The sequence below is a fragment of the Vombatus ursinus genome, unplaced genomic scaffold (genome assembly GCF_900497805.2).
Source record: "Vombatus ursinus unplaced genomic scaffold, bare-nosed wombat genome assembly UNPS02014832.1, whole genome shotgun sequence".
Classification (NCBI taxonomy): domain Eukaryota; kingdom Metazoa; phylum Chordata; class Mammalia; order Diprotodontia; family Vombatidae; genus Vombatus; species Vombatus ursinus.
This window is the reverse complement of record NW_020954610.1, coordinates 36,465,428-36,609,606: the sequence shown is the minus strand read 5'-3', so window position 1 is coordinate 36,609,606 and position 144,179 is coordinate 36,465,428. Positions and strand designations below refer to the sequence as shown.

The following is a 144,179-nucleotide window of genomic DNA, read 5'->3' as shown; positions in this document are numbered from 1 at the left end:
CCCAATAAGGTCAAATGGGACCATGTGTTCTCTACATCTTTCAGTCGGTCATGTGATGGTAAAGATAGATAAGTCTATTGATACTAGGGAAATGGAATTGAGAGAAGAATTCTATTTTTCCTGGTATTTTAGTTACTTGTATACTCATCATTCCCCCATTAGATTACAATATCCCACGTGTTGTAACTGTTGTGTTAGTAGTGCAAGTCAGAGGGCCTTAAGACATAGTAGGCATTTAACTCATTTTTACTGAAATGAAATGCAGTGAATCTTTGTAGCTTGGGAGAACCTGCTTTGCTACAATAGTGTCAAGAGCCCACAGTGAAGCATCAGAGGAGGGCTGTAGTTAATGGGAATTAATCTCATAAATCTAGATGTCCATAAACCTAAGTGAGGTTTTCTTGGTACTGTATGTTATTTTTAGTTTACCTATTCCAAGAAATTTTACATGCACTGTTACCTTCTGTCTGTCTGTTTGAAACAGTGCAAAATCCTAGTGCAACCAGCTTTCTTATTTTGGAGACACCCAGTGCCCCACATATTTAATATGTCATAGGTTGTTTTATGTTTTTTGTTTTTGTTTGGTTAACTGTGCTGCTTTATTACAAGGATAGGGCTTTCTAGCAAATGACAACAATGTAAAAAAAGAGTCTCAATAAAAAATTTATGTGTGTGAATGTACACACATCTACATATATAGAAGAGCAGGTAACAAAGTGGCCTAGTACAATAACAGCAGTTTTGGTGTGCTAAAGCACAGAATAAGATGAGGCTGGTGAGGAAACATAAGGACAACAAAAAGTTTGTTTTAAAAGATCTCTTGGGGAAAACAGGAGCCTCAAAGAAGGGCTAGCAAAGCTGACTGAGGTGGAAAGTGGAGGGATAAAACAAGATCTTCCTCTTAGTTTCCCTTGGTTTCACATAACTAGTAAGTGTCTGAGGTCAGATTTGAACTCAGGTCTTACTGATTTCACGCCAAGTGCTCTATCCACCGCTCCACCTAGCTGCCCAATGGTAGTATACAAAAACATATACTTCTCATTCTGTTAGCCATGATCCCTTTGTCATGGCTATCATATTTCACCATTGGTACTCTAGAACATAAATGGTCATTGTGCTTACAGCTTTCAAAGGTCATTTGTTTTTAAAGTGTTGTTTTTATTCCATAAATTGTTTTCTTGGTTCTGCTCATTTCATTCTTCACTGGTTTATTAATGTACTCAAAGTTGTTCATTTTTATAATACTGATTTTCTAGTGAAATTGTTCCTCTGGTTCTGCTTATTTCACTTTGCACCAGTTCATAGAAGTCTTTCCATGTCTTTTTGAAATATTTCCCCTCATTTCTTTTATCACATTCATACTCCATCACATTCATACATACAACATATTTCTCCATGCTCAGAACCCACTCCCTCCCCATCTGTGCTTCCTAACTTCCCTGAAATCTCAGCTAAAATTCTACCATCTGTAAGAAGCTTTTCCCATTCCACCGTAATGCTAGTGCCTTCCTGCTGTGATTATCTGCACTTTTTCTGTATGAAGATTTTTTGTATGTAGTTGTTTCTATGTTGTTATGTTACTCAGCCCCTTGTAGAGCCCGGAAGCTGACTTTCATCAGTGTGTGTAGTCTGCCTTTGGTCCCAGTGCACATACTGCTACTGATCTTTCCTTTGCAAGGGATAGGATACTGATGAAAAGTTCATATCCTTTGAAGCCTTCCAAGGTTACAAAGGCCAAGCGGATTGGTAGAGGATCCTGATGCCAAGGCCAAAGCCAATAGTGTTCTTCTCTTTCCCTCCAGGGATTCCTTCTCAGGGGTTAGCACTTTCCTCTCTCTACTTCCAGATGCTTTCAATCCTTGGACTCCAGACTGGTTTGCTCTTTTATGCAAAATCCACAAGGAGCGACCAGATCTCCCCAACCAATCCCAACATACTTCCTATGCATGATGTCACCCAAGCTTACCCAGAGGCTTTTAAGGATGTTTACATCACTAAGTTGGAATGCCTTTAGTTGGGCTCAATAAACACAGGTTCTCACCTAGTTATGGTATAGGGCACTTCAGTCTAGGTGAGAGGTGGGTTGAAGTCATTAATGGACTCAATAGGCCTTCAGCCTCCCACAAGTTCTTAGCCTGATGTCTCTCCCATTAGTAGAGGAAGCATGACACACTGTAGGCTCTTGATCAGTGCTAGTGGATTGAATGACTGACTGCTGCTCGCTGTGGCTCCCCTCCCTGGGCAGGTTTCCTTAGGGATGAGAAGACAGGACCTGAGTGGGGAGGGCTTACTCCTCCTCACAGCTTCCTAGAGGCCCTGGCCAGCCTGACCCCAAACTCTACCTAGGAGACATTGTGGGAAGGCTAGGCCTTACTGTCCCATCATCTCCACCCACCCACCTAACCTGGGCCCTGGCCTCAGGACAGTGGGATTGGAGGGTCCTGCAGCTTCCTTCAGCCTCAGCCATCATGGTTTTTTAGGACCAATTTTTGTCCTTTGAGTACATGATATCAAAGTCAAGGATTTGGGAAATGAAGCCTACTTTATATACAATTTGTTAAATCAGGAGGGAAAAAACCTACCCTGTGTTTTAGCTACTTCTAACTTATTGCTTTGTTTTAGAAAATAAATCCATTATCTTTGAAAGAAAGGCCTAACTAGGGGTCAGGGTGCCTGGTCAAAACCTGTGCCAGCTTTTGTGCTTTAATCAAAGATAAGAAGAAAAATCGAAGGGCAGCTAGGTGGCACAGTGGATAGAGCACCAGGCCTGGAGTCAGGAAGACTTGAGTTCAAATCCAACCTCAAACACTTACTAGCTGTGAGACCATGGGCAAGTCACTTAACCCGATTTGCCTCAGTTTCCTGATCTGTAAAAATGAGCTGAAGAAGGAAATGGCAAACACTCTAATATCTTTGCCGAGAAAACCCCAAAAGGGGTCACAAAGAGCTGGGCACAACTGAAATGACTAAACAACAAAGAAGAAAAGTGCTAAGGGGCAGTGTGGTATCACAGAAGAGGCTGGGTTTGGAGTCAGGAAGTCCTAGGTTTAAGTCCAGCATGGCACGCACATACTTAGCTTTTCAACCTGGGACAAATCCCTTAAGCTGTTGCCAATTATATATGAATTGCTCATCTTTATCAGTCAGCATATAGGCAATTCCCGTATAAGCACGCTCCAGCTAGATGAAATCACAAATCCGAAGAGAAAAAAAAAAGTTATGCAGTAGTGTGCCATATCAATGTAGTCAAAGGTGTCTGAGTGACTATATAACCTTACTTCCTAACACAAATATCTTTGTCAAGTGACAGCATGAGTTATAAATCCCTTCTTCTCTTCCCCTGTGATCCACAAATACTTTTTCTTTGAAATGACCCATAAATGAATCTATGCACATGATCTAGAATTCCTATAGGCTCTTTAATAAAAATTCAAAAATTTTTATTTTTGATAATATTGATAAAGATCGATAAAATCTTTTGTTTTTATATCACCTGCATTTCACATTGTTTCCAGGCTCCCTACCCACCAAAAAAACATAAAAAGGGGGAGAGTTCTGCAGAATTAACCAACATATCAAAAAAATTCCCAAAAAATTCTAAAATGCAATATTCCATATAGGGGTGGAGGGGGAACCTGCAACCTCAAGGCCACATGTGACCCTCTAGTTCCTTGAGTGTGGCCCTTTAACTGAATCCAAACTTCACAGAGCAAAACCTCTTAATAATAAGATTAGGATTAATGAAAGGATTTGCTCTATGAAGTTTGGATTCGGTCAAAGTGCCATACTCGAGGACCTAGAAGGCCACATGTGGTCTCACGGTCATAGGTTCTCCACACCTATTTCATACCAATCCCCCTTAATTTCTGCAAAAAAGCAAGGGGAAAAGTCTTCTCTGATAGCTTCTTTGGGACCAAGCTTGATCATTATAATTTTGCAACATTTTCTGTTGTTTTGTTGCTCTTTGCATTTATGCTGTTATAGTCATATATGTTATTTTACTGATTCTACTTTTTCCACTTTTCATCAGTTCATATAAAACTTTTCATGCTTTTCTGTATTTATCATATCCTTCATTTCTTAGGGCACAGTAATTCCTACAGGATCTTAATCCTGAATGAATTGAACCTTTGTATAACCTACCAGTCCTCTGTGCCTGTTGGTTCACCTAGAAGTCAGCCCATTTGTAGAGTGGACGGGGCAGAGAGAAGAGCAGCCAAAAAGAAATCTGGTGGTGATTGTAGATCTTAAGAAAACACAGTTTAGAGCTGAGACATTGGAGTTTGTCTAGTCCAATCCCCTCATTCAAAATTCAGAAAAGTTAAGTGACTTACCCAGGGTCACACAGTTGTGTCAGAGTCAGGAATTTAGTCTAGGTGGTCCTGATTCCAAGTCCAGCGCTTTGCTTTGCTGCCTCACAGTAGACAGGAAAGTAGGGAAATATGAGAGCTACAAAACGTTCTACCTATCACTGTGACTCCCTTAACAGGAAGAAAGCTTCTGTATAGTTGGAGTTGGAGGTGATGAAAGAAATGATATAAAACTGGACCTTGAACTCAAAGTTGGCATTTAGTTGCCCTATATAATGAGGACATATAACCAGCCATCTGTGGTATGGAGAAACGTAGAAGAAGCTTGTAGTGGAGCTATGCATCCTTGTTGCATGTAATGACAACAGCGGATAGAACACTCAGCCTGGAGTCAGGAAGTTCTGAATTCAAATCTAGCCTCAGACATTTACTAGCTGTATGACCTTGGGCATGTCACTTATAACCTGTTTGCCTCAGGTTCCTCTTCTGTAAAATAGTGATGGTAATAGCACCCACCTTTCAGGGTCGTTCTGAGGATCAAATGAGATAATAATTGTTAGTAGGTAGCACAATTTGTGCCTGGTTACATAGTAAGCTCTATGTAAATGTTATCTATGATTATTATGATTATAATAGTAATTACAATGATAAAGGCAGTGAGCCTTGGGCAGGTCTATACCAATTTCTACTCATAGTGTAGCCACTGGTCTCTTTCTCTTGAGTAGCTGTATCAGGTAACCATAGTGATCCCAGGAGCTGACAATTACAATGGTAGCTCTTGAATCTCTGGCATTGCTGGCAAAGTCATATTACCTTGTTAACCTTAATGAGAAGAGCACTAGAGGCCCATTATATTCACTGCTCTTTTAGATGAACATGCTCTGTGCCACAAAACATGCTGAAAATTATTGTGCTACAGCTATTAAAGCACATTCATGGGTTTCTTATTTTGTTAAAAAGTCCCTCATGTCTCCAAAAAAAAATGTGTGTTCTGAGTATGTGTAAATAGTAACTCTTTGCTACATAGTATCTATGTGTATCTTAGCCTCAATTTCCTCTTCTGTAAAATCGTAGGGTGGGAGGGGGTAGACTAGATGATCTTCAAAATTCCTTCTCTAAATCAAAGGGACTTGTGAGTGTCCAGGTCATTTTGTTGAAATTTGAGTCTCAGTTCTTAGAACCATCAGGAATTTTAAGTATTTAATGCTCAAACTCCTGATTTAACAACAGTTTGGTTCCGTTTAAAGTTTCTGAGCTAGAATAAAGCAGTACGAATGATCATGGATATCATTATTGTAGAATGATTCTTTGGCAATGGGAACATGGCCTAGTACCAGGATAGAGAACTGACCTTGAAGTGAAGAAGACCTGCATTCAAGTCCCATCTCTGACGTATAATGGTTGAATCATCTTGGGCAAATCATTTCAAGTCAAGTAAACATGCATTTATTAAGTGCCTGTTGTGTGGTAGACACCATGCTAAGTGATGCAGAAAAAGGCAAATACAGTTGCTACTGTGGAGGAGCTCACAGTCTAATGGGAAAGACAAATTGTACGAATAAGATATATACAGGATTAATTGAAGATAGTTTCAGAGGGAAGGCACTGGCATTAAAGGGGATCAGGAAAGCCTTTTGCAAAATAGGGGAGTATGGCTGAGGCCAGAAGAAAGACAGGGAGGAACTCTAATTCTGTAAGATTATAACTGTCCTGAGGGCACACATAATATCCTTGATATATGTTACTTTCAACTCATATGATGATGATAAAATAATACCAGTCTAATTTCTAGATGGCCTACCAAAAGGGAAATAGTTTGGCATACAGGCAGAGGAAGGAATCATATGGTTTTGATGACTACTACTGAAATGGAGGTTGAACATCGGCATTCTGTAATCATAGAGTCCTTCCCTGTAACAAAGAATAAAAAAGGATGAAAGGAGTTCTGAAACCTAACCACACAATAAATAAATCTCGCACATCCGAAGTTCTCCATTCATGATCCCCCCTTTACAAAGGAGAAAAGATGGTACATTTTCTCATCTCATTTTTGGATGGGCCACTTATGTTGATGGAGCACCTGCTGAGAAAATATGTAAAGTCCCATTGCTGAAAGTTAATAGTAATGAAAAAGTAAAAAATTTGTATCTCTTGATATTAAACATTTTTTAAAAAATCCTCCTACTGATATGGTTGTCCTTTTTAAGAGGACTTTGCTATATAGTTAACATGGTCCTCTCCTAGGGGACAATCTAGTTGCCCTGATTGCTGAAGAACAAATTTACTAATCCAGTGTTCACCAGTAGCAGGGCAGCTAGGTGGGTTAATGGATAGAATGCTAACTCTGGAATCAGGAAGACCTGAGTTCAAATCCACCCTTAGACACTCACTAGCTGTGTGACCATGGGCTAGTCACTTAACCATTGTCTGTCTCAGTTCTCTCCACTATAAAATGGTGAAAACAATACCTTACTCCCAGGGTAGGTCAAATGAGACAAGATTTGTTAAGTGCTTAGCATAGTACCTGGCACACAGTAAATACTTAGTAAATGCTTGTTTCCTTCTTTCCTGTGATGATGGCTTACATAGGCCTGTTCCTAATAAATACACAGGAAATCGATTTGGAAATGATCATCTCTGATGGCTGACTGGCCACTGTGATAGCTGGGCCCTGCTGTCTGTCCTTCAGTGTGTCTCTTTATATAGGAGTCTTATCAATTGATTTGCTGTACTGCTCCTCATCAGAGAGCCCTTGCCCTTCTGATGTTCTTTTACCATCCATGCACAAATGGCTCCTCAATTTCATTCTTTCATTACAGCAAAGGTTCACGCTCCTTTATCTTTTGCTTTTCCTCAGGGGCTGCCTTCCGCTCTGTCGTGCTTGCTTCCCCACTCTGACTCCCCTTCTTATGCTGCAGTTTTAATAAGTCCTCCCCCTCATCACCGTGTTACTCATTTAGGAACCCTTACATTCTTGCCTTCTGCTGCCAACTCTTTTCAGCTGCTTCTGGTGAATCCTTTTCATATGCTTTATATTCCACCCAAATTGGACTAATCACTTTTCCCAAAATTCATTCCATCTTTTTCTACCTCACAAAATTCCAAAACCTAGAGTGAACTTCTTCCAGATCCCAGATCTGCCTCTTGAAATCTTCCCCACTTTGAATACACATGTCAAGGGTCATGTCCTCTATGAAGACTTCCCCGATTCTACCCCCCAACCCCCAACCCCAGCTCCAGCCCAGATTAAATTTTTCTCCCACATTAAATTTTTCATAGCACTTTGAATGTCTCATATACTTACCATCCACCACATCGGATTACAGTTATTTCTGTGCATCTTATCTTCGCTACCGCATAGTAGGTCTCAAGAGAGCACAGGAACTATGTCTCATTCATCTTCATCTTAATACAGCATCTTGTAGGTAGCAGGTATTTAGTAAAGTGAATAGGTAGCCATAAATAAAATCCCAAGTTTCTGCAAAACTCCCAAACCTATTTTTTAATTTAAAAATTTTAATCCATTGTTATGTATCCTTTAAAGACAAGACACTTCCTAGTAAGCCACCAAACAGTCTTCTGTCCATTACAGAATACCTTCCCTGTGGACAGTTGAGTAAAACCACTTAAGGGTGTGATTGTAACAAAGCCCATGCCACTTTCCATTTTTGTATTTTATGTATTGTAATAGAAGAAGGTCATGTGTTTTAGCTTTTATAGCTTGGTACCAAGAGTGTTCATTATAATTTGGCCTGAGTTTTGTTGCCTCTTAAATGTTGTCTTTATTTACATTATTGTAGCCATTGTGTGTATTGTCAATATATCCAGGTGCAGAGAATAGCATTGGGCCTGTAGTCAGGAAGATCCGAATTCAAATCCAGCCTCAGACACTTACTAGCTATATGACACTGAGCACATTTAACCCCTGTTTGCCTTAGTTTCCTCATTTGCAAAATGGGGGTGACAACAGCACCTACCTCACATTGTAAGGATCAAATTAGATAATATTTGTAAAGTATTTAGCACATGGCAGGCACTGTGCTAATTATGAATGCAAATAAAAATACAAAGCCTTTAAATTTTAATTTAAGTTTAATTAATTAGTTGGTAATTTATTTACTATAAACTTAACTTATACTAAAATATTAAGCATCTATAATTATATAGAGGCTTATTCCCTTCCTTTGCCTCTCTTTTTATCTCTGTTCACTCTACATCACGACATATGTCTCCCCATGTTTCCCTGAACTTTTTAGATTAATCACTCCTTACAAAGTAGTAGTATTCCATCAGATTCATACATTATACCCATTCCATAGTTGTTGGGCACATGTATTACTTCTAGTTTTTATGGTTACAAATGATACTGATATGAATATTTTTGTTCATATTAGACTTTTCTTGATGTCAGTAAACTTAATGGTAGATCTTTGAGTCTAAGGGTATAAACATATTAGTAAGATTTCTTGAATCATTCAAAATTGTTTTCCAGAATGTTAAACTGAATCCCAAGGTCAACTCACAGTGAATTAGTGTGCCTTTTTTTTTTTTAACCCACAATTCCTCCAACAATGAGTTTTCCAACTTTTATCATTGTAGTCAATTTGAAAATTGTGAAGAGATACCTCAGGGTTGATCTAATGTGCATTTCTTTGATTATTAGTGATTTTGAACAGTTTTCAGATATTTTTGGATGATTTGTATTTGTTCTTTTGAAAATTGTTTATGTCCTTTAGCCATTTCTCCATTGGAGAATTATTATTAATATTTCAATTTTAAATTTTAGATGTTAGGCTTTTGTAAGTTATTTAATGCAAAGTTTTTTCTACATCTTTTCTTCTGATTCTAGTTGCATTGTTTATTTGTAGAAAACATTTTTAATTTCATGTAATCAAGATTGCCTACTATACCATTTACAATATCTCCCTCACACACACAAAATGGTTAGAGATTCTTATTTAGCTCATTTATCCTATTTAAATTTATTGTCGTATCTAGTAGGGTAAGATGTTGCATTAAACCTTTTTTTCTACCATACTGCTTTCCAGTTTTCTCAGTTGTTACCGTTGAATAAAGAGATCCCTATTCTCTAGTTTTTGTTCTTGGGTATATCAAACAGTAAATTTCTGTGCTCATTTATTTCTAGATCTTCCTTATCTCAACAGATTAATGACCACCTTTTCCACTTCTTTAATCCAATACTACATAGTTTTGATAATTACTGATTTATATTTTATTTTGAGATTCCATACTGTCAAGTCCTACTTCTTCCTACTTTTTCATTATCTCCCTGGATATATTTGACCTTTTATTTCTTTAAGTGAATTTTGTTTTTATTTTATTTAATAATCTCTTTATTAATTTGTTTCATATAATACTAAATATGAATAGTTAATTGGTTGGTATCATCATCTTTATTATATTGGTGTGACCAAGCTATGGGTAGTGAATGTCTCATAAAATTTTTAGTTCTTCCTCTATTTCTATAAAAATTAATTTGTAGTTTTATTTATATAGGTCCTGTGTGTATATTGGTAGATTAATAGTCAAATACTTGATGAATTTTGTTGCTATATTTCTCTTCCTCTTATTCCTTCCTGGATTTTGTTGCTGACATTCTCATGGTTTTTGTAGATTTATTTTTGTATCTTCCTTGTTTACTAAAAATATTGTCTCACTTTGGGGGTGTTGATTCTTTAGGAATCTCTAAAGGAGCCATGATATAGTCTTCAAATAGAGTTAACTTTGCCCATAATTTGTACTCTTAATATCTTTCTCTTATCTTATTGTTATAAGTAGCATTTCTTATGTTATTTTAAATAATATTGATGACAGTAGGCATCTTAGCATCATCATTGATCCTAATGGAAAAGCTTCTTATGTTTCTCCATTACAAATAATTCTTGGTTTTACATGGTTATTTTAAGCAAATATATTTTTTCTTTTTATGATGCTTTAAGTGCTATATTTTTTTCAAAGGCTTCTTTGGAGTCTATTCCTATAATTATATTACTCATATAATTAATATGATTGATTATGCTTATAGTTTTCCTAATATTGAAATGTTCATATAGAATTCTTGGTAAATATAGGAATCAGGTAATAGAGAATAATTTTAAAAAATATTTTTGCATAATTTCAGGTATTTTATTTAATACTAATATGCAATATTTATTCGTGATATTTGTCAACAGTTTTCTTTCCCCCTGGTTTGAGTACCAAGACTAATTTTTTGTCTTATATTATGTGTTATGTTGGGTAAGGTACTTGTGTCACTATTTTTGCAAATAGTTGAAATAGTATAGGATTATTTGTTTTTAAGATATTTGATAGAGTTCATTTGTAAATCCATCTGAATCAATATTAATTTTTTGTGAGACCTTATAGCTTGCTCAGTTCTCTTTCTGAGATTAAATTACTTAGATTATCTATTTCTTGTTTTGTTAATATACATACTTCCATTTCACTGAAGTTTTAAGTTTGTTGGCAAGTAATTGGGTATAGTAGTTTTAATAATTTTCATTTTTCTTTTTGAATTCCTCATTTTCATTTATGATCATGGTAATTAATGCCTCTTAAAATATCAAATTAACTAATGGTTTGCCAATTTTATTGGTTATAAAAACACAACCCTTTTTTTTCTTTACCAACTCAGTTGGCTTTTTATCTTTTATTTTGTATATCTCTTCTTTGATTTTCAACATTTCTGCTTTTGTTCTTATTTTGACATTACAGACAATTCTTGCTTTGTGTAAATTCACATTATGCAAATTGGACTCCCCAGCCCCAACTGGGCTTCTGGTGGCTCCTCAGGGTAGCAGTAGCAGTGCTGTTGCAACTCCATGGCAAGGGGCCCTCTACTCTAGGCATTGAAGCCATTCTGGTTACAGGGGCCCCAAGCACTAAAGCCACTACAGCTCAAGGGCCACAGAGCCATGGAGGGACCAGGGCCATTGGGAGCCCAGTGAGGAAAAAGGGAGGTCTGTGAATGGTCCGTTTTTATTAAGTGAGAACTTCCTGTATTGATTTGTTAACTGTCTTGTTTTAAATTGTATGTAAATTGTATATATTGAATTCACTCTTTTTTTTTTTCTTCCTTGCTTTTGGTAAAGTAAACATTCAGCGGTTTAATGTAGGTTTGAACTTTTTTTCCCTAAGGACTACTTTAGTTGAGTGCCTTAAATTTTGAGATTGTTGTTACGTTGTTAGAATAATTTTTAAAATGTATTTTTCATTGTTTCTGTGATGTGTCCTTTGATCACTTATTATTTGGTATCCATTTAAGTCTATTTTCTTTGTCGATAGTTGCCTTATTGATGACACTTTTATTATGTTGTATTCTATAAAGGATCCATTTACTATTTCTGCCTCCTTGAATTTATTTCTGAGTTCTTTTTGCCTTGTTATGTGACCAGTCTTTATAAAGATGCTGTATGATCCTGAAAACTAAATATGTTTTTATGCATTCACATTCGGTAGTTATGAAAGGTTTATTATATTTTTTCCAACATTTTGTTCAGATCTATAACATCTTTTTAAATTTGTATTTCTGTTTGACTTGTCTAAGTCTCAGAGAGGCTTGTTGAAGTACTCTAAAATATCATACTATCCAAGTCCTTTTGCAGTTCAATTAATTTTTCTTCCAAGTTTCCAGATATCTTATGTTGTATATTGATACTATTTTAGTATCTGTGGTACTTTTAAATATAATGCTATTTTACTGCTTGTCTTTCTTGAAACTGTGATGTCACTTCTTACTGCCACCTTACCAAAATCGTTTGTTAATCTTACTGGATTTTGTTTTTATTTTGTACTTAGTTAATATATAATAAATTCTACTCCAACCCTTCATTTCAACTTTGTATGAATCTTTGTGCTTTAAATATAATTATACTTGTTGTTGTTGTTTTAATGTAGCAAATTGCTGTTTTACTTTCTTATACGTTCCGCAAGCCTCTTCCATTTTGTAGGAAAAAAAATCAACCAATTCAAGGTTCAAATTCAAGGTTGATAATTGTTAAGTTAGTTCATAGTTAATATACATGTTTCCTGTAGCCCTTCCAGCATTGTCATTTTCTTTTTTTGTCAGTTTTGCCAATCTGATGGTTGTGAGATATCACCCCAGAGTTATTTCAATTTGCATTTATTTAATTGTTAGTGATTTAGAACATTTTTTCATATGGCTATTGATAACTTGGACTTCTTCCTCTGAAAATATCTAATTCATATCCTTTGACCATTCATTAATCAGGAAATGACTCTTATAAATTTTAATCAGTTCTTTATATATCTTGGAAATGGGATGTTTATTGGACAAACTTATTGCTAAGATTTTTTTCCTCCAATTTCCCGCTTCTATTCCAAATTTAGCTGAATTAGTTTTGCTTATGCATAAACTTTTTAACTTGATAAAATCAAAAAGCATTACATTCTGATCCTGTAAGAAATTAAGTAGTAAAAAAAGTCATGAAGAGAAATATCATAAAGGTACTTTTAAAAAAAAGACACAGGTAACCCCCAACATAGAACAGGTTATATTCTAAAAGTTGTTTATTAGTTGATTGTTTGGAACTCAGAATGAACTTACAAAAAACAATGTTATATGAAGTGATTAAGCTCCCAGGTCAGCCCACATGTACTTTGAACCTATGCACCTTATATAAAACTTTAAAATCTTATTGAAATTTATGTTTAAAATACCCTGGCACAATTTTGGCAGTAGGAATTATATCTCCTTGCCTTTTCCTTCCCCCATCTGTTGAGACCTTGGACTGAGAATTTTCTTAGTTCTAAGACACAAGAGGGCATTCCCAAGACTTGGAATGTGTATAATTTTAGCAAGTTACTTAATCTCTATAGGGTTATCCATGTGAACTAATTCGAGTCACCTAATTTTTCTTGGGCCTCAGTTTTCTCATCTGTAAAATGAAATATTGACTAAATTGTAGCTCTGGCTTAGATTTATAGTAACTACAAAATCCTTAAGGTCTCTTTTGGCTCTAAAATTCTAATTTTAGGGTGGAGCTAGAAAGGTTGTATCTCTGTGTGTGAGGATAAGGAGGAAGATATTCCAAGGAGCTGGGGTGGGGGCTCTAGGGTGAGGAAAGTTTCAGGGACTAGGGAAGGATGAAGAACTACATGATGAGGAATAAGGGTGAACATTGGGAGTAATGAGGGGAAGAAGGTTTAGATGCAAAAGGGTTATGAGAGCTGAGATTCAGTGAGGGATATAAAGGGGCTTTTCTTTTCCTTTTCCTTTTCTTTTTCCTTTCTAATCAGTGGCTACCCAGAACTGAGAGGAAAGACTTAGAGGAATTATTGACACTTCTGCTGACAAATGGGTTGGGGAAGGAAAGGAGGTGAGTGGCTTATATATGTATCGAGAGATTTTATAAGAGGCTTACACTTGTCAGTGACTACTTGTAATTATTTTGGTAGGATTGGGATGTATAGTGTAGAGGAATGAACCTCAAGCTGGCTAGAGAGATTGTATCACTTGGAAAACAAGAATCATTTAGCTCACAATAATCCTTGACCAGCCATTGACTTGTTTGTCATGAATGCCATTACACTGCAGTTATTATTAGCAATCATTATTTTCATCATATTTTGGAAAGGATTCAAGTGGTTCTTAGCAATTTTTCATTTTATTTTTCTTTTCTCAAAAAAAAGGAGAAGCTAACCCATGAATTTATTTCCAGGCAGAATGGGAAATTCTATAATTCTGGAAAACCAGATTTTTTTTTCTCCTAGAGACAATGTCCTGTGAAAGAACCAGGGCCAGCCATAGACAAAATTGTGAAATAGACCATTTTCACTTATGCCCCCCACTTCCTTTTCCCCTCCCCCAACCCACCTCTGTGTCCTCTGTACCTAGGAGCCCAATGGTTTTGGTCAGTTGGAATCCTTTCTGTAACAGGGGATTCTGTCTAACTAATAAATATATTTAACTAATTTATACCACTGGTGTTATTGGCTCAGTGAGCTATCCTTCTTTGGAGTGTTAACTGATAAAAGAATCACAGGGAGATTGTAGTGCCATTAGGCAGTCAATAAATAATTTTTGACTGGTTAGTTGATTGATGCAATTGAACAAATCTCTCATAGTGGCATTTTAGGCACTATTGTGCTTGGATGGAGATTTTTGAAGGGGAAAGCTAGGGACAGTTTTGTAGTGACCCTCAAATTGTATGCCTTTGTGTAAAGAAGTCCTGTTTCAACAATCAGTCAGCAAACATTTATTAAGCGTCTACAGTGTGCCATGCTAGGGGATAAGTTACCATGATAAAAAATAAAATAGTCCCAATCCATAAGGAACTTAGAATTTTAGAAAAGTAGAAAGTATATCAAGAAATTTGTATTCTATTTCTTGCATCCAAGAGTGATTTCCTTTTTTCTCCTAAGTGAAGGGCCTATAATGTTAACATCTGTAGAGTCCTCCCCTAACATCCTCTTCTAGTTCCTCATTATGGTGAGGAAGCAATCCTGTATTCTCAGAGCCTATGCCAGCAGAACATAAGCTCTAGCAGGTCTCACAAAATTGGCAAAGACTATGTATGTCTGTTGAGTGAGAACCAGCTTAGCTAAGTTCAGAGAAACTTCACTATAAGATTGGTCATCTTGTGATTAATTTTATTTGACTTTAAAGCCCAGCCAGGTATAGAAGAGTTAATAACTTCATAAGTAGAGGCAATGACAATTACATCATTGATCCCTAAAGGACTGAAGTTCACCTTCAGAGTGATGCTTTGAGGCTTAGGGCCTACCATTATAAAAGTCTGAAGTAGACAAAGTTAGGTTTTTTAGTGCTTAAAGCTGTGCCTTCTTCAAGTATTTTTTCTCTTTGGTCACATCCTCTTCCCACCATTTCCCCAACCAGGCACAAACCCAGTGAACTCATTTTCTTTCCATCTTACTCATCTCCCTCTATATCCAATTAAAACCTGCTCTGGGAGGGTGGTCCAGTGGAATGAGGGCTGGAAAGAAGACCTGGGTTTTAGCCTCAGCCCTGCTGTTTCTTACCTTTGTGATCATGGCTAAAGCCATTTAACCTCTCCAGACTTCTCCAGTTTCTCATCTATAAAATGAAGGAATTGGACTAGATGGCCTCCAAGATCTTTTCCAGTGCTAAAGTTTAGCCTTTGATTTGTTTGTCCAAAGAATGAAGTAACCATGTAAAAATCCGGGTACCAGCAAGATAGGAAGACAGGAGGCTTCTAGGTAGTTGTGAAATTATACCACGCGTGTAATTGCTGGCTCTGTCTAATTGAGCTCTCTCCATATGGCTGACCCAGGATAAGTCTTAATGACTGGTCTGTAGCAGTCCTTTGAGTTTTTTGAATAGAAGATGCTATTTATAAAATATTATCATTCTATCCAGTTGTCCTTCACTTTGGCCATAATGAAGCTTCTGGGCACACATTTGGCATGTTTTTAAAATCCTTTTATTGTGTTCTTTGTTTTTAGATCACCTATATTTTCCAGCATACTGCTCCCACTTCCCATCCTCAGCCATCCCTTAAAATAAAGAATAAAAAAGATGAAAAAAAAAAGAGTTCGGCAAAACTAATAATGGGAAAAGACCAACATTATATGCAATGTTCCACACTCCTGGTCCCCTACCTCTGAAAAGAAGCATAGGAGGTGCCTTCCACATCTCTTTTTTGGAGACAAGGTTGGTGTTTAAATTTTATAGCATTGTGTTTCAATTTTGTGTTATACATTGTTGTAGTCTTGTGCATATTGTTTTTTGGGTTCTGTTTCATTTTGCATCAGTTCATTTGACTCTTCACATGCATCTCTCTAGTTATCATATTCATTGTTTTTCATAGCACAGCAATATTCCATTATATTCATGTACTGCAACTTGCTTGATCAATCAATGGATACCTGTGGGCATACATACCACTAATACCACTTTCTTCTCTTTTTTTATAATTTATTTTTTAAAAAGAAAAGTGATCCTTACCCAAGCTTTATGCATTTGAAAAAGACATTTTATCACTTTCCTGTTCAATTTGACAGGGATGATTGTTGCCAAATTCCAGCACAGATCTGAGCTTTTAGATTTCATTCATTCATCAAATATTGATTTAGCTCCTATTGTATACAGAGCACTGGCAATGGATGAAATCTAAAGTTTAGTTAAGACATTGTCCCTGCTCTCCTATAATACCATCTAACACAGAGATAATACACGAACATAGATACACATTATTGTATAATAAGAGTATTACAAAGGCGCAACAAGTGGATGTCAGTTTGAGAGATGTTCAGTTCAGATAAGGGAATGAAGGAAGGCTTCATGGAGGAGGTAGCATCCCTGCTTCTCTCCTTTATTAATGTCAGTCTTTTCCACATTGTAGGGAAGGGATAGGGATTGAATCTTTGATTTCTTTGGTATAGGGAACTCTCAGGTGAGAAAACTCCCTCTGTCAATGCAGGTTGGTATTTTCTATGCAGTTTACAATCTAGGGCATTGAGAGATTAAGTGAATTGTCCAAGGTCACAGCCAATTTGAAGCAAGACTTGAACCCAGTTCTTCTTTGAGAATAGCTCTTCATCCACCATGACACAATGCCTCATGACAGTAACAATAAATAAAAAGCTGACATTTATGTAGTACTTTAAATTTTGTAATGTACAACTCTTAGAAAGAGGAGAAAAAAGGCAATTCTAGAATTATCTACCCATGAAAAAAGTTCAGTTGTAGAAATTATATCGAGTGCTGGACCAGGAGCTAAGAGGCTTAGTTCTGGTTCTGCCACTAACTAGCTGTACGATCTCAGTTGAATCACTTCCTTTCTCTGGGACTCAGTTTCCTCATCTGTAAAAAGGAGATAGTTGGAGGAGATGTCTAAGGTCCCCCCCAGCACGGATAGGCCAATGTCCATTACCTACATCTATCTATCCCAGCAATTGGGACACAGATTTGGAAATAGATAAGGTATAAATCCCTGCCCCGTATTTAGATAAGTTGTGTTGGTAAGTCAAAGCTACATTAAAAAAGAAAATTACAGAATTTGTTCAAACTTTTACATTTCAATTTTTTTTTAAAAAAGGAAAGAGCAAAAGTAACTTAAAAACTAAAATAGGGCTCTCTTCATGGTTTCATTTTTCTTGATTAAGTTGCTATTCTCAAATTGAGCCTCTGCTTTTTGTCCTCCTCCCTGATTGCATCTGCTCATGTTAAAGCATGGAAATAAACACACGTATCCTTGATTCTTTGTGAGACTGTGCTACAGATGAATACTAATACATGTAGAGATTGTTTTATGGTAGTCACAAGAGGATTTTTTTTTTAGTGCCAAAACTTTTGTCGTCTTGTGTTCTCCCTATTCTTAATATTAAAATTTCAAAGATTATAAAGCAATTCACTCTGTTAAGGATCCACGAAGCTATTTTAAACCATTTTCTACCCAGGTTCAAATCCCATCTCTGATGCTGCCTGTCTAACCTTGACCAAATTACTTAATTAATATCCCTCAATGGCAACTTCCTCATCCGTAAAATGAGGGACTTGAAGTAGATGAGCTCTGAAGTTCGTTCCAATTCTACAGCTGTGAACTCTGAACTCTCTCTTTCTCCATATCCAGTGTTGAGGTTATTGCTGGGTAGGGAAGAGGATTGGTGAGACCAGAGGCCACTGGGCCCCTAATTCCCAAACTGCTTTGCTGCTCTTGTTCTTCCCAGGCTACATTTTGTTTTTAGCCCTTTTGTATTATGGCTTCATTCCAAGCTAGGATATGAGTTGGAGCCAGCTCTGTCAGGGGAAGAGGGATAAGGGTAAGTAGGGCAGGCTGGGCAGGACAAATCAAAGCTTTCTCAGTGGACTGCAATGCCCATAGGGCCTATATTTTCTGTTTCCTAACTCCTTTCCTTCTGGAAATATTTCTACCAGAAAAAGAAATAAATAAACAAAAATTGGGGACAGACTCTGCTTCTGTAGGAACCAGGTGATCATAAAAAACACATGATAAAAGAAAGGAATAAGCAGAGACAGTTGTTTTAAGTTTTTGAAAAGACTAGAAATGTTGTAGAGAAACTAGTGAATAATCACCTTTAAGGGAGGAGATCTTGGACAATGTCTTGTTTTGTTTGTTTTTAAAGTCATAAACTCTGGCATAGAGAAAATTATGCAGATAACTAAATATAGGTCACTTTTATTATTGTTAAATGTCAAGGGTGTATTTCAAAGAGTACATTCAGAGGGATAATGATCCAAGGGAGATCTATTATATAGCCAGAGATAAATAATACATTGGATTTCTATGGAACTTGTTTCCTACCTCTGTGGGGCCCAGAAAAATAGGGCAGTGTTCAAATTGTGAATCATTCAGATATGCATCCGGTATATATAGAAATAAATAGCTAGCAGCAACAAGATAGGCTCTATATGGGGACACTAGAGATGTGACACATCTTTCTAATTGCCAGATGGGTATCTCCTGTTCCACTCAGTTTTTGTTTTATTTTTTTTTCAACTCTTAATTGTTATGTCCCTCATAATTGTGTATTATGTTGCCAGCTCTATCAAGGCTCAATTATATGAACAAGCAAAAGGAAGGATTTGTGTAAGCCAAGTAGCATATACCCAGGGACTTTCCTACCAGATTCCAAAGACATGTGTAGGGCAAAAAAAAAAAGGCTAGAAAGAGTCTATAGAGAATGTCCCAGTATGGAAGGGCTGAATTTCTTCTCCTTCCTTTAATGCTTTCCTTCTCATTTTCCACCAGAGGGCAATATTCAATCATCAGAGAAGAAAAATGACTCAAACACAGCGGTGGAGCCTGCCAACAGCATCTGCAAGGAGGAAACATCCCTGACAAAGGGGAATCAAGTAAAAAAAATGAAAAATTTCTCCTCAGCCAAGGTGGGTAGGGCAGACAGCTTGAAGACACACTGAGTCACCGCAGGCGCTGCTGCCTCTGGAGTAGAACCCATCCACAGATAATTGAGAGTTGACGGTACAAAGAAAACATCTTGTTTTTCAAAACTCAACTTCCCCAAACCAATTATTCTTTCAAAGCTATTTGCACATGTGCTCAAGCCTAATAATTATTTTTCTATCACCTCTAATAAACTTTGTCCCTGGAATCAATTAATCAATCAATCAACAAGAATTTATAATGTGCCTTCTGTGTGCTTGGTGCTAGGGAGACAAATACAAAAAGGAAGGAAGAAAAAGGAAGGAAGGAAGGAAGAAAGGAAGGAAAATAGGAAGAAAGGAAAGAAAGAAAAAGAAAGGGAAGAATAGCATTCATTTTCTTAAAGATCTTATTGAGGAAACAGTATGCACACATACATGCACAAACACATATGCATATAGATGAAGAATAAATATAAAATAGATATGAAGTAATTAAATACAAAGTAATGAGAGAGTTAGGAGGTAAGTAGGTGGCACAGTAGATAGAGTCCTGAGGCTAGAGTCAGGAAGACCTCAGTTGAAATCTGGCCTCAGACACTAGCTGTGTGACCCTGGTCAAGTCATGTAACCTCTGTTTGCCTCCATTTCTTCATCTATAAAATGGAGATAATAATAACAACTACCTCTCAAGGTTGTTGTGAGGATCAGATGAGATAATAACACAATGCCTGACACGTAGTAAGCGTTATAGGAATATTAGTTATTATTGATAATTAGAGAGGAAGGGGATATGTTAGGCAGTTGAAAGGATATGTTAAATTTAATGGAAGCCCTCTGCTCTCTTCCAAAAAAGAGTTATTTCTGATTTAGCTAGTCTCATCTTTGGGGAATCATAGGATCATAGAATTAGGAGTGGAAGGGACCTTAGAGATCATTGAGTCCACACACCCTCAATTTTACAGATGAGGAAACTGAAACCTAGAGAGGTTAAATGACTTGTCTCGGGTCACACAGATGGTAAGTGTCTGAGAGGGGATTTGAACTCAGTTCTTCCTGATTCCAATTCCATTGCTACACCATACTCTCTTGGGGTAACAGTATGTCATCACTGAGCCACAAGAGTTGAAGAAATGCAGAAAAAGAGACTGTTTCATAGTCTGAGTAGTTAGTCCAAAGTTCAGGTAGGCAAGTGAGACAGTGTAAAATCTGTGAGAAATTGTTGGTTTTTTTTTTTTTTAATGTGTGTGAGCTATTAACACAATGTAGGGCAACTAGATGGTTTAGTGGATAGTGGTGACCCTGGAGTCAGGAAGATTCATGTACCTGAGTTCAAATCTGGTCTGAGATACTTACTAGCTATGTGATTCTGGGCAAGTCACTTAACCCTGTTTGCTTCAGTTTCCTCACCTGTAAAATGAGCTCGAGAAAGAAATAGCAAAACACTCCAGTATCTTTGCCAAGAAAACCCCAGATGGGGTCATGAAGAGTCGGACATGATTAATTGACCAAAAAAAAAATTGACACAATGAAATCCTTGCCTGGAGAAGTTAACTTTGACCATAGGTGAAAAGGCTATGGTGGCTAAGGAACATGAATGTATTTCAAAGGGAATTGGAATAGAGGTCTCTGCTAAGTACTCATTATGTACTCTCATTTGAGGGACAGGGAGCAGGAATACAACTGGTTACTGTGATTAAACTAGGATGCTTGAATAACAGTAGAAAGAATACTCGATGTGGAGTCAGAGGACCTGGGATGGAATCCCAGCTCTTCTGCTTAGCAACTGTGGTCACATTCTCTCTGAGCTCTAGTTAACTCATCTTTTTCAAAAAAGCTTGAAAAGCTTTGAAAAAGCTACAAGTAATAAAGAACCATTGTAGTTTACTGAGCAGGGGATGAGATGGTCAGATCTGTGTTTAAGGAAAAATCAGTTTGACAACTGTATGGAGAATGGAGAGGAGTAGAAAGAGGCTTGAGGCAGGAAGACCACTTAGGAGTCTATTGTGATAGTCTAGGCAAGAGGTGATGAGAGCCTGAACCAAGGTGGTAGCAGAGAAAAGATTTTGGATGAGAGAAGCTGTGGAGGTAGGAACAGCAAGATTTGGCAAGCAGTTAAATATGCGGGGTAAGGGAAAATGAGGAGCCAAGAATAATGCTGATATTAAGAACTTGGGAAACTGCTAGAATGGTGGTATCTTTCACAGAAATATGTAAGTCTGGAGGAGGGCTTGAGGGGGAAAGATAATGCATTCTGTTTTGAACTCATTTGGTTTGATGTCTTTGGGACATCCAGTTTGAAATGTTCAGTAGGCATATGGTGATCCAAGTTTGAAGTTTAGAGGAGGTTAGATATATAGACATGAGAATAATTTATATAGAAATGATCATTAAACTCATGACAATTGATGGAGGAGGCAAAGAAAGAGAAAAGAAGGAGGGGAAAGAGAGAGACACACACACAGAGAGAGGGATGGCGGGAGGGAGAGACAGACAGAGACAGAGAGAGAGGATAAGGGTTGAAGAGAAAAGGGTCCAGGACTCAAAAACAGTCAAGGGCCAGAAATGGAGACTGAGAAGAAATAGTCATACATCCAGGCTGAAGCAGAACCAGGAGAGAGTAGTGTTACAAAAATCTAGAAAGCAGGGAATATCTGGGAGAGGCATGGTCAGAGCTGTCACATTCGGCAGATAGATTCAGCAGGATGAGGACTAAGAAACGACTATCAGATTTGGCGATTTAGAGATCATTTAAGTCTTTGGAGAAAGCAGTTTCAATTGAGTGATGAGGTCAGAAGTCAGACTGCAAAGCACTGAGGAGGGAGAGGAGTGAAGATAGTGACTATAGACAGCTTTTTCAAAGTTTGCCTCAGAAAAGGAATAGAAATAAAGGATAAAAAGCTTAAAAGAATAGTGTGGACTAGTGAATTTTTTTAAAGATAGAGGAGATTTGGACATGTTTCTTTTCTTAATAGAGAGACAGAAAGGGACAGAGACACAGAGACAAAGACAGAGGCAGAGAGAGAGATACAGAGTAGAATGAGAAAAACTTTTTTTTTTCCAAAACAGTCCCCAGAGTCTCTTCTGGAAATAAATTCTTCACTTCCTTGACTCTGGCTAAATTTTTATTTTAATGTTTCTTTATATTCCTGATGTACCTTAAATATTAAGAGCAAGGCTGTTTCCTACAGTGATATGCTTCAGAATATATTATTAAACCTAATGATTCTAAGCTGAAGGGAGAATGTGAAATGACTAATTCATGGCCATGTTAGGGTTTTCACTGCACCATGTGCTAACCAGAAGCATCAGTCTTAGGTTAAAATGAAATCTTAGATTAAATAGTAATATAATTCATACTTCGATCAGTGGGCCATAATAGACGTATTAGAATATTTCTTAAATTCGTATATTTTAAAAATCCTGCTAAAAACACATTTAAGGATTTCTCATGCCAATTTTTGCAGGACTTTGTGGCCCTCACTGATCTTACTAAAACACAATTCTGACCATGTAACACATACACCCACCCCCACCCTCACTTCCACCCAATAAAATCCAGTAGTTCCTTATCAACTCTAGGACCAAATATAAAATTCTTTGTTTGACTTTCGAAGCTCTTCATAACCTGGCCCCTACCTGTCTTTCTAGTCTTTTTACACCTTAAGTACACTCTCCACCCTCACCCCGCTCCTTCTCCATTCCATACTCTGCAGTCTGAGGACACTGGCTTTCTTGTTTCTAGAACAAGACATTGCATCTCCCAACTCCCAACAGCATTTTCACTGGCTGTACCCCTTACCTGAAATACTGTCCCTCATCATTTCTACCTCCTGGCCTCTTTAGCTTCCTTCAAACCCCACCTTCTATAAGAAGCCTTTCCCAATCCTTCTTCATTCTACTGCCTCCCCTCAGAGATTTTTCTCCAATTTATCCCATCTGTGTCATTTGTACATAGTTGTTTGCATATTGTTTCCCGTTTAATATTGTGAATTCTTTGAGAGTAAAAACTGGCTTTTACCCTACTGTGTATCCCTAGCTCTTAGCACAGTGCCTGGCACCCAGTAGGCATTTATGAATATTTCTTGACATCCCTCAGAAAATAGTTTGTTAAAAGGTAGTTTCTGAAAAGGCTCATTGCAGTAATTCTTTGTAGTCACCAGGTGATGCTATGATGAGTAATTCTGACTTTTGGTTTATGGGTGCTATCTGTGAGCTTACAATAAAATGGATGGTTTTTTTTTCTTTTTGAAAAAACAGTAATACTAAATATTAGCAATTTACTTTAAAATTAGTCTCCAAGGGGCTTAAAGTACTCGGAAGTTTGTAAATCTATAAATCATTAATCTAATGAATATGATGTTAAGGGTTACATTAACTAACAGTTACATTGCCTTTTTCCAGAAGAGAAAAATGAAATTTGGATTAAAGTAATTTTCTCAGAAGCATAGTCCAAAAGATTTGGAATGAAACACATAACCTTTTTTTGCTCTGTTTTTCAGTGGGTTGTGGACAGTTTGCTGCATTGGAAAGCTCACTGGACATAGAATCAGGAAAAACTCGAGTGTGCAGTATGATGCCAGGCAAATCATTTTACCTCTCTCAGGCTCAGTTTTCTCATCTGCAAAATGGGGATAATAATTCCTGGAGTACCTATTGCATAGGCTTGTTATGTAAAGCAAACCTTAGAGCACTGTGTAAATGGCAGAGATTATTATCATTATTAGTAATGTTCCTGGAGCAACATCTGTTACGAATAAGGGAGTTTCCAGTATGGAGTAAGTGACAAGAGAAAAGAAAGGGGTGGGCATGGTACTGAGAGTCACAGAAGGTTGTGTGTTCTGATGGAAAGGTCAGTGGTTTTGTAATCTGAGGACCTAGGTTCACATCTCAGCTCTGTATACATTACCTTTGTGACCTTGGGCAAATTGCTTAACCTCTCATATAAATATAAGGCAATTTGACTAGGTGATCTCTGAGGTCACTTATGGGTCAAAATCTATCGCCTTGTGATTTCTGCCAACTCACATGCAGGAAGGGCTCACATCAGGGTGTAACTGTATCATGATACCTTGATATAATACAGGTTGTCATTACTTCCTGCTTATCTAATAGGATGATGCTGGATTTCAGAAAGTTCCACCTAGCTCCACCTGAACTTCTCACCCCATCTCTGCACCCTCCCCATTCATTTTGCATCCAGATTAATACCCATCCATCTCCTTCTTCCTTCCCTACCCATCCAGTCTTTCCTTTCCACTAGGTACAAGATGATCTGCCTTCTCTGTGAATATGTACTTTCCATGCAGCCTGAAGCATCCACATAGATAGATAAAAACAAAACAAAAAAACAAAACAAAAAAACTCACTTGATTTACTACTTATGATAGCAAAATAAAAATGGATTGCATCAAATAACTTCTTAACTACAGCTGTGTTCTAGAGAATGTTGTGTATGCAAATGTGAGTCATACATTTAAAGGGCTCAGAAAGCTCTTATTCAGCCTCCTCCTCCCATCATCAAACCAGGCAAGCTTATACCATCCCAGGCATAAAAATCTATTTTGTTTGAAAAATGTTTTCAGAAGAATCAGTGACCCCTTTTAGTATTCTATTCCAGTGTTTAACTAGACTTTACTGGCAGGAAATTTGTCATCATCCCCACTTGTTCTGGCCTCAGTAGAAATAAAGAACATCACCACCATCTTCTGTAGAAGCATTTTAAATATGCAACAAAATGGTTTGAATGACCTCTCAGATTCTCTTCCCTGAAAAAAGATCTCAGTTATTTCTACATTTTCTTAGGTTGGATCATGCTTTTAGAGCATTGTACACATTTCTGAAACCCTTTCCAAGTTAGCAAAAATCCCTCTTTAGTCATGGTTGCCCGAACCATACAGAATATTTTGCTAAAAATTTGTCAAGCCTTGTTGCTAATGGATCAGTCACTTAATGATTGTCAGGTTACTAATGATTACTTATGATACTCTGGTATCATAACTCCCTTTCAAACTATACTGCTTGTAATTACTCCTGTTGGGGTTATAATTCATTTAGAAAATGATCAGAAGTCATCTCCTGTGATTTCTGTTTATCCATAGTCACTCCTTTCTCCTCTTGCAATAGTAGAGTTTATTCCTCTCCCCAAGTAATTATTCTGAGCTTTTTTGGAATTAACTCATTTGAAGAGGTTGATCAGTCAGAGAAATGTCATAGACATAATATGAATGAATGAGTATATAGTGTGTTCACACTGAATCTCTTTCCCAGAGTCACGCCTACTCTGTTGCTCTCTGGGTTTCCAAGGGACACCCTGAAGGATTGGGTTGTTTCTTCTCTAATGCCATAGGCTTGAACCCCCACCCGTCATCTTACAGCCTTTATTGAGGGCCTGTGACTAGCACCCCAGTTCCATTTATCCACTTAACATTGATTAGCTTTTACAAAGATATATTTACTTCTATAGTAAGAACAAAGTACATACATTTTCCCTAATAATCTCTGGTGGGAAATGTTCCCTATGCCATCTCTGGGGAAAGTAGGTATAAAACTTAGTTCTGTTTCAACATAACAATGAGCAAGGGTCATCAAATACAGGCCAGGAGTACCGAGGCAAAGAGGAGGTGGCTGAACTTGGTAACCATAAAAGTGGAGAGATGTTGTGAAACATGCAGGAGATTTTGTGGGAGTAGAAATGGTAACTGGTTGGATATGGTAACTGGGGTTTTTTTAATGACTCTACAACCAATCTGAGAGTTTCCTCTTCAACACGTGGTTAGACAACTAGAACTAGTTACAGAATTTCCACCCAGGCTCCATTGTCTCTCCAAAGCACTTCCGTTTCATATGATCATGACTCTAGAAACAAGCTTCCCATTCTCCTCAAATGCAAAGATGCCCCCTGAGGCTGTCTGCATATGTGTCAAAGTGCGCGCGCGTGCACACACACACACACACACACACACACACGTGTGTGTGTATGTGTACGTGTGTGTGTACGTGTGTGTGTGTGTGTGTGTGTGTGTGTGTGTATATGAAAGGTCCCATGACCATTAGGGTACAGTAGCAAAGCAGATGATAATGCATTATCTTTCATGCCATTTCCACTGATAAAAATCATATCTATTGCTGATGTTGAAACATTTCATAGTGCCATGGACTTTGGTAGCAAGATCTTTACAATAGGTTGGAGTTTAAAATGGAATAATTACTCATGGATCATAAAATTCAACTAAAAACCACTTTACTAATTAAAGAGGAAAAGAACACAATTTCAGAATTTGAAGGCTGTAAAATACTAACCTCTTTCCCCAGTCACCATAGCAAACAATCATTTGGAAAGGTATTCCCAGGAAGGGAACGAGAGCTTAGGTAAAACTTCTTCTTCTTCTTCTTTTTTTTTTTTTTTTTGGTTAGGCAATTGGGTTAAGTGACTTGCCCAGGGTCACACAGCTAGTAAGTGTCAACTGTTTGATCTGAGGCAGATCTGAACTCAGGTCCTCCTGACTTCAGAGCCAGTGCTCTATCCACTGCGTCACCTAGCTGCCCCCTGGGTAAAACTTCTAAGACAATCTTCTTTCTCTACCACCCTCTAAATTCAAAGGGCCAAATATTAAAGGGCCAGTCTAATTCATGCCCCACTATAACAGGGGTTCTTAATCTCTGTGTCATGTACCCCTCTGGCAGTCTCATGAAGCCTATGGGCCCCTTCTCAGAATAATGCTTTAAAATGCTTACATAGAATTACAAAAGAAACCAACTATACTAAAATGCAGTTATCAAAATATTAAAAATAAAAAAAAAACAAATTTGCCACGTTTTACAGACTCTCTGAAATCTATTCATGAATCTCAGGTTAAGAATCCCTTGTCACAGAGCAACCAGTTAGTATATAGAATGCTAGAATGGGCTAGCTATATAAAAAGGAGAAACAAAGGGTTGGGGAGCAAAAGGGAAATCGGGAAATCTTTGACCTTGGCCACCTGGTGCAGCTTTTACATATGAGGGAGACTGGCATTTTGAAGGCAGCAAGGAAAGAGCCTATAGATCATGAGAGATTGAAGGTAAGGGAGAGGGGATGATTGTTGGGGCAATTTGCTGGAGAAGATGTGAAGGAATCGAATTGATTTATGTAGACAGATTGGCGTTGGTGAGAAGAGCCACGTCTTCACCAATCACTCAGCCAGTGAGCATTTAGTAAGCGCTACCAGGTTGTGTGAAAAACAGAAGGAATACAAAGAACGGCCAAAAAAACCCAACTTTTGTGCTCAATAAGTATAGGTAAATGTATTGAGTAAAGATACTACAGCACATGAGAAGCAGCTTTATATAACAAGATAGCGTTTGTTTTCATGAGAGTGCAGCAGCTGTTGCAGGGTCTACCTCGAGAAGCCTGGCCTCCTACAGGACCTCTGGTCCAGTGGTGAACGCATGAGGTGTTTCTTCCCTAACAAAGTCACCTATCCTGAAGAACCCCAAAGTTGACCAGAATTCGGTTAGAGCAGCACGGGTGCTGGAACGGGATAGCTCGGGCCTCCAGCCAGTCCTATATTGCTCCCCTAAATGAAGCCTAGTGACAGTTAAAACTATAACAGCCGTGATAAAGGGGTAGGAGATGGGAGGACAGCATATATCAGGGGACCGTTCTACTGCTCTGGCTGTGGCTCGCTGGTGGTCGGAGCTGTCAGTAGCCATGGCTAGCCAATGGCTTCATGTGATTTTAGTGATTCCAAGCTCAATATTGGGGCAGCTAGATAGTGCAGTAGGGTGCCAGGCTATGATCAGAAAGACTCATCTTCCTCAGTTCAAATCTGACTTTAGACACTAGCTGTGTGACCCTAGACAAGACACTTAACCCTGTTTGCCTTAGTATCCTCATCTATAAAATGAGCTTGAGAAACAAATGGCAAACCACTCCAATATCTGTCAAGAAAACCCCAAAATGGGTCATAAAGAGTTAGATACAACTGAAACAATTGAACAAAAAAAACAAAGGTAATGAGTCACCTCTGTGAGATGGCTTAATCTTTGATGTAAGGCGGTAATAGCAAACTCAAATTGAAACAGATCCCTGCCTATTGCATATTGACTTAGAAAACCACAAATTAATGTTATTTTTCTTGTATTGTGTTTTCGTCTGTTTTGTTAAACATTTCCTCACTCAGGAGTTTTTCTGCAGCTTGTGGCCAACCCCTCAGCAGGAAACTTGATCTGCAGCTGCTCTGTACCTTACTGTCTAACAGAGTTGACTGGGGCAATGAAAGGTTAGGTGACTTGCCTAGGACATCAGCCTGTTTGTGCAGGAGATGAGAGTTCAAGCCAAGTCTTCCTGACCATGGGATCAGCTCTCTATCTACTATGCCAGCTGTCTCCAAAGAGGAGACAGGTGCTCCCTGGGGGCTCTGGCACAATTTTTTTTTAAATTTTTTATTAATTTATTTTGATTTATCAACAATCACTTCCATATGCTTTTGAGTTTAAAATTTTTTACCCCCTTCCTCCCCACCACCCTCCCCAAGACGGCACACAATCTGATGTAGGCTGTACCTATACATTCCTATTAAACATGTTTTCACATTAGTGGTGTAGTAAGTAAAAATTAGAACCAATAGGAGGAACCACCAGAAAGAGGAAACAAAACTCGACAGAAGAGAAAAAAAAATAACAATTCAAATTCCATAGTTCTTTCTTTGGGTGTGGATAGCATTTTCCATCATGAGGCCTTTGGAGATGTCTTAGATCCTTGTATTGCTGCGAAGGGTTAAATTTATCAATATTAGTCATCACACAACGTGGCTGTTACTGTGTACAACGTTCTCTTGGTTCTGCACACTTCACTCAGCATCAGACCATACAAGTCTTTCCAGGTTTTTCTGAAGTCAGCCTGTTCATCATTTCTTATGGTGCAGTAATATTCCATCATATTCATATACCACAACTTGCTCAGCATTCCCCAATTGATGGGCATCCTCTCAATTTCCAATTCTTGGCCACCACAAAAAGAGCTGCTATGAACATTTTTGTACATGTGAGTTCTTTTCCCATTTGTATGATCTCTTTGGGATATAGCCCTAGAAGTGCTATTGCTGGGTCAAAGGGTGTGCACATTTTTATAGCCCTTTGGGCATAGTTTCAAATTGCTCTCCAAAATGGTTGGATCATTTCACAACTCCACCAACAATGCCTTAGTGTTCCAATTTTCCCACATCTTCTCCAGCATATATCATTTTCCTGTTTTGTCATCTTGGCCAACCTGATAGGTGTGATGTGGTACCTCAGAGTTGTTTTGATTTGCATCTCTCTAATCAGTAGTGATTTAGAGCATTTTTTCGTATGACTGTAGATGGCTTTAATTTCTTCATCTGAGAACTGCCTGCTCATATCCTTTGACCATTTATTAATTGGGGAATGACTTGTATTCTTATAAATTTGACTTAATTCTCTATATATTTTAGAAATGTGACCTTTATCAGAGAGACTGGTTGTAAAAATTCTTTCCCAATTTTCTACCTTCCTTCTAATCCTGGTTGCATTGGCTTTGTGCAAAAACTTTTCAATTTAATGTAATCAAAGTTATCCATTTTGCTTTTTGTAATGTTCTCTCTCCTGTTTAGTCATGAATTCGTCTGTATTCCATAAATCTGATAGGTAAATTATTCCTTGCTCTCCCAGTTTGCTTATACTATCAGCCTTTATATCTAAATCATGAACCCATTTTGATAAGGTGTGAGATTTTGGTCTCTGCCTAGTTTCTGCCATACATCTTTTCCAGTTCCGTACTGCTCCCCTTCCCCCAGGTAAGAGGGGCCTTTCCCGTTAATCCCTCAAGCTACCTTGGCTACTGCACTGCTGCTCCCTGTCTTTCTTCTGGTTCAGCTGTTCCAGGGTTTTTCCTGGGGTCATATTTTCTGGGCTTTCAGAGATTACTCTGCCATCTTGGCTCCCGGAAGTGGAAATCTCTCTGGCACAATTTTAAGGGTTGTTTAACCAATCAGATGGTGAGGAGATAGGTAGGATCCAAGCTTCCTCCAGGTAGCCAGTCACAAGGCCTGTCTCCAACATAATCATGCTCACTTTATCCCTCCACAAGCCTCACTTTGTTTCTGCTACTTACCTCCCCCTTTCTGAACCTACTGTGTTGGCCCAGTTATAGCCTAACTGCTACTTGCATATGGACAGCAGCAGCTTTCAAGGTGCCATTAGTAAACTTTCATGCATCTCTCCTTCTGTGCACCCAACCCAGGGATGCCAGATCACTTTTTGGCTATAGCAGATCCTCTCAAATCCTATGGCTGGTGAGTAAGAGCCCTGCTTTCTCCTTTTCCTTTTGGGTAGGACAGAGGGAGTTGCACAAAGAAAGGCATGGATGAACTGTGACAGATTATAGATTCCATTACTTTAATCTAAAAACCACCCCTCTTCCAAACTTTTCTATTACCTACCGTTGAGGGTTAGCACCATCTTTCTTGTCACTCAGATTCACAACCCCAGATGTAATGTTTGACTTCTCACTTTCCCTCACCCCAGTCAGTTGCCAAATCTTATCATTTTCACCTCTGCATCTCACCTGTCTAGCCCTTCTCTGTACTCACACAACTACCACAATTGCAATAACCTCATAATTACTTTCACTGCCACAAGTCCCTCCTATTGCTGTACCATTCTCTGTACTATTACCAAAATGATTTCCCTAAAGTGCAGGTCTGACCATGTCGCTCCTCTACTCAGTAAACTCCAGTGGCTCCCTGTTGCATCAAGGATCCAATATTATTTCATCTGTATCTTTAGAAAATTTTTATTTTCTGTGAAACTTTTTTTAATCTTTTTTATTTAATTAATTAATTTTAAATTTTCAACATTTGCTTTGTAAGACTTTTAAGTTTTAAATTTTCTCTGCCTCCCTCCCCTCCCTCCTTCCCAAGACAGCATGCAATTTGATATAGGCTCTACATATACATTCATATTAAACATATTTTCATATTAGTCATTGTAAAGAAGAATTAGAACCAATGGGAAGAACCATGAGAAAGAAAAAACAAAATAAAACAAACAAACAAAAAAGAGAGAACAAATAGTATGCTATAATCTGCATTCAGACTCCATAGTTCTTTCTCTGGATGTGGACAGCATCTTCTATTATGAATCTTTTGGAGTTGTCTTACATCCTTGTATTGCTGAGAAGAGCTAAATCTGTCAAAGTTAGTCATCCTACAATGTGGCTGTTACTGTGTACAATGTTCTCCTGGTTCTGCTCACTTCACTCAGCATCAGTTCATATAAGTCTTTCCAGATCTTTCTGAAGTTTACCTGCTCATCATTTCTTATAGCAAAATAGTATTCTATTACATTCATATACCACAACTTGTTCAGCCATTCCCCAGTTGATGGGCATCCCCTCAATTTCCAATTATTTGCCATCACAAAAAGAACTGCTGTAAACATTTTTGTACATGTGGATCCTTTTCCCATTTTTATACTCTCTTTGGGGTACAGACCTAGAAGTGCTATTACTGGGTCAAATTAGTTCCATTGTTCCATAGTTCCAAATTACTCTCCAGAATGGCTGAATCATTTCACAACTCCACCAACAATGCATTAGTGTTCCAATTTTCCCACATCTTCTCCAGCATTTATTATTTTCCTGTTTTGTCATGTTAACCAATCTGATAGGTATGATGTGGTACCTAAGAGTTGTTTTAATTTGCGGTTCTCTAATCAATAGTGATTTAGAGCAATTTTTTCATATGACTATAAATAGCTTTAATTGCTTCATCAAAAAACTGCCTGCTCATATCCTTTGATCATTTATCAATTAGGGAATGACTTGTATTCTTATAAATTTGACTCAGTAGGAAAAAAAATTTAAAAAAATATAGACTATTTGGGAAAATAGATAAAGAAGGAATCCTACCAAATTCTTTTTATGATACAAGTATGGTACTGATACTAAACTGGGAAGAATCAAAACAGAGAAAGAAAATTATAGACCAATTTCCCTAATGAACATAGATGCAAAAATTTTAAATAAAATATTATCAAAAAGATTATAGCAACTTATCATTAGAATAATACACTATGACCAGGTAGGATTTATACCAGGAATTCAGGGCTGGTTCAATATTAGGAAAACTATCAGCATAATTGATCATAACAACAAAACTGACAGAAACCATATGACTATCTCAATAGATGCAGAAAAGGCTTTTAACAAAATACAACACCCATTCCTATTAAAAACACTAGAGAGAATAGGAATAAATGGTGTCTTCCTTAAAATGATAAATAACATCTACCTAAAACCATCAGCAAGCATTATATGTAATGGGGATAAGCTAGAAGCATTTCCACTAGGATCAGGGGTAAAACAAGGATACCTATTATCACCACTGTTGTTCAATATCGTACTGGAAACGTTAGCTTTAGCAATAAGAGAAGAAAAAGAAATTGAAGGAATTAGAATAGGCAAAGAAGAAACAAAGCTATAACAAACACTCTTTGCAGATGATGTGATGATATCCTCCCAGTTTGCTTTGAAAAAAACTGCTGGGAAAACTGGAAAATAGTATGCAGAAACTGAGCATAGACCAGCATCTTACACCACATACAAAAATAAAGTCAAAATGGGTACACGATTTAGATATGATAGTATAAGCAAACTGGGAGATCAAGGTATAGTTTACCTGTAAGATTAATGGAGAATGGAAGAATTTAGGACTAAACAAGAGATAGAGAACATTATGAAATGCAAAATGGATAATTTTGGTTACATTAAATTGAAAAGTTTTTTCAGAAGCAAAGCCAATGCAATCAAGATTAGGAGGGAAGCAGAAAACTAGGAAAGAATTTTTACAACCAGTGTCTCTGATAAAGGTCTCATTTCTGTGAAACTTTTATAATATATATAACTATTAATATACAAAAGTATTTATAACTTATAAATAAGTAAGCAAATATAAATTGTATGCTAAAATTATTTATTTTATTTTTAATTTGTAGAATAAAATAAACATTTCCATAACAGAGTACAATGAAAAAGGTGATTGCATATAAAACTGTAAATCTGCTATGTACAGTTTGCTATACCTTTCAAATGTACAACAAAATTATCATGTAAATTTCTTTTATTTTTTTCTTCTCTTCTCGGCTACCATTAGACACAAATGGGTATACACACATACACACATATGTAAAATTATTCTATATTTATCAGTTCTTTCTCTGGATGCAGATTGCTTCTTTCTTCATATGTCCTTTATAGTTAATTTGGGTATTTATAATAGTCAAAATTGCTCAAAGTCATTCTTAAAACAGTATTGCTGTTATTGTAGACAGTGTTCTCTTGGTTCTGCTCATTTTGCTCTTCATTATTTTGTTCAAGTGTTTCCATGTTTTTCTAAAGTCATTGAGCTTATTATTTCTTATAGCATAGTAGTATTCCATCACAATCATATACCACAACTTGTTCAAAGGATTGTGTAATCACAAAGTTTGGAGCTGATTTCACTGTACCACATTTCTGTCTCCTATTATAGACTTCATTAATTACAGTATCATTAATCTATTTACCTATTAGTGTATTAATCCATTCTTTCTTAGGAAGAATATAGATTAGATTGGCATCCTTTTCTATTTGTAAAGTGATATTGCTTATTATCCCATTCTGTTTAAGTTGTTTCCAAAAACTTATCTTGTGTTTTTGTCTAAAATTTTCTATAAAATTTCTATAATTTCTATTTCTATAAAATTGTCTATAATTTCCAAGGGGAAAGAAGTAAGCAGAAATAAGATCTTTCACATCCAAGCCATCTTGTTACTGTGTGTAATGGAAAGGACACTGGATGTGGAGTCTTTGTTTCTAATCCCAGCTTTGCTACAGCATGTGTGACATTGGTCAAACCACTCAAACTGCCTGGGACTCAGTTTTCTCATCTGTAATATGAGGGGTTTGGACTAAATCCCTCCCAACCTTAAATTCTATCAAAGTCAGCAGTCTAGGATTAGTACAGCAGACAGCTTCCCAGTACAGATGTCCTGACACTTAAGTGTATACACACCAGGGTGTAAACAGGCCTTTCTTTACATGCTCAGCTGGAGCCAGACCTGCAAATCAACAGTTATCAATGGAACCTAGACATCACAGCTGAGAGGGAACTGGGGCATTGATGCATAGCAAACCTCTCTCCAGCATACAGTGTTGGAGTCACTTCCCCATCTGCGTGTTCTCTCCATTCCTCTTCACTTATCTATGTCCCATTTTTCCTTTAAGGTTAAAACCAAGTACTGCTTTCTCTGTAAAGTTCTTTCTCAACCATGTCATTCCACAGAGTTCACTCTCTTCTATGAACTCCCATAGGATCTGTTCTTTTTCCAACTCACTGATTTGGTGCCATGGCACAGTGGATAAAGTGTGAGGCCTGGAGTCAGGAAGACTCATCTTCCTGAGTTCAAATCCCACCTCACTTACTAGCTGTTGGACCCTGGATGAGTCACTTAACCCTATTTGCCTCAGTTTCCTCATCTGTAAAATGAGCTGGAGAAGGAAATTCCAGACCACTCCAGTATCTTTGCCAAGAAAACCCCAAATGGAGTCACAAAGAATCAGACGTGATTGAAATGACTGAACTGAATGGTATTATTTATCTTTTTGTACTTGGACATATAGAGTTGGAAAGCTCATTCAATTCCTTTAGCAGAGGAGAAAATTAGGGCCTAGAGAGATGAAGTGAATTGATCAGGATTTTACAATTAGTTGCAAAGCTGACACTAGGAATTGAGTCTCTTGTGTGTATTCTGTCTCTTCACTAAGATCACATGTTCCTTGAGGGCAAGGCCTTAGGCTATATACTTCTATATCAATAGCTTTTCTCTATCAGTAAATGTGTACCCCAGTCTGTTCTGTGAGACTAGTATATTTCTTTGCATTCTCTTGCCTCAGTTTCCTCATTTATAAAATGAGCTGGAGAAGGAAATGGCAAACCACTCCAGTATCATTGCCAAGAAAACCCCAGATGGGGTCACAAAGAGTCAGAAACAACTGAATTCCACCTGGGCTTACTGTTAGCACCACAGGGGAAAAAATGCAGACTATATGTAAAAAACAATAAAAAACAGATTAAGTTTTCCCCAGGCAGCAATCAGCCTGTTGCAAGGAGTCATCCACAGTGGTGATGTTGATCCTTTGATTTTGAGATTAGCACCCTCACTTCTGCCGTGATTGCAGAGTAAATACTTATTTGAGACATGGACCTGGGTAAGACTCCAGTTCAACAGTATCACATAGCCACAACAGTCTGGGAAATCCTCAGGTGCATTTTTTTCCCTGTTTGTTTTGTGCCCAGTTAAGATGCCTTTCCTCTGGGGAAAGGCCCCAGTTGCCTGTGTACATCAACTTATAATTGTACCAAGTCATCAAGGGGCATGGTGGACCTGGCCTATGACCATTACATAATGTGAGAATGGGGAACACAGGTGATTGCCACAAAAGGATAAAGATGTTCAGAGGCTGGTTAAGCCACATCACCAGAACTTGTTGTATCTTGCTTCCTTATCTAGTACTAACCTCTCTTTCATGATTCCTGATGCCTACTGTGTTTGGCTTCTTATTCATCCAAAAGTCCCTTGGATCTTGGTTCTTCAGAGAAATGCAGCCCAGCCAGGCCTCTGGTTTGCACCCACTTGGATCCTGATTCTGATGTCTCCTATTTCCTTAAGACCAGGGTTCTTATCCTGAGGGTCATGAACTTAAAAAAAAAATTTTTTTAGATAACTGTATTTCAATATAATTCCTTTCCTTTGTAATCTGATGTATTTTCATTTATGAGTTGAAAAACATTTTGAGAAGGGGTCCAAAAGGCTTCACCAGACTGCCTAACAAGTCCATGACACGCAAAAAACCCTGCTTAAAGAAGTGATCCAGGGCAGCGAGGTGACATAGTGGATAGAGCACCAGCCCTGAAGGACCTGGGTTCAAATCTGGCCTCAGACCAAACACTTGACACTTACTGGTTGTGTGACCCTGGGCAAGTCACTTAACCCCAATTGCCTAAAAATTAAAAATAAAAAAACAAAGTGATCCTGTCCACTTCCCTAACCCTTAGTGATTGTCTTTAATCTTATACTAGCGTGTGTAAGTTGCCTAGGAAGTGTATTGCGTAACCCACTTAAGTTTTATGCATCTGCTCCCCATCAGTCAAGTAGGCTAGAATGTTGAAAACAGGAATACTTAAGGGGCACTGGCCATGATGACTGCATGACCTAAATTCAGCAAAAACTTAATCCCTGATAGTATACTCAAAGCCACTTTCTCCCTTTTTATTTGGGTTAGTAGGGTCTGGTAATATGACACATCCTTCATCAGATATAGTGTGGAATACTGTTGGGAAGAGAGAATAGATGTAATTTGACTTGGTCACAAAGGACAGTACTTCAAGCGCGGCTCAACCCAGGACTTCCAGACTACTTCTCTGCTTGCTTACCTCCACTGCTCCTCAGATTCGTGAGTTCTCCCCTGGAGAAGTTGTAAGCCAGTAGTCATCATTTCCTCACTTCTTTCCTGGCTCCACCCCGATTCTCAAAATTTCCCTTCCTGTTCCCTCCCTTCCATAAGGTCACTTTCTCAGAATGTGTTGTCATCCTCTATAAGAACGTAAACTCCTTGAGAATAGGAACTGTCTTTCTACTTTTTTTATTTGTAGTGACTAAAACAGTGTCCGCCACATAATAAGCATTTAATAAATGCTTTACATATCTATCTAATACTGGAACCAATGGATATAAATTATAGGAAGATCACAAAGACCCTCCTAATAAAGCAGAGCTGTCTGAAAATAGAATGGGCTGTTTTATAACCTCAAGTACTCAGTCAGAGGCTGGGTCACCTTGTGATAGAAGAGATTCATGTATTGGATTGAAATAGACTAGATGAACTATGGGTAGCTAGTGGTGCACTGGATAGAGTGCTAGGCCTAGAAGCAGGAAGACTCATCTTCCCGAGTTCAAATCTGGCCTCAGACATTTACTGGGCAAGTCACGTAACTGTTTGCCTCGTTTCCTCATCTGTAAAATGAGCTGGAGAAGGAAATGGCAAACCACTCCATCATCTTTGCCAAGAAAACCCCAAATGGGGTCATGAAGAGTTGGACATGACTGAAATGACCGATCAACAAAGATGAACTCCAGGGTCCCTTTAAATTCCAGGATTTGAGTCCACTCGGTATCATGGAAGACTATTGGACACTGAGTCAGAATACCAGGATTCGTGTCCTTGCCACTCACTATTTATGACTTAGGCTACACGTCTCAGACTTTCATACTCAGGGTAAATAAACTTGTACTACCTACCTTCATAGATTATAAGGATCGAGTGAGGTAATCAAAACATTTGATAAACCTTGAAGTGCTATGTAAATGTCAGCTGTTATGATCGTACAGAATATTAAATGACATCTTTTTTTAGTTAGATGTGAAGATAAGAGACTCACAAATGTAATCTGGGCAGGTATGGAAGAGGGAACCAACTACTTTTCTTCCATATTCCCCCCCCCCCTCTTTTAAATGACCATAGACCCAGACCTTGAAATGATCTCAGAGGCCCTCTCTAACGCTTTCATCTTACAGCTGAGGAAAGTGAAGACCAAGGAGGTCAAATGATTTGCCATAGGTCACTCAGTAGAAAAGGATAGAGGTGAGATTTGAACCCTAGTCTGCTGAACATAGATTGAAGATTCTTTCCATTATATCTCACTCCTAGGCCTTCTTTACTGTAAGAAGAAATGTCCTCTAATAAGCAAGGCCAGCATGATTCAGGGGACGTAGGAAACAACTGTACTTAGTTCAGGTTTGATGTTGGGACAAAAATTGGCACTTGAGTGTCATTGAACAGTTAACCAAAGGAGGTTCACTTTGCCCAAACATGATGAGGATATGCAGCAAGGATACAATGCTATTTAACTTCTCTGATATGGTCCTCTTCATCTCCCTATAGAAATATTCCTTATGGGTGCAGCTAGATGATGCAGTGGATAGAGCACCGGCCCTGAATTCAGGAAGACCTGAGTTCAAATCTGACCTTAGACACTTGACACTTACTAGCTGTGTGAACCTGGGCAAATCACTTCACTCCATTGCCTTGCCAAAAAAAAAAAAGATATGCCTCATATCAGGGCAGTATATAGAGAAAAACATGATTATTGTGGTCTTCAGTAATGTCCCAAGCTAGAGGGACTCTGGCAGCACGTAAGTGGGACTTATGCCCTTAGGTGACCAGGAAGCTATATCAGTTCCTGAGACAACTTTGTCTCCTTTTAGAGAAAACTAGTGCCTGTGGCAGGAGGTACGGAGGAGAGGTGGGCCTAACTCAATTTGTTAAGACCATTGATAAAAAATATCCTTTCACAGGGGGCCAAGATGTTTGCCCATCTCTGCACCTAAAGGGTATGAAAATGGATTGCTGTACAGGGGCCTAGAAAGCACTGTGATTGAGCCAGTGGGAGATGCTAGTTACTCTTTTAGGATATATTTTCTTCTTTTGCTAACAGTCAACTAGGATATCCTAATCTGCATAAATAAATAAAATGAACAAACATTTCACCCTGAGGCAACTAATTTCAGATGCTGGAGGGATAGAATCAAGAAACATTCACATTACAAAAGAAAAAGCAGGCTCCAAAGAAGATATGAGAATGTACCTCTCTCCCCACTCCTTTGCAGAGATCAAGAACATTTCATATATGCACATATTGTCAAGACTTTTTTCTTTGTATTGGTTTTTGCTGATTTTTGTGTTCCTCTTTTTCTTTAAAAAAAAATCTTTGTTATAAAGAGGAAAGTTAGATGACTTCTGAGATCACTTCAAGATCTAGATCTATGGTCCTTAAAAAAGGGGGGGGATGGGGGAGATAGAAGGTGATGTAAAAACAAAAGATATGAGTAAATTTTTTTTTTAAATTTCCCTTGTGGTTAGGCTTAACTGCCCAGCAGAAAGTCTTAACTTGCAGATAATGGTCTGATATGGAATGATGAACAAGAACAACATATATGACCTAAACAATTTCATGGTCTACTTGACTAGGAGGGAGGCTGCACTCGAATCAACACAAAACTACCTTATCTTTGTGCCCAAAAGTGATTAAAGATATCATAAAGTGTAAGCAGAGTAATCTTGAATGAGTAGATGCCTAACTGGGAGGTGTAAACTGAAATGAAATTATATCATTACTAAGGCCATCTGTGCATTCTAATTGAAGGGGGGGCGGGGGGAAGCTGATGGAGTAAAGAGTAAAGGAGAAAATCCACAGAGCATATTCTCTTGAAATGATATTCTGAGTAAGCCAGACCGTGGATATACACCAATTTTTGGAGAGTGGGAAGGGTGACAAAATGGCATTTTTCCTATCTAAATGTGAGTAGGCCAAGTTTGCTCGCACTGAGCCTTCCGAGTCCAGCTGCTGGATCAGGTGACTGGTTCAGAAACAAATCAATGCTCCCAACATATGCATTTCTCCTTTTCTTCTTCCTCTCCATGCATGCAGGGAGCTGTGTGGGCAGCACTCATGCTTTCATCGTGTGGTGTACCTTTGCACACAATACAGGCTTTATTCAACATAAGCCTTTTCTCTGTTAGGAAGAGAAAGGCCACAGTGAGAAGTCAGATGAACAGCAAGAGGCACATGAAAATACAAGTACAGAGTCTGAGTTACTGGAAAGGACCTGAATTATATGACATCACCCTTCCATTTCACATATGGGGAAGCCAAGACCAGAGTAAGGATTTGACCTACCAGACTTACACACGTAGCTAGTTGAAGGGCTTGAACTTGACTCTTCTTGCTATCTTCCTTTAAAACTCCCATACCATTTTTTGTATGATTGGGAGTCAATAGGATCATAGATCTGCAGCTATCAGGGACCTTTGAAAGCTGTCTAATCCAGACCCCTCAAGAAATTGAAGCCCAGCCAGGTTAAAATTACTCGTTTTAGGTTGTTGTTTTTCAGTTGTGTCTGACTCATGACCCCGTTTCTGGTTTTCATGGCAAAGATACCAGAGAGTTTTGCCATTTCTTTCTCCAGCTCATTTTACAGATGAGAAACAGAGGCAAACAAGGTTAAGTGACTTGCCCAGGGTCACACAGTTAGTAAGTGTCAAGTGTTTGGTCTGAGGCCAGATTTGAACTCAGATTCTCCTGACTTCAAGGCCAGTGCTCTATCCACTGTGCCACCTAGCTGCCCCAACCCAAGTCTTTTGACTCCAAAGCTACACCATAGTTTTGAGTTCCTTTGGATTCATCCACTAATTTATTTTGGGATCTTATTCAAATCTCATTTTCCCTCTGCCTCAATTGCTTCACTTCTAAAAGAGGTAGGCACTTGGTCTAACTTATTAAAATATCATCATGAAAAATGTGGCCAACCTAGCCCAGTAATTGGAGGGAAAGCATTTTGCAGGCAATAGGGTAGAAGGAGATAGTTGAATAGATAAGGAACATTTGATCTCTTATATTTCTTCTAAGTGTAGGAAGATTGTCTTGGGCAAGCAGCTGATAGGGATCAGGGAGGAAGAAAGGAGTCTGAAAGCTGAAAGAGAAGTAAAAGTTGAGATTTTTTTAATTGATTTTTTTATTTTTAACAAAAATTTCTCAAATACCTGTAGAATCTACATCAGAAGAAAACAATGTGAAACTAAATACTAAAATATACTATCGCCCCCACCCCACAGCATTATTCATAAAACACTAAACAAAAGCAGTGCTCTGACCTGTATTATCAAAAAACTGTGAAATTCTCAGGCCCGATCCTCATCTGCTTCTTCTAGGTAGGGGTTTCATTTGAATGGCCTAACTAGCCTACCTTTATGTAAATGCTGTGTGTTTAGGACTCCCACTGTAGAAGTAAAGGCAAATCTTGCCTTTGTTTTGTCATTGGGAGAAGCCATGTTTGCAAGTGACAATTCTCTATCCTAAAGTTTTGTCTCCTAGTGTCCATAAGTTTGGCTTTTCTTATACTTGTTTTATTCTTTTGGGGAATATTCAAGACGTCAAGACTCCTTCAGTGTACAAACTATTCAGGAGAAATAAATAGGTCACTTTGGAAACCAATTTAACACTTTCAGGATACTAATATGCATGCAGTATGCCACTATTAGAACTGTCTTGAATGTGAAAGAAGAAACCAGGGGAATATGACGTTGGATTTTGGATAATATGTGGTAGGATACCAATCTGTACCAATGCTAGTCATTTAGATGGGAGTCTCCCACCTTTTTAGGGATGGAGTTGGGTTATATAGGAGCTATTGTTTTGTTTTTTTTTTTCTTTCACTAAAGCCTTAGAATCACTTGGGGAAGTAATAAGGATGCCAATGGGTGTCTTTAAGTGGAGTGAGGAGAGTGGCTGAAGAAAGCTTTGGGAGTAAGAATGTGTTGCCAGCCTCTGGCCACATTCCTTTCCTGCCCCCCTCCCCAAGCCCACTATTCCATAGGATGAGAAGAGGGAAATATGGTGACATCAGGTGCTCTACAATTTACCAGGTCCTGTAATCAACCACTCGATTGTCTTCGATTCATCCCAGGGAAAATATATATACATTGCTCTCCTAATGCTAGGCTGCTTGTAAATTGGCATCATATCCCTTCTATGACCCAAATCATCTAGTTGGGGATTCTGGTTCAGAGGTTGCACATGTCTTGGTAGCAGCATTGGGTGAGATGAACGGTATTGCTGATTATTCTCTTTGAATGGCATATCTCTTTGGCAGTAGTACAGCCTTTGACTGAGAACCACTCCACACCACCTGCAGAAATCAGAAGGGGGGGGAATGTGTGTTTGGGGAGGAAAATGTTCCATTAGAGATTAGAGACATTACATACACAAGTGCTTCAGAATCCTGCTGCAAGTGAAAGCCCATTACATTACTTCAACCAGATCTCCATCTAGAGTTTGTAAAATGAGGATGTATTTGTTTTTTTTGTTTTTTTTTTTGATGAGGCAATCGAGGTTAAGTGACTTGCCCAGAGTCACACAGCTAGTAAGTGTCAAGTGTCTGAGTTCAGATTTGAACTCACGTCCTCCTGACTCCAAGGCTAGAACTCTATCCACTATGCCACCTAGCTGTCCCAGATATATTCATTTTTCCCCTTTAAAGCCTCTCAGTGATGATGATGATGATGTTGACTACCATGATGCCTGTTGTTGTTATTATTATTAAGTGCTTATTATGTGTTAGGTACTGTGCTGAGTGCTAGGGATACTACAAAAGTATATTCGGCATATTCCAATATAATGGAATTGAGTTTTTTTTTCTCCACAAAAGAACCCAAAACACCACTTTGTTTGGTGTTGTTTCAATTGTGCCAACTCTCCGTGACCCCATTGGGGATTTTCTTGGCAAAGATATTGGAGTGGTTTCAGACTGCACACATTCCATTGTCTCAATAATAGGTTTACAAAGCACTTTCTTCATAACAACCTTGTAATATAGGTAGTACATGATTATCCTTGCTCAACAGTTAAGGATACTGAGGCTCAGAGGAAGTAAGTACCTTGAACAAAGTCACAAATGTAGTTGATGTCAGACTCAGGACCATGTCTTCTTACTCTGAGTTCAGTGCTCTTGCCACTGTACCCTGCTTTCTCTCATGTATGTATCAGGGTCTCTTTCTAGGCTTCTTCCTAATCATGTCCTGCTACAGGGTACATCATAGTGCGATGGAAAAAGCTCCACACTTCACTTTAAATCTTAGCTCACTTACTGCCTGTGTAACTTTGGGCAGAAAATTTGAGTTTTCGAAGCTTTCGTTCCCTCATCTGTAAAATGAAGGTGCTCCCTCACATACATATATATGATTTTTTTTTCACAGATACATGGTTATACCCCTAATGTACACACATGCATCTCTATACATTTATCTCTAACACATCCAAATAGACATCCCAGCATACATCTGGTCTACATTTCTAGAATATACTTACTAGAGAAGCAGTTTGAAAAAAAAATCTTCAAGGCAGTACTAGAATATTGAAAAGGCAAATGGAGAGAAATGCACGATTTTATCAACAGACTCAGAAAGACTCTGTGGGAGGTGTTTACTGTGTGTAGGCAGGGAGGCACACTGTGAAGATAGAACAAATTTACTTGCCCTAACTCAACTGGGAGTAAGAGTTGTAAGAAGGGGGGAAAAAAGTTCATGACTTTCTGAACTGTACTTTTGACCAGTAGAAAGACAATGCTGAATGTGTGTTAATTGGCCCTGAGACATGTGGCCTAGGTCTTGTCTACCTGATAGGAACAACTTTTCTTCAAAGCAACAGCATTGGTTGCTGGAGGTTGAGGGGGGAAAGGAAAGAGAGAGAGAAAAAGAAGGAGGAGGAGGAAGGAGGAGAAAGGAGAAAAGGGAAAGGAGGGAGAGACTTGGGGAGAGGATATTTTTGATAAAAAATTTTTAATTTATTTTAAATAAAGCAAATAACCTATAGCCACGTGAAAAAGTACTCTGTTGATTGGAGAAATGAAAATTAAAATAATTCTGAGGTACTACTTTATACCTATTAGATTGGCTAACAGTACAGAGAGGGTAAATGACCAAAGTTGGAAGGGATGTAGGAAAAATTCACTGTTGGTGGAGTTGTGAACTGATTCAACCATTCTGTAGAGCAATTTGGAACTATGCCCAAAGTACTATAAAACCACGCATACCCTTTAACCTAGCAACACCACTACTAGGTCTATATCCCAAAAGAGATAAAAAACAAAAAGGAAAGGGACTTATATGTACAAAAATATTTATAGCAGCTCTTTTCTAGGGGCAAAGAATTAGAAATTGAGAGGATACCCATCGATTGGGAAATGGCTGAACAAGTTGTGGTATGTGATTGTGATGGAATACTATTGTACTATAAGAAATGATGAACAGAATACTTTCAGAAAAACCTGGAAAGACTTACATGAGCTGATGCAAAGTGAAATGTACTGTGTACAAAGTAACTGCAGTACTGTAAGATGATCAGCTGTGAAAGACTTAGCTATTCTCAGCAATACAACAATCCAAGACAGTTCTGAAAGACGTCTGATGAAAAACTCTGTCCATTCCCCGAAAAAGAACTGATGGTGTCTGAATACAGATTAAAGGCACACTTTTTTTAAACTCTCTTTTTCTTGAGTTTTTTTTGGGGGGTCTACGTTTTCTTTCACAGCACGACTATTATGGATATGTTTTGCATGGCTACACATGTATAACATTTATTGAACTGCTTGTCTTCTCAGTGAGGGGAGGTGGGGAGGGAGGAAGGGAGAGAATTTGGAACTCAAATGTTTTAAAAAAGAATGTCAAAAATTGTTTTTACATGTAACTGGGGAAAAGTAAAATTTTTTTTTTTGCTTTTTGGTGAGGCCATCGGGGTTAAGTGACTTGCCCAGAGTCACGTAGCTAGTCAAATGTCTGAGGCTGGATTTGAACTCAGGTCTTCCTGACTCCAAGGCCAGAGCTCTATCCACTGCTCCACCTAGCTGCCCCTAATAAATTTTAAAAATAAAGCAAATAGTGTCAATGAAACATTTAAAAAATTTTTTTTTAATTTTTAAAATTTTTTAATTAATTTTTAAAAATTTTTTAAAAATTTTAAAAAATACACAGAAGAATGTTTAGTAGGGGACATAGACCAGCAGGGCAGTGTTTGTACTATCATATTAATATGTACTTTTTTTCCTATGTGGTTTTGAAAGAGAAATATTCTATGTGTAATATTCACAGTTTCATATATAATCTTCTTTTCCTTTGTAAATGAACATGGAAATGTTCATGCTTGTGGATGTGTTTCAAATTCAAGATAAAAGAATAAGAACATTTAGGGAAGAAGTGGGGGAAGGAGAGAAATGTATGGGGATGATGAGAGCCCAAGTGTTCCATGAAAGCTATGAAATAGAAGAGGACCTAATGGAGAGCCTCTGGTACTTTGGTTAGACCTTCTGTGGGAGATAGGAGGAAGAATATGTACAACTGCACCGGATGAAGAAGCATGCAGTGATGAGATCATCAAGATTCACTCAAGTAAATCCTTATCCCTGTTCTATGACAGCACAATCTGATCCATTAGAAAAGAAAAAGAAAAACATTATGTGAGTAATTCATGTTCATGTGTTCTTAGCGAATGATTGGTAATAACAATTTGACAGAAACTCTTAAAGCCAGACATTTTCTTAATTCAAACACAGATTTTAAATGGTGGGATTTCAGGCAACCGGAGAGGTTAAAGAGGAAGTATTTGTAGGTTAGGATACGTTTTCACCTTTCAATCCACACCCTCTCCATTTAAGTCAGCACCTGAGCCATTACTTAAACTGATACCTGAGGTAGTATCAGGAATGTATCCTCCGCTTTGGAGACCACATTCAATGTCAGACCTACCTTGCTCGTGGTACTCAAGTTTACAATATTGACCGGGGTTGACTCTGCAGGTACCACCATCCAAAAGGCAGCCATGGAAGGGGAGTGAGAGATTGCAGTATCTGCATATTATTTCCGTGCCATCTCCAAGCACAAGAAAGGAGGGAGGGGAAAGAGAGAAAAGACAAAGGAAGAAACACAAGATGTTTAGATGATTCTCAGCATTTTTGGAATTCTTTTGCAACAGGCCCTTTTCCTTTCTCTTCAAAGCGTTACATGACACATTATACTTTTTTTTTCCATTTAACTTTTTTTCCTGAGAAGTAGAAAATCATCAACAAATATACGAAGAAGGCCAGGAGAAGACGGCTACATAAGAAACCAAGAATCTGTTACATAAATTTTTAAATCTCTATTACATTTAATGTGGTAGTACCAACATTGACTATTTGTATGTTCTAAACTTCCTCTGTGGTCTTCTGTGTATTTTAAAAATATTTCAATGACAGTCTTTTCTTTTTTTTCTTGTTTATTTTGCTTCACTATTCCCAACATTTGACAAGTATTTTCTCCCTAATCAAAATAAAAGCCCTCCTTTGTAACAAATCAAGTCAAGTGAAACATTTGTGTTGTATTGGTCATATCTGAAAATGACTCTGCCACTACAATCCATTGCCATTCCACAAGAAATAGGAGGCATGCTTCATCATTTTCTAGAGATCATTTTCATGATCAATGAATCAATCAGAGATCTTGTCTTTCAAAGTTGTTTTTCTTTACAGTATCATGGTACTCCTAGTTCTGCTCACTTCACTATGCATCAGTTCATACAAGCCTCCCAAGGTTTCTTTGAATCTGTCATCTCTTGCATTATTTTTTGTGGTACGATAATATTCCATGACATTCATATACCATAATTTACTCAGCCATTACCCAATTGATGGGTGCCCACTCTGTTTCCAGTTCTTTGCTGTACAAAAAGGCTGCTATAACTACTTTTGTACATATGCACCTTTGCCTATGTTTTTGATCTGTTTATATACCTGATAGTGGTATCATGGTGTTGATGGGTTAAAGGGAAACCATTGTTTAGTGACCTTTTGTGTATAATTCCAAATTTCTTTTCAGAGTAGTTAGAAATTTCACAACTCTACCAAAAGTGCAATTAGTATTTCTTTGCTCCCATAGTTGCTACAACAATTATCATTTTCTTTTTTTGTCATCTTTGCTTACCTAATGATTATGAGGTTGAACCTCAAAACTGCTTTAGCTTATATTTCTCTTATTATTATTAGGTAGCTAGGTGGTGCAGCAAATAGAGAGCTTGACCTGGAGTCAGGAAGACCTGAGTTCAAATCTAGCCTCAGACTAGCTGTGTGACCTTGGGCAAGTCACTTAACTTCTGTTTGCCTCAATTTCCTTGTCTGTAAAATGAGCTGGAGAAGGAAATGGCAAACCACTCCAGTATCTTTGCCAAGAAAGCCCTAAACAGGGTCACAAAGAGTTGGACACAACTGAAACAACTAAACAACAAGAACAAAATTAAATCATATCATAGCTTGTCATTTCACTGGTGGTGGTAGTGGAGTTGGAATACTTCTTGCTACCATTTCCAAGGTCTCCCTCTACCACCATCCTCCTTTGAGGTTCACTTAATCCATATTTACCACTTAATCAAAATTCTAGTATTCTAGTAGCTGTTATCAGCTAACTATCATAAAACTCCTCCTTCCTACCTCAATGAGTAAAATGTCTAGCTCATCATCCTTCTTCCCACCTCTTTCCTGAATACTAGGAGACTTCAGTATACATATTGATACTCCCTCAAGTACCCCATCCTCTCAGTTTCTTAACTTATTTCCCATGACTTCTCCACCCCACCTCAGCTACACAGGGAGATGGTCATACCTTTCCTCCTGCCATCACCTGCAAATGTTCCACTTTAATATTCATGAATTTGAAATTTCCTTAAGCTAATCACAAACTGTTGTCATTACACCCCTACCCTGCTTTTCATCTTCACCATGACTTCCAGTCTCTCACTCCTCTGTTCTTTCCCAGGCCATCACCCTGGCACTGGCTATCCTCTTCTCCCTTCCTCATCTTGACTCTTAAGTGAACTAGTTCAGGATGAAAATATCTATAATGTGCTATGTAAACCTAAACTTTACAAATGTCAATTATCATTATTCTAACCCTTTGCCTAGACTATTGCAAGAACCTCCTAATAAGTGTTTCTGTCTCCACTCTCTTCAATCCATTCTTCACACTGTTGCAAACATAATCTTTCTTATGCATAGATCTGATCATACTGCTCTATTTAGAAAAATATAGTGATTCCACATTGCCTAGAGGGTAAAGTTCAAACTCCAATGTGTGGCATTCATTCAATGAGTGCGTTCAACTAAATTCAATTAATAATGTGATGCTACCCTACTCTTCTAGACTAATTACGCATTATTCCTATCTAAGCACTCCATGCCCTAGTCAAACTGATCTAATCTGTGTGCTCTGTTGACTTCTGATTCATCTTTGAAAGTCCATGTCAAATGCTTGGAAACCATGAAGCTTTGATCTTTCTGGTAAATAATAAATTTCCCGTAAGTGGAGTCTGTTCTTTAGGAACCCAAAGATTCTGCTCTCTTTATCTCCTGACGCCTATGAAAGTAGGGAAGGATCGAAAATCACTTATTTACATGAAAGGCTTTTTCTTGGAATTTGATGTGAGCTGGCAGGTAGGTTTTGTGGTGATAGTGAGTAAACTAAAATCATATGTCCCATGGTCTCCCCACCACCGTATTTTTTCTGTTATTCTTGGAAATATAAGCTAGGGACTAACTGTGTGTCAGGTTCTTGATGAAGCTACTTCCACTGAAGGAATGTATTTTGTATGTAAATTATTTCTTCTAGGTTCAGGAGCCTGCCTGAGCATAGTCCGGGAAACTGAGGGCCCTCCAGACTTCCTGCCACCTTTGTTTCCTTTCTTTATCTGAACATAGGTTAGGCTTCATTCCCATTTTCCCTAACCTTAACCCAAACCTAATAAGTATTTAATGATTGTGACTGGGAAAGGAGGAGGGCTAGTCATAGTGGTGAGAATAGACAAGAGATGGGTTTTCGAAGAACCCAAATAGCTTGAGGAGAAGCCTCCAGTGATTTCACTAGATCTTCTGTGGAGGATTTACTAATTGTAAGACTCAGGCAAAAATTATACAGAATGAGAGGGTGTAGAAGGGTTGTTATCTGCATCTGTGGAAGACATTCCTATACTTAATGAAACTATGTATTCCAAGTATGAAAGTGTATTTAATGACATTTTTTTTGTCCTTAACTCTCCCTCCCTCTCCCTGCCATCTGACATCATAGAATGCATCCTACTGTGTCCTGCAATGTTTTTTCATCAAAAAAAATGTCACCAAAATGCCTCCTATTCTTGAACAGAAATATTGCTATGTCATCAAAATGGCTCCCTGTTAACTGTAGTCCCACTAGAGAAGAGACTTGTTTCCTTTGGAAGCAGGTGAAGAAATTTCACATCTCATCTTGAAATAAAATCAGAAACATTATCACATCTAGAAATCAAAGTTGGGGGGAAATGGATACAAGTTCCACCTGCCTCACAGTTACTTGGAATTATTAGTAGAATTTTTCCAATGCTCCCCTGCTTCCTTGTTTAATGCTTCATTTCGGACTTACCTGCTTGAAGGAAGAATAGCATGATGATCACAGCAGAAATTATCTTCACCATCCTTGTCTCTGAAACCTAAATCAGAAAAAAAAAATCAAACATGACAAATAATATTCCATCCTGTAGAAAAGTCAAAATGAAGTCGTTCTGGCAAATTTCTCTTAAGATAGTTTGTCCTCAAATGGAAACAATAGGTCACATTGTACATTTCAGCTTCATTATCCATGAAGGCAGTTTTTTGTTTTTTTCCAGAGAGAAAAACCATGTAAAGTTAATTGACTGAAGAAAAAAAAGTTAGGCCTCTTTGTTAAAAAGCTACCTTTAAGTTGAAGTTTGTTGAACAGTTGAGGAGTTATTTAAATGTAGGGAAAGGAACTGGCAAGGAGCCTCATAAAGAACCCATTTCAGTCACTCCTGACAGCTTGTCTCTGCAGCAAGCCTCAAAAGGGCTGTGGCTGTGGGTCATTTGGAGCCTAGGTCTTCAAAATGGAGATGAGTGAAACCTCTGTTATAACAGTCTATTTAAAAATGGAAGAATTGGCAAGATCAGTCTCTGGGCTGATAAATTCCAAACCGTTTTTTTTTTTTAAACACTGAAATTCCACCTCCACCAACTGAAAGAGAACCCAATGATAATAACCACATATAAGTATATAGCATTTTAAAAGTTTGTAACAAACACACAGTTTTTGCAAGTTACTTTTTTTTAATAATGAAATTTTACTTGTGCATACCCCATCTGCCAGAGATATATTGCACTTTAAAAATGTAATAGTTGTATCTTTAACTCATAATTAAATATAATACGTCAAAAAGCTATGGTTCTGATGGTGTCGAAACTCCCTCCAGCCATGCAGATCACACCCTGCCTGTCTCTTGCAGACTTAAAAGATTTCCTAAAACTCAGATTAAGTGATTTCATCCCAGGAGGATATAGGATAGGACTTAGAGCTAGGTGGCTTTGAGGACATTGAAATCAACCTACACACCTCATTTTTCAGATGAGTAAACTGAGGCAGAGAGAGATTAAGTAAATTGTCCAAAGTCACACAGCTTGTAAGTATGAGAGGTGAGATTTGATCGAGGTACGTATTTATGCAAAGTGGCATTCTCAGTATTAACAATTTTAAAATCAAAATATTGATCATCTCTGAAAAATGTTGAAGATTATCTATATCCTCCATCAAATATTCCACCCAGATTTAATTCTTTGTGTAAAAATAAGTAAGCACATCCATCTCAGTATGCAAATTTGCTTTTGTCTTTAATAAATGGTAAAGTTATATGTATACCAAAGAATTTTTTTAAAATAAATTTCTTTTTGATTTATTATCAGTAAATGTTTGATTTGTATACTTATTTTATATACCTATATACCTGGGGTCATGTAAAAATTTCTTGGGCAAAAAGGGGTCACGAGTGGAAAAAGCTTAAGAAGCCCTGCCCTCGTCCACACTGAGTGTAAGTTAAATACAAGGTACTAATTTTTATTGGTAGAGTTTCTTCACTGAGAATTCCCTGTAACAATGAAATAATGGGCCTATTTCCTATACCAACAACCCCCACCAAAAAATGAACAGGATGTAAGTTTTTTTTTTCTAGAAAATAAGAACAGTGGACCACATTCCATCTAGCATCCCAAACATTAGTCAGGTATGAATACCAATAAGTCTTGATAATCTCTCTCCTGAGATCACCTTATACAGAATATCTTCCATATAGACAGCAACTAGAATTAGTAGTACAGAAGACCAAGGTCGCCTGGGAAGTAAATAACAGAGCCTAGATTTGAACCCAGATATTTTGACTCTGAAAGGAGGAAGTGAGGTGAGAGCAAGGGTGATGGACTGCAAAAAGAGGGAGGGAACAGCAAGTGTGTCATAAGGAAGTTCACCTAAAGCTTAGCTTTGGGAGAGTGAGGAAGAAGGATCGTAGGATCATAAATGGAGAGCCAGAGAGTTCCTGTTGCAGGCCTGGCCCAAATCAATCTAGCCTGGTACTTGAGGTTCTGAATGAGAAACTTGTAGTCTACCTAGTAGTTAACAAAATGATGTCTGCTGATCTATAGCAGGGAAATGATATTCAGCAAAGGTGCATTATTAATTCACTTAAGCAACACTTCCCTACCTCCATATTAGCCATGCTGGTCTGCCAGTCAGAAGTTCTAGTTAAAAAGGCTGACTCTTCATGTATTGGATTTTTGTACCTTAAGCCACCAGAAAACTATGCCAGTGGCTCAAGCCTTAATCCCTTGAATTCATTAAGTCTCAAAATGGTTTTAATACCTTTCACGGAAAAACCAGTGTAGCCTGCATGGTAAATACTGCTCCTGCCAGAGAAACCCTACAGTCTACTCCCCTCATTTTACAGAAAAGATCGCTGAGGTCCAGAGAAGTATAAGTGACTTGCCCAATGTCAAGCAGGTAGGTTGAACTGAGGCCTTCTGATTTCAGAGCCATTGTTCTTTCCACTGCACCACACTAGAGAAGTAGGAAAACAAGATCATAATCAGAGGGGAATTTCAGAGTTCCAGGATCACAAAAGCAGAATAGTGAGTTATAGGTGATGGTCAGATGTAATGTGATCATCCTTGGGTTGCCTGAAATAGAAGATATGGTGCATAGGAGCTGAGGAGGCAGATGAATTGAGAAGCCACAATGCTTGGCCAATATACATTAACATTTCTATTGAAGCTGTCACTTATGAGGGCATAGAGCAAGAGCTCCTTGTGAAAAAAAGGAAGTGACCTGGAATCTAGTAGATTAACAGCAAAACAAACAAACAAACTTGGATAAGGTGATATAGACAGATGGAGGGAACCTCAGCAGAAGAAAAGGTCCTGATTGATGGTGGTAGAAGAGTCTAGAAGTAACAGCAAGGAGTATGCTGACTCCTCTTGACTCAGTGTGTCTCAGGCATGAGAGGATCACAGGGTGATCAGGTATATTGTATCTTCCAGGGCAAGCAAAATTTCTGTGAGCATAATAAAATGGAAAGAATGTGAGAGGAAGAAGTCTAGGATGAAGGAAAGCTTGTTAATGATGGGGGGAAGGGAGGTTTCCAGAGGACACAATGGAAAGGAAGGGCAAAAAAGGATAGGAGCTATAGAGGGGTAATGCATTATCTCCTTTCATAGGGATGAGAACTCAGAGAGTGATAGTAGAGAAGGAAAAGATTTTTTTGTTTTTGTTTTGCACTGGCAGATGGCAGATTTCGAATAATAGGGATTGGAGGAAGAATAAGAAATGAGATTTTGTCCACAAAACAGAGAAGTGCTAGTGGCCTGGTGTCCCTATCCTCCAGGGAGAGGGGGATATGGGCTGGGAGAGTAATGTCATTTTATTCTTCCTCTTCCTTTCCTCTCCCTTCCCTTCCCTTCTCTTCTCTTCCCTTCTATTTTCTTCTCTTTTCTGTCTGTCTCTCCCTTTCTCCACTAGGACATTGTGGGGGTGAAGGGCAGTAAAAAGTATAGGAAGTCCATTCAAGGTATTCAAGGCAGTTAATATGAAGGTCTAACTGAATTCACACTCCACTCTATTTCCTTTGATTCATTTAGAATGTGGCAGGGTACAATATACAGTCATGATTGTTAACTATTCATGTTTTAGAAGTTTATAATCCATGAATTAGGTATACCTACTTCATGCTTTTAGATAAAAATGAAGAGAAATAGCTCATAAAGCAAGAAGAATTTAGAAACAGCTTGGGGAAAATGTTCTCAGTAGCAGAAAATGACATTTTGAGTTCTATAAATCCAGGCATCTTACTTATCTCATATAAAAAGTGATTGTGAATAAAAACATAGTAAGTCTATCATTATGGGCATCTAGATTCATATACTGCAGCATGGGGATACTAAGTCACATTTTGGATGCTGTCCCTCTCCCCCTTCCCCCATTTCCTTTTCTAGCAGACATGGTGATACCAGAAAATTTTAAAATGTATAATCTTCATTTTTCATTGGAAGCATCAAAAGTGTGGTTAAACCCAAGCTATAATACTCCTCAGTAGAAGTGAGGTTTTCCTGTGGAAATCACTCCCATAGTCTTCTTTTGACACTGAAGGATGAATAAAATGATTTTGGAACTACAACAATATTGTCAATGATTTTCAAGGCTGGATTTCAGGTTTGGAAAATCCTTTCCTATTCCAGGCTCTTAGAAGTCTGCTGTCTAGAAGTCATTGAGCCACTCTTAAGCCTTGGATGCTGCTTTGATTTTTGTTAGTCAAGCCAGAAATCCCTAACTAGCATCTCAATTGAAAAGATACTCATCAGGAACTTTTTGAACAGCACAGATTCCCAATCATCCCTAGCCCCCCAAAAACATGTCTAATAATAGTTTGATTATAAGAATAGAAGTTCTTCTCCTTTCCCTCCCCTCCCCTCCTCTCCCCAATCCTTCCCTTCCCTTCCTTATTTTTCCCCAATTACATGTAAAAACAATTTTTAATAGTTTTAAAAAATTTTGAGTTCCAAATTCTATTCCTTCCTTCCTCCCAACTGCCCCAGACAGAAAGCAATCAGATATAGTTTATACATGTACAATCATGTAAACCATTTCCATTTTAGTCACTTTGTACAAGAAGACTCAAAGAAAGAAGGAAGGAAGAGAAAGAAAGAAAGAGAAAGAAAAAGTGAAAATGATATAATTCAGTCTATATTCAGAGAACATCATTTCTTTCTCTGGAGGCAGACAACATTTTTCATCCCGAGTCCTATGGTGTTGTTTTAGATCATTGTATTGCAGAGAATAGCTAAGTCATTCACAATTGATCATTGTACAATATTACTATTACTGTGTCTAATGTTATCTTGGTTCTGTTCACTTCACGTTGTGTCAGTTCATTTAAATCTTTCCAGGTTTTTCTGAAATCATCTTGTTTATAATTTTTTATAACACAATAATGTTGCATTACAATCATATACCACAACTTGTTCAGCCGTCCCCTAATTGATGGGTATCCCCTCAATTTCTAATTCTTAGCTGCCACAAAAAAGAGTTGCTATAAATATTTTGTAGATTGGTCCTTTTCTCTTTTTTTATCTCTTTAGGATACAGACCTATCAGTTGTATGGCTGAATCAAAGGTTATACACAATTTTATAACCCTTTGGGCACAGTTCCAAATTGCACTCCAGAATGGTTGGATCAGTTCACAATTCAACCAGCGTTAGTGATCTAGTTTTCCCACATTGCTTCCAACATTCATCATTTTCCTTTTTTGTCATATTAGCCAGTCTGATAGGTGTGAGGTGGTACTTCAAAGTTGTTTAATTTGCATTTCTCTAATCAATAGTGATTTAGAGCATTTTTTATGAGACTATAGATAGCTTTGATTTCTTTGTCTGAAAACCACCTGTTCATCATTTCCTTTAACCATGTATCAGTTGGGGAATGTCTTGTATTCTTATAAATTTGACTCAGTTCTCTATATATTTGAGAAATGAGGCCTTTATCAGGGATATTTGCTGCAAAAAAAAAATCTTCCTGGTTTTCTGCTTTCCCTCTAATTTTGGTTGCATTGGTTTAGTTTGTGTAAAAACTTTTTAATTTTACATAATCAAAATTATCCCTTTTACATTTTGTAATGCTCTCTGTATCTTGTTTGGTCCTAAATTCTTTCCTTATCCATAGATCTGACAGGTAAACTATTCCACGCTCTCCTAATTTGCTTATGGTATCACCCTTTATGTGTAAATCATGTACACATTTTGACCATATCTTGGTATGCAATGTGAGATATTGGTCTGTATCTAGTTTCTGCCGTACTGTTTTCCAGTTTTCCCAACATGCTCATTTTCTGACATGACCCCTTCTTGGGCAGCTTAGCAGCCCCTCACTCCCAGGGGTTCACTACATATTGGTGCTAGATTGGTGCTAGATTTAGTGCAGACCCCCAATTGACTTATTCAACTACAACTCAAAACTCCCAAGTTCAAGTGATCCACCAGCCTTAGCCTCCCTGGTAGCAAGGATTACAGGTATGGGCTACCACACTAGACAAAGAGATTGAAATTTTTTTTTGCACACTTTGGCTTGTTTTGCTTCATTTTGCTTTGAGTACTTTAGAAATAACTATCATGTCTAGCTCATTAGGAAGAGAAGGAAATTATGTTTTCTTCCTTAACTATACCAGGTTAAATCCATAAAACCACAAGCAAGGTGTAGTTCATTTCCCTGCTGGGTATTGTGACCTATTCTGATATGATCTGATTAAACAGAAAGCTTCCTTTTGAGCAGATCATTTTTTAATGAAAGAGATTGTATGCTTAGCAAATCTCTTCAATCTGAATCCGAAAGCTGATCCTATCAAATTATAACTGGTCACTAGAGGTGTCTCCTGGTGGACTGTGGATTCTGATGTCTACCTTAGCTGACCCCTGAAAACCAAGAGGGATTATGTTTACACCATGTGAAAAGTGATTTTTATTAATCATTATCCTGGAGATTCAGAGCTTTCCCCAGACCCCTTCTTCCAAAGTTCGGCTTCTTCTTCAGAAGGACGTTACTGATAATGAGATTACATTGAGTCTCCTCATCCTGGTTAAGGCCCAACCCAAGCTATTTAATTTAATCTAAGTAACTTAATTTAAGAATTACTAAGAAGTAATTTAATCTAAGGTAGGGAAGCCTATTGTGTTCTCCTCAGGCTTAGGTGGAGATAGATTCTGTGAACCCCGAGAAGACCATGAATCCCAATTTGAAGACAGAGCCTGCTCTAAGAAAGAGACAAAAGAAGTCAGGGTGCATGTTTCCATGGTTTAATTTCTCTCAAGCTGGTTTGACGTGCATTGCATGAGAGTTTAGTCCAAAGCTGGGCCCCCCCTAAGGAGACGAGTTCAGAACTGGCTTGAATTGGAATTTTGGCGGTGCAGGTTATATGCCCTTAGAAGAGTAGGTGTTTCCAAGGGATTCCAATCAACTCTGGGAGGTGGGCTATATTAAAATGAGGATCTTTCAGTACATGACCCAGATCACTCAATCCTGGTCAAAGAGACATCAATTTCTATATCACCTGTCTTGACAATAGGAAGGAATCAACATTCTCCCAGACTTGTCTGGGCAACATAATGAGCAGGAATAGACCCATTTAGATTACTTCTTCATGTCCTTCTGAAGAAGGGCTGAACTTTGAAAGAAAAGGGGGATGGGGAAGTTCTGAGTTTCCAAGATAATGATTACTAAGAAAAATCATTTTTCACATTCCCCCATCTGATTCTAATGAGAGGTGTAGCTTTCTCAATGAATCATTAACTGATATGATCAACACTTCATCAAGGGGTTTGGGAGATTTATAACAATATGGGAGAGGGGAGGGAGAAATTGATTGACTGTGACAAATCGAAAGGGGAAGTCTCCTTAGTAGGTATAGATACAGAGACCCAAAGGGAAAAATTAAACAATAAAGTGTCCATTTAAGGGGCTCAGAAGTCTCACCTCATACAGCTGTTTGGGGGGGGCATCATCTGATGAAGTTTTCTTATCAGAGTGCTGTTAAAGCAATGTCCAGCAGGCTGTCCCTTTCTTGTGTCCACTCTCCTACAAAATTTATCTTAACAGAATTTTAAATTACCTTGCCAATACCCAGGTCAAATAATGAAAGTTAATCCAACTCTTATGTCTCTATTATTATACAATCAAAATTGGAACCTTGGCCAATTGTCATGTTTAAGAAACTCAATAAAAAAAAAAAACAGGAAAATTAGAACCCAGATTTTATACTTCACAACTTCACATTCATTCCACTATCAGGAGGATGAGATTCCCTAAGGAATTAATAACAGAACGCTTTATAAAAAGATGGACTCCAATCCATACATAATACATTGAGTGACCAATTTTAAAATAGTACCTATCAAGAAAACAATTCCAACTTCTTGTCATGTTCAAATAAATAACCCCTAATTAAAGTGGATGCTTCCTTTAAGGCATTTACAAGATAGACCACAAGTCATTCTTCTTTTAACATTAATTAATTGTAACAAACTGAAACAGGTATGATATTAACCAAGTAACAGAATAATATCCTGGTTTCACAAGTCCTTGACCTAATTATCCCCATACAATTATGAGGAATTAAAGGACCCTAACTTATACAGGAATATATACTAGTAACAGATGTCAAGGCTAAATACTTAATTCTAAAATTCTAGGCCAAATAGCTCAATCTTATACTTGTATCTTACTATAATAACCTCCTATGTTCCAGCGTTAATTGATTATTTAATAGATTTAATATTGTGTTTATAAACTTTTTGATTATAGAAATTTGTGATAAAAGAACAGGGACATAACTGAAGTAAGGGAACAATGTTCCCCTAACTTCATGTCAATTCCAGGCAGAAGTTAAGTAGACAGCCAACTCATGGAGCCAGGCTTAAGTCTACCAGGTGTCATAGTGGGGAAATTGAGTTAGGAGAATCCTACCTCAGCTCGTGCAGAATAGTTGTTCTCTGGACCTTCCCATGAGAATACCCTCTGCAGTTCATCGATGCAGTTCATAGCCCGCCTCCCCACCCCCCCCGCAGCATTGCTGGTATCATGCATGGGTCAGTGGCTCAACAGCATTCCTTGATAACCATACCTGGAGTCAGACTCAGAATAAAGTCAGTTGTCAGTCCCATAAGGTCTTGAATAGCAAGTTCCCACATCAGTTTCAGATGTGACTATAATCTCACATTGGTTAGGGAACATCCTTAAAGTGAGCCTTAAGTAGTTTGCATGTATTCCTATGCATGGTCTAGTTCTTGGTTAAAAAGCAACATGAGTAAAATCAAATTTCCATTAAGATCAGAAGTTACTACTCTAATAGATTTGCATCTCTATTTCTCAAGCTTATTTGTCTCCTTTAATCATATTTAATCTGAAAGAATGAGACACTTCAGGAATTGAATCTTATACATATGATAAGTTCAAACACCAATTTTAACATTTGGTAGGCCATGGAATGAATTCAGATCAAAACAGCAAAATCTCCCCCACTTACAACTCATTACAATAATTGCTTTAGTATTAATAACTCTGATGTTGCTCCCATTGAACTGCTGACTCTGGCTGTTTCTCAGAAAACACCCATTAAGGCCAGTCCAAGGACGCAACAAATCTAGGAATGAAACTCGAAATTCACAATAGGTTTAAACATAATTGTCATCAATGTCAAATTATTACTTGCAACAAATTAGCTTGCAAATGGAAATCTAGTAAGCTTCTAAAAATTACACGAAAGATTTTGCAAAACATTTCTTTATAAAAGTATTTGCTTTAAAAATAGCTTACAATTTATCCTGTTACTATAACAAACTAAATTAATTACAAGATTTTACAAGGTCCTTTCTTTGCACAATTACCAAGTTTCCTTTCATAAAAATACTTTTGTAAATACTTGATTTAAACAATAACTCCAAATAGCTTAGTTAACAATCTTAATTTTCATAAGTGAGAACCAAATAATTTTAGCTGAAACGTCCCTTTAAATATAGACAAAACTTGGAAGTTTATGATTTCTTGAATTATAGTACTTCAAAAATATTATAATACATGGTCAGATAGAATGACCTAACAGCTTCCTAACCCATTCATTTTTTCTCTTTTTCTCTGACAGTACAATTCTTAATCTAACAACATCACAACATCTAGATTATGAAAGAAATTGCTTTTCTAACAATATAGGTGATTCAATTGTTGCCAAATTGCACAATTTAGAATGTTACAATACCCTACACGTTATAATGTATTAGAACTTGAAACAACCCATTATCAATCTAGGTAAATGCATGTCTAAATTGCCTTGCACAGAGAATCATTCATCTCATCATTAATATGTTGAAACTACAACCTGAAACCACCTTATATATTTTCATAATAGCCAAGATTTCAAATGAAAAATCTACTCTCATAGTAAATATCAGTATTATTATTATTACTCGATTATAACCAAATATACTTCATTAAATGTTAACAGTTTTCAAAATTTTTTTTATCAGATCTCTTTCTTTTTAAGAGGTCCAATTCATATGCAACAAAATCCAGATTAAAAATTCAGAAATACAGTAATAACATAAATAATAAGCTTCAGATGACATCAGTTGCATTTTTAATTGTCACATATAGAAATTATTGATCTTAGTATTTTTGGTATTTTAAAACTACTTCAAAGTTATCAGGTATGGAATAATTATATTAAATTAGAGAGATAATAATAAGGTTGTTTAGCATATGCCAGTCATTTTACAATCATGTGATGCTCACAACATCCCTGGGAAGTGGGTTCCACTATTATTCCCTTACAGAACAGTAAACTGAGTAAACAGGAAACTGATTTAATGGACAAATCAAATCAAATCTGGATTTATAATTGCTAATGATAAACATTTGAAAAAAAAATTTTTTAAGTCCAATACTCTTGGCCTTTTGAAAGGAAATATTATCCATAAATTCCCTTAGAAAGACACATGGCTGTATACTGGGAAATGCATATAAAGTTTTACAAACAGTTTGAAATCACCTGTAATCATCAGGTTAGCTAAAGGGTTTGGCCCAGGCAAAGAGAAACCATCTGAAGCTGGCACAAAGGCACCCAGGACAACCAACCAAGGATGGGGGTGCTTAGAGCACATTTGCTTGTTGCAGACCACCCCATCCCCATCTATTCCCAAACCCATTTTTTCTACCCATCATATTTTTGCTCAAACCTTTATTCCTCTTTCCTGATCTTTCAATTAGGGTTAAGTGACTTGCCCAGGGTCACACAACTAGTAAGTGTCAAGTTTCTGGTCCGAGACCGGATTTGTACTTAGGTCCTCTTGACTCCAGGGCCAGTACTGTATCCACTGCACCACCTAGCTACCCCTGCCTAACAATTTACAAATCAAGAAAGCTGTATTTCTTCTATACCCTTCACAAACAGCTTTTATAATGTTAATGTTTAGGGGCAGTGAGATGGTATAGTGGATAGAGCACCAGCCCTGGAGTTGGAGACCTAAGTTCAAATCTGGCCTCAGACACTTACTAGCTGTGTGACCCTGGGCAAGTCACTTAACCCTACTTGCCTAAAAAAAAAATGTTAATGCTTAAAAGACAGAAAAATTCTTATTTTTGCAGTTGTAAACACATTGCTATGATATCAGATCTTATCAGTCTAAAAGTTGTTTGTTAACTGATTCTGCCTTCCACTAACTTTTGGGAGAGTCTCTCCCTACTTATTGATTCCATTACTCATTATCTAATTTTATTCTTGTATCTCAACTTGGTCAGTGTTGGGAACCCCCCCAAAAAAGAGTCTTAATCTCCCACTGAAAGCCTAATGTGGGAATTCTTTCCCAATGTTCTCTCTCTAATTACAGACCTTAGAAGTTCCTTAGAAGTTTTTCTGGGGGCAGCTAGGTGGCACAGTGGATAGAGCTCTGGCCTTAGCTTGGAGTCAGGAGGACCAGAGTTCAAATCCGGCCTCAGAGACTCGATGCTTACTAGCTGTGTGCCCTGGACAAGTCATTTAACTCTAATTGCCTCACAAACATGCAAAAAAAAGTTTTTCTGGCTGCATTTTAAATCTTTCACCACAAACGTGAAACATTTTACAAACACACACAGAGACAGAAACAGCTTGACAAGACAAAGTGTGCATGAATCTAATTATTATTGGTTTGGTTTTTTTTTTAGGCTTAGTTTGTTTTTAAGATAAACCAATTTAGAATTAGACTAGTCAAAATTCACAGTTATCCTTTCCTTCAGCCAATTCAAATTACAACATAGTTTACCAGTCAAAATTCAGACTTATCACATGCCAATTTACTCTGACTCCTAGCCAATTACAAAGAATATCCTTCAGAGATCTTTGCATGTGGCCTTCACCCCCAGAGCTATCTTAGAGAGAAAAACAGACTACAACCCAAAAATGGGAAGTCCAATCGATAAGGAGCAGGCATTTGGGGGATAAGACTTACCCATACTTCAGGGCTGGGACTTCAGGAGAAAAATCCTGTGGGTGCTAAGCCCCAGAACTGTTGGGGTGAAAAGTGTACCCCAAAAAGTCTAAATCTGTGTCATGGTATCATTTAATATGAACCCCACAAACCCTATGAACCCCATTTGAAGATAGAATCTGCTCTAAGAAAGAGACAAATGAACTCAGAGAGCATGTGTCCATGGTTTAATTTCTCTCAAGCTGGCTTGACATTCATTGCAAGGGTGTTCAGTCCAAAACTGGGCCCCCCCAAGGGAGCCAGTTCAGAACTGGCTCAAATTGGGATTTTTGAGGGTATGGGTTACATGACCTTTGAAGAGTAGGTATTTCCAAGGGATGCCAATCAACTCTGGGAGGTGGGCTATATTAAAATGAGGGTCTTTCAGTACGTGACGCAGGTCACTCAATCCTGGTCAAAGAGACATCAATTTCCATATCACCTGTCTTGACAATAGGGAGGAATCAACATTCTCCCAGACCTGTCTGGGCAATATAATGAGCAGGAATAGACCCATTTAGATTATTTCTTAATGTCCTTCTGAAGGGCTGAACTTTGAAAGAAAGGGAGATGGGGAAGCTCTGAGTTTCCAAGATAATGATTACTAAGAAAAATCATTTTTCGCAATTCTTACTTTTCTCCTTTTCTGCTTCCTTATCTAGAAACCAATCAGTGTGGGGAAATCTTTCTTAAACAGTTACCCAGGCCAAGATCTAATCTGACAGCAGAAGAAACTCTAAGTTTGGGCTCATGGGGGTGTTCCTGCTCACTGTGTTGCTCAGACAGGTCTGGGAAAATGTTGATTCTCCCTCTGGGCAAGACAGGTGGTATGGAAATTGATTGTTTCTTTGACCAAGATTTAGATGACCTAAATCAGTCACCCCAAGACCTTCATTTTAATATAGCCCACCTCCCAGTGTCTTAACCAATCAGAGTTGACTGGCACTCCTTGGGAACACCTGCTCTCTGAAGGACATATAAACTGTGTACCCCAACCCCAAAGGGAGCTCAGTTCCAACACTGTAGCTCCGTGCATATACATGCTGCTTTCTTTTAGAGAAATAAAACATGGATGGACACAACCTAATTTGATTGTTTTTCTTAGACCAAACTCTCAGAGGCTGACAACCTGAAAAGATATATGTTTGTTCCCTTCATTCTAGAAGGAAGGAGCTAAAATCTTTCAAGAGACAAGCAAAGTGCTCTGGGTATACCTTGAGCTTCTATACAGAGATAAGGAAGGAGAGGATGGAAGAGTGTCTGCCTCTTACCTCTATGTCATAACTATGAATTGGTGAAAGAAAATGCAGAGAACAATTGGAAGGAAGGAAATTAGCAGTTATTAAGCATCCACTACCTGCAGGCACTGTGCTAAAAGCTTTACAAATAGCTCATTTAATCCTCACAACTAACCTGAAAGGTAGGTTCTATTTTGATCCTCATTTTACAGATGAAGCAACTGAGGTAGACCTCTGTTTGTTAAGTGATCTACCCAGTGTTAGACAGCTAATACATGCCCAGTGTTGCCTCAGGAGAAATACTGTAGCTATTCCTTGATTGTTGAGAATAGCAGGAGTGAAACTCCTGCCTCCTCATTTCCTACTTTGTCCTGGCTCTCTCACTGAGAGCTATTTTACATTTCTTGTTTCCTTAAAAAAAAAAAAAAGTGTTCACTTTCTGTATTGGCCAAGTGTTCTGGGGAGAAAAAAAAAAGCAGCTTCTCTAAAATAGTGTTCACTGTGTGCTTGTGTGTCCTTGGGAAAAAGTAAGAACCAGGAAGTGTGGGTTAAGCTTGGCTATCCATATAGAGAGTAGGAAATTCTCTTTCTCAATTGCTGGATTACCAGCTAGGGCCTCAAAATAAACCAAAGAAAATTTTATTGAAAGTATTAAGTTCCCCAGAAGCCAAGATCAAAATGAATTTGGACTGTTCCTGGATTCCCTTTGGCAAATAATGACAAAGTCATGGTATTATGGGAAAGGAGGTTTGGTAATAATAACAGCTAACACTTATATGATGCTTACTATCTGCCACGCACTGTGCTAATTGCTTTACAATTATTTCATTTGATCCCCATACCAACCCTGAGGGGTAAGTGCTATGGTTACCCATTTTACAGATGAGGAAACTGAGGCAAACAGGAGTTAAATGACTTGCCCAGGGTTACACAGCTAATAAGTATTTGAGGCCTGATTTGAACTGGTCTTCCTTCCCATAGTCCCAGCACTCTATCCACTGTACTACCTAGCTGTCCCAAGGCGTGTACTGAGATAATAATGCCTCTGTGTTATCTTAACTAGAATGATAGCCACTGCCGGTCTCTCTGGCCTCTTTAGTCTCAACAAGGCCACCCCAAGTAGAGTTTGGGGTCTATACATAGACATTCATGTAGGGTGTGCTAGCCATACCCTAATACCTCACACAAAATTTGGTATTTTGTGTCATTTTAAATTTTATTTGTTTGGTAAGTTGTTTTCATTAATTTATCAAAATATTTAGTTAAGTTTTCTTTTGTTTAATGGAGGAATTAAAATAACATCCTTTATGACTGAGTATTCAATATTTAGGGCAGCTAGGTGGTGCAGTGAATAGAATGCCAGACCTGGAGTCAGGAAGACCGGAGTTCACATCTGGCCTCAGACACTTACTAGCTGTGTGTCCTTAGGCAGGTCACTTAACTCTTGCTTTAGTTTTCTCATCTGTAAAATGGGCTGGAGAAGGCAATGGTAAACCACTCCAGTATCTTTTCCAAGAAAACCTCAAACGGAGTCACAAAAAGTCATATACGACTGAAATGATTGAACAACAAAATTTAATAAATATTTGCCTTAAAAAATAAAATCACTGGGCACACAACACACCCTGTTGAAATGTTCCTTCCTGCCTGTGGATCTAGGATAAATCAGTGTTTTCTCCACTTCCAGCATTTTAGTAGATGAAAAAAAGCTAAAAATGAATAGCTAAGATAGGCTCAAAAAAGGAAAAGCTTCCTAAAAGGGCAGCTTGAGGGGTGGGTGTACTGGTGCTGGTAAGTGGGTGGTTGTATGTATAAAAAGCTCAGATCTTTTTTAGCACCAGCTGATGGAACCATCTCTTCCTCCTGTACTGTCTGCCTCCTTGAGTCACTGTCCCGATGGAAAGTTCTGATCCCTCAGTGATTGCCCCATTTTGCTGTGTTCTAGAGACAGCTGCACCTGAGTGTCCTCTGCTCTGTCCTCCCTTAGATGAAGTCTGAGGCAGTGACTACGTGATCACTCACACACAATACTAGTATCTGGCAGGGATAGGGAATAATAGATTTATGTTATATTCTTATCCCATTTATCAGGCACTTACTGCTAGCATATGTTTGTTTGTTTGGTTGGTTTTTTTGGGGGGGGGGGTTGTTTTGGGTGAGTCAGCTGGGGTTAAGTGACTTGCCCATAGTCACATAGCTAGTAAGTATTTGAGGCCAAATTTGAACTCGGGTCCTCCTGACTCCAGAGCTGGTGCTCTATCCACTGCGCCACCTAGCTGCCCCAGCTAGCATATGTTTTCAGCAAGAATATCAATTCAGAAACCATCTATATCTTGGAAAAAGAGAGTGTGGACGTTTTCCACATTGCTTTAGATCCCAATATTTTGATGTCTAATGGTCGTCAGATAAGTTAAACATTAACTAAGAGGTTTTTGGGAATCTCATTTGCTGCTCTTCTCAGAGCCCCTTAGGAAAGAAGCTAAGGTTTTCATGAAATTTCTTTTCGTATCATCAATCTTCTTACAAAACATGGTTCCCAGGGGGCGGAGCCAAGGTGGCGGAGTAAAAGCAGTGACTTGCTTGAGCTCTCCCTCAAATCCCTCCAAATCCCTATAAAAAATGGCTCTAAACAAATTTTAAAGCAGCAGAACCCACAAAAAGGCAGAATGAAATAAATTCCCAGCCAAAGACAGCATGGATGGTTGATTGGAAAGGTATATTGAGCCGGGACGGAGGAGGAGTGCAGTTCGGCGTGGGCACACAGGCTGCAGAGGACTGAATTGTGGGCAGCTGTGGTGGTTCCCAGACTTCTCAACCCATGAATGCCAAAGACAACTTAGAAGGTCAGTAGGAAAAGTCTGTTTCTATGGTGGTGAGAGAGGAGCTCGGGGTGCCAGTCGCATTCCTTGGGGTGGTGGCTGCTTCCAGAGCTTCTGACCCACAGACTGAAGGGGAATCAAGTGGCTGATCAGATGGGGATTGCAGGGATTTCTCTGCTAGTGTAGGATTCTCTTGCTTTGCCCGTGCTTGGATCTGGGTCACAGTTCTGGGTGGTGGTTCTGGGTCAAGGAGGAGCCCTGGCAGGTAGAGCTTGTAGTGGCTGTGGAGAGGAATCCCTCCTCACAGTTCCAAGACAGAAAAGAGTGCTCGTAGACCAGAGCACAGGCCAGGAAAGGAGTAAACACCTCTCCCTTGATCATACCACCTTGGAAGAAGGTCCCTAGAAATATCTCTGAACACAACTGCACAAAACCCCTGAAGCTTGGGACAGTACATTCTTCACACTGGAAACAGACTCCTACCTTAACAAAGAGTCTATAACTCAAGTAATTGGCCAGGATCACAAGCAAGCAGCACAAAAAGAGTCAGACTATATTATCTTACTTTGATGACAAAGAAGATCAAAACATACAACCAGAAGAAGACAACGAAGCCAAAGCTCCTACATCCAAAGCCTCCAAGAAAAGTATGAATTGGTCCCAGGCCATGGAAGAGCTCAAAAAGGATTTTGAGAAGCAAGTAAGAGAAATAAAGGAAAGACTGAGAGTGATGCTAAAGGAGACCCAAAAACATACTGAAGAAAGTAACACCTTAAAAAATAGCCTAACCCAAATGGCAAAAGAGATCCAAAAAGCCAATGAGGAGAAGAAAGCCCTCAAAAGCAAAATTGGCCAAATGGAAAAGGAAGTCCAAAAGCTTACTGAAGAAAATACTTCCTTACAAATTAGAATGGACAAATTGGAAACTAGGGACAATTTGAGAAATCAAGACACTGTAACACTAATCCAAAGGAATGAAAAAATAGAAGAGAATGTGAAACATCTCATTGGAAAAAAAAACTGACCTGGAAAATAGATCCAGGAGAGAGAACTTAAAAATTATTGGACTATCTGAAAGCCATGATCAAAAAAAGAACCTAGACATCATCTTTGAGGGCAAAATAGAAATTGAAAGAATCCACTGATCACCTCCTGAAAGAGATCCCCAAAGAAAAACTCCTAGGAATGTTGTAGCCAAATTCCAGAATTCCCAGGTCAGGGAGAAGATACTGCAAGCAGCCAGAAGGAAACAATTCAAGTACTGTGGAAACACAATCAGAATAACACAAGATTTAGCAGATTCTACAGTAAGGGTCTGGAGGGCATGGAGTATGATATTCCGGAGGGCAAAGGAGTTAGGACTACAACCTGGAATCACCTACCCAGCAAAACTGAGTATAATCCTTCAGGGTGAAAAATGGTAATTCAATGAAATAGGGGACTTTCAAGCATTCCTGTGGAAAAGACAGAGATGAATAGAAAATTTGACTTTTAAATACAAGACTCAAGTGAAACATGGAAGAGGTAAACAGGAAAGAGAAATCATAAGAGACTCATTAAGGCTGAACTGTTTACATTCCTGCAGGGAAAGATGATATTTGTAACTCATGAGTCCTTTGTCATTATTAGGGTAGTGGGAGAGAAAAAAAATTATATGTATGTATAGATAGATAGAGGGCACAGGGTGAGTTGAAGATGAAGGGGTGATATCTGGAAAATAAAATTAAGGGGTGAGAGAGAATTATTTTGGGAGAAGGAGAAATGGAGAAGTAGAATGAGGTAAAATATCTCACATGAAACAGACAAGAAAAGGCTTTTACAGTGGAGGGGAAATGGGAGAAGGTGAGAGGGAATGAGTGAATCTTATTTTCATAGGATTTGGCTTAAGGGGGGAATAACCTACACAATGGAGTATGGAAATCTATCTCACCCTACAGAAAAATAAGGGAGGAAGGGGACAAGAGAGCAGGGGGTTGATAGAGGGAGGGCAGATTGGGGGAGGGGATAATCAAAAGCAAACACTCTGAGGAGGGACAGGGTCACAAGAGAGAATAGAATAAATGGGGGGTAGGATAGGATGAAGGGAAATATACTTAGTTTTTCACGACAGGACTACTATGGAAGTATTTTGCATGACTACACATCTATATATCCTGTATTGAGATGCTTGCCTTTTCAATGAGGGTGGGTGGGGAGGGAGGAAGGGAGAAATTTGTAACCCAAAGTTTTAAAAACAAATGTTAAAAATAAAAAGAAAAATTAAAAAAAAAAAGAAAAAAAACATGGTTCCCTTTTGGGTAACTATAAATTTGAATACCTGCTTCATTTTCTTGTTTCCTCTGGTATAAAAGTGTTCAGATGTTAGGGATAAGCACCCTCCCACACACACCCCACCCCCTGCCACAACCAGACTCCAGTCATTCTAACAAATAAGTACAGGTTTTAATAGTGTCATGATCAGATTTATTTTTTTCCATTCCAGAACTACTTGACTGATTTATTCTTTTATATTGAAGAGCTACTTTCAGCATCTTCCCCTCTTCCAGTTCTGCTTGTACTTAGTCCTCAAATACTCCAATCATTGTGCAGTCTCATCAATATAGAAGTCTTTCTAATGATGCAGTAAAAACTTATTCATAACTGTCTAATCTATGTGACTGTTATCCACATCCTCCTATGAGTTCCCATATGGGTTTCACCCAACATTCTGGGGACCTTCTTGCAGAATACCACTGGAGGGAATACCACTGGTGCACACAGATCATCTATCCATTATCTCTCACCAGGTAGTCTGCCCAACCTTTTTATTCATACATTTTTTGATAACACTTTTCACATAGCTTCTCCATTGTAAGTTCCTGTCTATAATGTGCTATAGTTTGCCTTCTCCCACCATTCTCCTCTACATTGCACTTTGGGTAATCCTCAACTCATATGCATTTTAAAATGCACGCTGGATTGAATTAGTTGTGTTGCGCCATTACCTCCTTTATTGTCCACCTTGCTAAATATGAGATTTTGAATGGTCTTCAAAATGGATAGGACTGAGAAATTCTCATGGAATTAACGTTCCTAGTGGAGACTTAGGGATAACACATTCAGAAGTGTAACAATCCAATCAATAGTTGATCAATCAACATCACCCTTCAAATCCAGCCGCAGACACTTGACACCTAATAGCTGTGTGACCCGGGACAAGTAACTTAACCCCAATTGCCCCTCCAAAAAAAATAAAATAAAATCAGCGTCACCTAATGTGTGTTGAGCATTGTGCTAAGCAATGGGGACAGAAATACAAGAGAATATAGCAGAAAAATACTCTGACATATCTGAACTCAATTTTGCTTAAAAAAAAAAAAAGGCAAAGCAAAACAACAAGTAAGAGATACCCTCTCTTTTGAGACATTAAAACTTCCTCTGTGAGGTCTTCCCAGTTCTTCTAAGTTGTTAATACCTCTTCTTCCTCAAATTATCTCATATTTACTTATCTGTTACTTTGTCCAAGCAAAATGGAAACTCTTTGAGGAAAGACATTGGTTCTCTTTATTTTTGTGTATCAGGTTACCTTGCCTGACAAATGTTTATTGAGTTGAACTAAAAATGTAGTCAACTAAGTTCACATTTGGGAGTTGGGCTGGTAAAAAAAAAATACAATCTGCATTTATATGCTGGTTTTATTCTGTAATGATTGCTAGCATTTACTTTGAAAGGAATATTACAGTGTGGCAATGTGTTCTCACTCATATGTTCTCAATATGTAGAAAAATTGCTACACTGCAACTTGGTTGATCTGAAACTTTGGCTAGCTTAACAATCAACTTGATATCAAGAGTGGGTATCTATGCTACAGGTTGCTTAGGTGATTAGCCATAGCTTAGTTCATTTTCATGGTCACTTGTAGTTATAACTTAAGAGTAGGCCAGAAGCATGAAGTAACAAAATAAATGTGGTTGGCCCTTTCCAGGACCGCCTCCTATAGTAATACCAGCAGTGATACCATTCATTTCATACCATTTATTACATGGTGCTTGTAAGTTGTCTTTTTAGGTGTTTTTTTGAGTCCAGCCACATGGAGAACTTTTGAAGAGAAAATGGTGAGTGAAAGAGATCTTCCAATATTCAGGTCAGGTTTCTCTGCAATCACTAAGCACATTGTGTCTAGTGATTGCTTAAGGACATTGGACAGGCCTTAGCTGAGAGATTGGCATTGGAGCACTTATATACATGCACATGTAGAAATATATGGATATATATGGATATTTGTAAGTGATAATGTAGTATTTAAAATATTTATATATATGCATATATAGTTTTTCAAAATTTGTTGTTGATTTCTTTTGTTTATACGTCATCTTCATTTTCAAATATACTCCTCTTCCCTTCCCCATCCATCAAGATATCTCTTGTAGCAAAGATTTTTTTAAAAGAGAAAAATACAGTTTAGCAAAACCAGTCAGCACATCAAATAAGTCTGACAGCTTCCACTATATCTCATGCCTAAAGTCCACTACTTCTGCAACAAAGGAGGGAGATGCATTTTCTCAACTCTTCTCCAAGGTTAAGCTTTCTGGTCATTATAATTCCTTAGGGAGCACCTGAGTATAAATGAAGAGTGAAATTGGAAGCATTCTGCCAAAAGCTGGAAATAGCAAGAAGCAGTGAAAAAGGAGTTAGAGAGGTATCTTAAAGTAAGGTCCTAAGGTTATCCATACAACTTGGAGCCTAGTCTCTGAGGAAATAGACCCAATAAATAGATAGTTTGTCCTGGTTGTTATCAGGGGGAGTCACAAAGAATGAGATACCAACTTTATTAGTGTCTCCATGCCAGGACTAAAACTCAGGAACATACAGGGCTTGTCCTGCTTGTTTTTCTACGCAAATGAATCCTGGCTCTGCTGCTTACTAGCAATGAGAAAGGTCACAATCACTCTGGGTTCTAGTTTCCTAATCTGTAAAATGGGGAGACTAGAATTGGTGACCTCTGAGGTCCCTTCCAGTTCTTAAATGTGTTATCCTCTGAGTCTGTGATTTATGAAAGTGTCAAGGGATTAGATTAGATTAGAATAGATAGAATAGAATTAAAATAATTAGAATAGAAAAATATTAGGGTTATCATTGATTTATTATCCATACCTGAGGAATGTTTTTGGGTTTTTTTTTAGGCAATTGGGGTTAAGTGACTTGCTCAGGGTCACACAGCTAATAAGTGTCAAGTGTTTGGTCTGAGGCCGGATTTGAACTCAGGTCCTCCTGACTTCAGGGCTGGTGCTCTATCTACTGCGCCACCTAGCTGCCCTTTCTGAGGAATGTTAATAAGTGGATAGATATCAGCTTGGAGAAAAGTCTCTAATGTCATGTTACATAATTGTACCCTCAGCTCTATCCCATTCAGCATTTTTATTAGTGATTTGGGTGGATTAGATGGTATGCCAAGGCAAGACCTTTGTCCCTCATCCCGAGAAGAATTTGGGTCCCATTTGTCTCAGCCCTGGAAAACCCTTAAACTTTCCTTGAACTCACCTACCTGGTCAAGGAAGTCTAGCAGTCTCCTGATTATTATTCCTTCAACTGACTCTCCCTTATTGCCTAGGCCCTATCTCCGGGTTCTTTGATACCCTAATTAAGCCTAGTCCTCTATTGTCTATAGCCCTGGGTTATATTTACCATCCTTGATCTTATCCAGACCCTATTCAATCTCTTACTTATCTTCTAGGCCCTGTCTTCCAGTTCTTTGTTACCCTAATAAAGCCCTCCATTGTCTATTCCCAGATGACCCCATTCAACCTCCCAGACACTCCCATTGGGATTCTTCCAGGACCCTTTCCCCTCAGTCACCCCAGCTTCAAGATCCTCCTCCCAACCCTTCCTCCAGTCACCCCAAACTACTTGACTGTATATAAAATCCAGGCCATAGTTTGGGGGCTGAGACTTCCTCATGCCCAGTCATCCTTATGAGCATCACAAATGGCCAGATTCCTTAAGACTCTGGCCTATCTGACTCATCTTTAATAAACCTTGTCTTTGGCTGAAAGAAGACTTGGGTCATTGGGCAGGACCCAAGTGTTGTGATTTTGGGGTCTCAGCACCCCTAGCATCTATATCTCAACATGCCTGACAGATTTCTGGGTGGCATAATCTTGATCGTGACAGCAAGTACATTAGAGAGCAGAAATTAAATTGTTTTGATGACTAAATCAACATACCAAATTTAGCATGATTTTTCCTTTAATGAGGATAAATGTAAAATCCTGTTCTTAGGCTCAAAAAATCATAACAGCACAGGGTAAAGAAATGTGGCTTAATAGTAGTTCATTACAAAATTCCCCAAGAATTCTAGTTGACTGCCTGCTTTGTATGAATTAACAATAAAAGACTGTGGCTAATGTGATCTTAGGCTGTATTAATAAAAGGGTAGTGTCTCTCCAAAAACAGTCCCTTTATATCTCTCTATATTGGTTATTCCACATTTGGAGTATTATGGGTTGTCAGAGAGACACTGACAAACTAGGAAATGAGATCCAAGAGGGGGTCCAAAAGGGAGTAAGCCCAGTTGGGAGGGAGAAGAAAGATAATTTATTAAGACCTACTGTGTGCCAGGCACTGTGCTAAGTACTCTACAAATATTATCACATTTAATCCTCACAAAACTCTTGTGTAGTAGATGTTATTATTATCCCCATTTTATAAAGGAGGAAATGGAGGCAGAAGGAGGCTAAGTGACTTGTTCAGGATCACACAGTAAGTATCTGAGGCCAGTTTGGAACTTAGCTCTTCCTGACTCCAAGGTCTATGTACTATACCACCTAGCTGCCAATAGTGAGGGAACTTGAAAAATATTATATGGAGAATGTTTGGAAGAACTAGGGCTCTTTAACCTGGAGAAGAAAGAATAAAGGAAAAATGCTAACCATCTTTAAATATTTGGAAGGTTGGAATGGAGAAAGGTTTGAGTGATCCTTTCTGGCCCCAGGACAGCCTGGAGCCAATAGGCAGGAGTTACAGGGAGGCAGATTTTGGCTCATTATATGGAACAATTTTTTGATGATTAGAAGTAATGTGTGACCTTTTATTCTAAGTGAAGCAAAATCACAAAGCTGGAAGGACTCTAGAGAAAACATCTGTTTTTGAGTGAGTGAATATCCAATTTCTCCTCAAGTGATATTTTTTTAACTCTTTTTAATGACCTTCAAGGGGGAGATACCACAACATCCCCACTAAGGGTTACAAATAGTTTCAGAAATGAGAAGGTTGAGAATGCAATGCACAGGCTTACACAGAGCATTATCAGAGATACCTTGAAGGAAAAGCACTGAAGTAGAAAGTTATGTTGTATTCTCTAATGGAATGACAAATAGGGACAACTATTTTTTTTTAAACTTCTTTCCCAGTAACAGTAAAAAAAAAAATAGCATCTTGTGCTTCTCAAGTTTACAAAGTACTTACACTTTGAGGTTTACAAAAGGCTTTCCTCACAACCCTGTGAGGTTTTGAAAGTGCCAGCATGGCATACTGTTGATAAGCAGACTTGGAGAGCATCTATGACATAGTAACCAGAACAGTGTGTCCAAGTCATAGGAGGATCCTTTAAAGAAACTGAGAGCATTTAGTCAGGAGAGAAGACACAGGGGAGATGAGATGACTGTCTTCAAACATTCCAAGGGCTGTCACATGGAAAGAGACTTAGACTTGGTCTCTTTGGCCCCAGAGAGACAGGACCAGGAAATGGGTAGAAGCCACAAAGAAGCAAATTTAGTATTAATATTAGGAAAGACTTCCTAATGATGAGAACTATTCAAAACTGGAAAGTGTTGCCCTGAGAGGTAGTGGGCTCCACTTTAATGGAGGTCTTCAAGCTTAAACAGGATAACCATTTATCACACACATTATAATGAAAATTCTTTTAAAGTATTGTTTGGACAAAGTGACCACTGTTGAAAACCCTTCCTATACTGAAATTCTGTTGTTCTGTAATTCTGCGGTAATTAACAAAGTAAATTAACATGCCGTGAGGGAGAAGGTTAAATATAATCTTATAGATATTACTGACACTTGGTGAAGTGCAATATTTGTTGTTGTTCAGTTGTTTCAGTTATGTCTGATTCTTTGTGACCCCATTTGGGGTTTTCTTGGTGAAGATACTGGAATGGTTTGCCATTTCCTTCTCCAGCTCATTTTATAGATGAGGAAACTGAGGCAAACTGGGTTAAGTGACTTGTCTAGGATCACATAGCTAGTAAATGTCTGAGACAAGATTTGAACTCAAGAAGATGAATCTTCCTGACTCTAGGCCTAGTACTCTATCCACTGTGCCACCTAGCTGCCCCAACATACATGCATGCACATATACATATATACACACACACACATATATATATACATTATACATATTCCTCTATATACATATAAATAATATATATCCAATATGAAAATAGAAAGGTATACCTTTTCAAAAAAGAGACAAAGCAGGTATAAGAGGAGGTAGGGTAATGTTGTCACTATCAAGAGATAAAAATTATCTCTGTAGAAATCCATGTACCTGAGGTGAGGAGAATGGTGGAGAATACCAGGAATAGTTTGACATGTACCCTAGATTTTTAAACAACGAATTGTGAAGAGTTCAGAGAAAGGATGGGTAGGTTAGTTGGTTCAGGAGGAAACACAGGATTTAGATGAGGAGGAGATCTTCCAGATTGTATTGTCCTGCCCCACCCTCTTTATTTTATAGATGAAGTCCAGAGAAGTCAAGTTCCTACTCAAAGTAATTACAGTTAGTAAGTGACAGTGGCAGGAATTGAATCCAGATTTTTACCACAAATCTCGTCTTATTCCATTATAAGGTGTTCCCTTCTATGGGATACTCTCATGAATGAAATTCTTAGGTCAGCTTGGAAGTGCTTGAAATTAGTTCTAATAGAGCATGGTTTAGTGGAAAGAGAACCTGGGTTCTAGTGCTGCCTCTCATACTCAGATACTATCTGTGTGATCAGGGATGAATCATTTAAAATCTCCAAGCCTTAATTTTCTCATCTAAAAAACTGGGATAATGGTATCACCTACCTCAAAGGGCTATTGTGAGGATCAAATAGAACAATGTATGTAAAGCTTTGTGAACTTGAAATCATTATCTATTTATCTATCTATCTGCTGCAACAGCAGCACCAAACTATGAAACCGTAGTATAATAAAAACTCACATTTATGGGGCAAATTAAATTTTGCAAAATGTTTTCCTCTCAATAACTCTGTGAAATAGATACTTCAAATGCTGTTGTCATCATTTTACATATGAAGGAATGGAGTCTGAAAAGGTAGAGTACTTCATCCATTATCATACATCTGGTGAGTGTCTGGGACAAATTTTGAATTTAGATCTTCCTGCCTCTAAGTCCCTCATTTATTCACTATGCCACTAGTTTATCTTATTATTATATTTTATTTTGTCCTGGCTAATAGATATGTATGTACATGTTTTATCTTATTATACTGCAGGCTCCCTGAGAGCAGCTGTTCATGCATTTCCATCTTTGTGTCAGAATGAGGAATTTCACATAATAGTAGTTTAATAAATATTTTTCCAAAAATGGAAAAAAATTAATTCTGATAAGGGAGAAAAAGAAAAGCTATCTAAAGAGACAGATTTGACTATAGAGGGAAGTCATTGAACTCATAATGAAAATGCACATTTTAGACAGAAATAGGAGTGAAGGCAGATACCTCAGGATGCATTCAAAAGAGTGATGAGACTCTGTAATGTAGTGTCAGTCAGGCTAAAACCCAGTAGAAGCTGAGACTTTCAATAAATAGAAAAGGTAATTAAAAGGTCGCTTAAAAAAAAAAGCTATATTGGGGAGGGAGAGGAATAAAAAGATTGGGAAGTGATAGAGGCCCTACCAGAGTTGAATGGAATAATGAAAAGATTAGAGGCACTAGGGGAAAAGCAAAGCTATTCAATTCCTATTTATTTTCTTTCCTTTACCAAAGAGAATGATCTTCAGTCTGCGAAGGACAGAACAAAATTGTTTAACTGAGAATTGAAACTCAAAGTAAGGGCAGAGATTGTGAGAGCTGCCCTCCAGGAGCTTAAGTCACCTAGACAAGACAAATTATGTCCCAGAATAAATAAAGAACTTGCAAATCAGGTTGATGAACTGCCTTCAGTGATTCTTGAGAAATCACAAGCAAATGACCCAATTAAAATAAAAAGGGGGGGAAGGGAAGAAGGAAAGACACAAATATTTTAAAATGTGGGCCTTGATGTTTGTTCTTAGTAAAATCCTAAAATAAATGACTGTACTAAATTTTCGTTTGTGAGCTTTAAGAATGGGGGGAGGTTGTCACTATAAGACTGGGTTTATTAAAAACAAGGCATACTAAATTAACCTTACTTAGCCTTTCAAAAAGTTACTAGGTTGGGGAGTGAGTTGGGGGGAGTAGATCTAGATTTCAGAAAGGTGTTTGATGCAGTAATTATAATATCCTTTTGGACTAAATGGAAAAGTTTTGGACTGGATGATTATAGTAGAGTTGAATGATTGGATCTAAAGATTAATAATAAACGGATCTTTGTTAACCTAGAGAGTGGTCTCTATTGGAGTGCTATAGAGCTCTGTCCTTGGTCCTATTCTGTTCAACATTTTGCTGATGGCTTAGATGAAAGCAGTAGTGATAATACTTTTGAAAGTTGCAAATGATAGGAAGCAAAGAGGGATACATAGATGGAATTGCAATACCTAAAAGGATCTAAACATATTGGAATGGAGGCTAAAGGTAACAGGATGATATTTAACAGAGATAGATGTAAACTTCTTTACCTAGGCCCAAAAGAAAATCAACCTTATAAATACAGGTTGGGGGACACATAACTAGAAAGCAGTTCATGTGAGAAAGGTCTATGGGTTTAGTAGACTACCAGCTCGATATGAGTGAGCAGTGTGATGTGTAGCCAAATGAGCTAGTAGAATCTTAGGAAGCATTAATAAAAATTTCACATATAGAGTGAGGAATTTCTTCTGTGTTCTATCCTGTTGAGATCACATTGAGAATATTACATCCATTTTGAATGCCACATGTTAGGAGGTAAATTGACAAGTTAAAACAGACGATAAGAAAATAGCCTGGGTTTTGAAAGGACAGGAGACCATGTCATACAAGGATCTGTTGAAGGAACTGCTTATGTTTTTCCCAGAGATGAGAAGACTTAAAGAAGACATGATAGCTGTCTTAGTTGAAGAACTGACATGTGGAAATGGGATTACAATTGTTATGCTTAGTCCCAGAGAACAGAACCAATACCAATGTGTAGAAATTGCAAACAAGCAAATATTTCTTCTTAATAATTACAGCTATTTAAAAGTCATATGGACTGTTTGGAAAAGTGGTGTGTTCCTTTTCATTTCAGGACTTAAAAGCAGAGATTGGATGACCTCTTTTTAAGTACATAGTGGGTTATAGGATAAGGTTTAAGGATATAGTAGAAATTCATTTGGAGTATGGATTAGACTAGATGATTTCTAAGATCACTTCCAATTCAAAATTTGGTGATTCTGTGATTATTCTAGTGTGCTTGGTCTAATAGGACAAACTTCCATTAGGCTAAAGATACAAAAAGAGACATTTCAGCTTAATGAAGGAAAAAACTTTATGGTTAAATAGGCAGTATATAATTGGTTGGATTGTCTCAGATTGGGTGATTAGTTCTCCACCACTGTTAAAGGCTGGTGGATGGCTACTTGCCAAAGATGTTGGAAATGGTATTTACACATCAGAAAAGAATTGGATCAAATGACCCCTATGGTTCCTTCTGACCTCACAAATCTATAATTCTATGGTTGAATGAGGTCTTATTCATACTCATTGTAAATTGTTACTTGATGTGATTTCTAGCTGTGTTCTTAAGTTGTTTAAGGCACAGCCATAACTAGCACAGGTTGAGTAGCACTTTGTTCCAGGAAATTCTCATACTAGGGGCTGCCCCCTCCCAGGATGATTGTACCCAAGATGGGACTTAACTGAATTTGTTCCAGGCACAGTTTCAACCAGTTACAGCTCTGTGTTTGAGCGTGTTTGTTTACATAAATGCATTCATTCTTTGTCTAATTTTTTTTTCACTTACAAAATTAGGACATCAAGCAAAACATTAGTCATGTGTTATTTTTAAAAGAATGAATGCATTTGGTAATGGAGTCAGTTAAGTTTTTATATGTTTCAGATCTGCCACCAACTCTCTTGCTGTCCTTGGATAAATCATGTTACCCCTCTGAGACTCAGTTTCCCAATCTGTGAAATAAATGGAATTGGACTAGCTGAATTCCCTTTTCACTCAAAAATTTTTTTTTGATTCTCAGGAAGGAATATTCTTTACACACACTGATATGTTCAATTTGCTCCTCAGAACTGATATAATCAATTGCTACAAACAACAAAAAATACTCAAAAAATGTTTAACCGATGTTCATGGCAAATATCTGCTAATTATAGTTTGAAGCCATGTGCAACAAAATAGAATGCATGTGGATTACAGGTCTGCTTAGTCTTCCCTGACAGTGAGTGAAATAGGCTATTATTAGTTGAGAATTGTGTAGGCAGGATATAGATTTGGGGGGTTTCAACAAATAAATGCAAAGATCTTATTTTTTTTCCATTTTCAGTGTCAGTGCATTTTAAAATGCCTTTTGGAAATTGGCAACCTAAATTTATTGGAAGATTTTTGGTAGATTTGAGGATATTTGTGGACAGCTTTCATTAGCCTATGATGTTTCAATTTAATACTTGAAATTATAATCAGAAAATATATTAAAATCAACTGCTTCTTCAAAGATTACAAAACAGTGATACTTTTGGTTTCTTTCCCCTACCCTGTGGTTGTGGTAGGGGATCTGGGTTTTGTGCTATAAAATAGTAATCATAACAATAACAATAATAATAACTCATCTACATTGTGCTTTAACATTTACAAATCAGTCAATCAATAAGCATTTTATTAAGCACCTATTATGTTCTACTCACTGAGCGAGGCTCTGATGATCTGGAGGTAAAAATAAAATAGGCCTTGCCCTCAAGGAGCTTGTATTCTCTAGGGAAAAACAACATGTAAGTAAATCTATACAAAATACACACACAATCAAGGTGACTTTAGAGAGGAATTGCTGGCTGCTGTTGGAATTAGGAGAGCTCTCATGAAGGATGCATTATCTGAGCTAAACTTTGAAGGAAAATAGGATTGTAAGGAAGAAGTTGAAAAGGGACAACGTTCTGGACACAGCCCAAGGGCAGGAGGCGAAATGTTGCGTGTGAGGGACAGGAAGAAGGCCAGTTTGATTGGAATAGTAGTGCATTCACTAAGCACATTTCTCACAGCAACCCTGGGAGGTAATATTATTATTATCCCGCTGAGATTAGTGTGTCTGTTTTATATGAGTCACCTTACCAGGCAGATGCACTGGACGCAGAGTAAGTCTGTTTTCTGAAAGGAGTCAGTCAGGAGTTTGCAGTGAGCCACAGTCTTGCTCACTCCCAGACACCTTTGCCGGTATTCACTGGCTGACATTGCTGAGATGGACACTGCACCCCCGCCCCCCAAACTGGCCCAAACCAGCCTTGCAAAATATCCTGCTTCTGTGTCCAGTTGTTCCTGGGAAAGATTGTCCATCCTTTCCCCCCACCCCTCCTTCAACTTCCCCATTGTGATTTTCAAGCATACATCTCCCCTGCCTCTCTGGGGTACTTTGTGCCTCAGCACTAGTGTCTGATTTTCCTCCAAATAAAACTTTTCTGTTTTCAACCCAGTTTGGACTCCTCCGCATTTTGAGGGATGGGCTTTAACCAGTTGACAAGGACCAGAATTGTTTTCCTTTCTTTGGACATGTATTTGAGATATAACATAGACCCCCCCCAAATTTATATAAATGAATACTATCCTCTTCTGAGGATTCTTATATGCACAAGTGATCTTTCCGGAAAGAACTTTAGAAGTATCACCAAAGATGAAGAAGGCTTGAGTGAGAAACTGAAGACCATAGGAACACAGGTTGTTTTTATCTCATTGCTTCCTATTGAAGACAAGGAATACAGAAGAGAAGCACTGATTTGAGAAGCATTGAGAAGCTGGGTAAAAAGGTAGTGTCTTGAGAAAGGGATTTGGGCTTTTGGATCTAAGACTAAAACATAAAGATGGAAAAAACTCCTTGCTAGAAGCAGAGTATACCTACCAAAGGCTACTAAGACTGTCTTTGTCTGTTACCATGCAAATTCAACCAAATGGGCTTAAAAATAAAAATAAAAGGCATGAAGGAGAGAGAGAAGTAAACTATATACCACAAAGAATATCTGTTATTAAAGAACAGTAGCTGTCGAAACAACCCAAATTTGACAGGAGACAAAAATCTAAGAGTCAGTCATGAAACCCATGGTCTCAAATGTCTATACACAAATTTATAAAGTTTAGGCAACAAACAAGAGGAGGTTCTGAGGAAAGAAGGCAAATTTGACTTCACAGCTATCTCTGTGTAAAACTCTGAGTAAAACTCATGCCTGGAATATGGTTCTGGATGATTATACCATATTTAAAAGAAGTAAGATTGTGGAAAAAAAGGAAGGGAGATTGAAATGGCATTAAAGTTATCCCTTCCACATTGCTACTTTTCCCATTGAAGTTTCAGTATATCACAGGTCAGCAAAAGAAGGTAAATGGGAATTTGGGGGGAGTTTTGTGGATGCTGCAGATGACATGCAAAGGCTTGTAGATGACACAGAGCCTGTGATCAAATAATTAACCAAAATTTTACAATAATGTAATGTGCACACCCCATAAAAGAAAAAGAAAAAAAATTTAGTGTTCTTTTCTAGTACAAAAGGAGGGCCAAAAAATTTTACGCAGATTTTCCAGATCCACAGGTCACTGTGCCCCTAACCCTCACAATGTGGAAGGGATAACTGTTATATATTTAAAAGTTTTATTCATATGAAGAAATCTAGGAAACAGAGGTGGGAACATATTGGAGGGCATTTGAGGGAAGATCGTTAGGAGAAAAATAATCTATTTTTATCATCAGATCGTACTACAGACTAGTTGGATGGAAAAGGGAATTTGATGTGGACCTTGCGAAATAGATCACATGCCTGATACAGAGACGTGATGTAATACTGATAGGAGGCTTCAATTATTTAGACATCTGCTAGAGATCTCTGCCAAAAACAGCCTGGCATAATAATCACTTCTCAATTTGCTTTAATGATCATTTCTTCTTTCAGAAGGTGGAGGAACCAACACAGGGAGATGCTAAACCGAATCTGGTTCTTAATATTAGGACAAACTGGTGATCAGGGTGGAAATGATGAGAACTGGGGAAAAATCAGAGATGATCATTGAAGGGGAGACAGAGTAAGATAAGCATTGAGATTTGGAGAAAGCATTCAAAGATTTCAAAGGGTTTAGAGAAAGGGTAGATAGGATGCCATAATCTACAAGAGAAGACAGCTCAAGAGGGACTTGATAATTTTTTGTTTTTTTGGCTAGGTAATGAGGTTAAGTGACTTGCCCAGGGTCACACAGCCAGTGAGTGTTATGTGTGTGAGGCCAGATTTGAACTCAGGTCTTCCTGACTCCAGGGCCGGTGCTCTATCCACTGCTTCACCTAACTGCCCCTGAGGCTTGATAGTTTTGAAGGGCTATAATGTGGAACAGCATTTAGGTATATGTTCTTCTTGGCCCCATAGGGCAGAACTGGGAGCAATGACAGGCATTGCATTCAGGCAAATTTAGGCCTCAGTTTACTCATCTGTAAAATGAGGATAATAATAGCACTTATTTCCCAGGGTTGTTGTGAGGATCAAATGAGTTAACCCACATAGAACACTATGGAAACCTTAAAGTGCTTATATAAAGGTACAAATACTAGCTATCATCACCATCATCATTGTTACATTGCTCCTGATTCTACCCTCTGGAACCAAACAGGACAAGTCTAATGCTCTTGCACATGAAAGCCCTTCACATTCTTGAGAGATATCATTGTTCCCACTGAGTCTTCTCCAGGCTCAACATGACCAGTTCCTTCAGTCCTTCAATCAATAGACATTTGAGTCTAGGCCCTTTACCATCCTGACTGCTTTTCTCCAGACCAGGGGTTCTTAACCATTTTTGTTTGTTATGGACTCCTTTGACAGTCTGGTGAAACCTATGGATCTTTGCTCAAAATAATATTTGTTACCTACATTTCATAATTGAAAGAAATTCAATTCTTTAGTAATGATTGAAAATAAAGGCATAGTCTCTTTTTTCCTATTCAAGTTCATAGGCCTCTTGAAATCTCTCCATGGATCTCAGGATAAATTCCCCTTATGAATGTTCTTCTTAAACCATGAGTCCCAGAATACACACTGGTTGTTTGACTCTAGACAGGTCACTTCATCTCCCCGGCAACTCTTTAAGACAATAAATTTCAGAGCAGATGCTAGTGGAATTTCTTCATGACAAGTTCCCATTCCAATGAATTCATGGGTTCATTGCCCCCCAAAAATGTCACCAAGTTGTGAATGACTTTATTCCTGAACTAGCTACCTATTTAGCCATCCCCTCAATAGCAATGGATACCTCGGAACTAATCGGAGATCCGACACTATTAGCCATACCATTTGAAGAAAGTTTTAAGTAATGACCCAAGTTTGTCCAAGGTTTTAGGTGAATCAGGGCTAGAGAGAGTTCTTTTTGTGGCAAAAGTTTAGGCAGTACGAGCTGTCAAGAACATGGTGTGCTGTTATGCTGTGAGAGCATTTTTGTTTGCTGAGAGAGATTAAAATTCTTTCCTCATATGAACCCTAGGAAGCAGGCTGGCTGGCAGCTCACTATGTCCCAAAGCATCAGTGAAGGCGAGAACAGGGTCTGAAGAGGTTCATGGCTAATGCTATGACCCTGTGCATAACAGACAAGAGAAGATGAATCCCCTCTGAAGTCTTCCTGTTCAGTAATGGAGAGATCATGATAATTACTAAACAGGAAGACATAAGAGGGGACTCATCTTCTCTTGTGTTATGCACAGGGTCATCGATCAAGAACTTGAAGGATTTCGGAAGCCACGTCATCCACGCCCCACCCCTTCTTATAGATGAGAGAACAGATGAGGCCCTGGGAGGGCAAGTGACTTGACCCAAGATAGTGATTGTTGCCAAGTTTTAAAACCTTCTTCAATAGAAGGATGTAATATTCGTACTGTTGGAAAACAGGCAATAATAAGCGTATCTGCAATGGAACGTTGGAGCAAAAATGCCCTGAAAGCCTCACTCCATTCTTAGCACCTGAAAAATGTGTAATAACTGCAGGATATAATAAATAAATAATGATATATAAAGATAATAATATATAACATATATAATATATAATAATGTATAAAATGAATAAATAATAGTTATATACAAATAATAATAATAAATAACACAGAATTATAACAGTAGCTCCGAACTCCTGAGCACACAATATTTCTTTAAGCCTTTAAGCCTTTCCTTGTGATTACTGGGGTACATTTGCTGGAAGTGAGGATGGAATCTGGGGCTAAGGAACAGGGTTGTTTCCTCTGCATAATGCTGTCTTTTAGGGGCAGCTGGGGAGCACAGTCAATAGAGCACTGGGCCTAGAGTCAGGAAGACCTAAGTTCAAATCCAGCCTCAGACACTAGCTGTGTGACCTCAGACAAGTCATTTAACCTCTGTTTGCCTCAGTATCATCGTCTGAAAAATGAGGATAATAATAACACCTACCTCCCAGGGCTGTAGAGTGGATAGGATTAGAGAATATTTGTAAAGTGTTTAGCACAGTGCCTGGCACATAGTAAGCACAATATAAATTTTTCTTTTCCTCCTCCTCCTCTTCTTCTCATTATTTTTATTATCTTGGAGAGACCATGACCTTGACCTCATTGGTGCCAAGTTCTAAACAACTAAATTAACTAACTAGACTGGAAGATAATGAGAACGATGAAGACTGTAAGAATGGCTTATAGTAAATCCCAATATTTAAAGATGGAAGGAACTTTAGGGGTCATCCAATCCAATCCCTTCCTTTCACAGATGAGGAAAATAAAGTCTGCAGAGAGGAAATAACTTGCCTAACATTATACAGTTAATAAGTAGCAGAGCCAGGATTTGAACTCAGGTCATTTATTCAGTAAGCATTTTTTAAATGACTAATGAATGCCAGGGACCATGCCAGGAACCATGCCAGGAACTGGGGATATAAATTCCAAACTGTAATAGTCCCTTCTTTCAAAGAGCATATATTCTATTGGAGTAAAACAACATATATGCAGAAAAGTAAATACAAAACATATATAACTATTATCATAATTATTATTGTTATTGTTATTTGGTGGGGAAGGCATTGTCACCTCGGGGGAACAGGATAGGGTTGCTGTAGGACATTGCCCTAGAACTGAGCCTTGAATTGTGATGGCAGTATAAAGGGTTGATGTATAGGACTGAAATAATTTTCATATAGAAATCATCAGCTCTCCAATTAACAGATGAGAAGAGGCTAACTATAGATGAGTGCTAATGAAAATATATTGTCTGTTCATCAGTTATAGTATGTCCTTCCATGATCATCTGCCATCTCTTGTTATAATGTATAACCAGAAGACTGATCCTCTGGATGAGAAAGCTACCCTTTGACCCTTCTGGAGAAGGCCATCCCAGGTTCTGTTTCCCAACAAAGCTGCCCACTATGAGAGCACCAGACATGCACCCATGCTGCCAAGGAAGTTACCTACCCTTGAAGCCAGACACTCCTGCTCTTATCCTGTATTGTCATGCCCTGGTGTGAACAAAGAAAAAGAACCCTAGCATAGATGACACGTCAGCCTGTCTGTATACCATCTGGAGCCTCTACTCCGGGGGTTGGGGAACCTGTGGCCTCGAGGCCACACATGGCCCTCTAAGTCCTCAAGGGTGGCCCTTTGACTGAATCCAAACTTCACAGAAGTCAATAAAAGGATTTGTTCTGTAAAACTGGAACTCTGCCAAAAGGCCACACCCAAGAACCTAGAAGGCCACATGTGGCCTTGAGGCCGCAGGTTCCCCACCCCTACTCTACTCCATTCCATGCAGCACCCGAAGGCCTGTTTTCTGGATGACTTGACCCAGGCACCTCACCTAGGACTATTCCTTTCCTTTCTGCCTCACCCTCCAAGACTTCATCCAAAAACTTTTAGTTGCTCACACTAACTTCTACCCAAAGGGCCCCAAAGGCTGTATTTATCCATACAGAGCCATTAGTCACAGATAAAATTGAGTGAAGCCAATAAAAGCTTCACGGGGAAGTTGTGGTGGCAGAAAGAGGGGAGAAGGCCTCCATTTCAGTCTGAATGGGCATCCATATCCAATTCCTACATTTTTGTCCTCTACTTCAATTCTTGGACAAAGCAAACCAAAAGACAAAGTCTGCCCTGTCTTGAACCCTGAGGCCTATGACTATCAGCAAGTTTTTCTCCTTTCTCCTAGAGCACAACAAACTTTCCCTGGAGCCAATGACAGACCATTTGTGAAATCGGCATAACTATATACTTTTGGACTATTACAAGTTTCTTTGGGAAATGACTTCAATTTTAGAGGCTTGTTTGCTCCAAGAGACTTCTATTTTCTATGGGCTAACTGATGCTTCTCCATGCCTGGCTTGCAACAACAAACAAAATAAGGCTTTCTACTGATTTATCCCTTAAATTGAAAGCATTTTTTTTCCGTGTTAAAAGAAAGCTTGTGATTTTAAGAGGTAGAAGTAAGGAGGGAGGATGTTAAAGTCATAGGGATGTGAAGACATGGAGATAGGAGATGGGATGTTATTTTCAAAGAAGAGCAAGCAGGCCAGTTTAGTTGAAACCAAGGTGTCAAGGGGAATAAGCTAGGCTAGAGACAGATTGTCAAAGGCTTTAAGTGTAAAGCAAAGGAATTTTTATTTTATCCTTAGGAACAAGGGGAAAATACTGTGACTCCTTAAGTGAAAAGGGGTGACATGGTTAGACCTTTTATTTTATTTTTTGGAGGCAATTGGGGTTAAGTGACTTGCCCAGGGTCACACAGCTACTAAGTATCTGAGGCCTGATTTAAAGTCAGGTCCTCCTGACTCTAGGGTTGGTGCTTTATCCACTGCACAACCTGCCTGCCCCTAGACCTTTTGTGAATATCCATTTGGCCGCTGTTTGGAGAATGTATTAGACGAGGGAAAAAATCCTGAGTTATGGACATGGTTTTAGACAGTTTATTGCAATACTCTGGAGGAAAGGTGACAAGAGCCTGAACCAGAGAATTGTCCATGGGAATAAAGAGAAAGGGATTGATATGAGATATGCTATGGAATCAATCAATCAGCAAGCATTTTTTAAGCAACTATTGTGCACCAGACACTGTGCTAAATACTGAGGATGAAATGAAAAAGTGAAAACAATTTCTGCTCTCAAAGTGTTTACATTCTAATGGGGGGACACCATGTACAGAAATACATACAATACATACAAAATCTTTTCAGAAGAGATATAGGAGAACCTTTGTGGGAAAGACACTAGCAACTAGGGAGACTACAAAAGGCCTCCAATAGAAGTTGGTGTTTAAGCTGAGTACTGAAAGGAAGCCAGGAATTCCCTTAGCACTGATGCTAAGGGAAAGCATTCTGGGCATGAGGGACAGCCAATGCAAAGTCACAGAGATGAGAGATAGAGTCCTATGTGTGAGGAACAGCAAGTAGGTTGGTGTGGCTGAATTGTAGATTGTATAGAGGGGAATAATGTATGAGAAACCTAAAAAAATGGGAAGAGGCCAGGTTGTGAACATCTTTAAATGTTAAAAAGAGGAGTTTATGTTTGATCCTGGAGGTCATAGGAAGCCACTGAAATTTATTGAGTAAGGGGATTATATGGGTAAATTTATACTTTAGGAAAATTGCTTCAAAAGCTGAATAGAGGATTGATTAGAGATGAGAGGGACTTGAGGTAGGGGCTAGTGTAATAATCCAGTTAAGAAGTGATAAGAACTTAAAGTGATGTTAAGTGGAGATAGAAATGACAAGATTAGGCAATTGATTGGATATGGGGGGTGAGTGAGAGTAAGGAGTCAACAATGACATGAGAGTTGTAAACCTGAATGATGGGGAGGATGGTTGTATCATCAATAATAATGGAGAAGTTCAGGAGAGGAGTGACTATGGGGTCAGAATGATCATGAATTCTCTTTTGGACATGTTGAGTTTGAGATGCCTATGGTACATCCAGTTCAGAATGTTCAATAAATAGTTGAGTGATATAGGGATTCATAAGAGAGACTAGGGCTAGAAATATAGATCTAGGAGTCATCTATGTAAAAATGATAATTGAATCTATGTGGGCTAATGAGATTACCAAATTAGTAAGTATGAAGAGAAAAGAGAAGAGGGCCAGGGACAGGGTTTTATGGTTTACCCACAGTTAGTGGGCATGACATGGATGAAGATCTAGTAAAGGAGAATGAGAATGAATGGTCAGTTAGATAAGAGGAGAACCAAGAGATATCAGTGTCATGAAAACCCAGAGAGGAGGGAATGTCCAGGAGGAGTGTCTTAGGCTGCAGAAAAGTCAAAAAGCAAAAGATTGAGAGAAGGCCATAGGACTGGCAATTTAAAGATCTTTGGTAGTTTTGGAGAGAGAAATTTTAATTACATGATGAAGTCAGAATCCAAGGCCTGAGAAGTGAGAGGAAAAGTGAAGACAAAAAGTAAATAGCATTTTTGAGGAGATGGGGAATTTGGTTGTGTCAAGGAGGGCTGATAGGGCTGTAATTTGAGGAGATGGTAGGGTCAATTAAGAGTTAAGGAGATCTGGGCATTCAGGGAAGATGCTAGTAGATAGGGAGAGATTAAAGATTAGAGGAAGGGGGATGATTGTGGAGACAATCTGTTAGAAGAGATGGGAACAGATGAGATCAAGGGTATATGTAGAAGAGTTGACCTTGCCAAGGAGAAGATACACCTCTTCATCAGAGGCTGACATTAAGGAGATAGTAGTACTGGTAGTTTGCAATTCCTGCTGATGGGTACTGAGTCAGTTCATTGACCTATTATGAGCAACAGGAAGTTATTATTTCTGGGTCATTTATGGAGGATATGGAAAAACTTCCAGAGACTTGTCAAAGCTGACGATCATAAGCCATTTCTTGTGATTCATACATGGATAGAAGATACTGACAGAAGAACCCAAAATTACTAGAGTTTATGAAGTCCTGAGAAAGAAATTGAAGACCTCAGGTTCACTGGTGCTGCATCACCACTGTTGATAATTATAGGGGCTTCAGAAGAGAAAGGTCATTTTAAAAATTGTATAGCTAATTTAGAATATGTCATGTGAAAGTAAAGAAAGCCATTAGATCTAGAATCAAAAGACATGGGTTTAAACTTTGCCTCATCTGATTACTATTTGCCTCATCTGATTACCTGTGTGACCTTTGACAAGGGCTGGATTGGAATGATTCATTCATTTATGATTAGTAAGTCCTCTTCTAACCCTAAATCCTATGATACTTTTTTTTCTAATCCTATAAAAAAGGATTTGATTTCCAAGTCACACCATAAAAGATAGGAATGATGAGCTCTTGAACACATTGAATAAAGTCTGGCAAAAATATATTTGCCTGGTGACTTAAAAATACGATCAAAAGTCCTTTAAATTGAAAATGGAAGGGGAGGGAGAAAACTGACCAGTTATACTATATCTGCCAAATCAGATATTATGGAAGAAGCATTAATGGTATAGGAAGCAGTGTATACAGAAAGAGAAAGTTGCAGACAGGCAAATATTTGCCTTGGTGATAAGGAAAAATTGTACTCCTAAAAATTAGTTGTCTCAAAATGGCATGGGATGGATGCCTGGGATGATACTGAACTCCACCTACCTCCCCTCCCTGAAAATTTGGAGGTTGCAAGTGAAGACTAGATGATCATTTGTGGATTTTGTAGAAAGGGTTCCAGTTCAAGTATAGATTTGATTAGATGATCTCTGAAGTCCCCTCCAGCTCTCAAATTCTATGAAATTAAGTTACGCTTCTTTAGATAGAATTCTAATGGGAATGAAGCAATGACTGATAGCTGCATAGGTACCATACAGCTCTATACGGACTAGATATCACTTCTATAATACCTATCATCATATTGATCTTACAGTGTCGCTTAGAAACTGTTTAGACTCCAGCTTGTGCCCAACAAGTTCCCTTATTCTGGGAATCTTAAACAGACATATATGTTTCTGTGTAAATTGGTGCGTTGCCTAAGGTTGCCATAGAGAGAGGGCAGGAGACTAGAAGCAACTGCAGGTTGTTTCCATGGCATCCAGATGTGATTATAGCACAGCATTACTTCAATTTTGTCTCTTCAATAAGAAGCCAAAGTGTCATCTTTGACCAAGTTGATTGAGTTCTAATAACTCTTTTCTAAAGGAAAGCACTCCTTGCTACTCCCTTATTACCTTTCATGCCAGTTGTCTCTTTACTGTTGCCAGTTATTTCCAGATATACCGTTCTCCTTCCTCCCCATTGCTCTAGGGAGAATTCCCTAGTAACAAAGAAAGAACAGTTAAGCAAAACAAAATAATGCAACAAATGGCCTAATTGCATATGCAACATTGCACACCCATTGTCCCTCCTTTTCCTATGAAAGGATGACGTGTTTTCCTTATTTCTTTTGGGAGCAAGAGTCATAAGCAAGGTTGGTTATTATAATCATGTAGCATTCGGTTTCATCTTATTCTTTTAATTTAAATTATAATAGTATTTGTGTATGTTACTGTCTTGGTTTTGCCTATGTCACTCTGCATCAGTTCATACAAGTGCTCCCTCTAAGTTCTTCACATTCTTTGTTTCTTATGGGGCAGTAATAAACCATTACCTTCGGGTGCCATATTTTATATAGCCTTTCTCCAGCCAATAGGCACACATTTTATTTCTAGTTCCAGTTATAACCACAGAAAGTGCTTCTGTGAATGTTTTGCTATGTATGTATGTTTTCTTTCTGTTTTGCTGTTGTTGTTTTGTTGGTTTTTTAAAATTTGTTGTCGTATATGCCCAGCAATGGGCATATATATTGCTGGATATACATGAGTCAAATGGTATGAACACTTGAGTCACTTTTCTCCCATGCTTCCAAATTATTTTTCAGAATCTAAAGTGATCTTTAACTGTGATTTCCTGGGAGACTTTCCAGTGAGGCTAGGTTTCTACCTGGTAAGATTATATGTCTATAGGAGAATAACAGAAAATTAGTATCAAAAGGTAATATGTTATCAAAAGAAATAGGCTCAGTTTCTGACTATAACTTACAGTGACTTCTCTGAGCTTCCATTTCCTTGTCTGTAAAACGAGGACAATACAATAGAATGACACTGTTTACCTCAAAGATAAGCGTGAAGAAAGCAATTTTGAAACCTTAAAGAGGTTTATTATATAATTATATATATACACATTAAAATATATAGTAAATATATTATAAACTGATATAACTTTGAGTTATTATTATAAATAATAATATGTCTCCGTATCTATTATTTTCATATTAGGATTATAGAATTAGCATGGGAAGGGACCTACTGCAATGCCTCTATTTTACAGATGAAGAAAGAGAGGCCCAGAATAGTTAAGTGACTTAGCAAAGGCCACATAATTATATAGGATCATAGATCCAGGGTTGTAATGCACCTCAGTAGCCATCTTGTTCTCATTTTAAAGATGAGGAAATAGAGGCCCAGGGAACGTAAGAAACTTGTCCAAGATTACACAGCTAGTGAATGACCAAAGTAGAATTGGAATCCAAGTCTTCTGACACTCTTTTATGCTGTCTCCATATTCTTGGACAATAAAGTTATTGTTGAAATCCATACATGAAATATGAAATTATGTCAATTCTTCATTTAACTCTAGGATAAAACAAACGCCTCTCATCAGTTAAGCCCTCCATGATCTGGCTGCCACTCGCCTTTCCAGGTTTATTTCATATCATTCCCCTTCACATTCTATGTTCCAGTCAAAGTGACCTACTTACAAACTGGACTTTGAATTTGGCATTCCATTTCCCAACTTTCTGTCTTAGATTGGCTGTCTCCAGCCATGAGTGCTCTCCCTCCTCACCTTTGCCTCTTAGAATCTCTAGCTTCCTTTCAAGACTTATCTCAAGATACTACCTTTCAGAAAATCTTTGCCTCATCCCTCTCCTAAAATTAATGTCTGTTTACTTACCTCTGGACATGTTGTATCCAACCAAGTTGCTCCCTATAAGCTTTTTGAGGGCCAGGATTGCTGTTTTTAATCTTTTTATCCCTAGAGTCTGGCATATATTAGATACCTAGACATGTTGAACTGAATGTTAAAAACAAGTTCATTTTTGGGAGCAGGTGCTTTTTAGTGACTTTTTGCTTTGTGTAACTATGATATTTGGAGAGCATCTTATCAGGTGAGTCATCTGTGGAGGAGGGGATAGTTTCTAGCACAAAGGACAAGAAGAACTTTGCAGTAGTAATTTGCTGAATGATTGGCATGCCCAGCTCTTACTTTCACTGAAAAGGACCAGAGAAAACAGACTCAGGGTCACAGTTATAGTACAATTATAGCACAACGTTTATTGAATTTGGATATTGAATTTAAAATGCCCAGAGGATCAGATTTAAAAATCAAGTTACCAGTATGCAAAACAATGGATTTTCTTAGGTGGAGACAAAAGATCATTGAGATTTATAGAATTTTAGAGCTGAAGGCATCTGCTACTTATACCTGTGTTGGAGCTGGGTTGAATTTAATCAACCAGCCAATCAACATCTACTAAGTGCTTTATTGTTCAGTCATTTCAGTTGTGTCCTACTTTTCAGGATCCTATTTGGGGTTTTCTGGGCAAAGATACTGGGTGGTTTGCCATTTCCTTCTCCAATTCATTTCACAGATGAGGAAACTGAGGCAAACAGGGTTAAGTGATTTGCCCAGGGTCACCCAGCTAGTAAGTATCTGAGGCTGGGTTTGAACTCAGGTCTTCTTGACTCCAGGCCTGATGCTCTATCCACTATGCCAACTAGTTGACCCACCAAGTGTTTATAATCTACAATTAATCATCTACTAAGTACCTACTACATGTCAGGCACTGTGCTACAAATATACAAATATAAGGAATAGAACAATCCCTACTCTCAAGGAGGGGAGAAAACAAGTACATAGGGGAAAGAGGTGAAGGAAACAAACATTTATTAGACCCCTCCTTATGTGTCAGGCACTATGCTAAACACTTTACAAATATTATCTAATTTGATATACAATAGATAAGTATATGTAGAATAAATATAAAATGGTAAATATAAATAAAGTAGATAAAGACAAGGTAGTTTAAGGGGGGAGGGCAGTAAAATTTGGGGGGATGAACAAATGTTTCATATAGAAGGTATTGCTTGAGTTACCTCTTGAAAAAAGAGAAGGATTCTGTTTTAAGATAGAATATAAGCTTCCCAAGGGCAGTAACTGTTTCATTTCTGCCCCAGTGCCTAGCATAGTGTTTAGCACAGAGCAGGGACTTAATAAATACCCATTCATTGATTGATTGTATGATCTTGGTCAAGTCATGATCTCTTTGGTACTCAGTTTCCTCATCTCTAAAAGGAAGAGATTAGAAAAGATGATATATACTTCCCTTTTCAGTTCTTAATCATTAATACAATTTTATGACCTGGGTCATTTAGGCTATTCTCTTAGTTTTACGGATGAGGAGGCTCAACAGAGATTAACTGACCTTTCCAATGTCATACAGGTATTGATAGGCAGATCCAGCTCCCAGAACTTGAGTTTTTGTCTCCCATTTCTGTGCTCTTTCCACATGCTACTATACCACACTTTCAACTATCTGGAGGACCAGAAGAAAAAAATATCTGTTCACAGAGGCATCTAGGTCCTGCAAATGTGTACAGTGAGGCAGGAATGAAGCTGTTACACTAGATGAAGTATGTCAGCAACATTGCCTTGCAGGATTTCTAAATTAAATCTGGAGTCCTTTTAAGAAATACAGTATGATTTTAGCATATGCATTGAAGATACTTTATTGAAGGAGAGCCTTTAAAGTTGCATTTTGCTCTACAAGTCACTTTTTCCTGGTAACCGACAAACAATAAACACTGCAGGATCATGTATTCTCCATTCCCATTAGTCTATTGTTTGACTATGAAGACAATCTTCTATAAACAGTTGCCTGTGAAACTCTTCCTTTTCCATTCTCATAATTTCAAGCCATCAAGCCAACAATCATCTGTGAAATACTATGTGCCAGGCATTGTGCTAAATTCTGAGAATACAAAGAAAGGCAAAAACAGTCCCTGCCACCAAGGAATGCACAATCTAATGGGGCATTCAACACACTCTGACAATTTTGTACAAGATATATACAAATAAATTGGAAATAATCTTAGCCAGAAAGCACTATCATTAAAGGGGATTAAGAAAGGCTTTTTGTAAAAGGTTTAATGAAAAAGCAAATTAGAGCCACCCACTGTAGCAGTTGGATTGAGAGCTACCTCCTGGGTTTAAATAATTTTAAAACGAGGAGGAGATGATCAATATCTTTAAATCATTTCAATTCCTTTACTTGGTGATTATGTGATAATTCTATATCAGCACTAGGGAGGGGAAAAGAAAACCCACACATAAGTCTTGTGTGCCCAAAGGAAATTTATTAATGGATATTTTTTAAAGCTACCTAGAGATGGGAGTGGGGTGCTACAGTCCTTTAAATCTACATCCAGAATGGAACAATGATGGTGTTAACATTTTTTTAAATAGAAAAAGCATTAATAACTCCATTTGCCTTTTGTCCACCATTTTGTGAAGTTAACTTTTAGCTTCTTATGAGCCACCCAACTTTGGGGTAATCATAAAACTACTTCCTCCTCCACACTAGCACCTGATTTTGATGAAAGTCCCGATCCTCTCTACCAATAAGAAATGAGGTGACTTATTCCCAACAATCTGTTTGTTTTACTCCCTTCAACCTATAATAACTACAGAAATCAAGAGTCAGGGTACTTGGCTACCAAAAGCCTTGCACCCAATTTATTTCTGCCACTGCAGCATTACTAGATAAATAGTTGTCTGGATTCAACCACTTAGTGCCTCTTCCACCAAAACAGGTGTGGCAGTTCCCAAGATTTGGGAGGTGTGACAGCTCCAAATACAGTTTCCTAGCTTCTCTCACATGTGTTAGAGATACTTCCTCTTTTTAGGGGGCTTCCAGGTATTTATGATTTTCTCTCCCTTCCCACCCCAAGATTCTCCATGTGGAATGCTAACTCATATTTCTCAGGGAAAGGAGAATAAATTTCCAATACATGAAGATTGTAACAAATGGTTACAAACCTTCTTTACATGTGTGTATGTGTGTATAAAATCTATAGTGAGCAATATTGATTCATTTGTATTCCTCAGAGTGAGGAAGTAGAACACTTGAAGTTACAAAATTCTATACTTGTCCAAATAAGAAATGTTATAGAACTACAATAACCAGACATTTATAGAAAGCAATGCAGAAGTTAAAGTTTCTTTTGCCCTACCACAAAAACACCTTCATTACTTGCATAGACCACAATCAGAAAGATTTTATAGAGATGAAAAAGTTCGTATATGGTTGGTAGTTACAGCTATTTTCTTGGTTACCTTTTTGGCATTAATGCTGGTCCCTGATTTTTTTTCCATTCTTTTGAGACTTTTTATTCTTTATTATATATTTTTAAAAATGAACCCTAAGTCCCCTTTGTCACCTCCAACATGGATTATTTTCTGTATTAATTATGTCAGATCCAGTTACTCTTCTCAACTTAATTTTCTTGAGTGCCATTTCTACTTCCTTATCTAGCATATATCAGGTATTAGATATTGGAGTACAAATTTGAGGACCCTACTGCCACTGACAAAAAATGTATCACTAGAGAAACACATTTCACTTCCATTTCTCTTTCTCCTTTCAGTTTTATCTATAAATGTCCTTGGGAGAGCAAAGTTTCACTGTTTCTCATGCTAAGCTTTCTTCAGGCTTGAAGAAGCCTTACTGAAGACAGTCAGTGTCTTTTTTTTTCATCCATTTCTAATTTTTCAGTGAATAGATAATTTAAGTAGGTTGGGTTGGAGTTCTTATAATTATAGCAATAACTTCCCTTTAATCCTTTCTTCTAATTTGATATTAACTTTGATCTTTGTTCTTTGTGTTAAGAATCACAAAGTCAGAGATAAATCCATAAACTAAGCCAACTGGGGGACACAGAAGAAGCAAGTTCTACGTGAGTCAACACTGTGGGTATGGCAGCCAATAAAAGATAATTCAATCTTAGGCTACGTGTATAGAGACAAAATGTCCAGAACAGGAGAACCATTGTTGCACCATTGCACACTGCTCTGGTCAAGCCACAGCTAGAGTATTGTGTTCAGTTCTGAGTACCACGTCTTGGGAAAAATGCTAAAAATCTTGAGAGCACATTTAGAAGTAGGCATCCAGGATGATAAGAGGTCTGGCCACACTCTAAGAAGATGGTAGAAGTGGAAGAAGAAGTGTTTAGTTTTTAGAAGAGAAGATTTAGAAAATTTACATCGTATCTTCAGGTATTTGAAAGCTGTTAAGTGGAGAAGGATTCGAGCTGTTCTGCTTGGCAACAGAGGATAAAAGGTAATTGGTGAAAGCCTTCTTTGATCCTCTCAGTTGTTCATACTATTTCATGTCTCAAATTTCCTTGTATTTATTTATCTGTGCATGTTTTATATGATGTCCCATCCCCCCACCTCTAAGAATGTAAGGTCCTATTCCTTTTTTTGTTTCTGTATCTCCAGAGCTTACCCAGTACATTTCACTTTTGATAAATCATTGTTAAAGTGAATTGAAGTTTCAGAAAGTCAGGACTACGTATAATATAAGTAAAATTTTCCTAATGATTAGAGCTATCTCAAAGTGGAGTGGGCTATCTAGGGAGATATATTTTCTGTAAGTAAAGTTCTCCAAGCAGAAGCTAAATGACTACTTGTTTGAAATGTCTTAAAGAAAATTCCTGTTTAGGACTAGATAGATCAAATTTTGTGATTGTGTAAGTCTATGAATCAGGGTCGAGCTGGTTCTGGCTACTTGGTATATGCATACGTCATCCTTTACCTGTTATTGATACCTGACGGAGCACTAATGGAGGCAGAAGTGGAGAGATAGGCACTGAAAGGGAAGGCAGAAAGACACTAAGGACAAAGTTCACAATTTTGTTGAACTTCCTTTAATTAAGTTATTAGATGGTGGTCTTAGAAGAACAAAATTCTTCACCACTCACTGTTGGTGCATAGGTTTTTTTTAGGCCTTTTTCTGACAGTATGTTGTAACTCCTTTCTTTTCTAAACCTTGCTATATGACATTTACATTTTGTTTCTCTTGGCAATGACATATCCATGGCATCATTTTAATGGTTGTGTGGTGTCTATGGATTAGAGAGATGAGAGTCTGAAGCAAAGTGACCAATTTGGAGGTTATTGCATAGTCCAAAGAAGGGATATTGAGAATCTGAACTAGAGTAGATTCTGTGTGAGTGAAAAGAAGACAGATGTGAGATATGTTGTGGCAGTAGAATTGAGAAACCATAGTAAACGGTTGTACTTGGGGGTTGAAGGAAAGGAAGGAGTCTAGATTATTCTATAACTGTGAACCTAGTCACCCTCAATGAAAATGGGGAAGTTTGGAGGAGGGATGCATTTGTATTTTGCATCAGATATACTGAGTTTGAGGTGGCTATGAAACATTAAATCTAGCAAGCACTTAGTAGTGTAAGACTAGAGTTCAGAAGATAAATTAAAGATGTAGCTCCAGATATGGAGGTTGTCTGTGTAGAGATGATAATTGAACTCTTGGAATTTGATTAGATCACCAGAGGAAACAGTAGAGAAAGAGAAGAGAAAGGGACCCAAAACAGTTTTTAGGGGCGTGCACAGTGAGTGGGTAGAAAGAGGAAGATGATCTAGTGAAGACATGTGAAGAGCTGTCAGGGAGAACCATGGATGCCAAGGAAAACTAGGATGTCCAGAAAGAGAGGGGAGGTAGTTGTCAGTGCCAAAAACTGCAAAGACAAGCAGCGAGAAGACTGAGGAAAGGCAATTGTATTTAAGAGATCTTTGGTAACCTGGGGAGAAAGCAGAGTCATTGTAGTTCTAGAGTTGGAAGCCAAATTCCAAGTGTTTTAGAAGAGTGAGAGAGGCTGGAAAATGGAGACAATCAGTATAGGTGAATTTTTAGGAGTATGGCTATGAAAAGGAGAAAAGGTATACGTTGATAACCTAAGGCAGGGTGGGAAACCTGCAGCCTCAAGGCCACATGTGGCCCTCTAGGTCCTCAAGTGCAGCCCTTGGACTGAATCCAATCTTCACAGAACAAATCCCCTTAATAAAAGAATTTGTTCTGTAAAACTTGGACTCAGTCAAAAGGCCACACTCAAGGACCTAGAAAGCCTAGAGGCCACAGGTTCCCCACCCCTGGCTAAGGGAATGTCACAGTCAAATAAAGTTGTGTTGTTTTTTTTGTTGTTGTTGTTTCTTTAGGGTGGGAGTTACTTAGAAGCTTGATCGAGCATTTGGGTCTGGGGTTGGGAAGATCAGAGTTCACATGTGACACCCAACATATTTGTTCTACGACCCTGGGCAAGTCTCTTAACTTCTATATGCTTCTATTTCATCAGTTAGAAAATGGTAATGATGTTGGTGCCTACCTCATAGAATTGTTGTGAAGATCAAATGGGATAATATTTGTCCGTGGAACAGTGCCTGGCACAAAGGAGGTGCTTAATAAATACTTGTTCCCTTTTATTCCCTACTTAGGTTTGTCAGCTACAAGATGACTAAACAGGAGACAGTAGATATGAGTGAGGGAAAGAGAAGAGGAGGAATCTGCTGGAGGAAATAGAAGAGAGCAGGATAAAAAGTTAAAGGTTAAGGATTGGTCTTGACAAGGATAAGGGCTACATCTTCCTAAGTAATTGAAATAGAGAGAAAATGAACCCATAAACTGATATAGAAACCAGCTTAGCTCAAGTTTTCCTGTTTTGAAAATTGTTCTTGAAATGAAGTAACACATGTTACAGTTTCTCTCCTTTGTAACCACAGGTTGTTTCACTTTCCTTTAATAACCCTAAGAAGTTCTGCTTTTTGGTGTTCAGGATGGTGTTAACCAACTGTAGAAGCTAGCTAGGACTAAGTGACCTGTAGGTGTAGGGAAGAGTCCTTATTATTCTCTATTATTTTCTCTATTATTATTATTATTATTATTTCCCCTTGCTTCCACAATCACAAGTTGTGATTCAGTTTTGATATTCAGGAAAAGTCAGTACCTAAGAGACATCCTGTCCCATCACACATGTTGTCTTCTCTTCCTGATTCATTGATATATAAATAGATACCTGAGACAATGAAATGATTGCAGAAGCCTCCTAAAGAAACTTTCCTGTTTCCCAAAGTAGCTATTTTGTCTAATAAGACTTTGAGCACTCTGACCTGCCAACCACAAAGTTTTCTTCCATAGTATTGTGTTACGATAGATTTTTAATTCATAAAGGCATGAAATCTTGGAGCTGCAATGTACATTACAGGTGACCTAATCCAACCCCTACCTCAGCAGAAATCTCCTTGGCATGAAGGGCTCCACTATCACAAAATCTACTGCCTGCCAAAGCAGTACATTATACTTTTGCACAGCTCTAATCAGAAATTTGTTTTCCTTTATATTAAATTTATATTAAAAACTGCTTTCTTGGAGCTTCTGCTCATTGCTCTTATTTCTGCTCTAATGAACCCAAGCTCCTTTCTATATGACAGTCCTTCAATTAGTGGGATCACAGATTCTTGAACTGGAAAGAGACTTTGAGATAATTTAGTCCACCTCTTTAAGTTTGGACAGGTAGGTGCCCAATGGGTAGAGTGTTGGACTTGGAATCAGGAAGACTTAAATTCAAATCCTACTTCAAATACTTACTGGTTATATGACTTACTGGCTACATGACTGGCTATATAAACTTTAACCTTTCTTATCCTCAGTTTCCTCATCTGTAAAGTGGGGGAAATAGTAACATCTATCCATGTAGGGCTGTGATGAGGATCAGATGAGGTGATGTATGTAAGGTACTTTGCAAACCCTAAAGCATTATATAAATGCTATAAAAAGGTTAAATGATTGCTCAGTGTTACACACAGCTATTGGGGACTTTGATTAGAACCCAAGTCCTCTGATATGAATCTAGAACTCTCTCCATTACTCCACGTTGCCTCTTGCTCTGAGCAAAGCCAAAGAAAGTCCCTTCTTTTAAAAAATGGAGTCTAATTTAGTGGGCACTGTATGAATGCTTGATGAATGAACTAATGAAACTAATGCATAAAATGTATTTATATTAATCAGTCTTTTTTATTAACAGTGGATAAAGATTTAGAAAATATAAAATAGATTGTTGATGGAGAACAAGTTTTTTTTCTTAAAAACAATCAAAATGCCATGTAAACTACAATGATTGGTATTTTTTATGAGAGGCAGTGTACATGCTAAACTTGTAGTTGATTTGAATTCTAGTACAAGCCGTCATTACTAGTCATGTGACATTGAACAAATCGCTCCACCACTCTGTGTCACTTTCCTCATTTGTAAAAGGATGTTAATAATACTATTTAGATTACTTACTTCATAGAGTGGTTGTGAGGAAAGTGTTTTATAAACTTCATAACCATGAGCTGTTATTATTATATCAGAAATATGGTGTTAATAAGACCTCCTTCCCATCCTAACACAGTATTACAGAGATTATATAGAAAGCATGACACACTTCCCTAAGAAAAACATTCTATGAACACATTTTTAAATGATCAAATCTATCTTTAAGAGATTGTAAAAAAAAAAAATCCAAAAAAGAAAAATCAGGGGCATACAAAAACTGAACACCTGCAGACATTTGAAAACAAGATTTTTTTTAAAAAGTCAGTCTTTTTAAAAAAAAAAATTTCTTCATTTGATTTTCCATATTAAATGATATTTTCTATTTTGTCATTCATGGAGGCTCTGCTATAGGTATATGCTGTTTTGCCAAACAAACTGAGCCAATGCACAACTGACTCTATTTGGGGGATATTTCTGGCCTGCTTCACCAATGTGATTTCTATATAAAGGACAGAGATTCTGAAGACGTGCTTCGGTTTATTGTAAAGATTATGTTTGCAGAATCACAAAAGATTAGGGCCTGGGCAGGATGTCAGAGGATATTTAGTCTGGCCTCTTCCTTTCTGTAACATTTGACATTGTTGACCACCAGCTTTTCCTAGATAGTCTCTCCTCTCTGCATTTTCATAATCCTGCTCTTTCTTTGTTCTCCTCCTACCTGTTTGACTATGTCACTCAATCTCCTTTGCTGGCTCAAAATCCATGCCTCACTGACTAACTGTGAGGTATATCCGCTTCTCTTTTCTTAAACTCTCTCACTCTTGGTGACCTTATTAGGTCTTATGAGTTTAATGGTCATTTCTATGCAAATTAGTCCAAAATCTGTATATACAGTCCTCACTTTCTTAGGAACTCCAGTCTTGTATCACCAATTGCCTAGTGGACATTTTGTACTGGGTGTCCTGAAGGCAAATCAAAGTCAATATGTCCAAAACAGAACTCATTATCTTTCCCGCCAAACTCTCCTCTCTTCTCAATTTCCTTATGTCTTTTAACAGCACCACCATCCTTCAAATCATCCACATTTTCAACCTCAGCATCACCCTTGACTCCTATCTCTCAATCATCCCACATGTCCAGTCAATTGCCAAATCTTAGCATTTCTATTTCCATACCATCCTTTGCATCTGTTCCCTTCTCTTTACACAACTGCCACTCTAGCTCAGGTCCTTATTAGCTCTCACTTGTACTATTGTAATTGTCTTCTATTTAACATCTAGCTTCACATCTCCAGCCTTTTCACAGATACTGATATGATTTTTCTGAAGCATGAGTCACCTTCCTACTACATAAATTCCAACAAATAGGCTACCCATTTCCTCCAGATCAAATATAAATTTCTTTGTTTGGCATTTAAAGCTCTTCACAACCTATCTCCATTTTACCTTTCTAGGCTTATTGATCATTAATCCCCTTGTAATACCTCTCATATATGTCCCCTCCTCTCTTCAGATCCTGCCTCTGGTACAGGTCCTCATTACCTCATATGTGCAATGTTGTAATGGCCTTTTGGTTGGTCTCTCTGCCTCTCCAGTCCATCTTCCCTTCAGCTGTCAAATTGATCTTCGCAAAGCAGAGATCTGACCATGTCACCTCCCTACTTAGCAAACTCCATTGGCTCCTTATCACCTCCAGGATCAAATATAAAATATTCTGTTTGGCATTCAAGTCCTTCATAACCTGCCAAATCCTATTTTTCTAACCTTCTAAAACCTTACTCCTTTCCACATACTTTGCAACCAAGTGACACTGGTATTCTTGCTGTTCAACACACAAGACACTCTATCTCCCATCTCCAGGCATTTTCACTCATGCATGGATTTCTCTCCTTCCTCATCTTTGCCTCCTAGCTTCCCTGGCTTCCTTTGAGTGACAGCTAAAATCCCAACTTCTATAAAAAGTTTTTTTCTGATTCTCCTTAATGCTAGTGCCTTTCCTTTGTTAATTATTTCCAGTTTATCCTGTATTTTCCTTGTTTGTACGTAGTTGTTTGCATGTTGTTCCCCTCACCCGCATTAGACTGTGAACTCCTTGAGAGCAGGGACTGTTTTTTTTTTTAACCTTTCTTTGTATCTCCAGTGCTTAGCGTAGTGTCTGGCACGTAGTAGGTACTTTATAAATGTTTATTGACTGACTGATTAATGCAGATGAACCTACTTGCAGTTCCTCACACAAGGCACTCTGTCTCCCACCCTCATGACTCTTTTCTGTCTTTCCCTCCTTGTCTCTGCCTCTTAGAATCCCTGGTTTCCTTCAAGACTCAAGTTCTGCCTTCTGCATCAGGCCTTTCCTGTCCCTTTCCTGCCTCTCCACAAACCCCAAGCTGCTGGTACTCCTCTCTATGTTTCTTTGCATCTTTTTTATGTGTGTTTTTGTGTCTATCCACAAATGTTCATGACAGGTGAATATTAGCTTCTGGAGACCAGAGGCCACTTTACTTTTATCTTGTCTCCTAAGCACCTAGCCTGGGGCCTGACACATAGTGCTTGTTGATAGAATGATTGATTGAATGATTGATGAAGAAATTTAAGTCTTGAGAATTAAGTGATTTCTCCAAAGTTGCACAACACATAAACGACAGAACCAGAATTTCTTACTCTAAGTTCTATACTTTCTACTATACTACGCTGTTGCCCCCATGCCCATCATTCACTGCTGCACCAGACAGGTGGACAAGATCAGTCACGGGTGCAGAAAACCTTGATTCTATTCTCTTTAAGCTTAGCCCTTGTGCTTGCTGGGGAAAGATTGTGGTGAGTCATAGAACGTCACCCAATATTCTCTATAGCCCTAAGTTGCCCCAAAACAATCATCTTTCTGGTTTTTTCTCTCACCTTCCCCAAACAGGGCTGGGAAAAAACAATCTCAGATATGTCATTGTTAATGCTGGTATTTCTTGGAGCAGAACCCTGCCCAAGAGGGCACCAAATACTGTCATTGAACTTGAACGCCAAACCTGGGCATCCTAGGGGCAAGAACAGCGACTGCAGCAAGAAAACATTGCTTCATCTGATCTGGTTTGCTTGCCAGTGCTATTTAAAGAGAGTATACTCATCAATAAGGCTCATGAGTCATATCAATAATTATAAGCAGCAGCAATTGCCTTAACAATCATGCTGTGAATTCTGTATGTATGAAAAATGGCATTTTTGATTGTGATTGAATGATTTAATGTGAGCTCTACCAAGTGTACCTAGACTAGTCAGAAGCAATAGCCTGCTATACTAATTATACATTATAAGTGGAGAAGCAATTACATTGATCTTTTGTGTCTCCTTGATCTCTGAGCAATAAAGCATAAAATGGGACACTTTAATGTGTTTTTTTTTTTGTTCATTATCAGCATCCCAGCACTCCCCTCCAACATGAACAAAATGATCACGAACCACACAAGAATAGAGACTTTTCAAGATGTATCTGAGTCTGTATGGCACTCAGATAATGTATTCATTGCACATATGTAGCCCCAGTCCAGCCTCCCTTCTGGGTAGGAAGGAATTAAGGTATTTAGATGACTGAATCTGCTCAGAGGCTCTGGAGGCTTAAATCTTGTCTCAAGCAATCACCATGTATTTATTAAGCATCTGCTGTATGGCAGGCATTGTGGTAGGCCCCGAGGATAAAATGCAAAGGATGAAACAAGTCCTACTCTCAAGGAGCTCATATCCTAATGAAGAAGGAGGGAAGGAAGGAAGGAAGGATTTATGAAGAGCCTACTATGTACCAGGCAGTGTTCTATGCACTTTACAATTTTTATTTCATTTGGTCCTCACAACAACCCTGGGAGGGAAATGCTATTATTATCCTCATTTTACATATTTAGAAGGGGAACATCTCCAGTCGTCCTGGTCCATATCTGGCCACTGAACCCAGATGGCTCCCGAGGAGAAAGTGAGGCTGGTGACTTTGCACAGCCCTCCTTCACTTAAATCCAATTCACTTGCAAGTCATGGCATCATCTTCCTGATGTCATGATCCTTTTCAAGAATGAAGGACAAACAACAACATATTTAGAAACTGAGGCAGACAGGTTAAATGACTTGCCTAGTGTCTCACAGCTGGTTAATTGTCTGAGGCAGGATTTGAACTCTGGTCTTCCTGAGTCATGGCCCAGGTCTCTATTCATTGCATCACCAACTACTTTATATTCAATAATTCACATTCTTTTTCCCTGTGCCATACAGACATCACTCCTACACAGTCCTTCCCCAAATATCACTCAGTCAACAATTCCATAGGTCCTACCTTTGTTACTGTTGACCCTCATTCTAATTCCTATTAGCATTCATTAGCATAGTCGTTTTCCCTGTGGTCCATAATAAACAAAATTCCTTTTCCAGTTATCTTTTCTTTCTCCACCAACAGTATTACTCCTCTCCATTCGAATGTGAACAGTCTAGGCTTCTCTGCCCTGTTCCCAGCCAGAAATAATCTGAACCTCTCTGCCCAATCCTTGAGATAACTAGCTTGCAACACTATATTCTAAGAACAAATTTAACATTGTCATTGCAGATACCATTGAAATGCCAGTTTGCAGAGAGAAGAGCTTGCTAATGTGAATGATAGAGTCAGGAGACAAAAATGCAATAAAACACAATAGTTGAGAGTGCTGGGGCAAGTCTAATACATTTAGTAAGGATAAATGTAAAGTCTTAACTTTGGGTTCAACAGAGATTGGGGCAGCTAGGTGGCTCAGTGGACAGAGCACCAGCCCTGAAGTCAGGAGGACCTAAGTTCGAATCCGGCTTCGGACGAAACACTTGACACTTACTAACTGTGTGACACTGGGCAGGTCACTTAACCCCAATTGCCTTAAAAAAAAAGAAAAAAGATGGGAGGAATGTGCCTAGGTAGAGATCATCTAAAAAAGATCTAGAGATTTAGATGAACAAGATCAGTACAAGTTAACAGTATGACATGGCAGCCAAAAAAGCTAATGTTATCCTAAGTTTCATTCAAAGGTGTTTAATATCCAGAATGAGGGAAGAAAGAGTCCCTGTCTGTTCTGCCCTGGTAAGACCACAGGCGGTGTGCTATGATCAGAGGCTCTGGAGGAGTTCAAAAAGGAAGAACCTTGAATTTATTCTATTAAGAGGATCGGTTAAATTGACTTCGGAATGTTTAGTGTGGAGAATAGAGTCAGAGGATGACAGACAGAGCTGTAACTGGATATTTTTGTACTTGGGGTAAAGGACTTGAAACACACATACAAGTGCTCTGGGAAGGTTGTTGCATGGGGTGGGGGTTGGGCAGGCCAGGCAACCATTCACATGGGATGTAGCCAATAATGCATTTCTTATCTAACTAATTAATGTTGTTATTTTTGGTTAGGCAATGGGGTTAAATGACTTGCCCAGGGTCTCATAGCTAGGAAGTGTTATGTGTCTGAAGCCAGATTTGAACTCAGGTCCTCCTGAATCCAGGGCCAGTGCTCTGTCCACTGCGCCACCTAGCTGCCCCCACCCAACTAATTATTTTTGCTAACTATGTGCTCATTTTAGTTGTTTCTGAGATGTGGGCAGCACCTGCTATATTTTGACACCTGTGACAAAACCCTGATCGCCCTGCCCTCATAGCTCTCTTTGAGCCTATAAACTTCTTCCCCCCTCTTGGCCTATTACATTATATACTATTGCATCATATACTTGGCCTATTGCATTATATACAAAATAAATGCCACCTCCCTGATGAAGCTTCTCCCAAGGCATCTATTTGGTAGCAACTTTCCCTTTCATACTTCATCTAGCATTTTGTTTGGCAGCTATTTAATCAGCAACTAAGTGGCGTGGTGGATAGAGTACCTGACCTTGAGTCAGGAAAACTCATCTTCCTGAATTCAAATCTGGCCTTGGATACTTACCAGCTGTGTGACCCTGGATAAGTCACTTAAACTTGTTTGCCTCAGTTTCCTCATCTGTAAAATGAGCTGGAAATAGAAATGGCAAACCACTCTAGTATCTTCACCAAGAAAACTCCAAATGGGGTCAAGAAGAGTCAGACGTGACTGAAACAATTGAACAGCTGTTTAATGAACTTATCATATATGTATCAAAGTTGTCGATATTAGTATCATAACTCCAAGTAGACAACAAACTTGAGGTCAGGAACCATCTTTTCTAAACTTTGCATATATCCTATTGTCCAGTATATAGTAGGTGCTTCATAAATGCTTGTTATAAATTTATTCCTACTTTAAATTAGGCCTATATAACCAAAACGAAAGGTAGAGATACATTTGCCTATGACTTGGCTTGTTTTCATAGAAGTCGGCTCAGATAATTTAGATTCCCAAGTCATTTTTCTGCTCCAGAGAGATTTTCTTAGTAATAGGACTTCTTGTGCCCTCCCTGGGGCTAACTCTTCTATTATGACCATAGCCCACATGCAGAACTTTAGACCACTTTCAAGATAATCAGCTGAGGGGCAATTCTAAAAGTTATCTGTTCAAATGAAAGCATTCTCCATGGGCAGAGCATCTACCTGAGCCAAAGCTTTGCACAGAGTTCCAAAACGCTGATTTACCACCCATGGAGGAACTTATTAACATAGATTATAATTCATTAACCTCCTCCACTCTTGTATGTATATAACACTGTAGTAGCTCATGTGGGCAGACCATGTGCAGAATAGCATGTTCTGTCCCTCTGTGGGCATGCTCCACCTCTAATGAATAAACAGGATAAGCCTTAGAGTAACTTTTCATCAAATATATTTCTTTTTCTTTTAGGAAGAAACTATATCAGACTCATTCTCCTCTCTCTGTTTTCCTACAATTCCATTCTTATAATGATCTCTCAAAGACAATGGTTGGGGCCATTGAGTATTCCATGGAGAAGTTCTTTGGATTAGAATAATTTCCTATTCCTGACTCCCTGCCTACCATAGATCCTTCACCTAATTTGACACTTTTCCTTCTGTAACATAACCAAGATAGGATGAGTAGTGAAGTAGATATGGTACCATATAATAGCCTCCTAACTGATCTCTGCTTCCAGTCTCTCTGCTCTCCAATCCATTCTCCACACATCCTGCTTTTGCAAACAAGCAGATTTGGGTGAACTTGAACTGAGGAGCAAAAAACAAACAAAAAATCCTCCATATCCTTTTATATTTATTCTTCAATGGATCTGTGACTTCATATATGTCAATACTCCCCCCCAATGGTACAGATTGCAACTGTGCCTTCTTATCTTATGTTTCGTATCCATGCTTTCTCATAGATCCTCCATAGATTATCTGTTCAACATAAAGGAGACTTTCCTCTGTATCTTGTAACAATTCATGAGTTCTTGGGCTGCACATTCTGATATATCAAGGCTTCAAGAAGAGGTCTGGGGGCAGCTAGGTGGCGCAATGGATAGAGCACGGACCCTGAAGTCAGGAGGACCCGAGTTCAAATTCGACCTCAGACCAAACACTTGACACTTACTAGCTGTGTGACCCTGGGCAACTCCTTTAACCTCAATTGCCTAAAAATAAAAAAAAAAATAAAAATTTAAAAAAAGAGATCTGAGGATCCAGGATTGCCATTTTTGTCTATACACCGAATTCTGATTCAGCGGTCAATAGCAGATAATTAATAGAGTCCTCATAGTTAATAGGAAGCAGGTGCCTGTTCTGAAGTCATAGTGAATGGGGGGGAGGTATCCTTCCATCATGCATCTTTATGGAATCACTATATGTATGTATCATTTTAATAAAGATTTAATAGAGATGAGAAAGTAGGCATGTTGCATGTTAGTACATGATATCTTTTTCCCTACTTTTTTTTGGTAATAATACCATCTCTGATTTTTCCCAGTCATTTGATATATTCCTTTTTTTTAAGATATTTTGAAAATAAACCCACCAGTGTTTTCAAAGTTGTATCTTATCCAGCAGATTTCTTCTGTTTTTTTTTTCTGATCCAATTGCTCATTCAGACTTAATTTTATTCAATGTCATTTCAGTATTTTTACAAAGAACATTGAGGACTGATGCATTAGTTCCAAGATGGTAGTTCCATTGTAATTGATGGTAGGATAGTGGTTTGAGCACTGGACCTAGAGTCAGGAAAACCTGAGTTCCAATCCAACCTCAGACACTCACTAGCTGTATGCCCAAGTCATTTAACTTCCATTTGACCTCAGTTTCATTATCTGTAAAATGAATATAATAATAACACTTACCTTTCAGAGTTGTTGTGAGGATCAAATGAAATAATATTTGTAAAGTGCTTTGCAAACTTTAAAACCCTATATACAATGACATACCAAAAATCAAAAGTAAATGTAACAAAATTATAAAGATCAAATGAAGAGATATGAGAAGACCTTCCCAATCTGCTCCTTGGTGGAGGTGGGAAGTTTATGAGTCTTATACATTGCACATGTTTTCAGAATTTCTCAATGGATAAATCAGTTGTGCTAATTTTTTTCCACTCTAGAAAACAAACACTATTTGTCATATGGGATGGTTCTCAGGGAGGGGAAGAATAGATACATGGGATACTATGGGGCTAAAAGAAACAGAAAACATTAATAAAAATTATTTTTAAAAAACATTATATAAATGCTTGCTATTATTGTTAATTGATGAAGAAAAATTGATGATTAGAGAAATGATGGCAGGTATGGTCTATTTATCTCTTTTTATCCTTCCAAGAAAGATGAGATAAGTAATATTTGAAATTTGCCTTTATTTCTATGTTTGTGCCAACACATACATGCATATTCTAATTATACATACATACATGTTCTAATTATATTAACATTTAAACGAAAAAGGGGGTAGACATTAACAAATAATAAAACTGAAATGAAGGGAAAAGAAAGTGCTTCTTCATCGAGAAACTTAGCAAGATGATTAGATTAGGATTGGAGCCACTTTTGAAATCATGCTATTTTCTTAGTCTGAAAGAAAAATTGATCTCTTGTTCTTAAAAATAATTGTGTTAAAGGAAATTCATTGCATCCATAAATCAGGATCCAAATCATCTCACAAACAGGAACTTAAGGTATTAGTCATAATTTTTCAAATAAAGTTTCTTAGATTTGGTGCAAATTATAATAGAAATTGGGTTTTACATGATTATTTCATACACTGAATTTAAAGTTTTTCTCCGTATGGGGTTCTGAATGCAATCTACTATGGCCTTTAAATTGTGGAATAAGATACTAAATAATTTAGATATTTGCACTTGGATTCTCTCTTTTTGTTGTCTAGGAAATTTTACTGTTTTGATTTATTGTTTTGTTCTGTCTCAAAGCCAGACTGTGGTATGTGTGATTTATTATTATTCCAATACTCTAATATGATCTCAATTATGCAGATATTTTATCCAATGATAGACTGAATGTATCCATGCTTGTCTGTCCTGGAGACTCTTGGCAATGGCCTCTCTTAAATTCACCAAAAAGAATTCACCTAATGTACTAAAGACCTTCCTTCTTATCTCTTGTCATGAAAATATAGCCTGTGTAAGCTCTGAGGCATACTTACTCTATTTCCCACCCTCAATGAAGACTGTCTCTGTTATGTATTTCGACAAAAACTGCATGCTTTTGGCATATGCAGGGGACACATCTTGTTGGAAAAAAGCCTATATGATGGCACTTTGTTTTATTAAAATGAATTGTTTTTATATAGATTTGAATTCATGAACATGAGTCTTCAGAGAGAGAGATCTTGTATTATCTCTCCCATCATGCAACGGACTGAAAGATAGAGACATGTCCTACTCTGCAATATTGCTTATGAAAACCTATCTGTTCTATTCTAATACCCTCCTCAAGAAAGGTGTTGATATATACATAGATTATGATGATAAAGATTATATAGAGATGAAAAATCAGGTTAAGATCGTGGAATCGGAGACTTAAATCTAAAAGGAATGTCAGTGTCATCTATTCCAATACTCTCATTGTATAGTTGAGGAAATTGAGTCACCTTTCAGGGGAGCTGATGTTCTATTTGAGTGTTTTGTATATTTTCTGTATCTGTTTGTGGGCTTCTGTGACCTTTGTAATGTTTTCTTTCTTTCTTATTTTTTTTTTTGGTGTGAAATAAAGGCTGATCTATGTTCCATATGCATTTAGTATTTCAAGTGATTACACAGGAACTGAGGACCCGTTTTGACTAGCATTTGGGAAAACCAAATTATGCCAGAAGTATACTAGCAGATTTGATGTAGTGTCCACTTCAAATCCATCAGACAGACAAAGAGGATCAAAGAGGAAAATGACTATTTTTTTGGAAAGTCTTATGGAAGGAAAAATTCCTGGAAAAGGATCTATGTTGCTTTAGTCAGTTTATTAATTTACTCTGTAACCTGGGAAAGAATTAGGGACGTTTGATTTGGAATGATTAAATTATAACTTTGAAATTGCATAGTAAGCAGTCCTTAGATGTAAATCTGTTATGTGTCCCATTTGTGGACAAACAAATTTAAAGAAACAGACAGTGCCAAGATTTAAAAGTCTCTATGACTAGTGGATAGTCATCATTTTAAAGATATACTTTCATAGATTTGGTGCAAATTATAATGAGTTTATTTATGATTCTTTCATGCACTGAATTTCAAGTTTTTCTTTATAGTGGGTTCTAAATGTGCTCTACTCTGAACCTTAAATTGTGGATTAAGACACTAAATAATTTAGACACTTGCACTTGGAAAATTTAGGAGTTTGGTTCTATCTCAGAACCCACATTTTTGTTTTAACTTAGTTGAGAAAAGAGTCCTAAATACCAGAGCCAGTTAAGATATATAAACCACAGTAATTCCAGTCTCTGGGAGAATAGTTTTATAGCCTCTAGAACTTAACAACAAGAGAATCAAAGAGAGTTCCTTTCCTAATTATCAAGCAGAGCAACCCTGGGATCTTGTAATATTTGCTTTAATAATCAGTAAAAAAAAACCAAAAAAAACAAAAAAAATGCCAGGAGAACAGAATTTAAAAAAATGGGAAATTGCAATAGTCAAAATGATGCCCCTAGCAAAAAAAGGTTAGACGGAGGCAACATGGTAGAATGGAAAGAGCTCTGGCTCAGGAGTCAAATTCTGGATTCATATCCTACTTCTGACATTTACAGCCTTTGTGACCTAGAACTTAATCTCTCTGGGCCAGTTTCCTCTTTTATAAAATGAGGGGATTGGAACTGACTTCAAAGACCAGTTATCCTGGTCCCATGATCCTGTGACCCTGCTCACATTAGAAAAGTAGATATTATAAAAAAGAGAAGAAAACTGCCTTGGTAACCTAAAATGTTCACATCTGATGACCTAGTAGCTAATTTATTTAATGATTAAATATGAGGTAAATATGAGGATATTTGTATAAAACATTCAGTTCTATACCAATGTTGCATGTTATTGTTTTACTTATGTATGCATTATGTTCCTTAAAGACCTGTTTTTGTAATTATTATTTGATTATGAATATTTAAGCCTATGGAATGCCCTGTTAACTGGGTGCAAATACTAACTAGCCCTAGGTCAGTAGGTATAACCCCATATGAGACCAACTAGTCTGTGTTTACCCATTAAATTAGAAGCAGTATGGTATAGAGTGGATAGAAAGCAGCGTGACCTAGGTTCACAGATCCTGGTGGTGTGACCCTGCAGAAGTCATTTACCTTTCCAGTGTTCCTGACAAATCTCTAAAGCCTATAAATTGCAAGGCGGCTGCTGATCTACTCTGATCTGAGAATTCCCAGTACCAATTAAATCACAGGTTTAGACCAATTTTCTCCTCTCCTCCCTCACCCCCAAATGGATTAAACTTGATTCATATCTGTATTGGCACAGTGGATGGAGTGCTGGGTCTGGAGTCAGGAAAACTCATGTTCATGAATTCAAATCTGCCCTCAGACACTAGCTGTGTGACCCTGGGCAAGTCACTTAACCCTGTTTGCCTCAGTTTCCTCATTTGTCAAACAATCTAGAGAAGGAAATGGCAAACCACTTTAATATCTTTGCCGAGAAAACTCCAAATGGGGTCATGAAAAGTTGGACACAACTGAACAACAATAGCAATTATCTATATAACATTCTATAATACTAATGTTTCACTTTGGTGGTTATTAGTCCTTCATTGAAACTTAGTCTGATTTGTATGAATATGAGAATGTAATATAAAGTGTATGAATGATTTGAAACTAAAACAAATCAGGTTGGAGCCCTCAAAGCTCTTATCAAAAGTCTAAAAGGGAGAGAGCCAATTGGACACCTGTCAATATTGATATTGACAGAAATATATAATCAGCAGCAGAATATTTATATAGATATTGTGAACTCTCATGTAAGCATTTATGTATTATAGTGCTGTAAAGTGCTTTACATATGTTACCACTTGATCTTCCCAACAACACTGTGAGGTAGGTACTAGTATTATATCCCTGTTTTACACATAAAAATTATTTGCCTGGAATCACCCAGCTAATAAGTGTTACAGGCAGGAATTAAAATTCAGGTCCTGAGCTCCACCTACCTGTGCAATAATTATGGGGGCTAAAACTCAGTGACACTAGTTTCTTCTTATTATTTAAGCCTTTTTTCTCTCTTTTAAAAATAGTTTTATTTATGTGTTTAATTTTACATTATAAACATTTACCGATTACTTCCCACTTCTTGAGAAGTCTCATAATGAAGTAAAACAATTAAACAAAACTAATAATACAGTGACCTCATCTGAATGCATGCTACATTCCACATCTATAACACCACTACCACCTAACATATTTTTAAAAATTAACGGAAATCTGTTTGCTCTCTTTTCCACTGCCAACCCCATTGAAAGAAAGAAAAGAGGGGCAGCTAGGTGGTACAGTGGCTAGAGTACCAGCCCTGGAGTCAGGAGGACCTGAGTTCAAGTTCTGCCTCAGACACTTGACACTAGCTGTGTGACCCTGGGCAAGTCACTTAACCCTGATTGCCTCACCAAAAAAAAAATTTGATTGTAATAAATATGTAAAATGAAGCAAAAAAATTTCCTCAATGGCCATATATACATATATGTATAAAAATGAGGCTATATATACATATATGTATAAAAATGAGACATGTGTATACATATGTCTCATTCTCTTTTTTTGATGAGGTAACATAATAGAGTTTTTAAAATTTTATTTTTATTTTCAGTTCCAAATTATCTTCCTCACTCCAGCCCCTACCCCACCTTTTGAGAAGGCAAGAAATATGATACCCATTACACATATGAAGTCTTGCAAAACATATTTTCACATTAGCCGTGTTCCAAAAAAAGAAAAGAAAAGGAAAAGAAAAAAAAGAAAGGGAAAAAAATAAGCTTTAATCTGCACCATAAGTACACCAGTCCTCTGACTGGAAGTTGATAGCATTTTACATCATGAGTCCTTTGGAATTGTGGTGGATCACTATATCAATGACAGTTACTAAGTCTTTCAAAGTTGATTATCATTCCACTATTACTTTTAATGTGTAGATTCTTTTCCTGGTTTTGCTCACTTCACTTTGTATCTATTCATATAAGTCTTCTTAGGTCTTTTCTGAAACCATTCCCTTCATCATTTCGTACAACACAATAATATTTAATTACAATCATATGTCACAACTTGTTTAGACTTTCTACAATTGATGGGCATCCCCTCAAGTTTCCAATATATTGCTACCACAAAGAGAGCTGCTATAAATATTTTTGTACATAGGAGTCTTTTTCCTTTTCATTTGATCTCCCTGGGGTGGTATTGCAAAGGATATTCACAATTTTATAGCCCTATGGGCACAGTTCCAAATTGTTCTCCAGAATGGTTGAACAACTTCACAGCTCCACCAGCAGTGCGTTAATATACCTGTTTTCTTCCATCCCCTCTGGCATTTGTCATTTTCCTTTTCTGATATCTTAATCAATCTGATGGGTACGAAATGGTACCTCAGAGTTGTCTTAATGTTCATTTCTCTAATTATTAGTGATTTAGAGCATTTTTTCATGATTATTGATAGCTTTTATCTCTTCTTCTGAAAACTGCCTGTTGATATCCTTTGACCATTTATCAATTGGGGAATGGCTAGTTTTACAAATTTGGTTTAATTCTCTATATAGTTCAGATATGAGACCTTTATCAGAGAAACTTGCTATAAAATTTCACCATTTTCCTGCATTTCTTCTGATTTTGGCTGCATTTGGTTTTGTTTGTGCAAAAACTTTTTAACTTTATGCAATCAAAAGTATCCATTTTACCTCTCATGAACCTCTCAGTTTCTTGTTTGGTCATGAGCTCTTCCCTATCCATGAATCTAGCAAGTAATTTGTTCCATACTCCCCTAATTTGATTATGGTATCACCCTTTATGTCTAAAACATATAGCCATTTTGAGCTTATCTAGGCATATGATGTGATATGTTGGTCTATGCCTAGTTTCTGCCCCATTTATTCCTGTGCTTTCTAGTGTTTTTAGTAGGAATGGTGAAAAGTTTTTTCTGCATCTACTGATATGCTAATTTTTTGTTTTTATTTTGATGTGGTCAATTATGCTTATAGTTCTCCTAATTTTGAACCAGACCCATGTTCCTAGTGTAAATCCCACCTGGTAGTAATCTGTGATCTTTAGGGGCAGCTAGGTGGCGCAGTGGATGGAGCACTGGCCCTGAAGTCAGGAGGACCTGAGTTCAGATCTGACCTCAGACTAAATGCTTGACACTAGCTATGTGACCCTGGGCAAGTCACTTAGCCCCAACTGCCTAAAAAAAAATAATAATCTATGATCTTTGTAATATATTACTGCATTTTATTCAAAAATTTTTACATCAATGTTCATTAGGGAAATTGGTCTATAGTTTTCTTTCTGTTTTTGCTTTCCCTGGTTAAGGTATCAAAACCATATTTGTGTCATAGAAGAAATTTGGTAGTACTCCTTTACCTATTTTTTCACACAGTTTATATAACATTGGAATTCATTATTCTTTAAATTTTTGGTAGAATTCACTTATAAGTCCATTTAAACCTGGGATTTCTTTATCTTAAGGAGCTCATTTATGGCTTGTTCTATTTCTTTTTGTAAGATAGGGTTATTTAAATATTCTATTTCCTCTTCTGTTCATCTGGGCAATTTATATTTTTATAAATATTCATTCATTTCATTTGGATTGTCAGTTTTATTGGCATATAGTTAGGCAAAGTAGCTCTTAATAATTGCCTTCACTTCAACTTCCTGGTTGTGCATCACTCTTTTAATTTTTGTTACAGATAATTTGGTTTTATTCTTTCTTTTTTAAAATCAATATATCTTATTCTTCTCCATAAATCCATCTTCTACCTAAAGTGGACAGCAGGTTTTATCACTGGTCCCTCTGGAATCATAAATGGTCATTGTATTGATCGTAGTTCTTACAGCTTTCAAAGTTGTTTGTTTTTACAGTGTTGTTTTTGTATAAATTCCTCTCCTGGTTCTGCTGATTTCATTCTTTATCAGCTTACAAAAGTCTTCAAAATTGTTCATTTTATAATATTAATATTATAATATCAATTAGTCTTCTGATTCTACTTATTTCATTTTGCATCAGGTCATAGAAGTCTTTTTATGTCATTATTATCATTATCTATTTTATCATTTCTTATACACAATAATATTCTCTCCTATTAATATACTACAACTTTTTCAGGCATTACTCAATTGATGGGCATCTCCTTATTTTCTAGGGGTTTTTTTTGCCACCACAAAAACAGCTGCCATAAATATTTTTGTACATAAAATGCCTTTTCCTCTTTCTTTGATCCCTTTTGGGCACAGGCCTAGCAGAGATATAACTAAGTCAAAGAGCATGCACTATTTACTAACTTTTTGTGTGTAATTCTAAATTGCTTTCCAAAATGACTGTACACATTCAAAAAGTCCACCAATAGTGACTGTTTTCCCACAACCACTGCAACATTTATTATTTTCCTTTTTTATCATCTTTGCCACTCTGAGAAGTATGAGTGGGAATCTCAGAATTATGTTAATTTGCATTTCTCTAATTAGCAGTGATTTGGAGCATTTCTTCAAATGAATATAGATAGTCTAGGTTTCTTCCCCCAAGAACTATCTGTTCATATCCTTAGAATACTTATCAATTGGGAAATGGCTTCTTTTCTTATAAATTTGAATCAGTTCCTAGAAATGGGATCTTTAACAAAGAAACTTGCTGCAAAGATTTTCCCCCACTTCTTACCTTTATTATATTTGTTTGAGCAATTAAAAAAATACATAGAATCAAAATTACCCATTTTATTTTCTGTGATCCTCTCTATTCATTGTTTGGTTATGAATTTTTCTCCTATTCGTATACTTCTACTGTAACTGACTTGCTGAGTTAGAAGGCAGAACTGATGCTCAGAGCTATTCTGGATGGAATTCATGCTGAAGAATGAACAACTCACCAAAAACAAAGGGAGATGGAGAGGGCAGGAGGCTACTAACTGAAGTTTTTCAAGTGGCACATCTGAAAATTTAATCACTCTCAGGAAGTGAATGGGAATAATAATGATGATGATAACAATAACAAATATTTATATAGTACTTACTATGTGCCAGGAATAAGTGCTTTACAATTATTTTCTCATTTGATTTTCACAATAGCCCTGGAAGTAGGTTTATTATTATCTACATTTCACAAATGAGGAAACTGAGGCAAACTCAAGTGACTTGTTAAATGACTTGTCCAAAGTCACACAATTAGCAAGTGTCTGGAGCAGGATTTGAACTCAGATCTTCCTGACTCCAGGTCCAGCATTCTATCCACTGTGCTACCTAGCATAGTAGCAAAGATTGAGAAAGTTGGTTGTAGGACTTTCTTGATGACCTCAGTGTTTTTCTCTTCCCTTAAAAGAGTTGGTTGCCATTTGATTCACCACAGGCCTGGCTATTATACTTTTAATTAGCATGAGTCCACTGTGCATGAGTCAGTTATTCTAAACTGAAAACTTTGTCTGAGATCAAAACAGGGCTGAAAGAAACTAAGACTTCTGTGGACTCTGCAAGGTCAGCCTATAATCTGTAATTTTCAAGCTGAAACCACTGGGACAGAATCAGTGTCACCAAACATAAGTTCTTTTGGTTCTTTTAAAAATATTATTTTTATTATGAATTTGACAGTTTTCAACAAATATGAGCATATATTTTCATACACAAAAGACAGAAAAAGAGGATTACATGTGAGATTATGACTCTACCATGCACAGCTTAAAAAAAAAAGGCATGCAACACATTCAGCATGGAAGCACTAACACAGCCTTTCTTGTCTGTGTGTCTTTCTGAGCTTCCTTCTGCTATCTTCTGTGTATTTTTAAAATTCTTTATTAATGCCTTCCTTCCTTCCTCCATTCTCCTTCCCTCCCTCCCTCTCTCTCTCTCCCTCCTTTTCTTCCTTCCTTCCAGATAATATAACTTGAACCACATTTCTTTTTCTAGTAGATGACTGATGAGATTCAGGACCTAGGACAGGTGAGGCAAATGGGGGGATTTGATATCACCTATGGCTCCTAGAAACCATGCTAATGGGGATGAGTGGTGTCATTTGAGGAGGCCTCCCTCCCCACAAATACCTCTCATTCATGTGCCACATATCTGAAATTCTACTTTTAGTCATTCTCTCCAGGTTCTCTTTTAAAATGCAGATAATACTCCATGGATCATAGAAACCAAATTCATACTACAGGGATAGTGGTTCTCTTTCCAGCAGCTATGAGGGTTCTAGGGTTTCAGGAGAATATTGAGTTCCCGGTGGAGAGAATAGAAAGGAACACATAAAGGGAGGAAACAGGTGAAAGGAAGGGAATAACTTGTTTTTTAAGACGTTGTTCTACTTCACAAGTTTGGAAATGAGGTTTGGTGGACAACTGGTTTGGTAAGTCAGATGGAGAATTTGGTTGGGCCCCAGAACTAAGAACCCTGATGCTAAGGACCAATGAGGTTAGGAGAAGCTAAGGGAGTTGTCCCAGTTCTGGGTGGGATTCAGTCTCTGAAATAACTTTTGAACTCTGAGATTTTATGATTCTATGTTTGTGCTCAGAAGAAAATCTTTAAAAATTAGCTGAAATTAGGAGATTAAATTACAATTTAACAGGCTATTCTTTGGCTCAGATTTGTTTATGAAATGACCATCCTCAGAACACTCTGGTCTTTTCCTTGATGGTTAGTAGTAGTTTTCACTTCAGAATCAGCTGTCTGTGTGCAAATAGACTTGTCAACTGGTTAGAACAAAGGTTAAAAAGAACAAGGTTCAGAACAAGTTTAAATTAACCCCACACTAGAAGGATAAAGATGAGGTGAAATTATAGTCAAGTATGAAAGTGTTTAAACTAGTCTGCTTAAACAACCCATTGATTTTGAATACTGGGGACTGGATAAAAGAGATTTTCTCTAACCAACAAATTGTTAAGAGGGACAACTTGTTACCACAATAATTGTCACAATAAGGAAATCAAAAGAATCCGAAAAACAGCCTCAGCCAAAAAACACTTAACCACCTTGCCAAGAAGTGAGACATGTTAGGCAAGGGCAACACTTGTTTTAGAGCTGAAATTTATTTGAAAACATCATAGAAGAGAGGAGAGTTATAGTCATAGAAATTATAGAAGACCATGAGCAAAACACAGAGGCAGCTGGTGGCACAGTGGATGAGTGCTGGGTCTGGAATCAGAAAGACCCAAGTTCATATGTGGCATCAGGCATTTACTCACTGTGTGATTCTTGGCAAGTTACTTAACCTCAGTTTCCTCAATTACAAAATAGGGATGATAATAATAGTGCCTACCTCACAGGGTTGTTGTGAGGATCAAATGAGATAATATTTGTAAAAAGCACTTAGCACAGAGTCTGGCACACAATAGGTGCTACATAAATGCTTATTCCCCACTTTTCTTCCCCCACTGGAAACCAGTTGAAAGGAAAATGAGCCTGTATAAAGCTTAATGAGAGACCCAACCAAGCCTTACCATCCTAAGAGCATCGATAGATGAAAATGAAGGGAAGATAATACAATCCAATAAACATTTATTAAGTGCCTACTATGTGCCAGGCACTGTACTAAATGCAGAGGATACAATTAACAAAAAGAAACAGTCATTATAATCTAACAGAGGGAAACAACACAAAGGAGGCAGAAAAGCAGAGGAAAAGCAGGGGGAATATATGAATGGGTAGGGACTTTGCACAGGAGCATTTTGTTCTGTGGAATTAGAACCAGGAAGAGCAGTAGAGGCAAAATGGACTGAGCTGAGTCCAGTTTTTGCCTATAAAGGAAAGCACTGGGACGAGTTTGGTACTCTACTCTTTAACCCTCCAGCCAGAGAGGAGAGGAGGTGGAGGGAGATGGTTGGTGTCAATCAAGGCTTGAGTTAGCAGCATGGTAATGATATGAGAAGTGATGAGCTTAACCTGGGAGGGGTAAGAAATAGATGCAAAATGGAACAGATCTGCCAAAATTTCGATAGCAATCTATTCTTATCACCATGACAGTGAAAATACCACATTTAGACTCAGCACAGCAGAACTTGATATACTACATGAAGAAATGGAAATGGCACTCCGACAAAATGAAATTAGGAAGAAAGGTTGGACCTGCCTACAGAAGAAATACAGAAGAAAAATTAGATGAAGTAAAAAAAAAATCTAGGCATCTATTTTTAAAATCTCTCAAAGGAAGAAAATTCCAGAAGAACTGAGAAGATCACTAATGTTATCATTACTGAAAAAAAGAGAAGCAGTGTGATACAGAGGAAAGACCTCTAGATCTGAATCAGAGACCTAGGTTTGAGTTCTGGTTCTATGACTTCTTAAGTATATAATAAGACAAGTCCCTTTTTTCCCTCTCTGACTACTCATGTGTAAAACAAGAAAGCGTACTCGACAATCTCTAAGGAGCCTCTGGCTCTCACATGTTATGATTCAAGATAACATTGCTTTATGGGCCCTTTTTCAGGACATTTTTTGAAAAAGAGTAAGATTACTATGGTACTTATGAAGAAATGCAACATCATGTTTGAATTCATGAATGCTTATTCAGACAAATAAGGCTTTATTCATCTATTACAAGCTGAAGATGGCAGTTGTCTTCCAAAGTTGCTTCAATTACAGGCATTAGGTGTCTTTAAGGGTTATGATGATCCATGTAACATTTTCTCTTGAGGCACCTGATATAATCAAACACATAATTCTTATTTTATTTTTGAAGGAGAGATCATGCCTCCAGTTTTCCAGATTAATGGCACAGTCTACAGTTGAGAGGGTGTTTTTCAAATGGAAATGGACTTTGGAGTTCATCTAGCCTAACTTCCTCATTTTGCATCAGGAGAACTGATGCCCAGAGACTTTAACTGATGCAACTGATAGTGAGGAGCAGAGCTGGGATTAAAACTCACTTCTCCTAATTCTTAACGCTTTTTCTCCATGCCACATTTTTATCATTTCTAAGTTCCTCAATTTTTTTTTCTTCTTTAATATCCTCTATGATGATGGACACAGTGTTTGGCACACAGGTGGCACTTAACTAATGCTTATTGTTTTGACCCATTAAAGATGTTATTTATGGCATATGCCACTTACTAAGCTGATCACATTTGGACCAAGTTTATTATGACTCTCTTCTTCAGAAGCTCTAACTTCAATCCTAAACAAGAAACTGAGAGAGTCAAAGGTTAAGTGATTTGCCCTGGGTCACACAGCTAGTGTCTGAGGCAGGATTTGAACTCAGCTTTTAAATTCAGTGCTCAATCTTCTGTGCTACCTGTCAGTGGTCCACAGAATAGTACCAATACTCAATAAATATTTATTACCACAAAAAAACTTTTACTCTTACTTCTTAAAATCTATAAACCAAAAATAAACTGTACCTTCTCAGAATCCTGTGACATCTACCCCAAGTTCTCTCTTTTTCAGCACCTTAGATAGGGGACCTTTGAGCTGCAAGGACCATAGCACTGAGGCCTTGTTGGTCAGAATGGTATGTGGAAGACGATCTTGATATTTAGGTTACAGTAGAGTGGGGGCCCACTGAGAAGTAGGAAGTCAGGTCAATGAGTATTTTTCAAGTACTCTATACTGTGTTAGGTGTTGGGGCTACAAATATAATGAATAATATGATCCCTTCTTGTAAGAAGTAAAATTCTATAGTGTAAATCAATAATCATACCAGTGGAGTATTGGCAATTTGGGTATCCTATGGTGAAAGCAATTCAGGTGTCCTGTGGTATCTTGTGATTTCAAAGGGCTTAGGATGGCCATGGGTTATCTCTGAGCCCCAAGAAATTTGGGGGCTCCTTGGTGCATTCTAGGAAATGAGTTAGTCCTGGAGAAGTAATTAGAAACTTATTTTAGTCTATAAAGAGCAGTTAGGTGATATGTAATGGATAGAGCTCTGACCCTGGAGTCAGGAAGACATGAGATGAAATCCTGCTTCAGACACTTACTAGTTTTGTGTCTAGGGCAAGTTACTAAGCTTCTTATCTTCAAATGTTCCTCATCTATAAAAAAGGATAATAATAGTTTTTTAAATGAAAGCTGATAATACCTATGAGGCACTTTGTAAACCTTAAAGTTCTAAGTAAATGACATTGTTATTATTATTACTATTATTATCCATCCTTTCTTGATTCAGTACAATCTAAGCCAGGAGAGCCATAGGACCACTGGGGAATAAGAGAATTCTAAATTCCCCCAAAAGGTACCCAAATCACTCCAAAGGACTTAGGGAGAGGAGTTGGTTTAGAATCAGGCCTCTGAGAACTCCCCAAAATGACCTGAAGACCTAGAGGACCTTAAAATTGTCCCTCACTTCAACATATACAATAGAATTTAGGGTGGGATTAGGTTCCACCCTTATGGCAGTTGTCTTCTGATGTACCCGATCCAGAACTGTCCAGACCTTGGGGTTCTGGATTGGGATCCCCTAAATGCATCACTGCACATTTGATGCTATGCTGAAGGTGCTATGCAGCATCCCATATTTCCTAAGAGAAAGTGCCAAAGGTGAAGAATAGTTTGCAACTGGGTACTTCCTAATTGATAAGCTCTTTTTGAAGAATGGTGTCTCTCTATGGTAATAAGAAATTATTTTTGTTTGGAAGATAGTCTATGATTGGCCTTCTTATATTTTATCTTTATCAACATTATTTGGTGATTTTCAAGCTCTAACATGACATCATTCTCCACCCCCACCCCCACTAACCTTATTCCATATTTCAAAATCAACAGTGGTTCAAGTACTGACAAGTTAGAGTTTCTCTACTTACCTGAAGGTATTGTCCTTTGAGAATGGTATGAGGCAGAAGGGTAGGACTGAGAAAGCATGTTTCAGGTCAACCAGGAAACCTTAGTCCAGAATACTCTTATTCATTGACAATTCTTCAATCTATTTGTGTTGTTATATGCTCAGAGAATTATAGGGCAAAAAAAGACCTTCAAGGTTTTAATTTTACAGATGAGGAAACTGAGACCCAGAAAAGGAAAGCAATTTGTCCAAAGTCACACTACAAGTAAACAGCAGAGCCAGGACTGGAACTAAGGTCTTCTGAGCATTAATTTTTCCATTACAAAATGCCATGGTACATAAGTGTGGATATGTGTGTGTGTGTGTGTATAGATACATACATACATACACACATACATGCACACATACATATATACATATATACATAAATACATACCTATCTGCATATACATACTAGTTTGAGATGATTGTGGTAGAAGAAGGGCCTCCTGGCACCCTTTATATCACCTACTCCACCTGATAATAATAGCTAACATTTATATAGTATTTCTATTGACTAGAGAAATGCAAATTAAAACAACTCTGAGATACCACCTTACTCCTTTCAGATTAGTGAAAATGACAGAAAAGGAAAATGACAAATGTTGGAGGGTTGTGGAAAAATTGGGACACTCATATACTATTGGTAGATTTGTGAATTGATCCAACCATTCTGGAGAGCAATTTGGAACTATGTCCAAAAGGCTACAAAACTGTGCATACCCCTTGATCCAACAATGCCATTACTAGGTCTGTACACCAAAGGGATCAAAGGAAGAGGATAAGGATCTATATGTACAAAAAATATTTATAGCAGTTCTTTTTATGATATCAAAGAATTGGAATTGAGAGGATGTCCATCAACTGGGGAATGGTTGAAACAAGTTGTGGTATATAATTATGATGGAATATTATTGTGCTGTAAGAAATGACAAGCAGTATGCTTTCAGAAAAACCTGGGAAGACTTATATGAACTGATACAAAGTAAAATTATCAGAACCAAGAGAACTTTGTACACAGTAACAGCAATGTTGTGTAATGACTTAGCTATTCTCAGCTATACAATGATCCAAGACAATTCCAAAGGATTTATGATGAAAAATATTATTCACCTCCAGTGAAAGTTTTTGTGTCTGAATATAGATTGAAACATACTTTTTTAAAAATTTCTTTATTATCCTTTTTTTTGGCATGCATTTTCTTTTGCAATACAAGTAATATGGAAATGCTTTGCATGACTACACATGTATAATCTATATTAAATTGCTTACCTTCTCAAAGATGTAGGAGGAGGAGAAATTTAGAATCCAAAATTTTAAAAAACCAATGTTAAAAAACTTTTGCTTACATGTAATTGATGAAAAAATTAAATATTACAAAAGAAAGAAAAAAGTCAAAAAACACATTTACATAGTGCTTTAAGGTTGGCAAAGCACTTTCTTTACTTTTGTTATCTTATTCGATCCTCACAATTACCCTGTGAGGTAGATGTTATTACTATGCCCATCTTATAGATGAAGAAACTGAGATTGAGAGAGAGAGGTTAAATGACTTGCCCAGGGTCACACAGCTGATAGGGAAGCTAGATGCTTCAGTAGATAGAGGGTTGGGCCTGGAGTCAGGAAGATTCATCTTCCTGAGTTCGAATGTTCTTTATTGCAAATGGTATTTTGACTACTATCTGAACAGAGAAAAGATTTTGTCTAGACAGAGTATCCTTAAGGTTTAGGAAGACAATGAGCCTACTATCGAGGAAGAAGGCTGGAAGCAAATAAGCAAGTGGATGAAAAGGGGAAGAACAGAGTTTTCTCCATTTCTAAAAGATTTCTACACTTGCCCTATGCAGCTCTTTTTAACATAAGCTCTTTATACCTCAATATATGAAGGGGAAGAGGTTGAAGATGAGAAGAAGATCAGAGAAAATAGCAGAGGATGTGATCAAGGACTCATGTGGAGAGCTTTGGAAAGGAATGAATGAATGAATCAAAGAATGAATGAATATAAGGCATTTATTAAACACTATGTGCAAAGCACATACTGGAGATCAAATAGAAAAGTAAGGCAGTCTCTCTTCTCAAGGATTCACATTCTAATAGGGGGAGACGACAAATATAGGAGGTTTCAACTGCAGGTCCGATGGTCCTTGGGGCATGGCAGCAAAGTAGATGTAATATATCTTTATTAATGTCATTTTGAATGATAAAACCATGTCTACCAGCTGACAGTGCCAAGGACTTTGGTGATGAGAATTATCTTTTTTAGGTCTTCAGCGGCAGTAACTGCTGGAGAAGCAGGGTCTGCAGCATTTGCAGAAGTAATTGGCAGATTTTTCTGTTTCTCCCTGTTCACTGCAAGGGCCAGGGAAGAAGTAGAACCATCGAGGGGTGGAGGGAACACTATTTTACCCTCTTGGCTCCAACCTAACTTTCCAGCCTCTTATATATTACTTCATTTTCTATAATCTACAATCCAGCCAAACTCTCAGTGCCTCCAAACTAGCTGTCCCAAGATGAGATAACATACGTAAAGCACGTTGCAAACCTTAAAGTGTATAGAAATGCTAGCTAAATTTATTTTTAGTTATCTGCACCCTCCCACCTCCCCACCACCTCCAGGTTAATGCTAATTCAATCATAGTAAGTATAAATGGTTGTTAAATTGAAATGAATTAAGAGAAGTAACAGTCCCATTGTACAGTGCTCCGGTTGAATTAGCCCTGGAGTATTTTAGTGGGTTGAGTCTTTAGGCACCAAACTTTAAGAAGAATATTGACAAACTAGGAAGCGTTTGAAACCTACTGTTTTTGTTTTCAGATGAGTCCTATTCTTCATTAGCCCATTTGGGTTTTGGGGGGTTTTCTGGCAAAGATACCGGAGTGGATTTGCTGTTTCCTTCTCCAGTTCATTCTACAGGTGAGGAAATGAGGCAGACAGGGTTAAGTGACTTGCCTAGGGTTCTACAGCTAGTAAGCATCTGAGGCCAGATTTAAACTCATTGTCCTTTCTCTAGGCCCATCATTCTGCATCACCTAGCTGCAAACCTATAAATCTATGTATTTAATTACTGATATATTTCTATAAAAACTAAAATAATTATTTGTGAATTCACAAAGAGGTTGATGAGGGATCTGAGACCATATCACATGAAAAATTATTGAAAGACCACCTTTAGTCCAGAGTATTGAAGATTTGGACTAGGAATGAGGGCCTAGAACATAGAATCATAGATTTAGGGCCAGTAGAGGCCACGTAACCCATAATATTGGTTTTCATATATTGGGGGAGGAGAAAGGGGACAATCTTCATTGTTCTAGAAGTCAGAATTAAGACACATAATTGTAACTAACAGGGAAGCATATTTCAATTCTTTAGAAAAAGGAACTTTTTGAAATGTACCATGTACAAAGTAACAGCAATATTGCAATATGATCAGCTATGAATGACTTAACTATTCTCAGCAATGCAATGATCCAAGACAACTCTGAAGGAATTATGATGAAAAATGCTATCCATCCAGAGAAGGCACTGATGACATCTGAACACAGATTGAAATATATTTTTTACTTTATTTTTCTTGACTTTTTTTGTCTATGTTTTCTTTCACAACATACCTATTATGGGAATGTTTTGCATGATTACACATATATAACCCTTATCAAATTACTTGCCTTCTCAATGAGGGCTGGTGGGGAGGGAGAAAGGGAGAAAATTTGCAACTCAAAATTTTAAAAACTAATATTGAAATTGTTTTTACATGTAAGTGAGGAAAAATAAAATATTAAATGAAAACAAAAAAAGAAAAAGGAACTTTTTATTCATTAGACCTTTCACATAATGAAATGGGCTGCCTTCCTGTAAGCAATTCCTCATCACTAGAAGGGAGGAGGGGAAGAGAACAAGCATGTATTAAGCACCTACTATATGCCAGGCACTTTGCAAATATTGCCTCATTTGCTCCTCCCAGTAACCCTGGGAGGTGTGTGTGTGTGTGGGGGTGCTGTTATTATCCCCATTTTACAGGTGAGAAAACTGAGGCAGACATCGGTTAAGTGACATAGGGCCCAGGGTCACATAGTCACATACTCTTAAGTATATGAGGCCTGATTTGAATGCCCATCTTCCTGAAAGCACTTTGTCATCTTCACTACCTAACTGCCCCTTTATTAGAAAAATCTGAAACAAAAATCTACTACTACCCTAGTGGCACATGCGCACTGGTATAGAGGTAGAATCAACTTTTAAATGGTTATTAAGAGCCATACTCCTCCTGTCGGAAGCCATGATTGAACCAGCTCATCTGAGTTACACTCTTCCTGACCCGCCTATCCCACGTTCCTCATGTTCCTCCTTGTCATGTTAGCTCCTCCCAGCTCGTGTGTCCCATGTTAAAAGATGGCGGCTATCTCCACCCTCGGGGTGTGTCAGTTAATATTCAATAAGCTTATTAAGCAAGTGCAGTGGAGAAAAGCCTTTGCCCTATCCTTGACCCCGAAGGGTTGCACCCAGTTTAACTTCCAGGGCTCTTTCTTAAGGAACTAGTTGTTTGCAGAATGTTTGGGGCACTTTCTTGTGAGGGACTGTTTGATGCCAGCTACTGCCAGATGAGGGTTGTGCCAACATGGGACGGAAACTGGGTACCAGAAAGTAACTGGAGCTCTTGCTCCAGGGGCAGAGGCGGTGCTGGGCAGAGTTGTAGCGTACTGTGATGAGATCTGGGGTCAGAGAGGTAACCGGAGCTCACGCTCCCGAGACTGGAGTGGTGCTGGATGGAGCTGTGACAGGCTGGGGAGGAAGCGGGGTACAGGGAAGTGGCCGGAGGGAGCGCGCGTTCCCTAGGCAAGGACTGTGCCGCTTGGAGGGGGACGGCAGAGAGCAAACTCTCTCTGTTTGGCCTCCTTCTTTGGGTACTATGCCGACCCCGGACACCTCCCCCCGGTATCTGGACCTGACTTCCTGAGTCACGTATGCTCCCTAGGTATAACACCAACCCCAGACACCTCCCCCGGGTATCTGGACCCGACTTCCTGCGTCACTTGTGCTCTCTGTTGTCTATGCACTAATCCCTCACGCCTCCTTCCAAATCTCTGGGACCCACTTCCTGTGCCACGTATGCTCCCTTTGTCTGGACACTAGCTGGACATCCCTTTTTTGATATTTGATCCTCGACGAGTCACTATGGGTGGGCTGAGGAGGAGGGAGGAAGAAGGTACTAAAAGGAGCTGCGGGGGGGGGGGGGGCGGAGCCGGCTTTTGCTCCTGCCCGCACGTGTGCCTTCCTGCCCGGCCTTGCTGTGATGATAAATGAATAAAGTTCAGGTTTTTGCACCCCCCGATCGGCTCGCTTCTGGTTTTACCGGGGTGGCCTCCGATGATACGGTGAGTATGACTCTGGTTGGCTGAATTGGTTGAATGAGTGTGCGCGGTTAGGACTGGCACACTTTCCGATTGGTTGGGGCCCTGTCCACAAGGTCTTAGAAGTCCTTCTCAGAACTTCCTTGCTTTGTTGTGGAAGCCTAACTTCTATTCCTTTCCCACACTGTTGAACCCTGAAAGTGTCCTAGAAAAGTCTGGATGATCAAGTGTTAGGGATGCTTTGAAAAAAGAATTCTTTCTTCAGATGAGAAGTTAGATATGAAGACCTTTAAGTCCTTTTTTAATCCAAGATGCTGTAATGCTGAGAGTCTGCCTCTACCAGTCGCAGCCACTCGGCAGTCAAAGACCAAAGTTACTACAGGAAGATTTTGGATTACATCATTTGGCACCAATATGATCTAAGGCTATAACCTCAGGCATTCTAAGTTATGCCGCCTTTCCTACTTGTCTAAGCCAAGAGCCAGTAAGAATTTTTTCACTTGGTTATCCCTGGAGTTGGGGATACAGGGATGAAGTGAGGAGTATGTCTTTGTGTCTTTCTATGTACAAATACATAGATTGATTTCATGCCATCATAGAATATAAGGGCTAGTTAGAATCTTAGAGATACTTTAGTCCAGCTACCTCATTTAACATAGGAGGAAATTGAAACCCAAAGAGGAGAGGTGACTCAATTAAGTCCTTTCTACCCTACTGACCTGGGCTTTCAAAGGGTGAGTTTGTATTTGAATTTTCATTTTACTTCTTGTTATCAAAATACTCCTCATCCACCATATATTTCATCACGTTGCCTCAGCATTGATACTCATTCTACATCCCATCACATCTGGACTTATCATCCCTGCTAAGAAGTCAGTAAACTGTGCTTTGAACGAAAGCATCTGTACTGATCAGGCCTCACCTAGAGATTATACTGTGCATGTTCTGTAATGCATATCAGTACTGAAATACAAATTGCGAGAATTTTAATCCTTGAGGAAAAAAATGTGATGAGTTTATATTTTGTTCTTCTGCTAAGAAAAGGAATTGGGGAAGTGGGAGGTTTTGGGAATCAGAAGTCAAACTTTAGAATCAAAATTTACCTTATTTTAGCTTTTTTTTGCCATCAACTTGTTTTGTTTGCTACTTTATTATTATTTTTTTTTGTTTACCATGTTTTTGTTGATGCCTTTTATTTTTAGAAGCAAACTATTATTCCAGGCTTATCATATGTTGCTTCCCTTCCCGAACTCTCTGACGTAGTCAAAGTGACCTTCTTACAGTTCCTCACATTCTTTATCTCCTGATTCTGTGTCTTTGCACTGGCTGTGTCTCATGCTTGGAATGTACTCCTTTCTGACCTCCACCTCTTAGAATGTCTTTTTCTCAAGCCTCAGCTCAGCTACTACGTTCTACCTGAAGCTGTTGCTGATCTTGTCAGCTCCTCACCTTGCCAATATTACTTCGTATAGCACCATTTTGACATTTAGAAGGAGATCAGGATATTTGCTGGTTTGGGGTAGGTGCTCCCTCAAGCACTCCCCCCTCCTCCATCTCCAGGGAAGTTTGCCCCTGATCCTGTGGCTTGGGGAGCAAGATGGTCTGGCAAGCTAGCCTTTCTAATGCTAAGGAAGAATGGGAAGGGAAAGTGGAGAGTGTGGATACTAAGTGGGAGGGAAAACTGAAGGAGGGGTAGCAGCCACTATGAGTCATACTTGGGACTCCAGAGGCCAGGATGCATGACTGAATCATACATAAGATACATGGGACAGTTGCTGCATTGCCAGAACCACTCAAGACTCCAAAAAATGAAAACCTATGATCCTTCTTTCCCCTCTTCCCCCTTTCTCTCTCTTTTTCTCTGGAAAGACCAGGGACCAGGTACCTTTCTTGGAGCAAAGGAGACAATTCTGTTTCTTAAAGATTTGTTTGACAAACATGATAAACGCTATTAATCACTGCATTACTAATTAACAACTGTTACTCATTGTGTGGAATGCCTCCATTTTTTGCATAAACACAAAGAAGAAGTATTTTTTGCCATTTTATATTTCCAGATATAATTTTATTTGACATATCAAGTCAACTTTGAGAATGTTTTTCAGGAGCATTTGTTTCTTAGGTCTTCATTATGTAACTGAGTTTTAATTGGCTCCCATTTTCAGTGTGAAATAGCTGCTTATTCATAAGGTCTCCAAATTCATGGTCATTCATTCATTTTGATTGTCATAAAGTTTGGCTTGGAGTTTGGGCAAAGTTTAAGCCAAGCATGGTCTTTGAGAACAGTTTGTAGTCTGTGTCCTCCTACCTTTCCAGTCTTCTTACAACTTACTCTCTGACATATACTCTTCAGTCTAGCGACCTTGGCCTCCTTGCTGTTATACAAACAAAACAATTCCTCTCTTGGCTCTGGGCATTTTCTCTGGCTGACCCCATGCCTGGAACACCCTCCCTTCTCTATTCTGTCTACTGATTTCCTTTAAGTCTCAAGTAAGGGTCTTATTTTTACTGGGCACCTTCCCCAAACTCTCTTAATTCTAGTGCCTTCTCTCTGTTAATTATTTCCTATTTATCCTGTATATAGTTTGCTTTTCATGTATTTTTGTGTGTGTGTGTTCTCTCTTTCATTAGATTGTAAGCTCATTGATGGTAGGAACTGTCTTTCGCCCCTTTTTGTGTCCCCTAGTTCTTAGCACAGTGCCTAGCACATAGTAGATGCTTAATAAACATTGATCAATTGCCCAAACTTCAGTTCTCGGTCAGCAGACCGGAATGGGCTTGGAGATGGACAGGGTATCTTACAGGCATTAGCACAGTTTCAAGTAGTAAAGCCTTGTGTGGGATCTGGGTCTGAGATCTTGCACAAAATCAGCAAAACTTCTGAGTATTGAGATCCAGGCTCTGAATTCGGTTTTGTTCTACCCCCCTGACTGTCAGTTCACATGATAGCATGGTTGAAATTGTCGATCTAAGTAAATCAACAGACTACTACTCATGGGTTGGCATCAGAGGTATACTAGTAAATGTTTAACATCCCACTGGGGTAGGGAGGGGGGAATGTGTTCACAATACACTTTTAAGTTTAATCTGCATTATGCGTTGGCAATTTCTCTATCATTTTCTGAAGTCTATATAACTGACAAAACAAAACAAACCTTTACTTGTAGTGCCTGCCAGTTTTTGAGGTGTAAGTGTGAGAAAATTTAACAATCAGCTTGTGTGAACTGGTTGGAGCCAGCATACCCCTGGCTGGCATATCCTTCAAGAACATCCATGAAGCAGCACTGGGACAAGGAGAGGACATCTGACCTGTACATGCATAACCTCTATACACTATACTCATGTACTCTATACATACACCCCTATCAGATCAATTGAAAATTTGACCTCTGGCCATGGAAATTTGTCTCATGATTTACTAGCAACCAAGAAAATTAGGCCTCAGAGTAAATAAATATCCAGATGGAGAAATCTGATGAGCTGAGAAAAGAATTACAGCAATACTTTCTGCTAATGGGCTGAATGTTTCAAATGTCTAAATTACCCACAGCTTAGATGAACTCCCAGCCTTGGTCCTGCCCCAGGCTGTGATCTTGTGGGGAGGGAGTCACAAGGCTGAGTTCATGCCTCTTCAGTAGAAAATCTTTTAACAATGAGAAGGGAATATGCCATTCCTGAGAGGCAAGTCTGGCTATGGGAGGGGATGAGAATACAAGAGATAGGGAACTAATAACCTGGGGTAGTCTCTTCATGTTTATAAATTAAATTTCTCTGGCCTTTTTATAGATGAAAATGTGCAGTGATATATAACCTCCATATAAGCAATTATATGCTTATATATAAGTGATGTATAACCTCCATATAAGCAATTATGCATGTTTTAATTAGCCTATGTTTAGGTGGTAAGTTTCAAAAGAAATAAAGTGTGCTCTGCTATCTATTAACTATGTTTGTAATTTCCATGCAGATACATATCGATGGGTACATTCTGTACAGCACGGCTCGTAACTACTTACCTGTTTACAGATTGTATTCTAACCTCCACCCCCACCCCAACCCTAGCAGAACATAAGCTCCTCCAAGGCAGAGGCTGTTTATCTTTTTTGTCTTTATATCCCTGGTCCTTTCCAAGTTCCTGAAGCATGCATTGTTGTGGTTGTGGTTTTTCAGTTATGTCCAACTCTTTGTGACTTCATTTAGTTTTCTTGACAAAAATGGAAAGCTTTGCTGAGGTAAACAGGGTTAAGCGCCTTGTCCAGGATCACACAGCTAGTAAGTGTCGGGGAGTCTGCAGTTGAACTCAGGTCCTCCTGACTCTAAAGCTGGTACTCTATCCACTGCACCACTTAACTGCCCACTCAACCTTGTAAGGACTCCATACTTTCTTAGCCAATGGTGTTGCTGCTTCCAGTTCAACTAAGGAGAAAGTTTCCACAATTCAAAGAGATAACAAGGTGTTAACTGGTCTCCTCATTTCATTAACATGCAAATAATTTATTACCTCTATTATCTGCCCCATAATTTTTGTGACTACATCAACTGAAGGAGAAAAAGAAATTGGTCCGAGACTAACTGTACCTATCCCTACACACACACACACAAAAGATGTGTATAGTTTCTTAAACTCTAAGCTAATGACACCAGTGGGTATCACCCACGAACAAAGTGAGTGGTCATTTTTTTGTTTTTAACTCTCCCTTCCAACTGAAGGAAGGGGAGGTGTCAAATTCACTCAGACCACTCCTTTCTCCTCCCACTGGGCTGATTCAGGGGTGTATAACCTTTTCCTTTGACCACACCCTCCATTCAAGACCTCTGTTCCTTACTTCTAAGACTGGATTTTGCCCATGGAAGGAAGGCTCCTCCCTAACCCCTAGTAATCTCACCTGGTCAAAGAAATTGAACTTGTTTTAGCCTAGGGGGCAAAGATGGCCTCTTGATTCTGGTGTATATCTTTCCGTACTAGACTGAGGACTTTATAAGGGACAAAAAGTTGTTAATAAAATTACAACAGCACAGAGTGCCATGTTAGAAAAAGTCCTCACTTTAAGACAGAGTTTAAATCTCTGCTTTATTTAAATTCTTTATATTTCCAATTATACCCTGGCTTTCTCCACTTCTCTTTTCTTAGCACAGACTTCATATCCAGACATGCAGTATAAGCTTTCATAATTAACCATGAATTTTTATGTAAAGTAAAAATCAGGATAAAGAAGCAGATTTTAAAACTCCAACAACAACAACACCACAGTATTGGACTGTAGTCAGGAAGACCTGAGTTTTTAAATCCTGCTGCAGATACTTGCTAGCTCTTCAACTGTGGGCAAATGGCTTAACCTCAATTAGCCTTAGGTTCCTCACCCGCAAAACAAAGATAACAATAGCACTTTCCAAACCCTAAAGTGCTACAAAAATGCCAATAAGTGCTATTATATTTAAGTACTTGTTTAATTTCGGTGTGAGCAACTTTTCTGAGCATCTCTGAGTCCTTGTGGAGGGTCAGAGGTATAACTCTGATGTCAGCATTCTCTTAGTTCAGGTTTTATTGGGGTCAAAATGAGGCACTTTGAAGTCACCGAACACTTAAAAAGAGGAAGTTTACTTTGCCCTAATACAGCAAGGATATGCAATAAGCACTGGCACTTCCTATACAGTCTCTTGCTTCCTCATGGAACCTTTATCAATAGGTCACTTGCATCACGTGGTCTTAGCTATCTACTAAGTCTAAGTGGCCTCGATTCTATGTGGCTGGGTCTTCTTACGCCTCTAGATGATCTGAAAGCTGCATCAGAGAAGCCGGATCTAATCAGGTCTCAAGGACCTGTCTTTTTTTTTTTTTTTTTAAGAAAAAGCCTCCCCATGTTATGAGTGGGGAGGAAAAAGCTGCATCAGGTAAACATGGGTCCTGTCCCACGGTGGTTATACCCAACAGCCTCAGTCTGGACTCCTGTTCCATTTACTGAAAATTGTGCTTTTGTTCTCCAACATGCTCTTACAGGCCACTTGACTAATTGTGTGTTAGATTTCTGTTCTGTCTTATCAACCAGTTGTAGACTTCTGTCCCTGTTTTCAAACTCTCCAGGGAGAGTTAAAGACAAAAAAATGACCACTCACTTTGTTCGTCAGTGGTACTCACTGGTGTCATTAGCTTAGAGTCATGGAAACTGTAACATCTTGTGTGTGTGTGTGTGTGTGTGTGTGTGTGTGTGTGCGTGTGTGTAGGGATAGGTGCAGTTAGTCTCTGACCAATTTCTTTTTCTCCTTTGCATCCTGGATGCAACCAAAATCAACTTTCTGGCTCAAAGACTGAGATAGTTCAGTTTCTCTTAGGTCTGGGAGGATATGTTTATCTATCTCAACCACAAATTCCAGAATGTCAGTGAGGTCTCAAACCCCTGTTAAACTTAGATAATAAATTCCCAATGAGCAAGGATTATAAGTAGCTAATGAAAATATAAAAGACTTAGTTAAATATCATGTATACTTGGGCACTTAATACATGCTTTTTGATTGATGATGATAATTATAATAAGACATTGAGAGGAACTGTCTTCTCATTTGGGGATGTGTAGACCCTAGCTGGAGTTCCTCCCCCTACATAGCCCTTACCACTTATTTGCATTTTTGTGTGCTGCATAACTATTTCTGGGGCCCCTTTACTGTATAATTTTTCCATACTGCCCTGAGGGATAATGATAAGGGAAGTAGCAAGTCAAAGCTAAGCTGTTATAAAACCCATGAAAATGTTTAAAATAAGTAAGTACTGGTCTAGTAAACGTGCATAGAACTTTAAAACAGAAAGGGACTGTCAAGTTAGTGGCAGAGGCACTCAGCTCTTCTGTCCTTGGATTCCCGGTTTTCATGCTGTGATCATCTGCCTACAATGCTCACCAGTTGGGAGAACAGCCGTCTAGCTGAAACAAGGCAAGATAATACCCACTTTCATTTGTTTATTGTCATGGTGGAAACTGAGCTAATGATTTACTTGTTCTATCTTACATAGTCTAGGACCAACCTCATGAGTAAGTGGAACAAACAGATTCTTAAATAATAAGATTTTAAAAAGTGGTATAAAATTTCTCCTGCCTTACTGGTTATTGGTGCCTCAAATTTCACCCTTAAAATGCTTTCCTTTGCATCTCGAACACCTTTCACTCTTCAAGAGCCTCTTAATGAAAAGATGTTAAAATGACCTCCCTTAAAGCTAAGATCTGACCATGTCACTCATTATTCAATCAACTCCAGTGGCCCCCTATCACCTGCAGGATCAAATATAAAATTCTCTATTTAGCATTCAACGCCCTTCACAACCTGCCCCCCCCACCATCTTTTCAATCTTCTTACACCTTACCCTCACTGCTTCCATACTCTCCAATCCAGTACCACTGGCCTCCTTGCTACCTCAGCCTATTTACAGACTTGACATTTTCACTGATTGCCCCCCATGCATGGAATTCTCTCCCTCCATATCTCCATCTCTCAGCTCCTCTGGCCTTCCAGATAAAAAAAATCCTTACCTTCTACAAGAAGCCTTTCCTGATCACCCTTAATGCTAATGACTTCCCTCTACTGATTATCTCCAATTGACCAAAATTGGGCATATCTTATTTATGCATAATGGTTTCCATATTCTGTCCCCTTTTAGACTGTAAGCTCTTTGAGGGCAGGAGCTGTTTGTGCCTTTCTATTCCCATGGCGTAGCACAATGCTTGGCATATAGTAGATACTTAATAATTGCTTGTTGATTGACTGACTGAAGAGAGCTCTAGAACATATCACTATGCAATATAAAATGAGGCCTTTTTGCAAATTTAATTATTTTATCAAAAACTGAGGCAACCTTTTCTCAAGTCATCCTGATTTCACTGTTATTGTCAGTGGTACAATCATTCTTCTAGTCATCTACTTTCAAAACTTTGGTCTATCTTTGACCTTTCCTTCTCCCTTACTTCTAGTGTGGAAGCAGTTGCTAAATCCTGCTGATTCTATATACACAACATTTCTTTTATCTAGTCTTTACTCTATATTCTTAAAGCCAAGATCCTAGTATAAGGTCATAGTCATAAGGTCATGAATGAATGAATAGATGAACATTTGTTAACTGCTTACTATGTTCTAAGCATTATGCTAAGTGCTGGGGATACGAATACAGAAGCAAAAATCTCCCCTTCCTTCAAGAACCTTATATTTTAATGGAAGAGAAAACACACAGGCGGGAGTGGTGTCCAGGATGGATGGTAAGTGGGATTATGGGTGAGTCAACTGACTCATTCCTTCCAGGAATAATGGCAGAGTTGCTTTGATCATAATTCCATAACAGGAAGGATTGGAGGGTGGGAAATGGCAGGCTGTAAGGCCACTGGCTAGGCTAAGCTTGGCTGCGGATAAGAGAGAGGTGAATGGTTGGAGCCAACTTAAAACAGTGGACCAGGTGAAGTAGTTGCCAGTAGAGGGGGACAAGAGAAGGGTGCAGGGCAGAAGTCCCAGATGACAGGGTTAAAACCTTTAGGGGATGAGTTCTCAAGGAACTCTAGAAGAGCAGGGCCTCAATATCCTTTCCTCTCTTTGGAATCCTCAGGAGTGGCTGGGTTAGCTCTTCACAGGGCAGGGTGTTCTGGATAAGTCAATCTGCAGGGCTCCCTGGACTTGCTTCTGGATGGTCCAACTTCAGGCTCAGTTTTAATCCTCCACTGACCTATTGCTCTTTCAGGAAGATCAGAGACGCTCAGCCGGTGATTGGCAGAAGCCTCTCCACTATTGCTCCCTCAGGATCTTGTCTCTGAAGTTTGTCACTTTTCACTGAGGAGTAGGAACAAGTTAATTTGTCCTGAATTATCTTAATGGTTTGTGGTGATCACTGCTCACTTTTCTGAATCCTCACAGGCAATCCCTTGAGTATTATTTAATAATATTACCAGCGGAAACAGCAAGGCTCCTTGAAAGAGAGACAAGATTGAGAAGAGCAACTCCTATGGAGAACAGAACCACCATCCTTGACGCCATCAGTGCCCATTTCTGCCCACCTGCAAATCGTGAGCATGGGAATGGCAAGCGAAGATAAGGCTACACACATTTGTTAAGCTCTTTCTATGAGCCAGGCACCATGCTAACCACTGGGGTAAGCCTCAAGGAGTTTACATTCTAATGGAAGAAGACAGCATAGAAAAAGGAGCTAAAAAGGTTTCTATGCAGGAACATGGTAGTAATGTCTGGAGAGTCAGAAACACAGCCAGGTAATGAAGCATGGCTGGCCTGGGCTTTCCCCCGAAATGGAGGCCCTGCAAGGAGCTTACCAATGAGAGAAGAGAGCCATGTTGGAAGGATGTTCCAGGGCAAGGAGCCCCAGGAGGTGAGAGAAGTTCCAGGGTTAGAAGGCAACTTAGTCATGTGGGCAAAGTTCAGAGAGTCAGTAACACAATCAGACCACTGGCCCTACTTTCAGCCGAGCCACTTTAACCATCATTCAGGGAAGCAAATCCTATAGAAATGGGGTCAGCCATCCTCATTGACTGTCAATAGCTGTCACCCACAGGACAAGCAAGTCACCTCCACCACCACCTCCCATCAACTCTGAGGGAAACGACTCTGAATACAGAGCCCAAGAGTCCTGGGAATAGCAATATTCTCTCCATAGACCTCTCACCCACTTCCCAGACCACTTGCTGTGCTTCCAGCCAAGTCCCCAAAGCCTAGAGAAATCCAGATTCCAGAGAATCAACTCTTGTGGCACTTGGCAACTGATATATAGCTGTGGTAGGCTCTGTCTCCTCACCAGCCACAGCTAATGAGAAACAGAAAAAGAAAGTTCCCGAGACCAAAGTCCTTGGCATTGTCAGAGGGTCCAAAACCAGAAATGGATATGGATTTATCAGCTAAATTAATATTAAAGAAGATGCATTATCATCTATTCCAGTATTCTACCCTAAGGATGGTAGGGTATTTCCATCTGACATACAGAAAACAAAACTATACTTGTTAACTCACTCGAATAGAATGTGAACTCCTTGAACTGCCTTGTTTTTCTGTTTGCACATAGTACATGCTTAATAAATACTTTTTTATTCATTCATTCATTTGTTCATGTGTGCGTGCTTGCATTCATTCAAAATGTTCTAGAACAAATGTTTGTTGAGATGAATCAAATTGAATTCATCTCTGAGCCAAATTTTTCACAACCTTTCTTAGTCTCTTTTTTAGCTTTCCAGTATTCAAACCATCCTGTATTATTTCTGTATCATTGTAATGATACAGGTTTATCAGGTTCAGTGTTAAGTGTATTTTATTGTCCTTCTACTTTTTCAAAAATTGGTAATCCATGTATGGGCTATCGGGTAACATCCTGTTAACTAGAATACCTCACGTCTCAGCAATGAAAGGACATGGTATTTATACCTATGAGGTTAGTGAGAACGCAAAAGCATTCTGAACAATATTCTCAGGAAACATGAATATGGATCAATCATGTATTGGTTAATTTCTGCCCAGAACGAGTAAGCTTCTTCTTATAAAGCTGTGGCAGACAGCCTTCTCTGCATTTATGCAAACCTGACCTCCAACATATAAACTGAAAAATCAGGCTTATTATGGAGTTGTTTTCTTTCAGTGCTTCCCACTTAAAAGTACATGGTTTTGCAGGAAATAAGTTTTTCTCGTCACCTCAGATTTTATGGTGTGTGTGTGTTTTTTTTAGCATAACGAGTTTGTCAGAGTTTCCATGGTGAAACATGGAGCACCATGGAAACTGATAGATTTAGCTACATAGAAGAATAAATAAGATAGGCAGGCATTTATTTTACAATGCAATGACAACCTTTCACATAACCAGTAGAGGAAAAGCAAGTCTGTATTAAACTCATTTTCCCTGGTCCACTCTTAGACATGGAAATGTTGGTTATTCCTGGTATAGTATTCACCTGAGTCTTATACTAACTGGAAAGTGGTTTGCTACAAAAAAAACCCAACAAAACCCAAAATAAAAAACCAATATTGTTTATGTCTATATATCACAGACAGCAATTGAAAGTATATAATATAGAAACAATCTAGTGGAGAAATAGTCCATGTGAAAATTCAGTGGCCAAAGCAGCCATTCAAACAATTTAGCATTTTCATATACTTGTACAATTAATTTGCAAAATAATATATTAATATTCAAAGGATATGTGATTTTTGTTCACACTACAGAGATTTTTCCTATAGTGATTTTTTAATCATCATTCCCCAAACTCCACTAACTTTTTCCAATATTACAGGTCTTCTGCAACCTAGTAAGTCCTAAGAGTTCCCTGAAACATGCAGAAAATAAATGAATTGTCTAAGGTCACACAGTTACCCACTTGCCAGAGGAGGATTTGAATCCACAAATAAATAAAGATTTTAAGCTGAAAGGGACCAGAGAGGTTTATCTAGTCCAATCTCCTCATTTTACATATGAGGAAAGAGGAGCTCAGACAGATTAAGTGATTTGCACAAAGACTTACAGGTAGTTAGTGATAGAGACAGGATTTGAACCCTGGTCCTCTGACTTCAACTCCCATGCAGATCTTCCCAATGCCACATTTAGTGCTCTACTCTGCTGCTGCCTCTTGGGCATCATTCTCATCATCTTCACTGTTTAACTCTGGATGGAATTTATGCTATGGAAATCCAATTCCCTTAGAAAAACAAATGAAATGACCACATGGATTATGCTATGATCCAGTCATTTGCATGGACAGTCATGGGGCCAAAGGGTATGGACCCCACATACTAAGAGGAAACTTGAGACAATTCAGAACAATACCAAGAAAGAAATTGGGGTCTGGAAAACTGACCAATGAACACATTTCCTGAAGTTCAACCCTAGTTCCTCTGCTGCTATCAGTTGCTGCCTAAGGTAACACATTTGCCCTTAGTACCTTATTTTCTCATTTTTAAAATGCAAATAATAATATCCTCCCCACTCACACCAATTAGCATGTTAATGAGGAATAGTGATAATATATATTTCTTTGTAAAGAACTTGGAGCTCCTTGAAGGGAATTGCTACACATCTCTGGCAAGCCTTACAAATAATTTTCAAAAATTACCCAGCCTTCACACTTTTCTATGAAAACCTTGTGTTTTTCAATTGTTATACCTACACATTAGAAGGACAGCTGTAGTACCATGGATAGAGTCAGAACATTCGGGGTTCAGATTCAGTCTCTGGTACCTACTGCCTCTGGGACCTTGAGTAAGCCACTTAATTTCTTATCATCCTTAAGTCTATAAGTTGCACAACAGGTGCTGACCCATACTGGTCAAAGGAGTTTCCTTACTTAGAGTTCCTTGCAACAATGAAATTACAGGTCTCGTCAAAAGGGAAAAGAAAATTTTAAAAGTCAAATCCTATATTTATTTATATCACTCACATCCATAACTGGCTGTGTCCCATCTCTCTCTACTTGTGTAACAAGTGTAACAACGTGGAAGTTCAGACCAAAGCATGTTCACTAATGATGGACTGGGAGATCAGAAAATCAATGGCAAGGGTCTATGCTCTGCTAATTCAGACAGATGAAGAAATACCAGTTGATTTGGGTGTTCAGTGGCTCTGAATTGGGATTATGTCAGAAAATGATCTGAATGAATCTTCTTTCAGAATCATAGCCTCCAAGAGTTAGAAGGTATAGCAAAGAGCATGTAGTCCAACTTCCTTATCTTACAGATGATTAAATCGGGGGGTCCATTTCCTTTCCTCCCATTGATTTCTCAACCCTTTGCAATCTGGCTTCCTACTTCCTTACTTGAACGAAACTGTTCTTTCCCTAGTTACCAGCAATATCTTAATTGCCAAATTTGATGGTCTTTCCTAAATCCTCATCCTTCTCAAGTTCTCTGTGGCATTAGGTACTGTTGACTAAACTCTCTTCCTGGATACTCTCTCTTCTCTAGGTTTTTGGGATATTGCTCTCTCCTGGTTCTCCTCCTACCTGTCTGACTGCTCCTTTTCAGTCTCCTTTTCTGGCTTACCATTCACATCAGGCCTATTAACTGTGGGTATATCCCATGGCCCTATCCTGAATCCTCTTCTCTTCTTCTCTCTTCTTTCACATTCAGTGGCTTTATCAACTTCCATGGGTTTATATATCTGGAAGGCATCTGCAAAGAGATGATTTAAACCAGGGGTGGGTAACCTGCTCATGTGGCAATCTAGGTCCTTGGGTGCAGCCTTTTGACTGAGTCCAAGTTTTACAAAACAAATCCTTTTATTAAGGGGATTTGTTCTGTGAAGTTTGGATTCAGTCAAAGGGCCGCACTTGAGGACCTAGAGGGTCACATGTGGCCTTGAGGCAGCAGGTTCTTCACCCCTGGTTTAAACCCTTGGGAGCTGATGAGGCCACCTCTATACAGATGACTCCCAGTTATATATAATCCAACCTTAGTCTCTCTCTGGAATTCCAGTCATGTATCACCAACTACCCATTAGACATTTCAAACTGGATATTCCAAAGACATCCCAAATTCAGCATGTCAAAAACAGTACTCATTTCTCTTTCCCTCCAAGCCTATCTCTATAGTTCTCTATTATGTTCATAATATTTATGTTAAATTCTTCCAATTTCCCAGGTTTCTAACATGAGGATTATCTTCAATTCCCCATTCTCACTCACCACCTGTGTCTAATGAGTTACTAAATCTTGCCATTTCTATGTCAGCAACCTTTGTCAGATCCCCTTTTCTCTACTCACACAGCCACTACCCCAGCTTAGGCCCTCACTCCCTCTATATTATACTTTTGCAGTAACCCCCAATTGATATCCTTGTCTTCAATCTTTCCCCTACTCCAATCCATTTTTCAAAAAAACTGTCAAAATGATTTTTAAAAAGTATTATTTATTTATTTTAACATTAAAAAATTTTTTTTAGTTCCAAATTTTCCTCCTTCTTTCTCCCCCTTCCCTTCTCATTGAGAAGGCAAGTAATGTGATATCAATTATACATGTGAAATCTTGCAGATTTCCATATAGCCAGGTTGAGGGAGAAAAAAAAAGCAAGAAAAATTAAGAAAGTGAAAAAATTATACTTCAATTTGCACTCAAAGTTTATCACTCTGGAGTGGAGATCATTTTCCATCATGAATCCTTAGTAATTGTCTTGGATCATTGTATTGATCAGAATAGCCAAGGCTTTCACAGTTGATCATCATTACAATATTGCTGTTACGATGAGATTTTCTTTACACATAGGTTTGACCAAGTTCCCTGGCCTACTCAAGAAACTTCACTGGCTCCCAGTTTCCACTAGGATCAAATGTAAATTCTTCTATTTAACATTTAATGTCCTTCACAACTTGGCCCCAGACTATCTTTCTAACTCCATTATGTATTATTCCCATTCCTATCCTCTGTGGTCCAACTAAACTGGCTTTCTGGATGCTCCTCAGACATGCCACTGCATCTTTTACCTCTGTCCCTTTGCACTGGCTGTATCCCAAGCCTAGAATGGTTTCCTTGATTGCCTCCACCTTATAGAATCCATTGACTGCTTGCTTGCATAGTGAATAGAATGCTAGACTTAGACCTGAGTTTGAATCCTGCCTCAGGCACTTGTTAAGGATGTGACTTTGGATAAATCATCTGATGTCTCTCAGCCTCAGTTTCTTCATCTGCAAACTGTGGCTAATACATTACAGGGTTGTTGCAAGGATCAGGTAAGATAACATATTGTGATGTTTAAAAAATTCAAGAGACATAGTTTCTGGGTAATTAATAATTTTATTAATAATGCTAGCATCTTACCAATAAAATGGGTCAGGGACACTCTCGAATTCCAAAGACAAATCATAGCAATGGGCTTACAATTCATATGCCCTTGGAAGAGTGAGTGTTCCCAAGGGTGGCAATCAACTCTGATTGATTAATGAATATTAATCAAGAGGTGGGCTTATTCCAGTGAGGGTCTTGGAGACAGTGAGCACCTAAATCTTCATATCACCTGTCTGACCACAGGAAGAATCCACATTTTCCCAGGCCTATCTGGGTAAACACTATGAGCAGGAATCCACCCATTTGCCTAAACTTAGAATCGCTTAACTGTCTTTGATTAGATCTTTAGCCTTCCTGGCTCAGTAAGTCTTTGTCCAAGATTTCCCACTGTGGTTAATTCCTAGATGAGGAAGTAGAAAAGGGAAAAAAATAAAAACAAAAACGAAAACCCCTAGGTCCCAATTAAATAATTAGTTATTAAATTCAAGAGAAAAATAATATTTCAATAAAAAAGGTGTTTTGCAAACCTTAAAGCTCTATATGAACATTATTGTTATTATTATTGTTATTAAATGTCTCACTCCCTTTAAAACTTAGCACAAATACCACCTTATACACAATTGATCCCTCAACTTCTGGTGCCCTCCTTTCCTTACTACTTCATATTTAACTGCTCAGTATTTATTTTATATTTATTCTTTATGTACTAATATATATACATATATACATACATATTTTCTCCCTAATAGAAATCTCTCCTCTTGAGAGCAAGGACTGTGTTTTACTTTTGCCTTTGTGTAGTACAGTGCCAGGTGCTTAAAAAATGCTTGTTGGGGGCAGCTAGGTGGTACAGTGGGTAGAGTACCGGCCCTGAAGTCAGGAGGACCTGAGTTCAAATCCGGCCTCAGACCAATCACTTGACACTTACTAGCTGTGTGACTCTGGGCAAGTCACTTAACCCCAATTGCCTAAAAACAAAATTATTGTTGATTGATCAATTGATTGTCTGAAATCAAATAACTAGTTAGTAGCAGGTTCTTCCTAGTATTTTCTTTCCCATGCCATGTTGGCTCAAGATGACCATTTCCCTGTTTGATAGCATAAGGTATGCAACAAGGGAAGTGTATGACAAATGTCTTTGGTTCTTTCTCATTTTCCTATCTTAAAAAATGGTGCAATACAATTTGCTTAAGCACTTTGGCTCAAGACTTTAAGGAATAGAAACCTGATAGATATGATCCGAAGAAAAGCTCCAGTTTAGCTGGTTTCTGAGCTAGGGCTGTGCTACTGACTCTGTGCAAACCTCCTCATTTCTTCTTAGAAGGCCTAAGCATGATTTGGGAACATCTATCTAAATGGTTGTCATTGACTCACAGCCAGAAAAATCACACAAAGCAGTAGATTATTAGTGAGCTGCTTCACTGGCTTAGTCTGGCCTGACATCTGTAGCTGGAATAAGCAAGTGTTTATCATAGATAAAATTGTTTATTATAGATACAGATTATTATAGATAAAGAGGAGGAGTTGTCATTTTATGACAGTTTGGGACATGACCATTCATTCCATTTGTGTTCTGTGCCCTCTGTGGTGTTCAACAACCTCTCTTTCGGGAACTAATGGAGCAAGGCCATTAGACTTCTTGACCAATAACTTGCATTCATTGTACAAGGAAGGCCTTCCTGCTTAATAACATGACATCATTTTGTGTATTCATTCGGATGTGGGATCTACATATCCACTTATGTGACTTCCTTAAGTAGGTGGTGCAACGGATAGGTCACTAGGTGGTTCAGTGGATAGGACTCTGGGCCTGTAGCCAGGAAACACAGAGTTCATATCCTTTCTTCTTATGACTCTGGCCAAGTCACTTAACCTCTGTCTGCCTCAGGTTCCTCAACTGTAAAATGAGGATAATAATAGCACCTACTTTACAGGATTATTGTAAGGATCAAATGAAATGGTATTTGTAAAGTGTTTAGCACATAGTAGGTGTTTAATAAATGCTTGTTCCCTTTCCTCCCCTTTCTGATCACTTAAAGATATGTGTGGTTAGACAGCAATTTGTCTCAAAAAGATCCATGAGTTTTAGTGTACTGCAAATTTATTATGTGTCAACTGTAATATGGCTGCCAAAAAAGCAAATAAAATCTTGGGCTGTATTGAGAGGGATCTAGGAATCAGAGTCCTACTGCACTACCCTGGTCAGACACCATTTGGACCATTGTTCAGGGTGTCACTGTCTTAAGCTACTAAATATCGAAATGAAGGCAACCAGAATGGTGAAGGGCCATGCCCTAAAATGATCTGTAGAAGGGACAGGGAATATTTTGCCTGGAGAAGAGAAGACTTGGGGAAGACAGGCCAGATGTCTTCATGTGAACAGCTGTCATATGGTAAAGGAGTACACGTTCTATTTGGCCCTGGAAAGCAGAAGCAGGACTGACAGGTAGAAGTTACAGAGGCAAATTTAGGCTTGATGTCGGCAAAAACTTCCTAACAATTAGAGCTTTCCACAAGCAGAAGAGCTGACTTGGAAGGTGGCATCTTCTCCTTTTAGAGGTCTACAAACAGAGGCTTTATTCTTTTCCAGTTATGGGTTGCACTACACAGCTGCTGAGATTCCTTCCAATGGAAATCGCTTAGGAGTCATTGTCTAGGGCCCTGAACCACCTTCCGCTGAGATGACCGAAGGACAGATACATGATGAGAAGGCAGCTCTGGTACATAGGAGTGCCATGTTGTGGACTGCTGGTGGGAAATCTTCCTTTGGATGGTTCTTCTCAGTAAGACCTATACAAGGATCACTCAGGTGGACTGAAGTTTCCTGGAGCCCAGGACCTGATCTCCAAGCTATATAACCTCTCAGAGTGATTGGCC

General features: G+C 38.3%; 1 long non-coding RNA gene across 1 annotated transcript; it reads right to left on the bottom strand.

Annotated features, from left to right (window-relative positions):
* Positions 1-40,822: 40,822 nt before the first annotated feature.
* LOC114025586 lies at positions 40,823-90,624 on the bottom strand. Its single transcript, XR_003567049.1, has 5 exons — positions 90,486-90,624; positions 88,724-88,809; positions 49,247-49,313; positions 45,572-45,694; positions 40,823-41,961 (listed from the first exon to the last, which is right to left on the bottom strand). It is a non-coding gene; the product is annotated as an uncharacterized LOC114025586 (long non-coding RNA).
* Positions 90,625-144,179: the final 53,555 nt, after the last annotated feature.